Consider the following 141,723-nt stretch of genomic DNA (forward strand, 5'->3'; position numbering starts at 1 on the left):
TACAGTTAATAGGCTTTGGAACCTAAACCAGTATCTGTGTATTTTCTATAGTGTTAAGTGTTCACTTGAGCGTCGGTGACGCTCAAGCAGCTTTGTAGTTAGTCAGGTTACACAAGGTTGCACTTACACCCTGTACTCACATTAAGGTATTCCGTGTATTTCATTGGTATAAGGTTTAGACATAAAGGTATAGCGTTGTGAGCGTCTGCGCCGCTGGTGATCTCCTCGTGGTCTCGAGCGTCCGCTACGCCATAGCGAATCATTACTCTAGTCATAGCCAATAACGTGTCCTGTGATCGCTGGGCCGTGAGCGAACGTGACGCTTGAGCGTCTCGCCTACGGCTGAGCGATCGTTACGCAACTAGCGTACCATTACGGTACTTCTTAAGTAAACAGCGTACAGTGTTCTTAGCTTCATAAAGGGTTGTTTATACGACAAGGGAATTTAGCATTGTCAAGAGTTAGATTTGGGTGGGGTGTGTTCAATCTGCAATCTAATTTGCAGTGTAAAAATAAAGCAGCCAGTATTTACCCTGCACAGAAACAAAATAACCCACCCAAATCTAACTCTCTCTGCACATGTTATATCTGCCTCCCCTGCAGTGCACATGGTTTTGCCCAACTGCTAAAAAAAATTCCTTCTGCGATCAACTTGGAATTACCCCCCATGTGCACTGCAGGGAGGGGGGCAGATATAACATGTGCAGAAAGAGTTAGATTTGGGTGTGTTATTTTGTTTCTGTGCAGGGTAAATACTGGCTGCTTTATTTTTACACTGCAATTTAAATTTCAGATTGAACACACCCCACCCAAATCTAACTCTCTCTGCACATGTTATATCTGCCCCCCCTGCAGTGCACATGGGGGGTAATTCCAAGTTGATCGCAGCAGGACTTTTGTTAGCAGTTGAGCAAAACCATGTGCACTGCAGGGGAGGCAGATATAACATGTGCAGAAAGAGTTAGATTTGGGTGGGTTATTTTATTTCTGTGCAGGGTAAATACTGGCTGCTTTATTTTTACACTGCAAATTAGATTGCAGATTGAACACACCACACCCAAATGTAACTCTCTCTGCACATGTTAAATCTGCCTCCCCTGCAGTGCACATGGTTTTGTCCAACTGCTAACAAAATTCCTGCTGCAATCAACTTGGAATTACCCCCATGGTTTTGTCCAACTGCTAACAAATTTGCTGCTGCGATCAACTCTGAATTACCCCCATTGTGTCTTTGCACCTCTGGGAAATGGCTGGTTCCACTGTGAAATCCAAATTGTGCTGAATAGTGCTGCAACTTTGCTCATCTATATTTTATTGCCAGATACCTCCTATGTCTGGAAATGCCACACAACTATTTTAGATTGACTGCAATCTCCCCTAAGAGCAGATGTGTTTTATTACATATGGTCAGACTGATGCTAAACTTTCTCTACATTATTTTCCAAATTACTCACATCCAAATGTAGGTGTACCTATGTAATATAATAAGAACAGTAACCTAATGCACAACTGAATCTCCCCAGAGGAGCAGTGACTTATACCCCTTTCAGACTGGTAGAGCCGGATCACACCCGGGAATTTGTACACGGGTGATTCCGGGTGCGACCTGGCGTGAGACCCCTTTCAGACTTGCGGCCCGACCAGGCATATTGCCAGGTTGGTGAAGTCACCGCCGACGCTACAGGAGGCGGTGCTTGGAGGTAATCATCTCCAAGCGCCGCCTCCTCCTATGCAGTTAATGGGTGCCGGGTCGCCTTGAACCGGCTTACCGTTCACACTGCACCGCATCCCGGGACGATTCCGGCTTCAACCCAGGGCGCGACCTGGGATGAAATACCGGGACGCTCTACCAAGGATATTGCTTTAGGACCCTTTCAGACGAAGCAATATCCCGGGTTGATGTGCGTTCACGTGCAATAACCTGGGACATTTTGCTAGTTTAAAAGGGGTATCTGTCATAGGTGCAGGGTGTGTGCTGTGTGCATTACACATGGCCCCACGGGTCAGGAGACCCTGCGTCAGCTTCTTGACTTATGGACCCAGTCTACACCCATTATGGGTCCACCCTTCACTCACAGTTGGGCTGGAAGGGTAGGAGGAAGGTCCGCAACCTGGTCTGGCTGATGCTGGCATTTTGGCCCTCCCCAAGTGGATGACTCCCCTGCTGTCCTGTTTCTCCTCTTCTCTCTCTTCCACCCTTATCCAGTCTCCAGTACATGTGGCCGCTGCAGACACTGGAGTCTCCACAGCAATCTCTGCAGATCAAGTAAGTTTTAGGGATATCTACGGTATGTATATATGCATGTGTGTCATATTACTGCTGTGTGTATTAATGTAATATGTATGTGTGTCATACTAGAAAAAATAAGATTTTAAACCTACCGGTAAATCTTTTTCTCCTAGTCCGTAGAGGATGCTGGGGACTCCGTAAGGACCATGGGGAATAGACGGGCTCCGCAGGAGACATGGGCACTAAAAAGAACTTTAGGTATGGGTGTGCACTGGCTCCTCCCTCTATGCCCCTCCTCCAGACCTCAGTTAGAGAAACTGTGCCCAGAGGAGACGGACAGTACGAGGAAAGGATTTTGTTAAACTAAGAGCAAGATTCATACCAGCCCACATCATCCACACCGTATAACATGGAATATACGAACCAGTTAACAGTATGAAACAAAACAGCATCAGCCCGAGACTGATCAAAACTGTAACATAACCCTTATGTAAGCCAAAACTATATACAAGTCTTGCAGAATTTAGTCCGCACTGGGACGGGCGGTCAGCATCCTCTACGGACTACGAGAAAAAGATTTACCGGTAGGTTTAAAATCTTATTTTCTCTTACGTCCTAGAGGATGCTGGGGACTCCGTAAGGACCATGGGGATTATACCAAAGCTCCAACACGCGCGGGAGAGTGCGGATGACTCTGCAGCACCGACTGAGCAAACATGAGGTCCTCCTCAGCCAGGGTATCAAACTTGTAGAACTTTGCAAAAGGTGTTTGAACCCGACCAAGTCGTTGCCCGGCAAAGCTGTAACGCCGAGACGCCTCTGGCAGCCGCCCAAGAAGAGCCCACCTTCCTAGTGGAATGGGCTTTTACCGAATTCGGTAACGGCAATCCAGCCGTAGAATAGGCTTGCTGGATCGTGTTACAGATCCAGCGAGCAATAGTCTGTTTAGACGCAGGAGCACCAACCTTGTTGGCTGCATATAGGATAAACAGGGCATATAGGATAAACCCGAGCCGTTCTGGCCACATAAATTTTCAATGCCCTGACCACATCCAGGGACTCAGAATCCTCCACGTCCCTTGTAGCCACAGGCACCACAATAGGTTGGTTCATATGAAAAGAAGAAACCACCTTAGGCAAAAATTGAGGACGAGTCCTCAACTCAGCTCTATCCACATGGAAAATCAGGTAAGGGCTTTTGTGAGACAAAGCCGCCAACTCCGACACTCGCCGTGCCGACGCCAAGGCCAATAGCATGACCACTTTCCAAGTGAGATACTTTAATTCAACTGTCTGAAGAGGCTCAAACCAGTGAGACTTAAGGAACCGTAACACCACGTTAATGTCCCATGGTGCCACCGGGGGCACAAAAGGAGGCTGGATATACAGTACCACTTTTACGAAAGTCTGGACTTCTGGAAGAGAAGCCAATTCCTTTTGAAATAAATTCCTGGGAACTGGCTGTAGCTGGCAGATTTTTCCCCTTGCCCTTACCTCTGGCAAGAAAAGAAGATCCCCGAGCTCTCTTGGATTTATGCGGCCGAAAGGACTGCATCTGATAATGTGGCGCTTTCTTAGGCTGTGAGGAAACATAAGGTAAAAAAGTTGATTTACCAGCAGTAGCTGTGGAGACTAGGTCCGCGAGACCTTCCCCAAACAACTCCTCACCCTTGTAAGGTAAAACCTCCATATGCCTTTTCGAGTCGGCATCACCCGTCCACTGTCGGATCCACAGTGCTCGCCTGGCAGAAATCGCCATAGCATTCGCTCTGGACCCCAGTATGCCTATATCCCGCTGAGCCTCTCTTATATAAAGGACCGCATCCTTAATATGGCCCAGGGTCAATAAAATAGTTTCCTTATCCATCGTATCCATATCAGCAGATAAGGTATCGGTCCACGCTAGTACAGCGCTACAAACCCAAGCCGACGCTATTGCCGGTCTGAGTAATGTACCGTTATGTGTGTAAATTGACTTCAAGGTAGTTTTCTGCTTGCGGTCAGCAGGATCCCTGAGGGCAGCGGTATCCTGAGACGGCAGCGCCACCTTTTTGGAAAGGCACGTCAACGCCTTGTCCACCCGTGGGGAGGATTCCCACCGTATCCTGTCCTTGATCGGGAAAGGATACGCCATAAGAATCCTTTTGGGAATCTGCAGTTTCTTATCTGGAGTTTCCCAAGCACTTTCAAATAACTCATTTAACTCAAAGGAAGGTGGAAAGGTAACCTCAGGCTTCTTTTCTTTGAACATGTGGATCTTAGGATTAGGCACCGCGGGGTCATCTATAATATGCAGCACATCCTTTATAGCAATAATCATATAATGAATACTCTTTGCCAACTTTGGCTGCAACCTCGCATCATCATAATCGACACTAGAGTCAGAATCTGTGTCGGTATCTGTGTCAACTATCTGAGAAAGTGGGCGCTTTTGAGACCCTGTGACATAGGGAAAGGCAGGGTCTGACCCACCGTACCGTCCCTGGACTCTGCTTTGTCCAAACGTTTGTGCAATAAATTCACATTTGCATTTAAAATATTCCACATATCCATCCAGTCATGTGTCGGCGTTGCCGACGGTGACACCACACTCATGCGCTCCACCTCATCCCTAAGAGAGCCTTCCGCTTCAGACATGCCGACACGCACGTACTGACACACCACACACTCAGGGAAAGCTCTATCTGGAGACAGTTTCCCCACAAGGCCCTTTGGAGAGACAGAGAGAGAGTATGCCAGCACACACCCAGCGCTAATAACCCTGGAAAAACAAAAATTTACCCAGATATAGCGCTTTTTATATATATTCACTGCGCCAAATTATGTGCCCCCCCCCTTCTTTAAAACCCTCTGTCACCGGTGATCAGCAGGGGAGAGTCCGGGGAGCCAGCTTCTCAGCGTGTGCTGTGGAGAAAATGGTGCTGGTGAGTGCTGAGGAAGAAGCCCCGCCCCCTCAGTGGCGGGCTTCGGTCCCGCTTTTTTTAAAATAAACTGGCGGGGATACTCTGAAATACCACTAAATAGTGTAAATCTAATAATAGCCAGTCCTAGAGGTATACATTGCTGCCCAGGGCGCCCCCCCCCGCGCCCTGCACCCCACAGTGTGCGCTGTGTGTGTGTTCCGTATGAGAGCAATGGCGAGCAGCGTTACCGCTGCGCGTTACCTCACTGAAGATCTGAAGTCTTCTGCCGCCTCTGAAGTCTTCTATCTTCTTATACTCACCCGGCTTCTATCTTCCGGCTCTGCGAGGAGGACGGCGGCGCGGCTCCGGGACGAACCGCTAGGGGAGACCTGCGTTCTGACTCCCTCTGGAGCTAATGGTGTCCAGTAGCCTAAGAAGCAGAGCCTAGCATTTAAGTAGGTCTGCTTCTCTCTCCTCAGTCCCACGATGCAGGGAGCCTGTTGCCAGCAGGTCTCCCTGAAAATAAAAAACCTAACAAATATACTTTCTTTCAGGAAGCTCAGGAGAGCTCCCTGTAGTGCACCCAGTCTCCTCTGGGCACAGTATTAAACTGAGGTCTGGAGGAGGGGCATAGAGAGAGGAGCCAACCAATCAGTGTTGAGGTAACATTTATAAAGTGCAAAAACACTTGGTGAATATATTGGGGTATATTCAATTCCTGTCGGATCCTTTCCAACAGAAAGGATCCAACAGGTCTGTATTTCAATGCGTCAGCCAAACTCGGCAGGTTTTGGCCATTTCCGACAATGGCAACCCGACTTTTTTAAAAGTCGGATTGAGATTGTCGAAAACGGGGCTAAAACCTGTCGAGTTTGGTTGCGCTTCAACAAGATACGTGGATTCCGACAATCTACGTGTTTTCGGACATGTCGGGAATTCCCAACTTGGCGGAAAAAAAGAGCTGGCATTGAATAGGCCGGAACCCCTTTCCGACCTAAAACAGTCGGAAACTGCCGTCTCTCCAGCAGTTTCTGACAGGAATTGAATATAGGGGGTCATTCCGAGTTGATCGTAGCTGTGCTAAATTTAGCACAGCTACAATCAGGCACTCAGACATGCGGGGGGACGCCCAGTACAGAGCTAGTCCGCCCCGCATGTCAGTGCCGCCACCCCCCCCCCCCCCCCCAGAAATGCAAAAGCATCGCACAGCGGCGATGCTTTTGCATCTCAGGAGTTACTCCCGGCCAGCGCAGCTCCTGCGGCTGGCCGGGAGAACCTCTTCGCTGCCCCGGGTCACAGCGGCTGCGTGTGACGTCACGCAGCCGCCACGGGCCGCCCCCCCCAACGGTCCAGCCACGCCTGCGTTGGCCGGACTGCGCCCTCTAAATGGCGGCTTAACGTCTCCGTCCAGCCCCCTTCCGCCCAGCGACCGCCTCTGCCTCTGGCATGCGCTGGCGCGCTGCGGCGCCGGCGCATTTCCGACCAGATCGCTGCGCTGCGATAAACTGCAGCGAGCGATCGGGTCGGAATGACCCCCATACTGCATAAGGGGGAAAATCAGAGTGCAATAACTTAGGCAGTCACAATTATAATGCAGAATAAATGACACATCACATGTCATGCCCTAGACCTGTGTCACTTAAATAATAATGGAGGCACACATGTATTATTTACACAATGAGTAGGGTGACTGTCACTATTCCACATACTTTTGAGTCATATAATACAACATTCCTAGGTATGCTACTCCAATAATAATATAACAGAACAGACGATGGTAAATAAATCCTGCACACAGGGATCTCAGCACATGTGATATTATAGATACAGCGAGTGAGGTATTCTTCAATGTATTATGATCAGTTTCTGGTAAAATGTCTATTAAAGATTTCATAAGCGATATGGAAAGTGATATCCACCCTAAAGTGGGTGATGTGATATGAGATCAATTCACAAAAATACTGCAGTCACATCTATAGGGGGAGGGGGGGTATCCAATTAGCCACGATAACGCAGTTTCACGATAAATGAACGCATTTGCGATAACTTTTTGTAGCAAATTAGATACCAAGTTATCAGCAAAAAGTCTCCATAGGGTTTATGGCGAATTTGTCTTCATCATCTCTGAGCAGGTGACAAGTAGTGCAAAATCCCTATTTTATGGTAAAAATATTGGGATTTGGTTCAGAACCCCTGGGACACACCACTGACTGACTAATTAGGTGCTTAGATGTATTTAATTATTTATTAATTGGACAATAATGACATGTCAATTTTGGGGTCAAAAAATGCATAGTGATGGAAATTGGGGTACAAGGTATGTTGGGGTGCTTTACGGGTGGGACAAGTGTTTTAGACTTGCAGGTGAGAGTAATTGGTCCGTTTCCCCTAAAATGACCCAAATATACCCTTATACCCATTTTTATGTACCCAAAATGTAATAATGCGCTTATTTTGCTGAAAAATAATTGCTTTCTAAAAATTTTCCACATAAAAAAAAATGCATAGAACAGCCATTTGACCCAATTTAATAACACCAAATTGTTTTATTATGGCCACTAATAGACTTCTATAATGTTTTCCTATATCAGTTTGGCTTTTTTGGGGGTACAGGCAGATTTCCCCATTTTCTACTATACTTATCTCTGGTTTTGCCAGCTAGAATTATCTCGCAAATTCTGTTTTCGCCATTTTGGAATAGGATAGGTGTGAAAAATAGGAGTGCGCAGTTTGCGCGATAAGCTGATTTTTTCCAGGAGATAGGTGCGATAACTTTAGCTGCAATCACGGATCGCGTTATTGCAGCTAATTGGATACCCCCCTATATATCAAAAACGTCTGTTGCAGGGTATGACATTGTTATAACATTGTTATATTTGTGTGGAGTGTTGCCCTTATTCAGTTTGGAATAATTTCCATCATTGCTGACACCAAAATATACGTTATGGTAAGAACTTACCATTGATAACGGTATTTCTCCTAAGTCCACAGGATCCACAGGATAACATTGGGATATGATGAAGCAACAGCGTATTTGCATCAATCGGTCAAAGCTTTTCGGCCTCCCAGCATGCAATGGGCCCGTCCATATAACCCCGCCTCCTGGCTCAGGCAAATCAGTTGTATTCCCAAAGCTCAAGGCAGGAGCATCATAGAAAGCCCTAATCAGACGAGAAGAACACACATGCACACCCTTCCGTACAAGAAGGAAGAGGTTAGTGAGTAAAAGGATCCTCGAATCAGGTGCATCAGAGTGGGATCCCTGTGGTTCCTGTGGACTTCGGAGAAATACCGTTATCAACGGTAAGTTCTCACCATAACATATATTTCTCCGGCAGGGTCCACAGGTTATCCACAGGATAACATTCAGATTTCTCAAAGCAATTTAGTGGTGGGGACGCTCCTGAATGGACAGGAGAATCCTTCGCCCAAATTCAGCGTCTTGAGAGGCAAAGGTATCCACGGTATAATGTCTAATGAATGTGTTAATGGAAGTCCATGTGGCTGACTTACATATCTGTTCTGCTGAAGTACCACGTTGTGCTGCCCATGATGGACCTACCTTACGAGTAGAGTGAGCACAGGGAGATCAGCATGAGAATATGCTTCTGAAATCGTCATCCGAAGCCACCTCGCCAGTGTCTGCTTATCAGCAGGCCATCCTCTCTTATGACAGCTGTAGAGAATGAAGAGAGAATCTTTCTTTCTGATGGCACTGGTACGATCCACGTATATCTTTAAGGAATGGGGTGTAGTATGGTATGCCGGCACCGGGCTCCCGACGACCAGCATACCGATGCCGGGTGGCCGACCGCCGGCATACCGACAGCATGGCGAGCGCAAATGAGCCCCTTGCGGGCTCGGTGGCGCTGCACTATTTATTCTCCCTCCAGGGGAGGGAGAAAATCTGTCGGTATGCCGGCTGTCGGGATTCCGGTGCCGGTATACTGTGCGCTGGGATCCCGACAGTCGGCATACTGAAGACCACTCAAGGAATGGACCATGTCCAGCGATGCATCTCCCGCAAAAAGGCCCATTTCCTGGAAAGCTGAGACTACAATTTCTTTGTTAAGGTGAAATTTAGACACCACCTTGGGAAGAGATACCCAGATCTAGTTCTGAGAACCACTCTATCTGGATAAAAGATCAGAAATGGAGAACGACATAACAATGCCCCTAAATCTGACACTCTTCTAGCTGACGAACTAGAACTTTAGCTAGAACTTTAGCTGTCAACCATTTAAGATCCACTTTATTAAGTGGTTCAAATGGGGCAATTTGAAGGGCCTTTAGGACTAGACTTAAGTCTCAAGGCACTGCAGGAAAAACAAAAAGAGGTTGAACGCGCAGCATTCCCTGGAAAAAAAAGTATGCACATCCTGTAAGTTGGCAATTTTGTTTTGGAACCATACAGTCAATGCTGACACTTGCACTCTCAAGAAAGCGACCTTCAAACCTTTATCCATTCCTGACTGAAGGAATGCTACCCTGGAAATTCTGAAAGACCTAGGGTCCATTTTCCATTCACTGTACCAATGAATATAGGTTTGCCATATTCAGTGATAAATCAAGCTGAGAATGCTCTGAGCATTGTTTGAATTACCTGTTTTGAGAATCCGCTTGACTTCAGGATAGAGGTCTCAAGAGCCACGCCATCAAAGACAGTCAATCCAGATGTCTGTGATAACAAGGTCAGTAGATCTGGACGTTGAGGGAGCAGGAATGGAGCATCCATCAACATTTTCTGCAGATCTGTGTACCAATGTCTTCTGGGCCAAGCTGGAGCTATTAGTATCACGGCACCCTTTCCTTGCTTTATCGTTCTCACCACCCTGGGTAATAAGGTGATTGGAGGAAACATATAGGCCAGATGAAAGTCCCATCTCGCCGACAGGGCATCCGCAAAGATCGCTCTGGGATCCTTTGTTCTTAACCCGTATGCGAGAACTTTGTTGTTCTGAAGGGACGCCATGAGATCTATCTCTGGCAACCCCCACTTGTCGACTAGAGTCTGGCAGACCTCCGGGTGTAGCGTCCAGCCGCTTGCCTGAATGGCACGTCGATTGAGAAAAAACACTTCCCAGTTTAGGACTCCCGGAACGAACACTGCGGACAAGGCTGGATGATGAAGTTCTGCCCACTTTAGTGTGTGACTTACCTCCTTCATAGTTTTTTGGCTGCGAGTTCCTCCCTGATGGTACGCTACTGCTGTCGCATTGTCCGAAGGGATCTGAACTGGTTTTCCCCGAAGGATGTCCTTTGCCTGAATCAGTGCCATGTATATGGCCCGAACTTCCAATATATTTATTGGCAGGCAACCTTCTTCCTTGGTCCATTTCCCGTGGAAACAAAACCTTCCTGACACTGCTCCCCAGCCCTGGAGACTGGCATCCGTTGCCAGAATTTCCCAATCTGATATCCAAAAGGGTCTCCCTTTGTCCTGATTGGATGTCTGTAGCCACCAGGCTAATGACCTTCTTACCTCTATCGTAAGGACCATAGTCTGCGTTTTTATCATCTTTCAACCCATTCCATTTGGCAAGGATCAGATGCTGCAGAGGCCTCGAGTGGAACTGTGCATACTCCACCATGTCGAATGCTGACACCATCAATCCCATTACACACATTGCTGCGTGAATGGATACCTTTTGACTGTGAAGCAACTCCTGAATCCTTGTCTGAACTTTAGATATCTTGTTCAGAGGTAAAATTACTCTCTGAAGGCTTGAATCTAGTACAACCCCCAAGTGATTCATCCATTGTGACGGAACCAGAGACGATTTTGCCCAATTTATGAGCCAACCGTGCTTCTGCAGACACGTTATTGTCTGTTGCAGATGACACAGGAGCAATTCCTGCGACTGTGCAAGGATTAAAAGATCGTCGAGGTATGGAAAATTTCTTATCTCATGCTGGCGGCGATTAGCTGCCATTACCACCATAATTTTGGTAAATACTCTGTGGGCTGTGGTTAACCCAAAAGGTAGAGCCTGGAACTGAAAATGCTGTTGAAGGATAGCGAACCTGAGATAGCACTGATGGGATCGAGCTATAGGAACATGTAGGTAAGCATCCTGGATATCCAGGGATACCATATAATCCCCTGGCTCCATGGCCAAAATGATGGAAAATAAAGTCTCCATATGAAACCGAGGTACCCAAACGTATTTGTTCAGCACCTTGAGATTGAGAATGGGCCGGAATGACCCATTTGGCTTCTGAACTAAAACAGGTTGGAATAAAAACCCTGTCCTCGTTGTGCAGGAGGAACTGGAATGATTACTTCTGACTGAAGCAATTTCTGAACTGCCTCTTGCAAAGCCTTGGCCTTCGTCTCTACCCGAGACGGGCTGGTACTAAAAAACCTTTGAGGAGGGTGCTTCTTGAAGGCAAATGAATAACCTAGAGATACCGCTTACTGCACCCAGGCATCTGTTGTAGACTGCTGCCAGATCTGTGCAAACTGAAGAAGTCGGCCCCCCACTCTGGAATCCCCCCCAGGTGGAGACCCGCACCATCAAGCTGATGGCTTATTTTCTGTATTACCAGCCGGTCCTCTGGTAGCCCAATGCTTTTTAGTCTTATCAGACTTTTTGTATTGGAGCTGCTTGCCATCACTTTTTCCTTTAGCTTTTCCTTGAGACCGAAAGGGCCAAAAAGCTGGAACTTTAGGCGTGAATTGTTATGTGGAAGGAAACTTTACCTTCTTGGAGTCTGCTTCTGACTCCAAAATATCTGTCAATTCTTTACCAAAAAGAATATATCCTGAAAAAGGCAAAGATTCCAAAACCTTCTTAGTTTCTGAATCAGCTTTCCATGTACGTAGCCAAACTGCTCTGCGAGCAGCTATTGTTGAAGCTGATGCCCTGGAGGCAATAGTACCCATATCCAATGCTGCTTCTTCCAAGAACATCGCTGCCTGTTTTATATGTGCTATATAGGATTTTTGCTCTCTAGATGCCATTGAAAGATCCCCTTACAGTGCATCCGCCCAGGCAGCCACTGCCTTTGCCATCCTCATGGCTGGTCTTATGACTGCCCCAGACAGGGAAAAAATTGTTTTAAAAAAAACCATCCACTCTCCTATCCGTGACATCATTTAATGATGTTGAAGGCAGAGGTAATGAAGATTTTCACACTAACTAAATGACATGCGTATCTACTTTGGGAGCCACCTCCCTTTTTAAACAATCCCTAACTGCAAGAGGATAATTGGAATTATATTTCCTAGGAATTCTAAACTTCTTACTGGGCGTAGCCCAAGCCTCTTCCATGATGTCAGTCAGCTGATCTGACCCAGGAAACTCAGTCTTAACTGTTTTGGGACGTTTGAACACAGGTACCTTGGTTTTTAACACAGGCTCTGCTTATTCCTCGAGGGATAGAATGGCTTCATTGCCTTAATTAACTCAGCTATATCCACTGAGCTGAGACCTTCCTCCTCCTCTTCGTATGCTGAACCAGAGTTTATTGAGCTTTCATCCTCCAATGAATCCTCCTTTGAAACATTTGTAGCCTGTGAGGATGAAGATTTACTTATCACTGGCTTATCAGCCTGTTTCCTTTGAGAGGCTGCTGCTGGAAGTGACAAACCTCAGGTGGGAAGCTGCTTATAAGGGTTAATCGTGTAACCTATCCCTGGTACAGGAGTTGGAATTATCCGCTCAGCTATACTGGATAATGGTTGTGCAAACACAGCCCAAGGGGGATCAACCTGCACCTGAATCTGTCTCGTATTTTTCAAGAGACCCTGGTGAAAGCTAAAACAATTTGCACACAAACCATCCTGAACCAGATCCTGAGAGGTTAACAGAGCTTTGCAAGACAAACATGATATGAGTGTTGGTGTGCTGTGAGTGTATCTTCCTCACCTTTACCGCTCTTAGACATGATAAATAATCAACACTTACACAGGGTACTACACAATTTGTGACTGTAATCACTTTAAGCTTTTTAAAGTGACATACAATCCGACCCTACCCCGCTATGCACCAGCATTGAGGATCGGAATAGAACAAAACAGACAGAATATATAGTAAAGTCAGCAATCACACTAGCAGTCAGTCACATGTTATACATTAGTATAATAAGCAATATGAGCACATAATCAACTACAAATACATTTCAAGTATGTAGGAGAACATATTACTGAATCATGTTTAAAAAGATCTACTGTACTCAGACGTATAGCGAAAGAAACAACAGTAATAGTGCACGGACTCATATGCAATAGGCACTTATCTAACTAAACTAAAAACGAGTTTTATGGTAAGAACTTACCTTTGTTAAAACTCTTTCTGCGAGATACACTGGGCTCCACAAGGAATGGACAATGGGGTGTAGAGGAGGATCTTGATCCGAAGCACCAACAGGCTCAAAAGCTTTGACCTTCTACCCAAGATGCATAGCGCTGCCTCCTATATCACCCCGCCTCCGTTCACAGGAGCTCAGTTTTGTTAACCAGCCCAATGCAGTAGCAAGTAAAAGAGACGACAACTGCCAGTTGCCACAAACACCACACTCTCCCGACAGGAGAAGTGTCAGCGGCTAATGCCATACCAACCCAAAGAAGCTAAGTGCGTCAGGGTGGGCGCCTTGTGGAGCCCAGTGTACCTCGCAGAAAGAGTTTTAACAAAGGTAAGTTCTTACCATAAAACTTGTTTCCTGCTGCGGGGTACACTGTGCTCTACAAGGAATGGACAATGGGGATGTCCTAAAGCAGTTCCTTATGGGAGGGGACGCACTGTAGCGGGCACAAGAACCCGGCGTCCAAAGGAAGCATCCTGGGAAGCGGCAGTATCGAAGGCATAGAACCTTATGAACGTGTTCACTGAGTACCACGTAGCCGCCTTGCACAATTGTTCAAGGGTCGCACCACGTTGGGCCACCCAAGAAGGTCCAACAGACCGAGTAGAATGGGCCTTAATGTGATCAGGAGCAGAGAGACCAGCCTTCACATAAAGCATGTGCAATCACCATTCTAATCCATCTGGCCAGAGTTTGCTTGTGAGCAGGCCAGCCCCGTTTGTGAAACCCAAACACAACAAAAAGAGAATCAGATTTCCTAATAGGAGCAGTTCTCTTCACATAGATACGGAGAGCCCGTACCACATCCAAAGACCGCTCTTTGGGAGACAGATCAGGAGAAACAAGAGCCGGAACTACAATCTCCTGATTAAGGTGGAACTAAGAAACCACCTTAGGTAGATAGCCGGGACGAGTCCTAAGAACCGCCCGGTCATGGTGAAAAATCAGATATGGGGAACTACAGGACAAGGCACCCAAATCCGACACTCTTTTAGCTAAAACAATAGCCAGCAGAAACACCACCTTAAGGGAAAGCCACTTAAGGTCAGCTGAACCAAGAGGTTCAAACGGAGACTCTTGTAACGCCTCCAAAACCACCGACAAGTCCCAAGGAGCCACAGGTGGGACATAAAGTGGTTGAATACGCAACACGCCCTGAGTAAAGGTATGCACATCAGGTAAGGTCGCAATTTTTATCTGAAACCACACCAAGGCAGATATTTGAACCTTGAGGGAGGCCAGACGCAGGCCTAAGTCCAGGCCCTGCTGAAGAAAAGCCAACAACTTGGCTATACTAAACTTGGAAGCGTCATAATCGTTAGATGCGCACCAAACAAAGTAAGAATGCCAGACCCTATAGTAAATCCGAGCCGAAGCCGGTTTCCGGGCCCGCAACATAGTTTGAATGACCGCCTCAGAAAACCCTTAAGATGGAAGCTTCAGAGCCACGCCGTCAAAGACAGCCGGGCTAGGTCCTGGTAGACACAGGGGCCCTGAACGAGGAGGTCTGGGCGTTGTGGAAGTAGAATTGGACGCTCTGACGATAGGCCTTGCAGGTCTGAGAACCAGTGCCGTCTGGGCCACGCTGGAGCTATGAGAAGCAGAATTCCTTTTTCTTGCTTGAACTCCCGAATTACCCTGGGCAGGAGTGACACCGGACGGAACATGTACGGCAGCCGAATCCTCCACGGTACCGCCAGCGCATCCACGAATGCTGCTTGAGGATCCCTTGTCCTTGCTCCGAAGACCGGAACCTTGTGATTGTGTCGAGACGCCATCAGATCTATGTCTGGAAGGCCCCACCTTTCCACTAGGAGTTGAAACACTTCTGGATGGAGGCCCCACTCGCCGGCAAGCACGTCCTGACGACTGAGAAAGTCCGCTTCCCAATTCAGGACTCCCGGAATGAATATTGCAGATATGGCCAATAGATGGCGTTCTGCCCACTGTAGAATCCGTGAGACTTCCTTCATTGCTAGTCGGCTTCGAGTGCCGCCTTGATGATTTATGTAAGCCACTGTGGTGGCGTTGTCCGACTGTACTTGAACAGGACGGTTCTGAATTAAATACTGGGCTAGGTTCAAGGCATTGAAGACCGCCCGCAACTCCAGAATATCGATCGAGAGGAGGGACTTCTCCTTGGTCCACCACCCCTGAAGGGAGTGTTGCTCCAGCACCGCGCCCCAACCTCTTAGACTGGCATCTGTCATCAACAGGACCCAGTCGGATATCCAGAACGGACGGCCCCTGCACAATTGTTGGTCCCGGAGCCACCAGAGCAGCGACAGACGGACCTCCGGAGTCAATGAGATCATTTAAGACCTGATCCGGTGAGGCAGGCCGTCCCATTTGGCTAGAATCAGCCTCTGGAGAGGGCGAGAGTGAAATTGAGCGTACTCCACCATGTCGAATGCTGACACCATGAGGCCCAGCACCTGCATCGCCGAATGTATCGACACTTGCGGACGAGATAGGAAGCAACGAATCCTGTCCTGAAGTTTCAGGACTTTCTCCTGAGACAGGAACAACCGCTTGTTGTGAGTGTCCAATAGTGCTCCCAGATGCACCATGCTCTGAGCAGGGATCAGGGATGACTTCTTCCAGTTGATGAGCCACCCGTGGGCTTGCAAAAACCGGACCGTCACATCTAGATGACGCAGGAGAAGTTCTGGGGAATTTGCCAGGATTAACAAGTCATCCAAATACGGCAGTATCCTGACCCCTTGACGGCGGAGTACCACCGTCATCACCGCCATGACTTTTGTAAAGACTTGCGGAGCCGTTGTTAAACCACAAGGTAACGCCCGAAACTGGTAATGGCAGTTGCCAATCGCAAATCTCAGCTATTGTGATGAGACACTGCTATAGGAATATGCAGGTAAGCATCCTGTATATCCAGGGAGACCATGAAGTCCGCAGGTTCCAAGGCCAGAACTATAGAGCGAAGGGTTTCCATCCGGAACCTCGAAACCTTCACAAACCTGTTCAATGCCTTGAGGTTGAGAATGGGCCGGGAGGACCCATTCGGTTTCGGGACTAGAAACAGCGGAGAATAGTACCCCCGGCCCCTCTGCGCAAGAGGAATCTGTACTACGACTCCTGTATCCAGGAGGGTCTGTACCACCGAATGTAGAGTGTTTGCCTTTGTCTTGTCCAATGGGACAGCTGTCTGGCAAAATCGATGAGGAGGTCGGTTTTTGAAGGCTATGGCGTAACCTCGAGTGACGACTTACCATACCCAGGCATCTGAAGTGGTCTTCAACCATTCCTGGGTGTACCCTAGAAGCCGGCCCCCCACCCTGGGATCCCCCAGCGGGAGGCCCGCCCCGTCATGCGGCAGGCATATCTGTCTTGGAAGCTGGCTGACGGGCCGCCCAGGCTCTTTTGGGCTTAGGCTTACCAGGTCTGGAAGTGCGAGCCTGCTTGTTGTACGCCTGACATTTTGCTTTACCTGAAGGACGAAAGGGGCGAAAGGAAGTACCTTTAGCCTTCGACACAGAAGGAGCAGTACTTGGCAGACAGGCAATTTTGGCAGTAGCCAAGTCAGCCACAATCTTATTTAGATCCTCCCCAAACAGAATATCTCCCTTAAAAGGGAGTACCTCCAGGGTTTTTCTAGAGTCCAGATCCACAGACCAGGATCTCAGCCACAATATCCGGCGAGCCAGGACTGACGTACTAGAGGCCTTGGCTTCCAGGATACCGGCATCAGAAGCCGCCTCTTTAATATAACGAGTAACTGTGACAATATAAGACAAGATTGTCTAGCATGGTCAGAGGAAATTTCAGCATCTAACTCCAAGGCCCATGCTTCAATGGCCTCTGCAGCCCAAGTAGCTGCAATACTGGGCCTTTGTGCAGCACCCGTGAGGGTGTAAATTGCTTTCAGACAACCCTCCACACGTTTATGCGTAGGCTCTTTTAGAGACGTAATGGTTGTGACCGGTAGAGCTGAGGAAAACACCATCCTAGCCACATGTGAGTCCACTGGAGTAGGCGTTTCCCAATTCATAGACAGCTCCGGCGCGAGGGGATAGCGAGCCAGCATCTTCTTTTGAGGCACAAACTTCGCACCCGGTTTTCCCAGGGTTCCTGACGTATATCAATTAGGTGGTCAGAGTGAGGTAAAACTTGTTTAATCACCTTCTGACGCTTGAACCTATCTGGTTTCTTAGGAGGAACGGATGGCTCGGGATCATCCTTAATCTGTAAAATTAACTTAATAGCCACCAAAAGATCAGGAACATCCACATGTGAACCATCCTCCCCATCAGCCGTATCTGAGTCAGAACCTGTGGGGTCAGTGTAAGTGGCGTCTTCATCCGACGAGGTGTCAGTGAGAGCAGTGGATTGTGAGGAGACAAGCGCTCGCTTAGAGGACCCCTTGGACGTAGGCGAGCGACGGTCAGAGTTTTTATTAGTCAGGGACTGGTTCAAATTCTTTATTTGAGCAGATAAATTGTCCGCCCACGGCGGGTTAGCTGCAGGGACCACAAACGGTTGCACCGGCATTGGGGGCCCCATAGGGGGTGTTAGTTTATGAACTAGCGTATGCAGAAGCGTGGAAAAAGCGGCCCACGGCGGGTCATTATTTACCCCCGTTGCCACCGTCCCACTGGGGGGGAAGGAGCCCCCAGAACCAGAGCCCAAAGCTGCTATATTCTCCTCATAGGTATCTGCGGCTTCAGCAACACCGGCAGTGTGTTCAGCCCCAGAAGCGTTACCCTCAGAAGCAGACATGATATAACTTGCAGTATGAGGTAACACAGTACAATTATCAGCAGCACAATATCCCAAACCCCTGCGCAGTGTAGTCAGCACTAGCAGAGATAAAGGAGAGATATGGTGACCAAATCACAGAGAAAAATATGTAATACAGTATATCTTTGTGAAAATCCTATATTAGATAAAACCTGACGCACCAAGCCCCCTCAGGTTATAGAATATAAGGATAGCAGGTTGAGTGAAAGACACGAAATGGACACCACGCAGCTATCAAATGCACACACAAACAGTCACAGTCTGTACAATGCAGAGGTTATTACTAACAATAACTAGTGATGTGCACCGGACATTTTTCGGGTTTTGTGTTTTGGTTTTGGATTCGGTTCCGCGGCCGTGTTTTGGATTCGGACGCGTTTTGGCAAAACCTCACCGAAATTTTTTTGTCGGATTCGGGTGTGTTTTGGATTCGGGTGTTTTTTACAAAAAAACCTAAAAAACAGCTTAAATCATAGAATTTGGGGGTCATTTTGATCCCATAGTTTTATTAACCTCAATAACCATAATTTCCACTCATTTCAGTCTATTCTGAACACCTCACACCTCACAATATTATTTTTAGTCCTAAAATTTGCACCGAGGTCGCTGGATGGCTAAGCTAAGCGACACAAGTGGCCGACACAAACACCTGGCCCATCTAGGAGTGGCACTGCTGTGTCAGGCAGGATGGCACTTCAAAAAAATTGTCCCCAAACAGCACATGATGCAAAGAAAAAAAGAGGCGCACCAAGGTCGCTGTGTGACTAAGCTAAGCGACACAAGTGGCCGACACAAACACCTGGACCATCTAGGAGTGGCACTGCAGTGTCAGGCAGGATGGCACTTCAAAAAAATTGTCCCCAAACAGCACATGATGCAAAGAAAAAAAGATGCGCACCAAGGTCGCTGTGTGACTAAGCTAAGCGACACAAGTGGCCGACACAAACACCTGGCCCATCTAGGAGTGGCACTGCAGTGTTAGGCAGGTTGGCACTTCAAAAAAATTGTCCCCAAACAGCACATGATGCAAAGAAAAATGAAAGAAAAAAGAGGTGCAAGATGGAATTGTCCTTGGGCCCTCCCACCCACCCTTATGTTGTATAAACAGGACATGCACACTTTAACGAACCCATCATTTCAGCGACAGGGTCTGCCACACGACTGTGACTGAAATGACTGGTTGGTTTGGGCCCCCACCAAAAAAAGAAGCAATCAATCTCTCCTTGCACAAACTGGCTCTACAGAGGCAAGATGTCCACCTCATCATCATCCTCCGATTCCTCACCCCTTTCACTGTGTACATCCCCCTCCTCACAGATTATTAATTCGTCCCCACTGGAATCCACCATCTCAGCTCCCTGTGTACTTTGTGGAGGCAATTGCTGCTGGTGAATGTCTCCACGGAGGAATTGATTATAATTCATTTTGATGAACATCATCTTCTCCACATTTTCTGGAAGTAACCTCGTACGACGATTGCTGACAAGGTGAGCGGCTGCACTAAACACTCTTTCGGAGTACAAACTGGAGGGAGGGCAACTTAGGTAGAATAAAGCCAGTTTGTGCAAGGGCTTCCAAATTGCCTCTTTTTCCTGCCAGTATACGTACGGACTGTCTGACGTGCCTACTTGGATGCGGTCACTCATATAATCTTCCACCATTCTTTCAATGGTGAGAGAATCATATGAAGTGACAGTAGACGACATGTCAGTAATCGTTGGCAGGTCCTTCAGTCCGGACCAGATGTCAGCACTCGCTCCAGACTGCCCTGCATCACCGCCAGCGGGTGGGCTCGGAATTCTTAGCCTTTTCCTCGCACCCCCAGTTGCGGGAGAATGTGAAGGAGGAGATGTTGACGGGTCACGTTCCGCTTGACTTGACAATTTTCTCACCAGCAGGTCTTTGAACCTTTGCAGACTTGTGTCTGCCGGAAAGAGAGATACAACGTAGGTTTTAAATGTAGGATCGAGCACGGTGGCCAAAATGTAGTGCTCTGATTTTAACAGATTGACCACCCGTGAATCCTGGTTAAGCGAATTAAGGGCTCCATCCACAAGTCCCACATGCCTAGCGGAATCGCTCTGTTTTAGCTCCTCCTTCAATGTCTCCAGCTTCTTCTGCAAAAGCCTGATGAGGGGAATGACCTGACTCAGGCTGGCAGTGTCTGAACTGACTTCACGTGTGGCAAGTTCAAAGGGTTGCAGAACCTTGCACAACGTTGAAATAATTCTTCACTGCGCTTGAGTCAGGTGCATTCCCCCTCCTTTGCCTATATCGTGGCTAGATGTATAGGCTTGAATGGCCTTTTGCTGCTCCTCCATCCTCTGAAGCATATAGAGGGTTGAATTCCACCTCGTTACCACCTCTTGCTTCAGATGATGGCAGGGCAGGTTTAGGATTGTTTGGTGGTGCTCCAGTCTTCTGTACGCGGTGGCTGAATGCCGAAAGTGGCCCGCAATTCTTCGGGCCACCGACAGCATCTCTTGCACGCCCCTGTCGTTTTTTAAATAATTCTGCACCACCAAATTCAATGTATGTGCAAAACATGGGACGTGCTGGAATTTGCCCAGATGTAATGCACGCACAATATTGCTGGCGTTGTCCGATGTCACAAATCCCCAGGAGAGTCCAATTGGGGTAAGCCATTCTGCGATGATCTTCCTCAGTTTCCGTAAAAAGAGGTTGTCAGCTGTGTGCCTCTTCTGGAAAGCGGTGATACAAAGCGTAGCCTGCCTAGTAACGAGTTGGCGTTTGCGAGATGCTGCTACTGGTGCCGCCGCTGCTGTTCTTGCTGCGGGAGGCAATATATCTACCCAGTGGGCTGTCACAGTCATATAGTCCTGAGTCTGCCCTGCTCCACTTGTCCACATGTCCGTGGTTAAGTGGACATTGGGTACAACCGCATTTTTTAGGACACTGGTGACTCTTTTTCTGAGGTCTGTGTACATTTTCGGTATCGCCTGCCTAGAGAAATGGAACCTAGATGGTATTTGGTACCGGGGACACAGTACCTCAATCAAGTCTCTAGTTGCCTCTGAATTAACGGTGGATACCGGAACCACGTTTCTCACCGCCCAGGCTGCCAAGGCCTGAGTTATCTGCTTTGCAGCAGGATGACTGCTGTGATATTTCATCTTCCTCGCAAAGGACTGTTGGACAGTCAATTGCTTACTGGTAGTAGTACAAGTGGTCTTCCGACTTCCCCTCTGGGATGACGATCGACTCCCAGCAGCTACAACAGCAGCGCCAGCAGCAGTAGGCGTTACACTCAAGGATGCATCGGAGGAATCCCAGGCAGGAGAGGACTCGTCAGACTTGCCAGTGACATGGCCTGCAGGACTATTGGCTTACCTGGGTAAGGAGGAAATTGACACTGAGGGAGTTGGTGGTGTGGTTTGCAGGAGCTTGGTTACAAGAGGAAGGGATTTAGTGGTCAGTGGACTGCTTCCGCTGTCACCCAAAGTTTTTGAACTTGTCACTGACTTATGATGAATGCGCTGCAGGTGACGTATAAGGGAGGATGTTCCGAGGTGGTTAACGTCCTTACCCCTACTTATTACAGCTTGACAAAGGCAACACACGGCTTGACACCTGTTGTCCGCATTTGTGTTGAAATAATTCCACACCAAAGAGCTGATTTTTTTTGTATTTTGACCAGGCATGTCAATGGCCATATTCGTCCCACGGACAACAGGTGTCTCCCCAGGTGCCTGACTTAAACAAACCACCTCACCATCAGAATCCTCCTTGTCAATTTCCTTCCCAGCGCCAGCAACACCCATATCCTCATCCTGGTGTACTTCAACAGTGACATCATCAATTTGACTATCAGGAACTGGACTGCGAGTGCTCCTTCCAGCACTTGCAGGGGGCGTGCAAATGGTGGAAGGCGCAAGCTCTTCCCGTCCAGTGTTGGGAAGGTCAGGCATCGCAACCGACACAATTGGACTCTCCTTGGGTATTTGTGATTTAGAAGAACGCACAGTTCTTTGCTGTGCCTTTGCCAGCTTAAGTCTTTTCATTTTTCTAGCGAGAGGATGAGTGCTTCCATCCTCATGTGAAGCTGAACCACTAGCCATGAACATAGGCCAGGGCCTCAGCCATTCGTTGCCACTCCGTGTCGTAAATGGCATATTGGCAAGTTTACGCTTCTCCTCAGACGCTTTTAATTTTGATTTTTGGGTCATTTTACTGAACTTTTGTTTTTTGGATTTTACATGCCCTCTACTATGACATTGGGCATCGGCCTTGGCAGACGACATTGATGGCATTTCATCGTCTCGGCCATGACTAGTGGCAGCAGCTTCAGCACGAGGTGGAAGTGGATCTTGATCTTTCCCTATTTTAACCTCCACATTTTTGTTCTCCATTTTTTAATGTGTGGAATTATATGCCAGTAACTATCAATAGCAATGGCCTACTACTATATATACTGCGCACAACTGAAATGCACCACAGGTATGGATGGATAGTATACTTGACGACACAGAGGTAGGTAGAGCAGTGGCCTTCCGTACCGTACTGCTATATATACTAATGGTCACTGTCAGCAATCTGCAAAACTAAAATGCACCACAGGTATAGAATGTAGATGGATAGTATACTTAATGACGACACAGAGGTAGGTACAGCAGTGGCCTTCCGTACCGTACTGCTATATATAGTATACTGGTGGTCACTGTGTCAGCAAACTGCAAAACTAAAATGCACCACAGGTATAGAATGTAGATGGATAGTATACTTAATGACGACACAGAGGTAGGTACAGCAGTGGCCTTCCGTACTGCTATATATAGTATACTGGTGGTCACTGTGTCAGCAAACTGCAAAACTAAAATGCACCACAGGTATAGAATGTAGATGGATAGTATACTTAATGACGACACAGAGGTAGGTACAGCAGTGGCCTTCCGTACTGCTATATATAGTATACTGGTGGTCACTGTGTCAGCAAACTGCAAAACTAAAATGCACCACAGGTATATAATGTAGATGGATAGTATACTTAATGACGACACAGAGGTAGGTACAGCAGTGGCCTTCCGTACTGCTATATATAGTATACTGGTGGTCACTGTGTCAGCAAACTGCAAAACTAAAATGCACCACAGGTATAGAATGTAGATGGATAGTACACTTAATGACGACACAGAGGTAGGTACAGCAGTGGCCTTCCGTACCGTACTGCTATATATAGTATACTGGTGGTCACTGTGTCAGCAAACTGCAAAACTAAAATGCACCACAGGTATAGAATGTAGATGGATAGTATACTTAATGACGACACAGAGGTAGGTACAGCAGTGGCCTACTGTACCGTTATGCTATATATTATATACTGGTGGTCACTGGTCAGCAAAACTCTGCACTGTACTCCTCCTATATAATATTATACTGGTGGTCCCCAGTCCCCACAATAAAGCAGCACACTGAGCACAGATATGGAGTGTTTTTCAGGCAGACAACGTATACTGGTGGTCACTGTCAGCAAAACTCTGCACTGTACTCCTCCTATATAATACAGCTGCTCCCCAGTCCCCACAATTAAGCAGTGTGAGCACAGATATATGCAGCACACTGAGCACAGATATGGAGCGTTTCAGGCAGAGAACGGATAACTGGTGGTCACTGATCAGCAAAACTCTGCACTGTACTCCTCCTATATTATACAGCTGCTCCCCAGCCCTCCCCACAATTAAGCAATAGTGCACAATCAAGTTCAACAATAACGGAGAGGACGCCAGCCACGTCCTCTCCCTAACATTTCCAATGCACGAGTGAAAATGGCGGCGACGCGCGGCTGCTTATATAGAATCCGAATCTTGCGAGAATACGACAGCGGGATGATGACGTTCGGGCGCGCTCGGGTTACCCGAGCCATACGGGAGAATCCGAGTATTCCTCGGACCCGTGTAAAATGGGTGAAGTTCGGGGGGGTTCGGTTTCCGAGGAACCGAACCCGCTCATCACTAAATAATACTGCACTGGACTAGCTTACACAGCTATATAACAATAGATATAACAGTACACAGTAAGAACTGGATGTATATCACAGGGTACTTGTACTATGAAACCCTGACTAAGTGCACTCTTTCTTAACTAACACTGACTAAAAAAGGCAGGTAGAATACTTAAGTGTCATGTAAAGTCACAGCGCTGACAACCAGGAGGCTTTACATAGGAGGATTTGCCCAAGCATTCCCAGGAACAGTGAGCTGAGGGATAATGGTGCCGCAGACACTGCCAGGGAGTAAGGGAGAGACAGATATGCAGCTCCAGAGCGGGAACATTTGCAGAAAATGGCGCCCTGGGGCTGGGGGAGGGGCTCCTGGTCTAAGCCTTATCCCCTCTGCTGGCAAAGCCACCGGGTACTGCGGGTTACTTGTAAAAAAGGTTTAGAGAGAAAACCTGACCTGTCCCATGCCCAGGTGATCTAGTGGGATCGCCTGTACTGCCACAGTGTCAACAACCAGGGCGCGCGGCCCGCCTCCCACCGGCCGCGCCGGATCGCGATAAAGTGCGGGTCCCGCGAGCGGGACCCACTTACCTCCTCCCGAAGTGCGGCCACGCGATCCCGGAGAGCCCCAGCCGTGTGTCACTAACTTGGAAGAAAATCGGAGCCTCCTGCTGTAGGTACCCGGCAACCAGGTCACGGGGAGTGTACAGCGCCGCTGGGGGAGAGATGGAGCTGCAGCAGGCAATGTCTACTGACATCCAGCACAATCTGTGCCTCTGCTGCAGCCCTTGTAGTCTTCTTTTTTCCTCAGAAAAAGCTTTTTCTAGAGCTGCTGTGAGCAGCTCTTCCTGTTACATGCTTGCACTGCAAGCACCAACTACAAACTGAGCTCCTGTGCACGGAGGCGGGGTGATATAGGAGGCGGCGCTATGCATCTTGGGAAGAAGGTCAAAGCTTTTGAGCCTGTTGGTGCTTCGGATCAAGATCCTACTCTACACCCCATTGTCCATTCCTTGTGGAGCCCAGTGTACCCCGCAGCAGAAAGGTAGATAGAGACTTAGTGCTGTATTATCCGTACTCAGTAGAGTGGGATACAGGGAGACTCACCCTGCTTCCAGGACCGATCAATACGTTTGCGAACGCTGAGTGGATCCAGATGCTACTAGTGTACACTGCCGCTCCATGAACCAGACGCTCAGAGAACACAGACACACCAGTCACACAGCCGCCTATGCTGCAACTGGGTTCCCTTCGTATACAGTGTCGAAGTCGAAAAATATTGCAGTACACACATCACGTACAAACTACACACAGATGGCCTCCGTGCGTGTACTTGTTCTGCCGTGCGAGCACATATTCGCAATTTGCGTATGGTCGCTCCCGCGGTCCTGCGCATTAGCGCGTGGTATGAGTATTTACGGTAGAGTTTGTGAAACGCATGCAAAAGCCATCAAATCACGTTACATATTTAATCCAAATAGTGCACAATGTACACAGAGGGGTAAATTTACTAAGATTCGTATTTTCCCGTTTCAGGTCAAAGTTCAATCACGAATGACATCGAAAGTGTAAAACTGCAACTTTTTGAATTGATTACGACTAATTTACTAAGCTGTCGTATTCGGGTTTTTCTTTTGTTCCGATGTCGATGTCATTCGTGGTTTTTTTTCTATTTTTACGGCAGTGATTAGCAAAACACTGCCGACTTTTTTACAATGAATCTCGGCCGGATCTGTGTGATCCGTGCTGGGGTTCATTTTTTTTGTTTTTTTAAAATTAAACACTGTCAAATATTTTTAAAAAAATTGCGTGGGGTCCCCCCTCCTAAGCATAACCAGCCTCGGGCTCTTTGAGCTGATCCTGGTTGCCGAAATATGGGGAAAAAAATGACAGGGGTTCCCCCATATTTAAGCAACCAGCATCGGGCTCTGCGCCTGGTCCTGGTTCCAAAAATACGGGGGACAAAAAGAGTAGGGGTCCCCCGTATTTTTAAAACCAGCACCGGGCTCCACTAGCTGGACAGATAATGCCACAGCCGGGGGTCACTTTTATATAGTGCCCTGCGGCCGTGGCATAAAAAATCCAACTAGTCACCCCTGGCCGGGGTACCCTGGGGGAGTGGGGACCCCTTCAATCAAGGGGTCCCCCCCCCCAGCCACCCAAGGGCCAGGGGTGAAGCCCGAGGCTGCCCCCCCCCCCCATCCAATGGGCTGCGGATGGGGGGGCTGATAGCCTTTGTTGTAAAAGAAAAGATATTGTTTTTAGTAGCAGTACTACAAGTCTCAGCAAGCCTCCCCCGCATGCTGGTACTTGGAGAACCACAAGTACCAGCATGCGGCGGAAAAACGGGCCCGCTGGTACCTGTAGTACTACTACTAAAAAAATACCCAAAAAAACACAAGACACACACACCGTGAAAGTATAATTTTATTACATACATACACACATACATACATACTTACCTTATGTTCCCACGCAGGTCGGTCCTCTTCTCCAGTAGAATCCAAGGGGTACCTGTTGAAGAAATTATACTCACGAGATCCAGGGGTCCAGGGTCCTCGGGGAATCCAGGTGTAATCCACGTACTTGAAAAAAATAACAAAACGGACACCCGAGCCACGCACTAAAAGGGGACCCATGTTTGCACATGGATCCCCTTTTCCCGACTGCCAGAAACCCACTCTGACTGATGTCTAAGTGGGTTTCTTCAGCCAATCAGGGAGTGCCACGTTGTAGCACTCTCCTGATCGGCTGTGTGCTCCTGTACTGAGTGACAGGCGGCACACGGCAGTGTTACAATGTAGCGCCTATGCGCTCCATTGTAACCAATGCTGGGAACTTTCTGCTCTGCGGTTGACCTAAAGTGACGTCACCGCTGAGCAGAAAGTTCCCAGCATTGGTTACAATGGAGCGCATAGGCGCTACATTGTAACACTGCCGTGTGCCGCCTGTCACTCAGTACAGGAGCACACAGCCGATCAGGAGAGTGCTACAACGTGGCACTCCCTGATTGGCTGAAGAAACCCACTTAGACATCAGTCAGAGTGGGTTTCTGGCAGTCGGGAAAAGGGGATCCATGTGCAAACATGGGTCCCCTTTTAGTGCGTGGCTCGGGTGTCCGTTTTGTTATTTTTTTCAAGTACGTGGATTACACCTGGATTCCCCGAGGACCCTGGACCCCTGGATCTCGTGAGTATAATTTCTTCAACAGGTACCCCTTGGATTCTACTGGAGAAGAGGACCGACCTGCGTGGGAACATAAGGTAAGTATGTATGTATGTGTGTATGTATGTAATAAAATTATACTTTCACGGTGTGTGTGTCTTGTGTTTTTTTGGGTATTTTTTTAGTAGTAGTACTACAGGTACCAGCGGGCCCGTTTTTCCGCCGCATGCTGGTACTTGTGGTTCTCCAAGTACCAGCATGCGGGGGAGGCTTGCTGGGACTTGTAGTACTGCTACTAAAAACAATATCTTTTCTTTTACAACAAAGGCTATCAGCCCCCCCATCCGCAGCCCATTGGATGGGGGGGGGACAGCCTCGGGCTTCACCCCTGGCCCTTGGGTGGCTGGGGGGGGGACCCCTTGATTGAAGGGGTCCCCACTCCCCCAGGGTACCCCGGCCAGGGGTGACTAGTTGGATTTTTGATGCCACGGCCGCAGGGCACTATATAAAAGTGACCCCCGGCTGTGGCATTATCTGTCCAGCTAGTGGAGCCCGGTGCTGGTTTTAAAAATACGGGGGACCCCTACTCTTTTTGTCCCCCGTATTTTTGGAACCAGGACCAGGCGCAGAGCCCGATGCTGGTTGCTTAAATATGGGGGAACCCCTGTCAATTTTTTCACCATATTTCTGCAACCAGGATCGGCTCAAAGAGCCCGAGGCTGGTTATGCTTAGGAGGGGGGACCCCACGCAATTTTTTTGGAAAAAATAAGCACTTTCCCACCCCTTCCCACTGATATACATGCACGGATCTCATGGATCCGTGCATGCCTATCCAATCACGAATAAAAAAAAAAGGTCTGGTTTTTTTTAGCACTTTTTTACGAGTTGTAATTTTTCACGGCAGTGTTTGTTTTTTTTTGCTTTGCACTTCTTAGTAAATGACCGAGATTCATACTTAAACAGCCGCGTTTTGACCGATGGTGTATTCATTCGTGATTTTTTTCCTAGGACTTCAAAATATTACGAATGCCCTCATCACTGCCGTGATTATTGCTTAGTAAATTACCGAGATGACACTTTGATGAAAAAACGGCATCTCGGTCAAAATCGGGACCTTAGTAAATTTACCCCATAGTCTCCCTGCACCACACCAGCAAGTTACAACAGTTTAAATGGTATCAGAACAAAGGGATTCACCTTTACAGGATAGGAGGGGACAGAACAAAGTTATAAGGTGGTGTTTGGTATCCAGCTGTAGGGTATTTTAAGGGCAATATTCCGGTGTTGGTTTGCAGAAGATCGCACGTTCCTGCGAATAGTTATGTGCAGGAGCAGAATATAGATATAAACTGTATTTACTGTACATTTGGTATGCGGCGGGAACCCAGAGGAGACCACCCACAAGTGCATCTGGAACAGACATCGCCCACCTATTCAAACCAACCTATGACCTCTCCTGTACTGTAAATGACCATCCCTGTGTCCAATGGACAAAGAGATTACAGTATCTATTGTGTTAAGTTTTGGAAGATTGTATAAATGAGCCAGCTGCATGCCTGGTCACACACAGACTCAAAAGGTCATCTACCCAGATGACTGAGGACCAGACTGGGAAGCGAGGCGAAAACCAAACATGTATGTACCATTGACTGTAGCCATTATTCTTTTGTATTGTATTGCTTTGTTATTGTAACCCCCTTTCAGTAATAATATGTTGTGGTGTAGGAACCTGGCATTTTAAATGCAAACTGGTGTCGTGTTTTCCTTTCCCTGCTAAGGTTATAAGTGTATTACTATCACATGTATAGCTGTTAAGGGTTCACGGAGTATATTTGGGTGTGTACGCACTGAGTGTACTTTGTACAGCCAGCGCGGCGTTTGTGCGCAAAGTACGTACACGATACGGGGCTCTGTACGCTAATGGTGTAATAAGTACGTAGGTTGAGGATTAAGTATAGCGGCCGCAGAGGCTCCATTAAAAGTGTATGAAATGTCTTTTTAAAGTGTTGCTTTTAGTCCTGTATGTAAATCAGCATTTACATAGCGTCCCAGATGGAAGCAGGAAAACAGTTCATGGGGGAAGACTTGGAGGAAACTGGTCATGAACCGGGGGGAGGGGTTACCAGGAGAGCTTCTGACTCCCCACTGCTGACATCAACCCTAGGGATCGCGGCCTCATACTATTCCTGGAGCATATGATCCCTAAGGTCTAGCGCTGGTGCACCCGAGGTGGCAGCCGCGTCAGCGACTGTTTGGTAGTCTCCTTCCAAAACAGTGCGGCTGTGTCCGCATTCCCCTTCTAAGCGGAACCGATGCCTTACCTTCTCCCCGTGCTCCGGCCACAGCCTGGTAACGTCTGCTGGACCTGCTAGTATATCCAACACAGACCCCGCCGAAACAGCACTGTACTCGTGGGTAAGAGTTGTCGTGACCCGGCGGGGAGTTGTTGGGGCGACTCTTTCTAAGGTACGTATAAGATGCTTTTTAGAAGCAAGAAAAATAGTAAGACTATAAAAATAAAATAAGAAATCTTAGGGGTGCTAAAACCACCAGCCCTCTGACCATGGTCCGGTTCCTGCCGCACCAAGCAAAAAACTAATTTGCCTGAGCCAGGAATATATGGACGGGCCCGTTGCATGCTGGGAGGCCGAAAAGCTTTGACCGATTGGTGCAAATCCACTGTTGCTTCATCATATCCCAATGTTATCCTGTGGATAACCCGTGGACCCTGCCGGAGAAATATAATTTTCAACACCAAAGATTAATTACATAGTATAGTCAAGGCAACAACAGGGTTATATAAGTAACAGGTAAACCGTAGTACAAGGGAAACAGAAAACCCTTCATTTAATATGCGTGTCTCATTCTAGTATATGTGTGTGTGTGTGCGCGCGTGTGTGAGTGTGTGTGTGTGTGTGTGTGTGTGTATTATATTAGTGTAAATTGTCTGGGTTATATTAATGTAATATGTGTGTGTAGTGCTTAAAGAGGTCCTAGAGAGGTGGTGGAACTCACCCCTCTCCCCCCAGCTCCCATGTAATAAAGGTATTGCGCGCACCACAGGCGCGCATGGCAAAAAAGGGGTGTGGTCTCAAAAAGAAAGAGGCGTGGTCACACAATAGTAATAATGTCTACAGTAGAAGCACCCCTAATACACATAGGGGGTCATTCCGAGTTGTTCGCTCGTTATTTTTTTGTCGCAACGGAGTGATTAGTCGCTAATGCGCATGCGCAATGTCCGCAGTGCGACTGCGCCAAGTAAATTTGCTATGCAGTTAGGTATTTTACTCACGGCATTACGAGGTTTTTTCTTCGTTCTGGTGAACGTAATGTGATTGACAGGAAGTGGGTGTTTCTGGGCGGAAACTGGCCGTTTTATGGGTGTGTGCGAAAAAACGCTACCGTTTCTGGGAAAAACGCGGGAGTGGCTGGAGAAACGGAGGAGTGTCTGGCCGAACGCTGGGTGTGTTTGTGACGTCAAACCAGGAACGAAACTGACTGAACTGATCGCAGTTGCCGAGTAAGTGTGGAGCTACTCAGAAACTGCTAAGAAATGTTTATTCGCAATTTTGCTAATCTTTCGTTCGCAATTTTGATAAGCTAAGATTCACTCCCAGTAGGCGGCGGCTTAGCGTGTGCAAAGCTGCTAAAAGCAGCTTGCGAGCGAACAACTCGGAATGAGGGCCTTAATGCCCACAGTAGTAGCACCCCGTAATACACATAATTCCCACAGCAGTAGCGCCCCTTATACAATGCCCCTTATATAGAGCCCATAGTAGTGGTGGCCCTTATGCAATGTCCCCAGGAGTGATGCCCCTTATGAAGTGCCCCCTTTACAACGCCCTCATTAGGAATACCCTTAATGGTAATGCCCCTGTGTAGTATTGCCCCCAGTAGTAATGTCGCCTGTAGTAATGCCCCCTGTAGTTTTGCCCCAGTAGTTTAGCCCCCAGTGGTAATGCCCCTGCAGTTATGACCCCAGTAGTTTACCCCCCCAGTGGTAATGCCCCCAGTAGTTTAGCCCTCATGTAGTTTGCCCCATGTAGTTTATCCCCCCCCCTGTAGTTTAGCCCCCAGTGGTAATGCCCCCTGTAGTTTAGCCCCTGCAGTTATGGCCCCAGTAGTCTAGCCCCCATGTAGTTTGCCCCCGTTAGTAATGCCCCCAGTAGTTATGCCCCGTGTAGTTATGCCCCCTGTAGTTTAGCCCCCAGTAGTTTGCCCCCTTGAAGTTTAGCCCCCAGTAGTAATGCCCCTGTAGTTATACCCCCAGTAGATTACCCCTCTTGTAGTAATGCTCCCAGTAGTTTAGCCCCTGTAGTGATGCCCCCAGTAGTTTATTCCCCTTGTAGTTTGCCCCCGGTAGTAATGCCCCCAGTAGTAATGCCCCTGTAGTTATGCCCCCAGTAGTAATGCCCCCATGTAGTTTGCCCCCTTGTAGTTAGCCCGTCTAGTTTACCCCCAGTAGTTAGCCCCTGTCTAGTTTGCCCCCAGTAACTTGCCCCCTCAGTTTGCCTCCAGAAGCTTGCACCCTTGTAGTTTGCCCCAAGTAGCTTGCCCCCTTGTAGTTAGCCCGTTTAGTTTGCCCCCAGTAATTTGCCCCCAGTAGTTAGCCCCTGTCTAGTTTGCCCCCTCATAGTTTGCCCCATTGTAGTTTGCTCCCAGTACCAGCGCCTCTTACACTGAATATTTAAAAAAAAAAAAAAACCACCATACTTACCAAGCCTCGCTCCCACGTCCGACCGCAGCAGTCGTCCCAGCGTCCGCTCCTCGGCACTATGAGAGAGACGTCATGACGTCTCTCTCATAGCGCGCACTGATAGGGCCGGAAGCCGGAGCTCAGTAGTGAGCTCCAACTTCTGCTGTGGAGAGCGAGAGCCAGGCGATCTCAGCGGGCGCCCGGCATCTCCGTTCAGCGCAAGGCACCCATCGGGTTAGGTGAGCTGGAGGAGGCGGAACTGCGTTCCATCTCCAAGAGGAACTGACAGAACGCAGTTCTGCCCCGTTCCGGCTCCCTATAACCCCTGTGTGTGTGTCATTAATATGTGTGTGTTATATTAATGTAATGTGCATGTGTTTCATCATATTAATGTACTATGGGACTAATTCATGTTTGGATGGAATTGCACAGCCGCAAGGAAGCAGCTGTGCAGTTCCGTGTCATGAAATTCCAATGCAGCAGGAGGTGACTGTAGGAGACAGACGCCCTTCTGCATGCATCTGCGAGATCCGAGTGGTGCGTCTGAGGCTGCAGCCTTGGATCTCCATTGCAACCTGCTGAAGCTGACTCAGGCTGGCCGCCAGATGCAGACACTGGGTCCAAAAAGTCTGTGTCTGACGACGCAAAACCCTCGACCAGTTTTGAAGAAAGGGTGCCGCCCCCACTCTGCCCCCCAAACGGCCCAGCATTTCAATCATGCTGCAGCTGCCACCCAGACATGAAAAGAGTCGCCCAATGTAGTAATAGCTATGAACTAATCCTTCTTGTTATAGAGGAATCAGCCATGTGCTTATTTCAATTAAGTAAAAAAATAGGATTTTAATTACCTACCGGTAAATACTTTTCTTGTAGTCCGTAGAGGATGCTGGGGTCCATATTAGTACCATGGGGTATAGACGGGTCCACCAGGAGCCATTGGCACTTTAAGAGTTTAACAGAGTGGGCTGGCTCCTCCCTCTATGCCCCTCCTACCAGACTCAGTCTAGAAACTATGCCAGAGGAGACAACATACTTCGAGAGGATTATACACAGATAGTGGCGAGATTCATACCAGCTCACACAACACGGCAAATACGGTCAACATGCCGGATAAACTCAGCAACAGCTGAAACAGTACTGAAACAGTAAGAACGCAGAACTTACCTAGAAACCAGGCAGTACTGAACTAAATAACAACTGCAGGAAAACGAAGCGCTGGGCGGGCGCCCAGCATCCTCTACGGACTTCGAGAAAAGGATTTACCGGTAGGTAATTAAAATCCTATTTTCTCTTACGTACAACAGGATGCTGGGGTCCATATTAGTACCATGGGGATGTACCAAAGCTTCCAGAACGGGAGGGAGAGCGCGGAGGGTCCTGCAAAACTGCTTGACCAAACTTGAGGTCATCAGAGGCCAAAGTATCCAACTTGTAAACTTAGCAAACTAGTTCGACCCAGACCAAGTAGCTGCTCAGCAAAGCTGTATAGCCGAGACACCCCGGGCAGCCGCCCAGGAAGAACCCACCTTACGAGTAGAGTGAGCCTTAACAGATTTTGGACACGTCAATCCTGCTGTAGAATACGCATGCTGGATGGTGAACCTGATCCAGCGTGAAATCAACTGCTTAGAAGCAGGACACCCAATTTTCTTGGAATCATAGAGGACAAACAGAAAGTCAGATTTTCTATGACGAACCGTCCTCTTCACATAAATCTTCAAAGCCCTCACAACATTCAAGGCCTTTGAAGCAATTGAGGAGTCAGCAGCCACTGGCACCACAATAGGTTGGTTGATATGAAAAGCCGACACAACCTTAGGAAGGAACTGCGGACAAGTCCTGAGTTCCGCCCTATCTTCATGGAAGACCAGATAGGGACTTTTACAGGACAAATTCCCCAATTCCGACATACGTCGAGCAGAAGCTAAGGCCAACAAAGTGACCGCCTTTCACGTGAGAAATTTGAGTTCAGCCTCCGGTAGAGGCTCAAACCAATCCGATTGCAGGAACTGTAATACCACATCAAGATCCCAGGGTTCCGTTGGCGCCACAAAGGGAGGCTGGATGTGCAGAACCCCTTTCAAAAAGGTCTGAACCTCAGGGAGGACAGCCAATTGTTTTTGGAAGAAAATGGATAAAGCTGGGATCCGGACCTTGATGGAGCCCAATCTCAGGCCCATATCCACACCTGCTTGCAGGAAAAGTAGAAAACGTCCAAGTTGAAACTCCACCGCAGGAAATTTCTTGGACTCACACCAAGACACATATTTTTTCCAAATTCAATGGTAACGTTTAGTCGTTACCTCCTTCCTAGCCTGTATCAGGGTAGGAATAACCTCGATCGGAATACCCTTCCGAGCTAAGATCTGGCGCACAACCGCCATGCCGTCAAACGTAGCCGTGGTAAGTCTTGATAAGCGAATGGCCCCTGCAGTAGAAGATCATCTCGAAGAGGTAGAGTCTTGGATCTTCCAGCAGTAGATCCAGCAGATCCGCTTACCAAGCCCGTCTTGGCCAGTCCGGAGCAATGAGGATTGTCAAAACCTTTGTTCTTTTTATAAGTTTGTGAGGACATCAGGTCTGTGACAATTAATATAGCTATGCCTCATTTCCCATGTCAAATATGTACTTTTTATACCCATATCCATATACATCCAATTTGTCTGTTTGTTCATTCTCCATAAAATGTCCATTGCTGCTCACCCAATACTGTGTTTAAATCAACCTTAATATTGTTAATATATGCAATTGTGTTATGTTATCTGTGACCCTTTAGATAATGTATTTATGTTAGACCTAGTTTCCTATTGTTTTCATACACCACAGTGGACACTCAAAGGTTGAGTCATATAAGGTACCATTGTCCCTTTTTGTTTACTCCCCACTTGTCCAAAAGTGAGCTGACCAGACAGGGTGGCTCTCTGGCTGATGTAATCCCCTTGATTAGAATATGTAATGTATTCCAATGCTGTAAAATCCTAAAACACAGGTCACACTCATACCAGTAATATGAAGCTTCTGGAGGTATAAGTAGAGCTACCCAGAGAGCTGAAGATAGATTCTTTGATCCCAGGCAAAAAGTGATGTTCTGCCGGGATCTGCTTGGGGACCCATTATATTGGATTTATCTGGGACTCTGTATTGCTAGAAGAGACTCTCTGCTCCCAGACTAAGAAGTAATGTTCTGTCAGGAGATTGTGGTGGGAATTGTCATGTGGAATTGGATCACAGAAGTGTGCTGAGCTGTTTCTAACCCATTCTGTTCAATAAACCACTGTTGGTTTTTTCATCTACCACCGTGACTGAGTGATTTGGAACCTGGTATCTTCACAAAGTTGTAGAACTTTTGGAATTAGAGGAAGTGGAGGGAACACATACACTGACGTGAACACCCACGGTGTTACTAGTGCGTCCACCACCACTGCCTGTGGGTCTCTCGACCTGGAACAGTACCTCCGCAGCTTCTTGTTGAGGCGGGAGGCCATCATGTCTATGTGAGGAACCCCCCACCAACCGGTTACCTCCTCGAACAACTCTGGGTGGAGGCCCCACTCTCCTGGATGGAGATCGTGTCTGCTGAGGAAGTCCGCTTCCCAGTTGTCTACTCCCGGAATGAAGATTGCTGACATCGCCATTGCGTGCCTTTCTGCCCAGAGCAGGATTCTTGTCACCTCTGACATTGCAGCCCTGCTCTTCGTTCCGCCTTGTCAGTTTATGTAGGCCACTGTGGTCATGTTGTCCGACTGCGCCTGAACAGCCCGATCCTACAGAAGGTGTGCTGCTTGAAGAAGGCCGTTGTATATGGCTCTTAGCTCCAGGATGTTTATCGGGAGAAGGGATTGTTGACTTGACCACCTTCCTTGGAAGGTTTCCCCCTGAGCGACTGCTCCCCAACCTCTTAGACTTGCATCCGTGGTTAGAAGGATCCAGTCCTGAACTCCGAACCTTTGGCCCTCCAGAAGGTGTGGTAGTTGTAGCCACCAGAGGAGCGAAATCCTGGCTTTCGTTGACAGACGTATCCTCTGGTGCATATGTAGGTGAGATCCCGACCACTGGTCCAAGAGATCCAGCTGAAAGGATCGAGCATGAAACCTTCCATACTGCAGAGCCTCGTAGGGGGCAACCACCATCCCCAGAAGGTGGATGCACTGATGAACCGATACCCGGGCAAGCTTCAAGACATCCCGGACCATTGTTTGAATCACCAATGCTTTCTCCACCGGTAGAACACCCTCTGCACCTCTGTGTCGAGGATCATCCCCAGGAAAGACAACCTCCTTGTCGGCTCCAGAAGAGACTTTGGAAGGTTCAGTATCCAACCATGCTCCTTAAGCAGATGTGTTGTGAGAGCAATGGATCTTAACAACTTCTCTCTGGACGATGCCTTGATCAGCAGATCGTCCAGATACGGAATTATGTTCACCCCTTGCTTGCAGAGGAGAACCATCATCTCTGCCATCACCTTGGTGAAGACCCTCGGTGCCGTGGAGAGACCGAACGGCAGTGCCTGAAACTGATAGTGATCGTCTAACAGTGCAAACCTGAGATAGGCCTGATGCAGCGACCAAATGGGAATGTGGAGGTACGCATCCTTGATGTCCAGGGACACCAGGAACTCCCCCTCCGTCAGTCCTGAGATAACTGCTCTCAGAGACTCCATCTTGAATTTGAAGTCCCTGAGATAAGGGTTCAAAGATTTCAAGTTCAGAATTGGCCTTACCGAACCATCCGGCTTTGGTACCACAAAAAGTTTCGAATAGTAACCTTTGTTCAACTGATGAGGTGGAACTGGAACAATGACCTCGGACACTACCGATTTTTGGATAGCGTCCAAAAGAATCGCTGTCTGCCGGCAAAGCTGGCAAGCCTGATTTGAAGAAACAGTGAGGCGGGAGAGTTTGAAACTCCAGCCTGTACCCCCTGGACACTATATCCTGTATCCAAGGGTCCAGGCCGGACGACACCCAGACGTGGCTGAAATGCCGGAGTCTTGCTCCCACCTGACCTACCTCCAGGCTGTGCGGTCCACCGTCATGGTGAGGACTTTGAGGCACCAGAGGCAGGCTTCTGGTCCTGGGAACCTGCGGGAGCAGGCTTTTTGGCTTTGGCACGACCACCTCTAAAGAAGGTGTGAGAAGGATTGTTCTTTCTAGGCCTCGCGGGCTGAAAGGACTGTGACGTGTTGGGAGTAAAAGGCTTCTTCATAGCCGATGCAGCTGAGGGGAGAAAAGGAGACTTACTCACTGTAGCCATGGCAATCCACGCTTCCAGTGCCTCCCCAAATAGAGCCTGACCTGTATAGTGTAGGCTCTACATACTTTTCCTGGATTCCCCATCCGCAGACCACTGGCGCAGCCAGAGACCCTTGCGAGCCGAGACGGATATGGAGGAGATCCCAGCAGCCATGGAACCCAGATCCTCAATGGATTCTACCAGGAACCCTGCAGAATCCTGTATGTTACGTAAAAACAAATCAACGTCACCTTTATCCATCGTAGTCAAGTCCTCCTGCAGAGTGATTGACCACTTGGCTATAGCTTTTGAAATCCATGCACAGGCAATAATAGGCCGCAGTATAGCCCCTGAAGCCGTGTATATGGATTTGAGCATAGCATCCACTTTGCGATCTGCAGGGTCCTTCAACGCGGTAGATCCCGGGACTGGTAAGACCACCTGCTCAGGAGGTGTGTCAGAAATATGTAACACATCCCGCATGGCCTCAATCATCAACTGCACCCCCTTAGCAAGTGATGCCATCCCCCTCGACACATCCCCATCACCGTCTGCTGTGTCAGAATCGGTATCCGAGTCATCCTGCATAATTTGGGCAAGAGCACGTTTGTGAGAATGTACCGCAGGGGGCCCCGAGGGAGCAGTATCAGACCATACTGCCATAGAGGATTACAATACCTGAGTTGCATGCTCAATCCTTGCAACCCTTTCAGAAATCTGAGAACTAACCCCCCTAAGAGAGGATAACCACTCCGGTTCTCTAGCTGGGATCTGCGCTACAACAGTGCAATCCTGATTACATGGGATGGGATCTTCCTGAGAAGATAAATCCTCTGCAGCATATGAGACAGAGTTTCTAGACATGTTTGCTTGTACACCCCACATACACACAGGGTACAGGGCAGACAGAGTTTCCCCCCCAAGAATGGCAGAGAGACACAGAGATTGGAGCCAACCCACACACAGCGCTATATAGGTATAGGGAGACCCGTAACCAGCGCTGACTGTGTCCCTTAATAGGTGACACAGTCTATACACAGCCTCCCCTCCCTTCTACAACCCCCTGTTACCGTACAGATAGCTGGAGGTGCTCTGGAGGGACTGCTCTTCCACTGGCAGCGTGTCTGCAGGCAGGAAAATGGCGCTGAACGCTGCTGGGTCCGCTCTGAGAAGCTCCGCCCCCTTAATGGCGCTGTCTTCCCGCTCTTCCAAGATTATACTGGCCTGAGGATTTTTTGCTGGCTTAGATCGCAGACCCCGACAGGCTTTCTGGTCAGTGTAGGGTTAAGGAGCCGGCTTAGGGCGCCCCTCAAAGCGCCGCACAATGTACCGCTGAGCCTCCGGAGCGCAGTTAGTACTGTGTTCCTACCCTGTAGCCGCCATCTTCACACCGGCCCCCCGCTTGCTAGCGGGGACGGTGACTCACTTGCCACAAACGTCAGCCCTGCAAGGGGGTGGCGGCATGCTGCTGGGGTGAGCGTTTCCCTGCAGCGAGGAGTGATCTATCCCCTCTGGAGCTCAGTGTCCAGTCAGCGGAGACAGTGGCTCAGACCCCGCAGTGCGGACACTGCTCCCCCCCTCAGTCCCTCGATGCAGGGAGGTTGTTGCCAGCAGCCTCCCTGTAAAATAAAAACTCTAAAATAAACTTTTACTAAGAAAGCTCTGTAGAGCTCCCCTAGCTGTGACCGGCTCCTCCGGGCACATTTTCTAAACTGAGTCTGGTAGGAGGGGCATAGAGGGAGGAGCCAGCCCACACTGTTAAACTCTTAAAGTGCCAATGGCTCCTGGTGGACCCGTCTATACCCCATGGTACTAATATGGACCCCAGCATCCTCTGGGACGTAAAAGAAATAGCTTCATTTGAATCCATTCATTTAGATACCCTTAAAGCTGACACCAGTTCTAAATAGTTGGGAAAAACAAGTACAGGTGGAAAGTTGCAAAGGAGTCTTGGTCAAACCAAATGTGAAGAACTCCAAAGTGTGATTACCAGGACCACAGAGCGTATTCTCGGGATAACAATACCTCCAGTAACTCTAGATGTAGATTAAAAAATCAGCACTTTTGTGCCAATCATTAGACACTGAAGCCTTGAGCGGAGGGTATACAGGGGGCACACACGGGGCCGCTAGAAATTAAGCACGGATCTCTCCGTGTGTATGCCTATAGCATTAGCGGCCCCGTGCATCGCTATCGCTGACTCTAGATTTGGCAAACCTAGTTAGATCGCTCACCTCACCGCTGAGTGAAATGAGTGCCTCCCGTCACACCGCCGCCCCCCCCCTCCCCCCCCCCCCACACTCAGCACACAAGGGGCTTACCTCTACCAGTGATCAGGGAGAAGCGAACCCCATACTCGGGAACCCCCTTTAGGGGTCAAAACCTGCTCATAGTGTGGTTCCATAAACGGTCTGCCACACGATGGCGTCCTCTAGGAGCCACCAAACTGTTCAAACCCCTTATGTTAATCTTACATGGGGGAAATTATGCCTCTTAAGGGGTATATGCAATTGCAGTCGAATTCCGGCTGGAATTCGACCGTTATTAAATTCGACACAATTCGACAGTCAGACACCCTCCCGCCGGGACCCGAATTTGACATATTCAATAAAAACGGATTCGACAGTCCCACTGCCGAAAAATGGACCAATTGATGATAGTGTGCGTCCTGGATTCGACTTCATGGACGGCACAAAAGTGTTTAAAAAATCCTTAAAAAAAATGCGTGGGGTCCCCCCTCCTAAGCATAACCAGCCTCGGGCTCTTTGAGCCGGTCCTGGTTGTAAAAATACGGGGGGGAAATTGACAGGGGATCCCCCGTATTTTAACAACCAGCACCGGGCTCTGCGTCTGGTCCTGGTGCAAAAAATACGGGGGACAAAAGACGTAGGGGTACCCCGTATTTTTCACACCAGCACCGGGCTCCACTAGCTGGAGAGATAATGCCACAGCTGGGGGACACTTTTATACCGGTCCCTGCGGCCGTGGCATTAAATCCCCAACTAGTCACCCCTGGCCGGGGTACCCCGGAGGAGTGGGGACCCCTTAATCCAGCCACCCAAGGGCCAGGGGTGAAGCCCGAGGCTGTCCCCCCCATCCAAGGGCGGCGGATGGGAGGCTGATAGCCAAGTGACAAAATAAAGAATATTGTTTTTTGTAGCAGAACTACAAGTCCCAGCAAGCCTCCCCCGCAAGCTGGTACTTGGAGAACCACAAGTACCAACATGCGGGGGGAAACAGGCCCGCTGGTACCTGTAGTTATACTGCAAAAAAAATACCCAAATAAAAACAGTACACACACACCGTGATAGTAAAACTTTATTACATACATGCACACCGACACACACACATACTTACCTATGTTGACACGAGGCTCGGTCCTCTTCACCAGTAGAATCCACGGGTTACCTGTAAATAAAATTATACTCACAAAAATCCTGTGTAGATCTCTCCTCTTCTGCTTGTAATCCACGTTCTTGGCAAAATAATAAAACGCAAAACCCGATCCACGCACTGAAAGGGGTCCCATGTTTACACATGGGACCCCTTTCCCCGAATGCAGGGACCCCCCGTGACTCCTGTCAAAGAGGGTCCCTTCAGCCAATCAGGGAGCACCACGTTGTGGCACTCTCCTGATTGGCTGTGTGCGTCTGAGCTGTCAGGCGGCGCATGGTGCTCCATTATATTCAATGGTGGGAACTTTGCGGTCAGCGGTTGACCGCGAGTAACCTCAACCGCTGATGCAAAGTTCCCACCATTGGATACAATGGAGCGCCTATTGTGCTACATTGTATCTCGAGTGCGCCGCCTGACAGCTCAGACGCGCACAGCCAATCAGGAGAGTGCCACGTCGGTCCCGTCAGTCGGGGAAAGGGGTCCCATGTGTAAACATGGGACCCCTTTCAGTGCGTGGATCGGGTTTTGCGTTTTATTATTTTGCCAAGTACGTGGATTACAAATAATAAGAGGAGAGATCTACACAGGATTTTGTGAGTATAATTTTATTTACAGGTAACCCGTGGATTCTACTGGTGAAGAGGACCGACACTTTGTGTCAACATAGGTAAGAATGTGTGTGTCGGTGTGCATGTATGTAATAAAGTTTTACTTTCACGGTGTGTGTGTACTGTTTTTATTTGGGTATTTTTTTGCAGTAGAACTACAGGTACCAGCGGGCCCGTTTCCCCCCGCATGCTGGTACTTGTGGTTCTCCAAGTACCAGCTTGCGGGGAGGCTTGCTGGGACTTGTAGTTCTGCTGCAAAAAACAATATTCTTTATTTTGTCACTTGGCTATCAGCCTCCCATCCGCCGCCCTTGGATGGGAGGGACAGCCTCGGGCTTCACCCCTGGCCCTTGGGTGGCTGGATGGGGAGACCCCTTGATTAAGGGGTCCCCACTCCTCCAGGGTACCCCGGCCAGGGGTGACTAGTTGGGGATTTAATGCCACGGCCGCAGGGACCGGTATAAAAGTGTCCCCCGGCTGTGGCATTATCTCTCCAGCTAGTAGAGCCCGGTGCTGGTGTGAAAAATACGGGGGACCCCTACGTCTTTTGTCCCCCGTATTTTTTTGCACCAGGACCGGACGCAGAGCCCGGTGCTGGTTGTTAAAATACGGGGGATCCCCTGTCATTTCCCCCCCCCCCCGTATTTTTACAACCAGGACCGGCTCAAAGAGCCCGAGGCTGATTATGCTTAGGAGGGGGGACCCCACACATTTTTTTTCTTGATTTTTAACCCATTCACACCCCTTCCCACTGAAAAACATGCGCTGATCTCTCCATATTATTTTAGTCAGTTAAAAAAAAATATTCTTTAAAAAAATCTATTATATAATACTTGTGGCTCCTAATAGACAAACCAAGTACATAATCCCTCTAATATAAATAGATATGCTATTAGCAATAAAAAAAAACACAAAAAAACATGTTTTTAAAATTTTTTTAGTAGATCCCGCCAGCAAAATGAGGTGGACTGAAATTGACGAAATGACTGTCGAAAAGCACTGTTGTCGAATCGACATTCTTCAATTGAATATACTTTTGTCAAAAAGTCGCATTTTTACCATTGCAGACATGTCGAATTTGACAACTGTCGAATTGCAAAAAGTCGAATCTGAAACGGACCTTTTTTTGTCGAAAAGTACTGTATTGCATTGTCGAATCATTTTTTTGTGTCGAAAATGCCCAGTTTTTCGACATTTGCGGCCATTCAACCGCAATTGCATATGACCCTAAGTCTTTTACGGGAGATAAAGGAATTGTCATTTACCCTAAAGATAAGGGGTCAGTATTGACATTTCTGATTACAGAGAGGAAATATACACACAACTTAGTGATTCCACTGTATATACAGTATACAGTTACCATCTGACCCTACTCCCACATTCAATATGGAGACTGACATGCGCAGCGGCGTTTCTAGAGAGGAGGAGACTGGTGTGCAGACTCCGTGTGTGGGCCCCCTCCTCTCCTGTAGCAGTCACCACCGCTGCTAGCACTCTCAGTGCTGAGACTCTGGCCCAGTGCCAGAGACTACAGCGCATGTGCAGGCCTCCGAAAAATGGCCGCTGCGCCATTTTTCTGGAGTCCTGCGCATGCGCTGTAGACTCTGGCACTGTACCAGAGTCTCTAGTGGTCAGTGCACTAGCAGCGGAGGTGACGGCTACAGGAGAGGACCCACACACGGTCACCGATGGATGCCGGAAAGGTTAGTAAAGAAGAAATGGGTGCAGTGTGTGCGGTGTGGGCCCCCTCTGGACCCAGGGGCCCGTGTGCACCACATACACACTGCACCAATTATAGATACGTCAGTGGACCTACATCTCAAGACTGCGGTAGAAGACATCATAATTTCTAACCATACGTGTAAAGCTTTGATTGAAGGTTGGCCTAAGGTTCATCCCACTGTGCTGCCAGTCCGCCCCATCATTGCAGCCAGGGTTATTTATATTAACAGATGTCCTCTTATCCTGTAGCGCTGGCTTCTTGCTGAATTTGCAGACGTGTGCTCCAAAGGCTGCAAAGTCAGCAACCATCACTACTGGCCAATAGGTGAGGAATGATGAAGGTGCTACTAGGAGGACCGCAATGTCTCTCTATGGGGGTTATTCAGATTTGTTAGCAAACCAAAAAAGCACACTACTGGGCAAAACCATGCTGCCCTGCAGACAGGGCAGATGTAACATGTGCAGAGAGAGTTAAGGGCCCTACTCACTGGCCGACCCGCCGCCGAGCTGCCCGACGGCGGATACGGCCGACGAGCGACCCGGCGGCGGGGGGGGCAGTGACGGGGGGAGTGAAGTTTCTTCACTCCCCCCGTCACGCGGCTGCATTGAAGTGCAGGCAAATATGGACGAGATCGTCCATATTGGCCTGCATGCACAGCCGACGGGAGACCAGCGATGAACGAGCGCGGGGCCGCGCATCGTTCATCGCAGGAGTCTCCACACTGAAAGATATGAACGAGTTCTCGTTCATTTATGAACGAGATCGTTCATATCTTTCAAAAAATCGGCCAGTGTGTAGGGCCCTTTAGATTTGGGTAGTTATATTGCATACCTCCCAACAAGACCCTCTCCAGGAGGGACAAATTGCTCTGCTCCTGGACTTTTCTCTTAATGTATGATTTTGCCGGCACTTGTTTTGAACAGGTTAGTGGATAAGAAAGGTGTTTCACCACAGGTGATGGCAATCATAAATTAAGAGGGAAGTCAGGGGTTCGGGAGCAGAGCATTTTGGGGCAGATGTATTCACCTGGAGAAGGCATAAGGAAGTGAGAAACCAGTGATATGTGCAAGGTGATACACGCACTAGCCAATCAGATCTTAACTGTTAATTTACATATTGGAGCTGATTGGCTGATGCCTTTATCACCTTGCACTTATCACTGGTTTATCACTTCCTTATGCCTTCTCCAGGTTAATACATCTGCCCCTTTGTCCCTCCTGGAGAGCATACCTCCCAACATGACCCTCTCCAGGAGGGACAGAATGCTCTGCTCCTGGACTTCCCTCTTAATGTATGATTGCCAGCACCTGTGCTGAAACACCTTTCTTATCCATAAACCTGTTCAACACAGGTGCCGGCAATCACAAATGAAGAGAAAAGTCCAGAAGCAGAGCATTGTGTCCCTCCTGGAGAGGGTCATGTTGGGAGGTATGGGAGAGGGTCATGTTGGGAGGTATATATTGTTTCTGTTAGAGTGATTATATTATCCCTTTTTACCTGGGACGCTCATGGATTACACAGGGTCTTTGGCTGATTAAATCCAGGTGAAATGTAGGCTTGAAGTCAGCCAGCCACAGAACCTGTGTAATCCATGAGCGTCCCAAGTAAAAGGGATAATATGGTCACATATTTCTGTGCATGGTAAATACTGGCTGCTTTTGAATTTCAGTTTGAACACACCCCACCCAAATCTAACTCTCTGCACGTTACATCTGACCCACCTGCAGTACAGCATAGTTATAAAAAATCATAAAAATTACTTACATCCAAATGCAAATGAGCCCCAAAGTTAATAAGACCTACTTATTGAAGAAAAGACATTGGTATTTATCAGGATTTGTTCATGCATTTTGTTTTACAAGAGGTTCCATATACTGTAACTATAAGACAGTATATGGAACCTCTTATTAAGAAACCTTATTTAAAATGTATGTAACCATAGGGATCATTGTGCCTTATAACAAATGCAGGGAAATGGCACTGATGATCCCATTTGAATGTATGTATCTCTGATTCCCCCCCCCCAAGACTCTATTGGCTGCATAATGGGGGTAACGGGCCCTACACATTCATTTGTCGATCCGTCGCCGAGAGGCCCAACGGCGGATATGGCCGACCCAGCGGCGGGGGGCAGTGACGGGGGGAGTAAAGTTTCTTCACTCGCCCCGTCAACTGGCTCCATAGCACTGCATGCTAATATGGACGAGATTGTCCATATTGGCCTGCATGCATAAGCGACGGGGCACCAACGATGAACGAACGCGGGGCCGCGCATCGTTCATCGTTGGTGCTACACACAGAACGATATGAACGAGTTCTCGTTCATATCGTTCTGTTTTATCTGCCAGTGTGTAGGGCCCTTAAGGTGCAATCAGGGAGATTGTTGGACTATTCAGGGAGATAGGGAGATTGCTACTGTTTCAGGGAGACTCCTGCAGAATGCAGGTGGGTAGGCTACTATGATATGTGTATGTATATATATAATAGGATTTTAATACCTACCGGTAAATCCTTTTCTCTTAGTCCGTAGAGGATGCTGGGGACTCCGTACGGGCCATGGGGTATAGACGGGATCCGCAGGAGACATGGGCACACTATAAGACTTTGAATGGGTGTGAACTGGCTCCTCCCTCTATGCCCAGCCTCCAGATCTCAGTTAGAAAACTGTGCCCAGGGAGACGGACATTTAGAGGAAAGAATTTATTGTTTAAACACGGTGAGTGTCATACCAGCTCACACCATGAACATACTGCAGAGCGTGGCATTCAATAGAATACCAGCCAACGGCATGAACAATACACAGCCACATGCTGAGAGAATATGTAACACAACCAGTGTGTCAACACAACCAATAATAAGACACCGCAAGCCATGGCATGCACAACGTCAGCAACAGCCTGACCGAAAAGAAACACCACAATAGTGTAACCATAACCAATAACTGCAGATACAGTATGCACTGGGACGGGCGCCCAGCATCCTCTATGGATTAAGAGAAAAGGACTTACCGGTAGGTATTAAAATCCTATTTACTCAGACGTCCTAGAGGATGCTGGGGACTCCGTAAGGACCATGGGGTTTATACCAAAGCTCCAGACCGGGCGGGAGAGTGCGGACGACTCTGCAGCACCGATTGAGCAAACATGAGGTCCCCATCAACCAGGGTATCAAACTTGTATAGCTTAGCCAAAGTGTTTGAACCCGACCAAGTATCCGCTCGGCAAAGTTGAACCGGCGAGACTCCTCGGGCATCTGCCCAAGAAGAGCCCATATACCTAGTAGAATGGGTCACCACCGACTTCGGTAACGGCAATCCAGCCGTAGAACGAGCACGCAGGTTTCTGCGAAACACCGAAACCACTTATTTCAGAACTATTATCCGAGTTCTCAATTCCGCTCTATCCACCTGGAAGATCAAACAGGGGCTCTTGTGAGACCCAGCCGCTACTTCCGACATCCGCCCTGCAGGCGCCAAAGCCAGAATTATGACCACTCTCCAAGAGAGAAACTTTAGCACAACCTTTCATAAAGGTTCCAACATCTTGACACAAGAAAACACAACACCACGTCATGGTCCCACGGTGCCAATGGGGCACAAATGGAGGTTGGATGTGCAGTACTCCATCCACGAAGGTCCGAACTTCCGGAAAGGTTGCCACTTCTTTCTCGAAATAAATTTTACAAGGCCAAAACCGTACTGAAATGGAGCCTAACTTTAGGCCTGCACCCACACTTGTCTGCAAAGAATGGAGAAGAACGACCCAGATGAAAATTTCCATAATAGCCTTCTTGGATTCACACCAAGACACGCATTTTCCGCAAACACGGTGGTAAGGCTCTGCCATTACTTCTTTTCTAGCCCGAAGAGGTGTGGAAACGACTTCACTGGGAATATCCTTTCTGGTGAGGATATGCCGTTCAACCGCCACACCATCAAACGCAGCCGCGGTAAGTTTTGATACACGCCCGGACCCTGTTGAAACAGTTCCCCACGTAGAGAAGGAGGCCAGGAATCTTCTATGAGTAAATCCTGAAGCACTGGATACTAAGCCCTCCTCATTAAGACCGGAACAATGAGGATCACCTGAACCTTTGTTCTTCTTACGTTTATCACCTTCATAAGAGCGAAAACGGAGGGGACACATAGACCAATTGAAAACACCCAAGGTGTCCCGAGGACATCCACTGCTATAGCTTGAGTGTCCTCTGACCTGGAACAATATCTCTGAGATCTCTCGTTGAGGCGAGACGCCAACATGTCCAATGGAGGCACTCCTCAATGACTTGTCGCTTCAGCGAAAACTTCTCGATGACGATCGTATTTCTCCCGGATGGAGATCGCGCCTGCAGAGGAATCTATTTCTCTGATGCTCACATCCGGAACGAAGACCGCCAATAGCGTTTACCAGTCTTTCCACCCAGCGGGAAACCTTTTTCCGCATCTGCCATTGCCGCTTTTCTCCTTGTTCTACCCTAGCGGCTTACTTACACCACTGCTGTCAAGTCGTCCGACAGAATTAACACGGGCAGATCACGAAGCATATGTTCATTGAAAATAGCTCTTAATTCAAGAAAGCTTATTTAGACAAGCTTCCCAGCTCGACCTTTTCCTCTGGAAATACTTCCCTTGGACGGACTGCTCCCCAGTCTCGGAGATCTGCATGCATAGACACCAGGATCTCATCCTGGATTCCGAACCTTCGTCCCTCTAGGAGGTGAGAACTGAGCCGACACCACAGGAGCAAAAACCTGGTCATTAGGATTATATTCCGGCGCTTGCGCAGGTGAGATCCGGACCACATTTCCAACTGGCCCCGTGAAAACCACTCTGGCCTTTGACCTGCTCACCTAAAAGGCCTCTTAGGCCGCACCGATCTTCTTCATCAACGGAACATATTGATAGATTGTCACTGCAAATCTGATCCGACACCGGATCCTCAGACCTCTTTCCACAGGAACACACAGAACTTCAACCGTTCCATATCTACTCTGATACCCACCTCCGACGCCTGCGTCGTTGGGAATAACAGCCTTCCCCTGTGTTGAAGAACAGTCAGAGAGATAACACGATTTTCACCACTTGTGTCTTGATCTCGCCTTAAACAGGAGAGTGTCCCATCTAAGAACAAAGGCGGAGTGGATTTGTTTCAGGTGCCCCTGGCTGCTGAGAAAAGTATGACAACAGAGAGAACACCACTCTCTAAACAAATAACCACAATGTGAAAACAGAAGAAGTCAACATATAACATCAAGCGCCAGAAAAAAGGTAAGGACTTCCCTTGGATATGGAGATCCTGTAGAGGATAGTTCTTTCTATCTCCCAGTTGAGGATCTTTCCTTCCACTCTCAATGAAGATCGTACATGTGAAAGGATATAATAATACAATGGTGTAGTACGTTTGAAACAAGTCACACTGCACCCAAGTGATCAAGTTTGAAGTTAGGGAATAGTGCAAATCCTTCACCACATCTATGTAGAATCTTCCCTTTCGGTTGGATGGTTATACTCAGGTATGCATACCCCAACTCACACTTGAAGGTGTATTTTCAAACATATAAAGGTATCTTTAAACAGACATTTCAGATCCCCAAAGGTTGTCTAATGGGCGTACCCCGACTCACAGCAAATGGTGATGTATAAAACACATAAAGGTTTCTTTCTGAAGTAGCAAAGATAACAGCGTACCCCAACTCACAATTCAATAGATTTTCGTAAGCATGTAAAGGTTTCTTTCAATGTCCAGAAAAAAACAAACGATAGATAAAAAATCCAATGGCTTTATTTCATGAAAAGCAAAAAAAAAAAACGTATCCTCTACAGGATCTCCATATCCAAGGGCAGTCCTTACCTTTTTTCTGGCGCTTGATGTTATATGTTGACTTCTTCTGTTTTCACACTGAGGAGAGTGTCCCAGTACAGAACAAAAATGGCTCTTACTATTGGAAGAATACCATCCCACTGCCATCACTCTGGTGAAATAGCAAAGACAATCCTGGATATCCACCCAGGTAATCTGAATGCAAAGAACAACGCATTTAAAACTCTAGTCTTTTTTTTTTTTTTTTAAACAGGGACAGCAGGACAATGCCCTGAACCTGATGCACTGGCGTCGCGTACTACCTCCCCTTCCAGAGTGGAAACGGCAAGATCTATTAGAAAAATCAGTGAGGGGAACATCTGTAACGCCAGAATGTCCCCCTTAGGATTCTATCATTTACTCACAGGTCCTAGTCTATTCCCGGACCGACTGAAAGTAGTAGACAAGTTTCCACCGGAGTGGGCTCCAGCCAGATAGACTCAGCGACATGTGGTGGATGTGGTAGGAACAGAAAACGACATCCGCTTCTGCGAACCTAACAAGGCTGCAGAACTCTTACCTTTTCACCTTCCTGCACAGAAAAGGAAAAAAGAACGGAATCGAACCGGTTTAAACGACTGCATCCCACAAAAGAATGCGTCATCAACCGTTGTGCGGGAACCTATCTCACGAATGTAGACTTACCAGTGGTATCAGCCGAGAGCAACTTAACTAAGGGATCCCCAAACAGTGGTTACACCTACACAGGGAAAATACTCCATCATCTCTCGGAGTCAACCTCAGTATTCCCTTGGCCATACCTCCTGTAGTCGCACGGCAGCCTGCCGCAATGTTATAGAGAAGTACCAACATAAGGAACATCCCCTCTCTTTTTAGGGTAAATCTATCGGACGTCTTTCCGAATACGAACACTCCCTCATGTGCATGTAATGCAAATAAGCCCAAAGCATAGAAATAAAATATCACTTAGCTTCCTGTATACGATCCTTTGTGACCGGGCCCCGTGTCGACCAGGAGTTGACTTTCGCAGTATTCTAAACTTGGCGGGAAAAGAATAAACATTCGGACTCCTCGAGAGGATCTGAGACCAACTCGTCACGGCCGATCTAGAGCTTCATCAACAGAGCGACCAGCAAATGAGAAGGAATACCTTTACTTCAGCATTCATTTAAATAATAATATGAATATACATAATGTAATACACAATTACACACATATCCTAAATATATATATATATATATATATATATATATATATATATATAGCATACACATAAGCGGATTGTCCGGAACCGTCTGGTCCCTAGAGACATTAATGTGTTCGGAATGTGTATGACCATGTGCTGAATGCCCCAATTGTGGATCTAACAGGAATCCTTAAGGTCGACAGAAAACCCAGTAGTCGTCGACAGCAGGGAGTAATAACCAGGCAAAATAACATTCTTGCGACCCTGAGGGGTCCGAGGGGAGTATACGTAAATAATTTTAATAACACTCCCCCACATATACTATCGAGCCTGTGCACGAGCTACAGGCCCATGGAACCGTACCATACATATACACATAAATATATATACAGGCATAAAGCAGTTACAGCATGTTCATTTACACCCAGTAATAGCAGTTGGTGCCGACAGGGTCACCCACATACTAATGTGTTTCCTCCCGGAGGGGGCAGCCAGATTGTCGGTAAGTATGATACAGTGTTTACTTTTGATAAGCATACAACTACCGACCTGTGGACTCTGCATCTACAGCATCAAGTACCAACAGGCGTCGGCGATGCCGACAGTGGTTCCCATAGCCGATTGTGTAGACACATGTGGACTATAGGGGGTATTCTGACAGGGAACACACAGAGAAACATGCACAGCAATGATTATATGCCTCTTTCTAAAAAATAGTGCTAAATTCATTATAACATTAAAACTCTGTGTCCCCCCTTGTTTGTACACCTTTTTGGCGGGGACAGAGGAAAAATGGCACTGAACACTGCTGTGAGGGCTAAGCCCCGCCCCCTCTTCGGCGCGCTTCAGCCCCGGTATTATAGTTTTATATGCAGGACAGGGGACCGTATGTAGTGTCTATACACTATATACCTCCTCAAATAACATAAATAATGCTGTCCAGGCGCCCCCCCCCTGCGCCCTGCACCCATGTAACCGTTGGTGTGTGTGGGAGCTGGCGAGCAGCGCGATCGCTGCTGTATACTGGTGGGGGTAACGTAGCCGGTGCCGGGGCCCGAATATGACTTTCGTCAGTGAAAAAAGAGAGACTCAGTAACTGCTGCCCAGGGCGCTCCCCCCCCAGCTCCCTGCACACTGTGAGTGCCGTTGGTGTGTGGGAGCATGGAGCGCAGTGCTAACGGTGCGCTTACCTCCGTTACTGAAGTCTTCTGCCGTCTGAAGTCTTCTGTTCTTCTAATACTCACCCAGCTTCTTTCTTCTGGCTTCTGTGAGGGGGGTGACGGCGCGGCTCCGGGAACAAGCAGCTAGGCGAACCAAGTGATCGAACCCTCTGGAGCTAATGGTGTCCAGTAGCCTAAGAAGCAGAGCCCTTGAACTAAGAAGAAGTAGGTCTGACTTCTCTCCCCTCACTCCCACGATGCAGGGAGCCTGTAGCTAGCAGGTCTCCCTGAAAATAAAAAACCTAACAATAAAGTCTTTAGAGAAACTCAGTAGAGCTCCCCTAGTGTGTGTCCAGTCACTCCTGGGCACAGAGTCTAACTGAGGTCTGGAGGAGGGACATAGAGGGAGAAGCCAGTTCACACCCATTCAAAGTCTTATAGTGTGCCCATGTCTCCTGCGGATCCCGTCTTTACCCCATGGTCCTTACGGAGTCCCCAGCATCCTCTAGGACGTCTGAGAAATATATATATATATATATATATATATCGATCCAGAAGTAACGGCACTCGGAGACCATAGAAAGTAAAAAAAAATTCATTCACGTCATTAACGTTTCGGGGCGGCAAGCCCCGTCCTCAGAATGAACACAGCAGAAAACAAGTGAACAAACTTACCCATTTAAATAGAACACCACACCGCCGGCGCCGCCATCCTTCACTTCCGCCGTCGCGTCTCCTTCACCCTGCTGCATCCGCCGCGTCATTTCCGGGCACAGGGCTAACGGTTGCCAGGGGAACGCGGGCATGCGTTCCACCACGGACCAACGCTGCGTTCCACGGCTAACAGGCGTGGGGAGCTCAGTAAGGGAGGGATCTGCGGGGGGAGAAAAAAGGAATCGGAGGCGCCCGCATTAGACATCAATATATAAACTGTCCCCCTATACAACAGTGCACAGCCACATAACAGAACATGCAAATATATCTGTATAAAACAAACATATTGAGAATATTAAAAAACTAAGAAAGAGTGCGGAGCAGACACCAGCAACAAATACATATATCCTAATACAGCATTTCAAAACATGTTAAAACATGATATGAAAAACAATAAACAGTACAAGAGAACTTATGCCTGATACTCAAAAGAATAGTAGCTATACCAGTGTATTCCAATTTATTTTTTCATTAAGACCACCCGGATATATAGTTCCTAGTCGGGTGATCCCGCGAGGATGCACTCACCAGACTTCTTCTCAAGTACAAAACGAGCCTTTAATGTCACCAGCACATACTCACAAGGTCATGGTCAACGTTTCGGCTCACCACAGAGCCTTTTTCAAGACCAGATTACCAAATGCCATCTCCCTTGCACTGATCTAAATGCATGAGCCATATATACCATCACTGTGGTCACACCCCCTCACTCACCAATTAACTCCAAAAATTGTCAGCATATTGGATTAAAGATACAAACAGCACAGCACATTAGGAGCAAGCCAGCACAGATCTCCGCATATGTCTAAAAAACCAAAGCGGGCTCAAGAGAGCAACTTGTTACAAGTTAAAACACCCAAAGTCCGCCGGTGGAATGCACGCCGGAATCCTGGAACGCACCCGACTTCCGGTCCAGTGCGCGTCACTTCCTGCATCTAATCGTGTGGACCCGGTGGGACGCACGCGCGGGCTGTGAAGCGCATCGCGCTTCCTGTCCAGCCCGCGTCACTTCCTCTGACTAGATAGTGTATTACACAGAGGAAGTGACGAAGTGCATTTAGATCAGTGCAAGGGAGATGGAATTTGGTAATCTGGTCTTGAAAAAGGCTCTGTGGTGAGCCGAAACGTTGACCATGACCTTGTGAGTATGTGCTGGTGACATTAAAGGCTCGTTTTGTACTTTTGAAGAAGTCTGGTGAGTGCATCCTTATTTCTTGAAGATATATATATATATATATATATATATATATACAGTGTTCGCAAATACGCGCTATAGCACGTATTTTACCCAGTTCTGTGGTCCGGGGACTCACTTTTCTAAACTGTGTCGGTCCCCGGGGACGCGCTACGCTGAAGCTGGTTGTCTTTAAGCTTCCTGTAATAGAGGAAGCTCCAAGTAATAAAGGATGGAGGCGGAGCCTTTCCAGTCCTTGCGGCGGCGTGGCTCTCCCCCCCCCCCCCCCCCCCCCCCCCTCCACCCGATCACCTGCTGCAGTTTCACGGGGGGCGGACAGAGAGCGAGGATGGCTCTGCAGCGCGCTACACGCTGCGGGGGGAGGTGAACGCCGGTGGCCGCGGACTGTAAGTGCTGTGCGGAAGGGTGAGCTGGACTTGTGGTGGCGGCTGGGGAGCTGCTCATATCGGTGGGAAGTCGGAGATGGGGGCTGCATGGCGCCGGCAAACAGGTGTTAAACACCACAAAAATGTTGCATGGGGTGGGAGTGAGGCGAGAGGGTGACAGTGCTGCTGGTCTGTGCAGCATACAGGACACTTGGTACAACCGCTGGATTCGAATCATGCTGCCGGTAATTAATGTGCTGAGTGATCAACTTCAGTGACACTCACTGTGCTGGCTGTCTTTGTTGGTTGCTGCTGGTGACTGTAAAGACAGCCAGCACAGTGAGTGTCACTGAAGTTGATCACTCAGCACATAAATTACAGGCAGCATGACTCGAATCCAGTGGTTGTACCAAGTGTCCGAAGTCAGCAGTCAGGATGCCGGCATTCAGTATACCGACACCAGCATCCTGATGGCAGCAATGTCAACAAGGGTGCAGAGAGTACCCTAACCTCCCACCCCTAACCCTCCATTTCCCGTGGCCTATACCTAACCCTCCCCCTTAATGCCTAACACTTATCCCCCCTCTCTGCAGCCTAACCTCCCCAACACCATATCCCCCCCCCCCTCCCGCACGCTAAACCAGTGGCGGCAGTGCATACTTACCATCAGGATCCTGACTGTCAGGATATCGTTGCCGAGATCCTGATATCCTTGGGATGCCAGCGTCAGTATTCTGGTGGCTGTCAGGATTCCGGCGTCGGTATTACGGCTGCTGGGATCCCGGCAGCCGGGATCCTGAACGCATTCTTCCGATATGATAACAGCCCAGCAGCATTGTCACCCTCTCACCCCTCCCTCCCCCACAACACTTTTGTAGTGTCTAAATCCAGTCTGGGGCTCCTATTATAGCGGCACCATAAACCCATTACATATATAAAATGTATTATTTAATAATGTTGTCCTGTTTTTTAATCATATAATTGTTAAGTGCTCTACCTGGCGCAATGTGTGGCGCAATGTGTAGAACGTGATCTGCCTGCCGCAATGTGTATAACGTGCTCTACCTGGTGCAATGTGTGGCGCAATGTGTAGAACGTGCTCTGTCTGGCGCAATGTGTATAACGTGCTCTACCTGGTGCAATGTGTATAACGTGCTCTACCTGGTGCAATGTGTGGCGCAATGTGTAGAACGTGCTCTGCCTGGCGCAATGTGTATAACGTGCTCTACCTGGTGCAATGTGTGGCGCAATGTGTAGAACGTGCTCTGCCTGGCGCAATGTGTATAACGTGCTCTACCTGGTGCAATGTGTATAACGTGCTCTACCTGGTGCAATGTGTGGCGCAATGTGTAGAACGTGCTCTGCCTGGCGCAATGTGTATAACGTGCTCTACCTGGTGCAATGTGTATAACGTGCTCTACCTGGTGCAATGTGTGGCGCAATGTGTAGAACGTGCTCTGCCTGGAGCAATGTGTATAACGTGCTCTACCTGGTGCAATGTGTGGCGCAATGTGTAGAACGTGCTCTGCCTGGCGCAATGTGTATAACGTGCTCTACCTGGTGCAATGTGTGGCGCAATGTGTAGAACGTGCTCTGCCTGGCGCAATGTGTATAACGTGCTCTCCTTTGCTCAGTGTGTATAGGAGGTTCTACCTGGTGCAATGTGTATAACGTGCTCTGCCTGGCGCAATGCGAAAAATGTGCTCTCCTTGGCGCAGTGTGTATAGGAGGTTCTACTTGGTGCAAAGTGTATAAGCGGCACTACTGTGTGGAGTAATATGAATTGATACTATTATGTGACCACGCCCCTTCCCCACAAAGCCACGCCCCTAAAAAATTGGCGAGCCTTCGGCACGCACTGTCGCAGTCTTCAGTGTGGGTGATGGAGCACCAATTCTCTTTCTGCCACAAGGGCACCAAAATGTCTAGTTACATCTATAGTGCGGGGTGTCCTGTGTGCTACACAGCCCAGCAGCATCGTCACCCCTTCCTCCCCCTTGCACCACTTTTGTAGTGTCCAAATCTCAAGTTTGTGTTTTTATATTTTAATCATTAATAAGACTAATTAAAACCTTCATTCCGGTGGGACCCAGAAAAGAACAGGTAGGACCCCAATTTTTAAAAGTGAGGGGTCCATGGGACCCACTTTTTTTTTGGTCTCAGCGTGATCACTGTATGTATATATATATATATATATATATATATGTTCAATAGGAATAAAGTCTCTGCGCCTTCAGTGCTTTGGTGTGGAAACTTCCATCTGTGTATAACCAAAATAATTTATATGCGTACCGGAAGTATGATCAAGTTGTGCCTGTAGTGGTATCTTTAATTGGTCATCTTCCCTTGTCCTCTTACTCCATGTATAAACGCCCTCAGCGAGGTGTTAAACCACAATTTACATAGGCAGAGAGGGAAGATGTGTCAGCAAAAATGCTCTTACTATTATAAAGTGACTTGTGCCATATTTGTGCCAATATATAAAATATTTTTTATATAAAGTGCTCTGTGCCTATAGTGTTTCTATAAACCACTATATTTCTTGTGATTTCTAATATAAATAATCAGAATCACACCCAAGTGGCTAAAAGAAAAAATAATAAAAGGAAGGTAATAACTCACTCCTTTTAAGGATGCTGCTCCTATGAGGTGATCCTTGACCTAGTCTGGTACCTCTATACAGAAAGTTTTTTTCTCATGGAAAAAAACAAAGGAGAAAAAAAAGGGGAGCTAATAGTGTGATATAGTTTTTCACAATTTTAATCACACACATACATAAGCAATGGAATCGTACAATTTAAAAATCAATAATAAGCTTATCTGTTGTACAGGTAGTTGGAGAGGTAGTGGAAGCTGGCCCTATGTAAATTGTGGTTTAACACCTCGCTGAGGGCGTTTCCACACCAAAGCACTGAAGGCGCAGAGACTTTATTCCTATTGAACATTTGTATTTGTGACTCAGCGAAATATGAGTCAATAAGAGAGTCTACACTGCAGCCCCTACACGTGGGAGTGCTGTTTGGAATTGACGTGAATGGTTATGCACGAATTTTTTATGTATTTATTGTAAACGTTTTAGGTATTAAGCGCTCATTATACACCTTTATTGTACATATATATATATATATATATATATATATATATATATAGTATCCAAATAATCCGGCACTCTTTCTAATATCCAACTACCTGGGTGCCATTGTCTAATATTGTATACATAGTAGAGTCCGAACAATCAAATGCTCTAGACAGGCACGGCACTCCAGGACTAGATGTAAAGATATTTAATGGTCCAGCTTCAAAGCACAGGCATATTACAATGCTGCATTTCGGGCCATGCAAGGCCCTTCATCAGGTAATGCTGGTGCTGGCAACAAAACAAACAAACACACATAGAACATAAAACTCACCTATATAGCGTCCCCATGCCGGCGTCTTCGGCTTCGGAGCAGCGCGGAACTTCCGGTCAGTGCGGGACGCCTGTGTGATGACATCATCGGGAAGCGGTGGTAACCACAGCAACCCGACGCCCGGAGGTGCAGACGCTGTCCCCGGCCGTGCTGCCTGACAGGGGGAGGCTATAAAACATAAATACATACAGTAAAACGTGAAAAAACAGAACCAGGAGACATACATTAAATAAACATAGTCTTAAAGTGTTAATGTGTCAGGATAAGATGTACTGTCATAGATAAATCCTAAGACACACTCCGCCTAACATAGCAGTACATAAAACATTAACATTAGAACAGGGGAAGCCAATGCAAATGATACATACATAAATATAAATGGCCTCGGTGTGGATACTATATGTACCTCACGGACCATTAAGCCATGGATCCAACTAACGTTTCACCAAATCCTAACTAATTACTAGAATCACTAAACTAGGACTACTTAAATTGTAAATAATTCCAATTAATCTTCTCATTAAGTCCTAGAGGTTGCAATGTATTTAGCCTTATGATCCACTTAGCCTCCAATCTATGTAGGGCTAAGACCCTATCCCCTCCTCTTGGTAATTCCGGAACGTGATCAATAATCTGATTGCGAAGTTCAGATAATGCATGAAATTTGTCACAACAATGTCTGGACACCGGTTGTTCATTTACATTACCCGCTAATGCCTGGCTAATATTCGAGCGATGTAACGCCATTCTTTCCCGTAACGTGCGGGTAGTCAGACCCACATACATTAATTTGCAAGGACAGATAATAACATAAATTATAAATCTAGTCGTGCAATTCAAGACATGTTTGATGTCGAATCTGTGTTTGGTAACAGGATGACTAAACCATGATCCTGTAATTAGAGCTGAGCATGTAATGCAGGAAGGGCATCTATAACACCCTGGTTTCTCTAACGTCCTAGTGGATGCTGGGGACTCCGTCAGGACCATGGGGAATAGCGGCTCCGCAGGAGACAGGGCACAAAAGCAAGCTTTTAGGATCACATGGTGTGTACTGGCTCCTCCCCCTATGACCCTCCTCCAAGCCTCAGTTAGGTTTTTGTGCCCGGCCGAGAAGGGTGTAATCTAGGTGGCTCTCTTAAAGAGTTACTTAGAAAAAGTTTTTAGGTTCTTTATTTTCAGTGAGTCCTGCTGGCAACAGGCTCACTGCATCGAGGGACTTAGGGGAGAGATTTTCAACTCACCTGCGTGCAGGATGGATTGGATTCTTAGGCTACTGGACATAGCTCCAGAGGGAGTCGGAACACAGGGCTCGCCCTGGGGTTCGTCCCGGAGCCGCGCCGCCGACCCCCCCTTGCAGACGCTGAAGATGAAGAGGTCCGGAACCAGGCGGCAGAAGACTCTCAGTCTTCATCAGGTAGCGCACAGCACTGCAGCTGTGCGCCATTGTTGTCAGCACACTTCACACAGCGGTCACGGAGGGTGCAGGGCGCTGGAGGGGGGCGCCCTGGGCAGCAATGTATAATACCTGTATGGCGAAAAATACATCACATATAGCCCTTGAGGCTATATGGATGTATTTAACCCCTGCCAGATATCTAAAACTCCGGAGAAGAAGCCCGCCGAAAAGGGGGCGGGGCCTATTCTCCTCAGCACACAGCGCCATTTTCCCTCACAGAAAGGCTGGTGGGAAGGCTCCCATGCTCTCCCCTGCACTGCACTACAGAAACAGGGTTAAAACAGAGAGGGGGGGCACTGATTTGGCGATATGTATATATATTAAAATGCTATAAGGGAGGAACACTTATATAAAGGTTGTCCCTGGATAATTATAGCGTTTTGGTGTGTGCTGGCAAACTCTCCCTCTGTCTCCCCAAAGGGCTAGTGGGTCCTGTCCTCTATCAGAGCATTCCCTATGTGTGTGCTGTATGTCGGTACGTGTGTGTCGACATGTATGAGGAAAATATTGGTGAGGAGGCGGAGCAAATTGCATGTATGGTGATGTCACTCTCTAGGGAGTCGCCACCGGAATGGATGGCTTATTTATGGAAATTACGTGACAATGTCAACACGCTGCAAGCCGGTTGACGACATGGGAGGGCCGGCGAACAAATTAGTATCTGTCCAGGCGTCTCAAACACCGTCAGGGGCTGTAAAATGCCCATTTACCTCAGTCGGTCGACACAGACCCAGACACGGACACTGATTTCAGTGTCGACGGTGAAGAAACAAACGTATTTTCTTTTAGGGCCACACGTTAAGGGCAATGAAGGAGGTGTTACATATTTCTGATACTCCAAGTACCACAAAAAAGGGTATTATGTGTGAGGTGAAAAAACTACCTGTAGTTTTTCCTGAATCAGATAAATTAAATGAAGTGTGTGATGATGCGTGGGTTTCCCCCGATAGGAAATTATTGGCGGTATACCCTTTCCCGCCAGAAGTTAAGGCGCGGTGGGAAACACCCCTCAGGGTGGATAAGGCGCTCACACGCTTATCAGAACAAGTAGCGGTACCATCTACGGATAGGGCCGTACTTAAGGAGCCAGCTGATAGGAGGCTGAAAAATATCCTAAAAAGTATACACACACATGCTGGTGTTATACTGCGACCAGCGATCGCCTCAGCCTGGATGTGCAGAGCTGAGGTGGCTTGGTCGGATTCCCTGACTAAAAATATTGATACCTTTGACAGGGACAGTATTTTATTGACTATAGAGCATTTAAAGGATGCATTTCTATATATGCGAGATGCGCAGAGGGATATTTGCACTCTGGCATCAAGAGTAAATGCGATGTCCATATCTGCAAGAAGTTGTTTATGGACACGACAGTGGTCAGGTGATGCAGATTCCAAACGGCACAAAGATGTATTGCCGTATAAAGGGGAGGAGTTATTTGGGGTCGGTCCATGGGACCTGGTGGCCAGGGCAACTGCTGGAAAATCCACCGTTTTTTACCCTAAGTCACATCTCTGCAGAAAAAGACACCGTCTTTTCAGCCTCAGTCCTTTCGTCCCTATAAGAGTCATATCTGCCCAGGGATAGAGGAAAGGGAAGAAGACTGCAGCAGGCAGCCCATTCCCAGGAACAGAAGCCCTCCACCGCTTCTACCAAGTTCTCAGCATGACGCTGGGACCGTACAGGACCCCTGGATCCTACAAGTAGTATCCAAGGGGTACAGATTGGAATGTCGAGAGGTTTCCCCCCTCGCAGGTTCCTGTAGTCTGCTGTACCAATGTCTCCCTCCGACAGGGAGGCAGTATTGAAAACAATTCACAAGCTGTATTCCCAGCAGGTGATAATAAAATTACCCCTCCGACAACAAGGAAAGGGGTATTACTCCACACTATATGGTGGTACTGAAGGCTAGGTGAGACCTATTCTAAATCTGAAAAATTTGAACACTTACAAGGGTTCAAATCCAGATGGAGTCACTCAGAGCAGTGATAGCAAAGAACAAGGGGACTATATGGTGTCCCGGGACATCAGGGATGCTTACCTCCATGTCCCAAAATTTGCTTTTTCTCACCAAGGGTACCTCAGGTTCGTGGTACAGAACTGTCACTATCAGTTTCAGGACGATGCCGTTGGATTGTCCAAGGCACCCCGGGTCCTTACCAAGGTAATGACCGAAAGGAGGATTCGTCTTCAAAGAAAATGGACGACCTCCTGATAAGAACAAGGTCCAGAGAACAGTTGGAGGTCGGAGTAGCACTATCTCAAGTAGTTCTACGACAGCACGGGTGGATTCTAAATATTCCAAAACCGCAGTTGTTCCGACGACACGTCTGCTGGTCCTAGGGATGATTCTGGACACAGTCCAGGAAAAGGTGTTTCTCCCAGAGGAGAAAGCCAGGGAGTTATCCGAGCTAATCGGGATCCTCCTAAAACCAGGAAAAGTGTCAGTGCATCATTGCACAAGAGTCCTGGTAAAAATGGTGGCTTATTACGAAGCGCTTCCATTCGGCAGATTTCACGCAAGAACTCTTCAGTGGGATCTGCTGGACAAATGGTCCGGATCGCATCTTCAGATGCATCAGCGGATAACCCTATATCCAAGGACAAGGGTGTCTCTCCTGTGGTGATTACAGAGTGCTCATCTTCTAGAGGGCCGCAGATTCGGCATTCAGGATTGGATGCTCGTGACCACGGAGGCCAGCCTGAGAGGCTGGGGAGCAGTCACACAAGGAGTGTGATCAAGTCTGGAGAATTCTCTCCACATAAATATACTGGAGCTAAGAGCAAATTTATAATGCTCTAAGCTTAGCAAGACCTCTGCTTCAAGGTCAGCCGGTATTGATCCAGTGGGATAACATCACGGCAGTCGCCCACGTAAACAGAAAGGGCGGCACAAGAAGCAGGAGGGCAGTGGCAAAACTGCAAGGATTTTTCGCTAGGCGGAAAATCATGTGATAGCACTGTCAGCAGTGTTCATTCCGGGAGTGGACGACTGGGAAGCAGACTTCCTCAGCAGGCACGACCTCCACCCGGGAGAGTGGGAACTTCATCGGGAAGTTTTCCGCATGATTGTGAACCGTTGGGAAAGACCAAAGGTGGACATGATGGCGTCCCGCCCGAACAAAAAATGGGACAGGTATTGCGCCAGGTCACGAGACCTTCAGGCGATAGCTGTGGACGTCCTGGTAACATCGTGGGTGTAACAGTCGGTGTATGTGTTCCCTCCTCTGCTTCTCATAACCAAGGTATTGAGAATTATAAGACATAGAGGAGTAAGAACTATACTCGTGGCTCCGGATTGGCCAAGAGGGACTTGGTAACCGGAACTTCAAGAGATGCTCACAGAGGACTAATGGCCTCGGGAGCTAAGAAGGGATTTGCTTTCAGCAAGTACCATGTCTGTTCCAAGAGGAACCGTGGCATCGGCCTTTAAGAAAGGACCTGCTCCAGCAGGGACCTTGTCTGTTCCAAGACTTACCGCGACTGCGTTTGACGGCATGGCGGTTTGAACGCCGGATCCTAAGGGAAAAGGCATTCCGGAAGAGGTCATACCTACCCTGGTCAAAGCCAGGAAGGAGGTGACCGCACAACGTTATCACCACATGTGGTAAAAATATGTTGCGTGGGTGAGGCCAGGAAGGCCCCACGAAAAAATTTCAACTAGGTCGTTTTCTGCACTTCCTGCAAACAGGAGTGTCTATGAGCCTAAAATTGGTGTCCATTAAGGTTCTAGTTTCGGCCCTATAGATTTTCTTCCAGAAAGAATTGGCTTCAGTTCCTGAAGTCCAGACGTTTGTCAAGGGAGTATTGCATATACAGCCCTTGTGTGCCTCCAGTGGCACCGTGGGATCTCAACGTAGTGTTGGGATTCCTCAAATCATATTGTTTTGAACCACTCAAATCTGTGGATTTGAAATATCTCACATGGAAAGTGACCATGCTGTTGGCCCTGGCCTCGGCCAGGCGATTGTCAAAATTGGCGGCTTTGTCTTACAAAAGCCCATATTTGATTTTCCATTCGGACAGGGCAGAACTGCGGACTCGTCCCCAGTTTCTTCCTAAGGTGGTGTCAGCGTTTCACCTGAAACAACCTATTGTGGTGCCTGCGGCTACTAGGGACTTGGAGGACTCCAAGTTGCTAGACGTTGTCAGGGCCCTGAAAATATATATATATATATATATATATATATATATATAATTCCAGGACGGCTGGAGTCAGAAAGTCTGACTTGCTGTTTATATTGTAGGCACCCAAAAAGCTGGGTGCTCCTGCTTTTAAGCAGACTATTGCTCGTTGGATTTGTAGTACAATTCAGCTTGTACATTCTGTGGCAGGCCTGCCACAGCCAAAATCTGTAAGTGCCCATTCCACAAGGAAGGTGGGCTCATCTTGGGCGGCTGCCCGAGGGGTCTCGGCTTTACAACTTTGCCGAGCAGCTACTTGGTCAGGGGCAAACACGTTTGCTAAATTCTACAAATTTGATACCCTGGCTGAGGAGGACCTGGAGTTCTCTCATTCGGTGCTGCAGAGTCATCCGCACTCTCCCGCCCGTTTGGGAGCTTTGGTATAATCCCCATGGTCCTGACGGAGTCCCCAGCATCCACTAGGACGTTAGAGAAAATAAGATTTTACTTACCGATAAATCTATTTCTCATAGTCCGTAGTGGATGCTGGGCGCCCATCCCAAGTGCGGATTGTCTGCATTACTTGTACATAGTTATTGTTACAAAAAAATCGGGTTATTATTGTTGTGAGCCATCTTTTTTAGAGGCTACTTCATTGTTATCATACTGTTAACTGGGTTAAAATCACAAGTTGTACGGTGTGATTGGTGTGGCTGGTATGAGTCTTACCCGGGATTCAAGATCCTTCCTTATTGTGTACGCTCGTCCGGGCACAGTACCTAACTGAGGCTTGGAGGAGGGTCATAGGGGGAGGAGCCAGTACACACCATGTGATCCTAAAAGCTTGCTTTTGTGCCCTGTCTCCTGCGGAGCCGCTATTCCCCATGGTCCTGACGGAGTCCCCAGCATCCACTACGGACTATGAGAAATAGATTTATCGGTAAGTAAAATCTTATTTTTTTGACCGATCCAAAAATGCCTGGTTTGGGAGTATAGTCGGTAATATCCGTTTTAACCAATATGTCGTGCAAATTGCGACCCCGTTTGTAACTCGTCATAACCTGTGTATTCTGAAAGCACGGTAAAGATTTATCTGTCTTAATTATAGGCCACAATGCTCTGCTCGCACGGGGTATGACCGGGCTGGCAGTGGAGTACCTCGTGGACCAAATAAACTTATTATGGTCATCCTTCTTCTCAGATGATTCCTGAAGTATATTCATCCGATCTTTACTCAAAACACGAGACTTAGCTACTCTCAAATCTCTAATATCATATCCCCGACAGCAAAATTTATTGACAACCTTATCTAAGGCCTCATCTAACTGTTCAGGATCACTGGTGATGCGAGCCACCCTGAGCATTTGAGAATAGGGCAATCCCTTCTTTAATGTCACTGGGTGATGACTACTAGCATCAAGAAGTGAATTTCGATCCGTGTCTTTATAAAACACAGTGGTACTCAATGTACCATTTTTCAAATGGACTGTAACGTCCAAATAATCAATTTGATCAGGTTTACAAACAAAAGTGAATTTTATAGGACCTGGCATCTGGTTAATGTTTTGCACCATTTCACAAAACGAGGCAGCAGTGCCCTTCCATAACATAAATAAATCGTCTATATATCTAGTGAACCAAATAATATTGTCTCTGTATATAGCATTTTCAAAAATTAATTTCTGTTCTTGGTCGAACATAAAAACATTGGCATATGCCGGTGCCACGCTACTGCCCATGGCACAGCCCGCTAGCTGTAGATAAAATCTACCATTGAACAAGAAATAATTTTTGGTAAGTACCAATTCTAATAATTTAAGAAATACATTTTTTTCCAAACCAAATTCAACATCAAGATGACTAATAAATCTATCCATGGCGTCTAACCCCTCTCTATGTGGAATAGACGTATAGAGGGAGGTGACGTCCATGGTGCATAATAACGTATCATCTGGCAATCCATCAAACTCTCTGATCTTTTTCAAGAACGTAGTGGTGTCTTTAAGGTAAGTGTGTCGTGTGATCACGTGAGGTTGGAGGAGGGAATCTAAAAATTCTGCTGTCGGCTGGTATAAAGATCCCCTAGCCGACACTATGGGACGGCCCGGGGGATTGACAAGGCTCTTGTGGACCTTAGGCAGTGTATATAGGCAAGGTATTATTGGATTCTTCGGAATAAGTGCATCCTTGAGCTTCAGATCCAGCAATTTGTCTGAGACCGCCTGGTCCAGAATAGTGTTGAGTTCTTTCTGAAATCTCATAGTCAGATCATTCTCTAATCGCATGTAGGTGTCAGTACAAGCCAATTGTCTCGTGATCTCCTGGACGTACTGTACTCGATCTTGCAGTACAATTCCCCCACCTTTGTCAGCCGGGCGAATTATGATGGATGTATCCCGACTCAGATCTTTCAAAGCCTTACGTTGGTCATATGATAAGTTGTTATAAATTGGTTGTGGGGTACTAATGAACCTATTGACTGAGTCATCCATCAACCGTCCGAACGTTTTTAACGATGCATTGTGGGAAATAGGATCAAATTTAGAGATATGATATTTCCGAATAATATGGTTGGCTGGATCAGATTGTGGTTGACTGCTTGTGTGTTGATAGAACTCTCTCAAACGTAATTTCCTGTTCATCTGATGCATATCGGCCTGCCACTCAAAGGGGCCATGATGATTCGTAGGGACAAAGGAAAGTCCTTTATTCAATACTTCTTCCTCAACTGGTGTTAAGTGTCTTGAAGATAGATTAAAAATCAAGTTTTCTTGGACTTGTTTCCTTTTATTGATCCTTTGACTTTGTCCACCCCGTCTCGTGGGCTTGGACCAGCCTCTGCTCTGGCCCTGGTGGTAGCCCCTAAAGGGGGACGTTTCGCTGAAGGAACATCATCTGAGTCCGCGACCACAAAGTCGCTGTCACTGTTGGATGAATAATTACCTTTATCAGGGCGTCCTCGGCGTTGTCGATTTGTACTGCGTGACTGAGCTCTATAGTTAGACTTAGCGGAATCCGTGCCCGTCAGCCATCTATAGACTTGAAAGTCCTCATAGTCATTTTGGACCACCTGTAGCTTTGATTTCTTAAATTTGAGCAATTCTTTTCGATGATTCTCTATTTGTTGCGTCAATTTAGCCCAGGTGGCTGCATGGCTCGGGTCAGAGATGATCGCTGCATGTGTAGTATTCAGAGCTTCGATTTTAGACTTCGCCACTTGTAATTCCCGACCAGACTCCTCTATAACGAGAAGCATCAAGTCGAAACTACATTTATTTAATACAGAGATCCAACGACGGCAGAACTCGGGATTGGTCCTCCCTATAGTCGGGGTATTGCGGACTCGAAAGCCCCGCGGGATCAATTTTTGTCTGAAATAATCTGACAAGGTGGAGCCGTGCAATAGATAGTCCGTCTCTCGTTTTTTCAAACGTAACAATTGTTTAAACACATCGTCAACTGTATCGTCCAGTGCCTCCGGCACACAATCCTCAGCAAATAAAATGCGGTCAGCTTGTGCTTTGCTGAAGCTCAATGTGTCACAAATCTGGGATGATGTATCAGTAGATGGACCGGCCTCCACTCTGTCCGTGTCAGTAATCTCCATGTTAGGAATAATTCCCACCAATGGTGGTCCTTAATCACAAATGCCAAAATGTAGAAAAAATCGTTTAAAAATCAATAGGTGCCTTGATACATAGGGGTGTCACCCCAATAACATAGTATCCAAATAATCCGGCACTCTTTCTAATATCCAACTACCTGGGTGCCATTGTCTAATATTGTATACATAGTAGAGTCCGAACAATCAAATGCTCTAGACAGGCACGGCACTCCAGGACTAGATGTAAAGATATTTAATGGTCCAGCTTCAAAGCTCAGGCATATTACAATGCTGCATTTCGGGCCATGCAAGGCCCTTCATCAGGTAATGCTGGTGCTGGCAACAAAACAAACAAACACACATAGAACATAAAACTCACCTATATAGCGTCACCATGCCGGCGTCTTCGGCTTCGGAGCAGCGCGGAACTTCCGGTCAGTGCGGGACGCCTGTGTGATGACATCATCGGGAAGCGGCGGTAACCACAGCAACCCGACGCCCGGAGGTGCAGACGCTGTCCCCGGCCGTGCTGCCTGACAGGGGGAGGCTATAAAACATAAATACATACAGCAAAACGTGAAAAAACAGAACCAGGAGACATACATTAAATAAACATAGTCTTAAAGTGTTAATGTGTCTGACGAAAGTTTTAAACAACTGAAACGTTAACAGCACAACAGGGGTGTTTGCCTCGTTATTTCTTTATACTTGCAAGTCCTCGTGGAGTGCCGCCGTCTCTGGATCGTATATATATATATATATATATATATAGGAAAAATATATATTGTCTTGGTAAATTGACGTCTATCACCCAAACCACCAACTGAAATGACAAGTGTTTATTCTAGCAGCCTGCAGCTGTCACAACCCATGCAAAAATACGAGGCTGAAGTTAGCTTCTTATTCGGCCAGCTTCTTATTCACTTCTTATTCGAGCTCCAGCTTCTTATTCAGCTCATTCAGTTTTGCAAGGGTTAATGAGTCTTGGGCAACACATTTGACACCTGGAGTTCACAGAGTAGGGTCCCTTTCATATGACCCACATGTATTTTGGCTTGCCCAACGCTGGTTTGGGCATGAAATACGCTGGCAAAGTGGGCACATACACTATAATTCACCATTTTGAATAAGTAGCTGTTTGGTAAGGGTTAACAAGTCTCGGGCAACAATTTTGACACCAGAAATCAATAGAGTCGGGTCACTTGCATATGACCCACATGGATTTTGCCTTGCCCGACACTGGTTTGGGCATGAAATACGCTGGCAAGGTGGGCATATACACAGTATTATGAATTGCTATTTTGAATAAGTAGCTGTAGTTTTGCAAGGGTTAACGAGTCTCGGGCAACAATTTTGACACCTGAAATCAACTGAGTCTAGTCACTTGCATATGACCCACATTGATTTTGCCTTGCCCAACACTGGTTTGGGCATGAAATACGCTGCCCAAGTGGGCACCTTAACACTATCATTTTCCATTATGAATAAGTAGCTGTAGTTTTGCAAGGGATAACGAGTCTCGGGCAACAATTTTGACACCTGAAATCAACTGAGTCAGGTCACTTGCATATGACCCACATGGATTTTGCCTTGCCCAACACTGGTTTGGGCATGAAATAAGCTGCCCAAGTGGGCACCTTAACACTATAATTTTCCATTATGAATAAGTAGCTGTAGTTTTGCAAGGGTTAACGAATCTCGGGCAACAATTTTGACACCTGAAATCAACTGAGTCGGGTCACTTGCATATGACCCACATGTATTTTGCCTTGCCCAACACTGGTTTGGGCATGAAATATGCTGCCCAAGTGGGCACCTTAACACTATCTTTTTCTATTATGAATAAGTAGCTGTAGTTTTGCAAGGGTTAACGAGTCTCGGGCAACAATTTTGATACCAGATCTCAATAGAGTCGGGTCACTTGCATATGACCCACATGGATTTTGCCTTGCCCGACACTGGTTTGGGCATGAAATACGCTGGCAAGTTGGGCATATACACAGTATTATGAATTACTATTTTGAATAAGTAGCTGTAGTTTTGCAAGGGTTAACGAGTCTCGGGCAACAATTTTGACACCTGAAATCAACTGAGTCGGGTCACTTGCATATGACCCACATGGATTTTGCCTTGCCCACCACTGGTTTGGGCATGAAATACGCTGCCCAAGTGGGCACCTTAACACTATCATTTTCCATTATGAATAAGTAGCTGTAGTTTTGCAAGGGTTAACGAGTCTCGGGCAACAATTTTGACACCTGAAATCAACTGAGTCAGGTCACTTGCATATGACCCACATGGATTTTGCCTTGCCCAACACTGGTTTGGGCATGAAATACACTGGCAAGTGGGCACCTTAACACTATCATTTTCCATTATGAATAAGTAGCTGTAGTTTTGCAAGGGTTAACGAATCTCGGGCAACAATTTTGACACCTGAAATCAACTGAGTCGGGTCACTTGCATATGACCCACATGTATTTTGCCTTGCCAAACACTGGTTTGGGCATGAAATACGCTGCCCAAGTGGGCACCTTAACACTATCTTTTTCTATTATGAATAAGTAGCTGTAGTTTTGCAAGGGTTAACGAGTCTCGGGCAACAATTTTGACACCTGAAATCAACTGAGTCGGGTCACTTGCATATGACCCACATGTATTTTGCCTTGCCAAACACTGGTTTGGGCATGAAATACACTGGCAAGTGGGCACCTTAACACTATCATTTTCCATTATGAATAAGTAGCTGTAGTTTTGCAAGGGTTAACGAATCTCGGGCAACAATTTTGACACCTGAAATCAACTGAGTCGGGTCACTTGCATATGACCCACATGTATTTTGCCTTGCCAAACACTGGTTTGGGCATGAAATACGCTGCCCAAGTGGGCACCTTAACACTATCTTTTTCTATTATGAATAAGTAGCTGTAGTTTTGCAAGGGTTAACGAGTCTCGGGCAACAATTTTGACACCTGAAATCAACTGAGTCGGGTCCCTTGCATATGACCCACATGGATTTTTCCTTGCCCAACACTGGTTTGGGCATGAAATACGCTGCCCAAGTGGGTACCTTAACACTATCTTTTTCTATTATGAATAAGTAGCTGTAGTTTTGCAAGGGTTGAGTCTCAGGCAACAATTTTGACACCTGAAATCAACTGAGTCGGGTCACTTGCATATGACCCACATGGATTTTTCCTTGCCCAACACTGGTTTGGGCATGAAATACGCTGGCAAGGTAGGCACATACACGATATTATAATTTACTATTTTGAATAAGTAGCTGTAGTTTTGCAAGGGTTAACAAGTCTCGGGCAACAATTTTGACACCTGAAATCAACTGAGTCGGGTCACTTTCATATGACTCACATGTATTTTGCCTTGCCCAACACTGGTTTGGGCATGAAATACGCTGCCCAAGTGGGCACCTTAACACTATCATTTTCTATTATGAATAAGTAGCTATAGTTTGGCAAGGGTTAACGAGTCTCGGGCAACAATTTTGACACCTGAAATCAACAGAGTCGGGTCACTTTCATATGACTCACATGTATTTTGCCTTGCCCAACACTGGTTTGGGCATGAAATACGCTGCCCAAATGGGCACCTTAACACTATCATTTTCTATTATGAATAAGTAGCTATAGTTTGGCAAGGGTTAACGAGTCTCGGGCAACAATTTTGACACCTGAAATCAACAGAGTCGGGTCACTTGCATATGACCCACATGGATTTTGCCTTGCCCGACACTGGTTTGGGCATGAAATACGCTGGCAAGTTGGGCATATACACAGTATTATGAATTACTATTTTGAATAAGTAGCTGTAGTTTTGCAAGGGTTAACGAGTCTCGGGCAACAATTTTGACACCTGAAATCAACTGATTCGGGTCACTTGCATATGACCCACATGGATTTTGCCTTGCCCACCACTGGTTTGGGCATGAAATACGCTGGCAAGGTAGGCACATACACGATATTATAATTTACTATTTTGAATAAGTAGCTGTAGTTTTGCAAGGGTTAACAAGTCTCGGGCAACAATTTTGACACCTGAAATCAACTGAGTCGGGTCACTTTCATATGACTCACATGTATTTTGCCTTGCCCAACACTGGTTTGGGCATGAAATACGCTGCCCAAGTGGGCACCTTAACACTATCATTTGGCTGAAGGGACCCTCTTTGACAGCAGTCACGGGGGGTCCCGCCAGTCGGGGAAAGGGGATCCATATGTAAACATGGATCCCCTTTCAGTGCGTGGTCCGGGTAATCCGTTTCTTTATTTTGCCAAGTCCCTGGATTACACATTTAAAGAACAGGACCGATCTACACTGGATTTTTGGTGAGTATAATTTTATTTACAGGTACCCCAGGATTCTACTGGAGAAGAGGACCGACTGCTTTGTGTCAACATAGGTAAGTATGTATGTATGTAAGTGTGCATGTATGTAATAAAGTTGTACTATCACGGTGTGTGTGTTTTGTTTTTATTTGGGTATTTTTTTGTAGTAGAACTACAGGTACCAGCAGGCCCATTTCCCCGTCATGGCAGTCACCTGATTGGCTGTGCGCTCCTGAGCTGTCAGGCTGCGCACTGTAGATACAATGTAGCGCATATGCGCTTCATTGTATCCAATGGTGGGAACGTTGCGGTCTGCGGTAGACTGCGAGGTTAAGTGGGGTCACTCTTGTGGTTGTCCCGACTCTATTGATTTCTGGTGTCAAAATTGTTGCCCGAGACTCGTTAACCCTTGCAAAACTACAGCTACTTATTCAAAATAGTAATTCATAATACTGTGTATATGCCCACCTTGCCAGCGTATTTCATGCCCAAACCAGTGTCGGGCAAGGCAAAATCCATGTGGGTCATATGCAAGTGACCCGACTCTATTGAGATCTGGTGTCAAAATTGTTGCCCGAGACTCGTTAACCCTTGCAAAACTACAGCTACTTATTCGTAATAGAAAAAGATAGTGTTAAGGTACCCACTTGGGCAGCGTATTTCATGCCCAAACCAGTGTTGGGCAAGGAAAAATCCATGTGGGTCATATGCAAGTGACCAGACTCAGTTGATTTCAGCTGTCAAAATTGTTGCCCGAGACTCGTTAACCCTTGCCAAACTACAGCTACTTATTCATAATAGAAAATGATAGTTTTAAGGTGCCTACTTTGCCAGCGTATTTCATGCCCAAACCAGTGTTGGGCAAGGCAAAATACATGTGGGTCATATGCAAGTGACCTGACTCAGTTGATTTCAGCTGTCAAAATTGTTGCCCGAGACTCGTTAACCCTTGCAAAACTACAGCTACTTATTCAAAATAGTAATTCATAATACTGTGTATATGCCCACCTTGCCAGCGTATTTCATGCCCAAACCAGTGTCGGGCAAGGCAAAATCCATGTGGGTCATATGCAAGTGACCCGACTCAGTTGATTTCAGCTGTCAAAATTGTTGCCCGAGACTCGTTAACCCTTGCCAAACTACAGCTACTTATTCATAATAGAAAATGATAGTGTTAAGGTGCCTACTTTGCCAGCGTATTTCATGCCCAAACCAGTGTCGGGCAAGGCAAAATCCATGTGGGTCATATGCAAGTGACCAGACTCAGTTGATTTCAGCTGTCAAAATTGTTGCCCGAGACTCGTTAACCCTTGCCAAACTACAGCTACTTATTCATAATAGAAAATGATAGTGTTAAGGTGCCTACTTTGCCAGCGTATTTCATGCCCAAACCAGTGTCGGGCAAGGCAAAATCCATGTGGGTCATATGCAAGTGACCAGACTCAGTTGATTTCAGCTGTCAAAATTGTTGCCCGAGACTCGTTAACCCTTGCCAAACTACAGCTACTTATTCATAATAGAAAATGATAGTGTTAAGGTGCCTACTTTGCCAGCGTATTTCATGCCCAAACCAGTGTTGGGCAAGGCAAAATCCATGTGGGTCATATGCAAGTGACCTGACTCAGTTGATTTCAGCTGTCAAAATTGTTGCCCGAGACTCGTTAACCCTTGCAAAACTACAGCTACTTATTCAAAATGGTGAATTATAGTGTATGTGCCCACTTTGCCAGCGTATTTCATGCCCAAACCAGCGTTGGGCAAGCCAAAATAAATGTGGGTCATATGAAAGGGACCCTACTCTGTGAACTCCAGGTGTCAAATGTGTTGCCCAAGACTCATTAACCCTTGCAAAACTGAATGATCTGAATAAGAAGCTGGAGCTCGAATAAGAAGTGAATAAGAAGCTGGCCGAATAAGAAGCTAACTTCAGCCTCGTTGCAAAAATACACTAATAAAAATGCAGGCACGGTAGCAAACACCATCACAAGACTGAACAGCTAGTATATGACAGTCTGTATTCAATGACAAGTCCATAGTTAACGGAATAGAGACCAAAGACAAATAGTAAAAAAAATATATGTATAAGTAACATTGGTCCACTAAATCCAACCAATACTGTGGATAGGAACCCTATATAAAGTGGTGGATACAGGACCACAAGCATTCTAACTCCACAGAGCACTGGAGAAAAGAATCTACAATATATGACTCTATAGCCAGACCATGATGCTGTACAGTGCACCTTAGGCACCTGTCGTGTTCGCCTCTGGACACGGTCTAATAAAGTTGTATATTACAAAATCGTTTAAAAAAAAATAAAAAAAACCAAGCCTGGTTCGGTCCCGGAAGTTCATGCGCATGCGCAGTGCCGGTCCCCGCTCTCCGTCCGCCATGACAGGACGTCCGGGCACGTAGCGGGCGGCGGTGACGCAGCAGTCTCTCTGCCCGGAGGCGGCAGGTGTGGGGGCAACATGGACCTGGCTAGGGCGGACAACGGCGGCGGCGAGTAGCCCCTGGAAGGCCCCCAAGTCCGGGAGGGGGCGGCAGGCCAGGAGCCCATGGCGGCCCGTCAGCAGGTACCGGTGCTCGGTCAACGGCTCCGGGCCGTGCTGGATGTGGCGCTGCGGGTTCCCCCGGTCTTCATCATAGACGTCATACTGAACTCGTCCCACGATGGCTCTGCCGGATACCTGTCCGTACTGCTTCAGGTCATCCTCCGGCTGCTGGGTGAGAGCCGCCTCTGTTACTCACCCCGTACTCTTATACTACTTCTCCACTTACTCCTGCTGCTACGTACTATTACTGCCCCATACTCCTGCTGCTACGTACTATTACTACCCCATACTCTCACTACTGCTCCAATTACTGCCCCATACTCCTGCTGCTACGTACTATTACTACCCCATACTCTCACTACTGCTCCAATTACTTCCCCATACTCCTGCTGCTACGTACTATTACTACTGTTATTGCCCCATACTCTCGCTACTGCTCCAATTACTGCCCCATACTCCTGCTGCTACGTACTATTACTACCCAATACTCTCACTACTGCTCCAATTACTGCCCCATACTCCTGCTGCTACGTACTATTACTACTATTATTGCCCTATACTCTCGCTATTGTTCCAATTACTGCCCCATACTCCTGCTGCTATGTACTATTACTACTATTATTGCCCCATACTCTTGCTACTGCTCCACTTACTGCCCCATACTCCTGCTGCTACGTACTATTACTACTATTATTGCCCTATACTCTCGCTACTGCTCCAATTACTGCCCCATACTCCTGCTGCTACGTACTATTACTATTATTGCCCCATACTCTCGCTACTGCTCGAATTACTGCCCCATACTCCTGCTGCTACGTACTATTACTACCCAATACTCTCACTACTGCTCCAATTACTGCCCCATACTCCTGCTGCTACGTACTATTACTACTATTATTGCCCTATACTCTCGCTATTGTTCCAATTACTGCCCCATACTCCTGCTGCTATGTACTATTACTACTATTATTGCCCCATACTCTTGCTACTGCTCCACTTACTGCCCCATACTCCTGCTGCTACGTACTATTACTACTATTATTGCCCTATACTCTCGCTACTGCTCCAATTACTGCCCCATACTCCTGCTGCTACGTACTATTACTATTATTGCCCCATACTCTCGCTACTGCTCGAATTACTGCCCCATACTCCTGCTGCTACGTACTATTACTACCCAATACTCTCACTACTGCTCCAATTACTGCCCCATACTCCTGCTGCTATGTACTATTACTACTATTATTGCCCCATACTCTCGCTACTGCTCCACTTACTGCCCCATACTCCTGCTGCTACGTACTATTACTACTATTATTGCCCTATACTCTCGCTACTGCTCCAATTACTGCCCCATACTCCTGCTGCTACGTACTATTACTACTATTATTGCCCCATACTCTCGCTACTGCTCCAATTACTGCCCCATACTCCTGCTGCTACGTACTATTACTGACCCCGCACCCCTGCTACCTTACTCTTACTACTGTTGCTGCCCCCATACTCCACCAGTTACTGCCCCATACTCCTGCTACTATGTACTATTACTGACCCCGCACCCCTGCTACCATACTCTTACTACTGTTACTGCCCCCGTACTCCTCCAATTACTACCCCATACTCCTGCTACGTACTATTACTATTATTGCCCCATACTCTCGCTACTGCTCCAATTACGGCCTCATACTCCTGCTGCTACGTACTATTACTGACCCCGCACCCCTGCTACCATACTCTTACTACTGTTACTGCCCCCGTACTCCTCCAATTACTACCCCATACTCCTGCGTACTATTACTACTATTACTGCCCCATACTCTCGCTACTGCTCCAATTACTGCCCCATACTCCTGCTGCTACGTACTATTACTACCCCATACTCTCACTACTGCTCCAATTACTGCCCCATACTCCTGCTGCTACGTACTATTACTACTATTATTGCCCCATACTCTCGCTACTGCTCCAATTACTGCCCCATACTCCTGCTGCTATGTACTATTACTGACCCCGCACCCCTGCTACCATACTCTTACTACTGTTACTGCCCCCATACTCCACCAGTTACTGCCCCATACTCCTGCTACTATGTACTATTACTGACCCCGCACCCCTGCTACCATACTCTTACTACTGTTACTGCCCCCGTACTCCTCCAATTACTGCCCCATACTCCTGCTACGTACTATTACTACTATTATTGCCCCATACTCTCGCTACTGCTCCAATTACTGCCCCATACTCCTGCTGCTACGTACTATTACTGACCCCGCACCCCTGCTACCATACTCTTACTACTGTTGCTGCCCCCATACTCCTCCAATTACTGCCCCATACTCCTGCTGCGTACTATTATTGCCCCATACTCTCGCTACTGCTCCAATTACTGCCCCATACTCCTGCTGTTACGTACTATTACTGACCCCGCACCCCTGCTACCATACTCTTACTACTGTTACTGCCCCCGTACTCCACCAGTTACTGCCCCATACTCCTGCTACTACGTACTATTACTGACCCCGCAACCCTGCTACCATACTCTTACTACTGTTACTGCCCCCATACTCCACCAGTTACTGCCCCATACTCCTGCTACTACGTACTATTACTGACCCTGCACCCCTGCTACCATACTCTTACTACTGTTGCTGCCCCCATACTCCTCCAATTACTGCCCCATACTCCTGCTGCGTACTATTATTGCCCCATACTCTCGCTACTGCTCCAATTACTGCCCCATACTCCTGCTGTGTACTATTACTACTATTATTGCCCCATACTCTCGCTACTGCTCCATACTCCTGCTGCTACGTACTATTACTGACCCCGCACCCCTGCTACCATACTCTTACTACTGTTACTGCCCCATACTCCTCCAATTACTGCCCCATACTCCTGCTGCGTACTATTATTGCCCCATACTCTCGCTACTGCTCCAATTACTGCCCCATACTCCTGCTGTGTACTATTACTACTATTATTGCCCCATACTCTCGCTACTGCTCCATACTCCTGCTGCTACGTACTATTACTGACCCCGCACCCCTGCTACCATACTCTTACTACTGTTACTGCCCCATACTCCTGCTACTACGTACTATTACTGACCCCGCAACCCTGCTACCATACTCTTACTACTGTTACTGCCCCCGTACTCCTCCAATTACTGCCCCATACTCCTGCTACGTACTATTACTACTATTATTGCCCCATACTCTCGCTACTGCTCCAATTACTGCCCCATACTCCTGCTGCTACGTACTATTACTGACCCCGCACCCCTGCTACCATACTCTTACTACTGTTGCTGCCCCCATACTCCTCCAATTACTGCCCCATACTCCTGCTGCGTACTATTATTGCCCCATACTCTCGCTACTGCTCCAATTACTGCCCCATACTCCTGCTGTTACGTACTATTACTGACCCCGCACCCCTGCTACCATACTCTTACTACTGTTACTGCCCCCGTACTCCACCAGTTACTGCCCCATACTCCTGCTACTACGTACTATTACTGACCCCGCAACCCTGCTACCATACTCTTACTACTGTTACTGCCCCCATACTCCACCAGTTACTGCCCCATACTCCTGCTACTACGTACTATTACTGACCCTGCACCCCTGCTACCATACTCTTACTACTGTTACTGCCCCATACTCCTGCTACTACGTTTCTATTACTGACCCCGCACCCCTGCTACCATACTCTTACTACTGTTGCTGCCCCCATACTCCACCAGTTACTGCCCCATACTCCTGCTACTACGTACTATTACTGACCCCGCACCCCTGCTACCATACTCTTAGTACTGTTACTGCCCCCGTACTCCAATTACTGCCCCATACTCCTGCTGCGTACTATTACTACTATTATTGCCCCATACTCTCGCTACTGCTCCAATTACTGCCCCATACTCCTGCTGCTACGTACTATTACTGACCCCGCACCCCTGCTACCATACTCTTACTACTGTTGCTGCCCCCATACTCCTCCAATTACTGCCCCATACTCCTGCTGCGTACTATTATTGCCCCATACTCTCGCTACTGCTCCAATTACTGCCCCATACTCCTGCTGTGTACTATTACTACTATTATTGCCCCATACTCTCGCTACTGCTCCATACTCCTGCTGCTACGTACTATTACTGACCCCGCACCCCTGCTACCATACTCTTACTACTGTTACTGCCCCATACTCCTGCTACTACGTACTATTACTGACCCCGCAACCCTGCTACCATACTCTTACTACTGTTACTGCCCCCGTACTCCTCCAATTACTGTCCCATACTCCTGCTGCATACTATTACTACTATTATTGCCCCATACTCTCACTACTACTCCAATTACTACCCCATGGGGGTAATTCCGAGTTGTTCGCTCGGTAAATTTCTTCGCATCGCAGCGTTTTTCTGCTTAGTGCGCATGCGCAATGTTCGCACTGCGACTGCGCCTAGTAAATTTGCTATGCAGTTAGGAATTTTACTCACGGCTTTTTCATCGTTCTGGTGATCGTAATGTGATTGACAGGAAGTGGGTGTTTCTGGGCGGAAACTGGCCGTTTTATGGGAGTGTGTGAAAAAACGCTACCGTTTCTGGGAAAAACGCGGGAGTGGCTGGAGAAACGGAGGAGTGTCTGGGCGAACGCTGGGTGTGTTTGTGACGTCAAACCAGGAACGACAAGCACTGAACTGATCGCAGATGCCGAGTAAGTCTGGAGCTACTCAGAAACTGCACAGAGAAGTCTTATCGCAATATTGCGAATCTTTCGTTCGCAATTTTAAGATGCTAAGATTCACTCCCAGTAGGCGGCGGCTTAGCGTGTGCAAAGCAGCTAAAAGCAGCTTGCGAGCGAACAACTCGGAATTAGGGCCCATACTCTCACTACTACTCCAATTACTACCCCATACTCTCACTACTCAAATTACTGCCCCCATACTCTTACTACTCTGTTTACTGGCCCCATATGCCTGCTACTACTGCCCACATCCCCCTACTTTTATTGCTTAGTACACACTTATTACTGCCTCATACTACTACTATTACTGCCTCATACTTCTAGTTATACTATTGCTGCCTGATACGCAACTGTTCCTGCCCCGTACTCCTACTATTACTATCCCATATGTCTTTTTATACTATTACTGCCCTATATATAATCGCCTGATACTCTTATACCCCTTTCACATCTCCAATGCCGGATCCCACCAGGGAATTGGAAACGGGTCCTTCCTGGGTGGGATCTGACATTGGGGACTCTCCTACCCCTTTTGGCTGGCTGTCCGACCCAGCAATATGCTGGGTCGGTTGCCATAGCGGTGAGGGGCGGAGCTGGGAGATGAGCTCATCTCCGCGCCGCCTCTCCCTATCTTGTAAACGGGTCCCGGGTTGGAATCCGCTTACGCAGCCACTGACCCGGTATTCAACCCGGGAATAACACTGCGTATAACCCGGGTTGAATTACCGGGTCAGGCGACCCGGTAATTTGTACTTGGCGCTTTCACACTGGGTCGATACCGGGTTATTTGTGCGATGTGAAAGGGCTATTATAGTGCACTGTTACTACAGGTTGAGTATCCCATATCCAAATATTCAGAAATACGGACTTTTTTGAGTGAGAGTGAGATAGTGAAAACTTTGTTTTCTGATGGCTCAATGTACACAAACTATGTTTAATACACAAAGTTATTAAAAATATTGTATTAAATGACCTTCAGGCTGTGTGTATAAGGTGTATATGAAACATAAATACATTCTGTGCTTAGATTTAGGTCCCATCGCCATGATATCTCATTATGGTATGCAATTATTCCAAAATACGGAAAAATCCCATATCCAAAATACCTCTGGTCCCAAGCATTTTGGATAAGGGATACTCAACCTGTATATAGTCCTCAACATCGCTCTTACCATCTCATACCAATATTATAGATACAAGATGCTTTGTTGTACTTGCCCCCCTGTAGGCATTCTGGTGGCCGGGATCCCGGTGTCGGTATGCTGACCGCCGGGATCCCAACCTCTGGCATACCATACCCAAAGCCACAACGGGATTCAGTTATACTGCCGGCAGTCGGGATCCTTGTGATCAGGTTACCGACGCCGGAATCCCGACCACTGACCGTGCCGACAGCTGGAATCCCGGCTAATGGGGCATTTCCCCTCGGTAATCCATAGAGGGGGAATAGAACCTGTGGCGAGCCACCGAGCCCGCAAGGGGCTTCGTTGCACTTGCCCCCTGCCAGCATCAGTATGCTGACCATCGGGATCCCGGCCGCCGGCATACCATACTCAACGCTTCCCCAACAACTATAGCTCCCCCACATATCACTATTTGATCCTATACACAGGGAGTATAGTGTGTGTCTCCTTCCCCCCCATCACTGTGTGTTCTGTATAGTGCCTCTTACAGTGTGTAGTGTGCCCCGTCTCCCCCCATCTCTGTATAGTGCCTCTTGCAGTGTGTAGTGTGCCCCGTCTCCCCCATCTCTGTACAGTGCCTCTTGCAGTGTGTAGTGCCCCCCCCCCAATTACTGTATGTTCTGTATAGGGGATGCAGATAAAATGCCTCCGGATAGGATCCCAGCGGTTGAAAATCCCAATTGTTCCAGTGGGACACGCTCGTGTCCTGATGTGGGGGGGGTAGGTTAGGTTTAGGCATGGGACGGGGGGTTAGGTTTAGGCAGTGGGGAAGGGATGGTTAATGTTAGGCACTTAGACGGGGAGTGTTAGGTTTAGGCAGTGGAGAAGGGAGGGTTAGGCTTCTTTTGAAGGGGTTGTCAGACCGGATGACAGCGGTCAGAATACTATCTGGAAATCATACTGAAACCATGTATAGTACCTCTTAAGGGGGGTACACACTGAAAGAGTTTTGCTTAATTTCTAAGCTATAGAAATTAAGCACGGATCCCTCCATGTGTATGCCCCATAGCGATGCGCGGCGCTATCGCTGGCTCAGATCATGACTGCATGCAGCCGAGATCTGGCTAGATGGCAAGCCTCTCATCGAGCCTTGAGGTCTAGTTAGGATCTGGCTAGCGCACATTGCGCTGAGCCTGAATCAGGCCGTGTGTACCCCCCTTTACAGTGTGTAGTGTCCCCCCCCCAATCACTGTGTATTTTGTATAGTGCCTCTTACAGTGTGTATTGTCCCCCCATCACTGTATGTTCTGTATAGTGCCTCTTACAGTGTGTAGTGTCCCCCCCATCACTGTGTGCTCTGTATAGTGCCTCTTGCAGTGTGTATTGTCCCCCATCACTGTGTGTTCTGTACAGTACCTCTTACAGTGTGTAGTGTCCGCCCCTTTATCTCTGTATAGTGCCTCTTACAGTGTGTAATGTGTCCCCCACCACTGTGTGTTCTGTATAGTGCCTCTTGCAGTGTGTAATGTCCCGTCCCCCCATCACTGTGTGTTCTGTATAGTGCCTCTTGCAGTGTGTAGTGTCCCCCCATCACTGTGTGTTCTGTATAGTGCCTCTTGCAGTGTGTAGTGTCCCGTTCTCCCCCCCCCCCCCCCCCATCACTGTGTGTTCTGTATAGTGCCTCAGTGTGTAGTGTCCCGTTCTCCCCCCCCCCCCCCCCCCATCACTGTGTGTTCTGCATAGCTAGCGCCTCTTGCAGTGTGTAGTGTCCTCCCATCACTGTATGTGCTGTATAGTGCCTCTTACAGTGTGTAGTGTCCCGTTCTCCCCCCCCCCCCCCCCAATCACTGTATGTGCTGTATAGTGCCTCTTACAGTGTGTAGTGTCGCCCCATCACTGTATGTTCTGTGTAGTGCTTCTTACAGTGTGTAGTGCTCCCCCCATCACTGTGTTCTGTATAGCGCCTCTTGCAATGTGTAATGTTGCCCCATCACTGTATGTTCTGTATAGTGCCTCTTGCAGTGTGTAGGCCCCCCCCAATCACTGTATGTTCTGTTTAGTGCCTCTTGCAGTGTGTAGTGTCCCACCCCATCACTGTATGTTCTGTGTAGTGCCTCTTGCAGTGTGTAGTGTCGCCCCATCACTGTGTGTTCTGTATAGTGCTTCTAGCAGTGTAGTGTCCTCCCATCACTGTGTGTTCTGTATAGTGCTTCTTGCAGTGTGTAATGTCGCCCCATCACTGTATGTTCTGTATAGTGCCTCTTGCAGTGTGTAGGGCCCCCCCCCAATCACTGTATGTTCTGTATAGTGCCTCTTACAGTGTGTAGTGCCCCCCCCCCATCACTGTGTGTTCTGTATAGTGCTTCTTGCAGTGTGTAGTGTCCTCCCATCACTGTGTTCTGTATTGTGCCTCTTGCAGTGTGTAGTGTCTCCCCATCAGTGTGTGTTCTGTATAGTAACACATACGGTGTGGTTTTGTATACAAGCATTATAAACTTGCCCAAAGTATAAAGTGATTTTAAATCTTAAATTTAGCGTAGGTGACATTTACTATAAGATAAATGACAACTGGTAACACAGGTTGTGTCTCCCATATGTGAAATGCTTAGAGCCAGAAGTATACATTCTGTATATGTTTCATATGTACATCATACATATAGCCCGAGGAACGTATTCTACAATATTTTCAGAATGCAGAGGTGTCGCTGTCTCAGTCATGCTTAAAACACTCTGTATTTCGGATATAGGAGACTCCACCTATACACCATTGAACGGACTAATCTGGTGCACCCAGTAAGGTGCGAGTTATCCCGCCACTGTACTGTGTGTAATGCATTGGAGATCTAGATCATTAGAAGATCTGCGTTGTTCCTGGAAACGGGGCTCAACCTCATTAATTTTTGCTCGCACCTGTCCACAGGGTGTCTATGTATGTTGTGCTAAGGTGAACGTTGTATCTTAGGTGAGACACTAGCATCTCCTCTCCCGTAAATGCCTCCTAATTATACAACCGTATTCCTCCATGTTATTGTTAGAGAGCCTTCCTGAAAGCACGACACCGCTGTGTGCTGACCCTGGGGACTAACCGCCCTCGGTACAATACTAGTAGGAGGATACTATGGTTTTCCTGGGAGCTCGGCCAAACCGTGATTTCCTGCGTGCTGGCAGCTATACTAGGAACAGGCTCCATTGCTCCTAGGGGATTCCAGCCCCTGTGGCAGGCATTAATGTCGTACACGGATGTCCATGCATTGAGCGGTCGCCATGTTACGCTGCTGTATTATTAGGGAGTCGGTGGTGACCTTGCTGGTTGTGTCCATAGTGACATGTCAGGTTATATACAGAGTCTCTGTCCATAGAGTAATGCAGTCAGTGCTATATGTAATTATCAAATAGTAGTAATTAGTACTTTTACAGGGAATCCACTATTGTTATTGGCTTTTTCTCTAACGTCCTAGTGGATGCTGGGACTCCGTCAGGACCATGGGGAATAGCGGGCTCCGCAGGAGACAGGGCACATCTAAATAAAGCTTTTAGGATCACATGGTGCGTACTGGCTCCTCCCCCTATGACCCTCCTCCAAGCCTCAGTTAGGTTTTTGTGCCCGTCCGAGAAGGGTGCAATCTAGGTGGCTCTCCTAAAGAGCTGCTTAGAAAAAGTTTTTTTAGGTTTAAATCTCAGTGAATCCTGCTGGCAACAGGATCACTGCATCGAGGGACTTAGGGGAGAGATTTCCAACTCACCTGCGTGCAGGATGGATTGGAGTCTTAGGCTACTGGACACTTAGCTCCAGAGGGAGTCGGAACACAGGTCCTCCTGGGGTTCGTCCCGGAGCCGCGCCGCCGATCCCCCTTACAGACGCTGAAGACGGAGGTCCGGAAAGCAGGCGGCAGAAGACTCCTCAGTCTTCATGAAGGTAGCGCACAGCACTGCAGCTGTGCGCCATTGTTGCTACACGTCTCACTGATTCAGTCACGGAGGGTGCAGGGCGCTGCTGGGGGCGCCCTGGGCAGCAATATTAAATACCTTTAGTGGCAAAATAAATACATCACATATAGCCATTAAGGCTATATGTATGTATTTAACCCAGGCCAGTTTTCTTAAAACCCGGGAGAAAAGCCCGCCGAAAAAGGGGCGGAGCTTATTCTCCTCAGCACTCAGCGCCATTTTCCTGCTCAGCTCCGCTGGTGAGGAAGGCTCCCAGGACTCTCCCCTGCACTGCACTACAGAAACAGGGTAACAAAGAGAAGGGGGGCATAATTTGGCGATATTGATATATTAAAAGCGCTTATATCAAAAACAACACCTTCTAGGGTTGTTTATATACATTTATAGCGCTTTTGGTGTGTGCTGGCAAACTCTCCCTCTGTCTCCCCAAAGGGCTAAGAGGGTCCTGTCTTCGATTAGAGCATTCCCTGTGTGGCTGCTGTGTGTCGGTACGTGTGTGTCGACATGTATGAGGACGATGTTGGTGTGGAGGCAGAGCAATTGCCGGTAATGGTGATGTCACCCCCTAGGGAGTCGACACCGGAATGGATGGCTTTAGTTATGGAATTACGTGATAATGTTAGCACATTACAAAAGTCAGTTGACGAAATGAGACGGCCGGAAAACCAGTTAGTACCGGCTCAGGCGTCTCAGACACCGTCAGGGGCTGTAAAACGTCCCTTACCTCAGTCAGTCGACACGGGTACCGACACAGATGAATCTAGTGTCGACGGTGAAGAAACAAACGTATTTTCCAGTAGGGCCACACGTTATATGATCACGGCAATGAAGGAGGCTTTGCAGATCTCTGATACTGCTGGTACCTCAAAAAGGGGTATTATGTGGGGGGGTGAAAAAACTACCTGTAGCTTTTCCAGAATCAGAGGAATTGAATGACGTGTGTGACGAAGCGTGGGTTAACCCAGATAGAAAACTGCTAATTTCCAAGAAGTTATTGGCATTATACCCTTTCCCACCAGAGGTTAGGGCGCGCTGGGAAACACCCCCTAGGGTGGATAAGGCGCTCACACGTTTATCAAAGCAAGTGGCGTTGCCGTCTCCTGATACGGCCGCCCTCAAGGATCCAGCAGATAGGAGGCTGGAAACTACACTGAAGAGTATATACACACATACTGGTGTTATACTGCGACCGGCAGTAGCCTCAGCCTGGATGTGCAGTGCTGGGGTAGTGTGGTTGGATTCTCTGACTGAAAATATTGATACCCTGGATAGGGACAGTATTTTATTGACTCTAGAGCAATTAAAGGATGCTTTTCTTTATATGCGAGATGCTCAGAGGGATATTTGTACTCTAGCATCAAGAGTAAGCGCGATGTCCATATCTGCCAGAAGAAGTTTATGGACGCGACAGTGGTCAGGTGATGCGGATTCCAAAAGGCATATGGAAGTATTGCCATATAAAGGAGAGGAATTATTTGGGGTCGGTCTTTCGGACCTGGTGGCCACGGCAACTGCCGGCAAATCCACTTTTTTACCTCAGACCCCCTCCCAACAGAAAAAGACACCGTCTTTTCAGCCGCAGTCCTTTCGCTCCTATAAAAACAAGCGACCAAAAGGACAGTCTTATCTGCCGCGAGGCAGAGGAAAGGGTAAGAGAGGGCAGCAAGCAGCCCCTGCCCAGGACCAGAAGCCCGCCCCGGGTTCTACAAAGCCATCAGCATGACGCTGGGGCTTTACAAGCGGACTCAGGAGCGGTGGGGGGTCGACTCAAGATTTTCAGCAATCAGTGGGCTCGCTCACAAGTGGACCCATGGATCCTGCAGATAATATCTCAGGGTTACATGTTGGAGTTCGAAAGGTCTCCCCCTCGCCGGTTCCTAAAGTCTGCTTTACCAACGTCTCCCTCAGAAAGGACGTCGGTTTTGGAAGCCATTCACAAGCTGTATTCTCAGCAGGTGATAGTCAAGGTACCCCTCCTACAACAGGGAAAGGGGTATTATTCCACACTATTTGTGGTACCGAAGCCGGACGGTTCGGTAAGACCTATTCTAAACCTGAAATCCTTGAACCTGTACATACAGAAATTCAAGTTCAAGATGGAGTCACTCAGAGCAGTGATAGCGAATCTGGAAGAAGGGGACTTCATGGTGTCCCTGGACATAAAAGATGCTTATCTGCATGTCCCAATTTACCCCTCACACCAAGGGTATCTCAGGTTCGTGATACAAGACTGTCATTATCAGTTTCAAACGCTGCCGTTTGGTTTGTCCACGGCCCCTCGGGTCTTTACCAAGGTAATGACCGAAATGATGGTTCTTCTACGAAGAAAAGGCGTATTAATTATCCCTTACTTGGACGATCTCCTGATAAGGGCAAAGTCCAGAGAACAGCTGGAAGTCGGTGTAGCACTAACCCAGGTAGTGCTTCAGCAACACGGGTGGATTCTGAATCTTCCAAAATCTCAATTGACCCCGACAACTCGTCTGCTGTTCCTGGGAATGATTCTGGACACGGTTCAGAAAAAGGTGTTTCTCCCGGAGGAGAAAGCAAGGGAGTTATCCGAACTTGTCAGGAACCTCCTAAAACCAGGAACTGTGTCAGTACATCAATGCACAAGAGTCCTGGGAAAGATGGTGGCTTCTTACGAAGCGATTCCATTCGGCAGATTCCATGCACGGACATTTCAGTGGGATCTGCTGGACAAATGGTCCGGATCGCATCTGCACATGCATCAGCGGATAACACTGTCACCAAGAACAAGGTTGTCTCTCCTGTGGTGGTTGCAGAGTGCCCATCTGTTAGAGGGCCGCAGATTCGGCATACAGGACTGGGTCCTGGTGACTACGGATGCCAGCCTACGAGGCTGGGGAGCAGTCACACAGGGAAGAAACTTCCAGGGCGTGTGGTCAAACCTGGAGACGTCCCTTCACATAAATATACTGGAGCTAAGAGCGATCTACAATGCTCTAAGCCTGGCAAAATCGCTGCTTCAGGGTCAGCCGGTGTTGATCCAGTCGGACAACATCACGGCAGTCGCCCACGTAAACCGACAAGGCGGCACGAGAAGCAGAAGAGCAATGACAGAAGCTGCAAGGATTCTGCGCTGGGCGGAGAATCATGTCATAGCACTGTCAGCAGTGTTCATCCCGGGAGTGGACAACTGGGAAGCAGACTTCCTCAGCAGACACGACCTTCACCCGGGAGAGTGGGGACTTCATCCAGAAGTCTTCCACATGATTGTGAACCGTTGGGAAAGACCAAAGGTGGACATGATGGCGTCTCGCCTCAACAAAAAATTGGACAGATATTGCGCCAGGTCAAGAGACCCTCAGGCAATAGCTGTGGACGCTCTGGTAACACCGTGGGTGTACCAGTCAGTGTATGTGTTCCCTCCTCTGCCTCTCATACCAAAGGTACTGAGAATTATACGGAAAAGAGGAGTAAGAACAATACTGGTGGCTCCGGACTGGCCAAGAAGAACTTGGTATCCGGAACTTCAAGAGATGCTCACGGAGGATCCGTGGCCTCTACCTCTAAGAAGGGATCTGCTTCAGCAGGGACCTTGTATGTTCCAAGACTTACCGCGTCTGCGTTTGACGGCATGGCGGTTGAACGCCGGATTCTAAAAGAAAAGGGCATTCCAGAGGAAGTTATTCCTACCTTGATTAAGGCTAGAAAGGAAGTGACTGTACAACATTATCACCGCATTTGGCGAAAATATGTTGCGTGGTGTGAGGCCAAGAAGGCTCCAACGGAAGAATTTCAATTGGGTCGATTCTTACATTTCCTGCAAGCAGGATTGTCTATGGGCCTAAAATTGGGGTCCATTAAAGTTCAAATTTCGGCCTTATCAATCTTCTTCCAGAAGGAATTGGCATCAGTGCCTGAAGTACAAACTTTTGTCAAAGGTGTACTACATATACAACCCCCAATAGTGCCTCCAGTGGCACCGTGGGATTTGAACGTAGTTTTGAATTTTCTCAAATCTCATTGGTTTGAGCCTCTAAAATCGGTAGATTTAAAATACCTTACATGGAAGGTAACCATGCTATTGGCCCTGGCTTCAGCCAGGAGAGTTTCAGAGTTGGCGGCTTTATCATACAAAAGCCCATATCTGATTTTCCATTCGGACAGGGCAGAACTGCGGACACGTCCTCATTTTCTCCCTAAGGTGGTTTTGGCTTTTCACTTGAACCAGCCTATTGTGGTGCCTGCGGCTACTAGCGACTTGGAGGACTCCAAGTTACTGGACGTTGTCAGAGCATTAAAAATATATATTTCAAGGACAGCTGGAGTCAGAAAATCTGACTCGTTGTTTATATTGTATGCACCCAACAAGATGGGTGCTCCTGCGTCTAAACAGACGATTGCACGTTGGATCTGTAGCACAATCCAACTTGCACATTCTGTGGCAGGCCTGCCACAGCCTAAATCTGTAAAGGCCCACTCCACAAGGAAAGTGGGCTCATCTTGGGCGGCTGCCCGAGGGGTCTCGGCATTACAACTTTGCCGAGCAGCTACGTGGTCAGGGGAGAACACGTTTGTAAAATTTTACAAATTTGATACTCTGGCTAAGGAGGACCTGGAGTTCTCTCATTCGGTGCTGCAGAGTCATCCGCACTCTCCCGCCCGTTTGGGAGCTTTGGTATAATCCCCATGGTCCTGACGGAGTCCCAGCATCCACTAGAGAAAATAAGAATTTACTTACCGATAATTCTATTTCTCATAGTCCGTAGTGGATGCTGGGCGCCCATCCCAAGTGCGGATTGTCTGCAATACTTGTACATAGTTATTGTTACAAAGATCGGGTTATTACTATTGTTGTGAGCCATCTTTTCAGAGGCTACTTCGTTTTTTGTTATCATACTGTTAACTGGGTTCAGATCACAAGTTGTACGGTGTGATTGGTGTGGCTGGTATGAGTCTTACCCGGGATTCAAGATCCTTCCTTATTGTGTACGCTCGTCCGGGCACAGTACCTAACTGAGGCTTGGAGGAGGGTCATAGGGGGAGGAGCCAGTACGCACCATGTGATCCTAAAAGCTTTATTTAGATGTGCCCTGTCTCCTGCGGAGCCCGCTATTCCCCATGGTCCTGACGGAGTCCCAGCATCCACTACGGACTATGAGAAATAGAATTATCGGTAAGTAAATTCTTATTTTTTGTTGTTGATGGAACATATATATATTCTCCCATCCCCCCAGTACTTGAAGGGAGATTTCTCTAACGTCCTAAGTGGATGCTGGGGACTCCGTAAGGACCATGGGGAATAGCGGCTCCGCAGGAGACTGGGCACATCTAAAGAAAGCTTTAGGACTATCTGGTGTGCACTGGCTCCTCCCCCTATGACCCTCCTCCAAGCCTCAGTTAGATCTCTGTGCCCGAACGAGAAGGGTGCACACTAGGAGCTCTCCTGAGCTTCTTAGTGAAAGTTTTAGATTAGGTTTTTTATTTTCAGTGAGACCTGCTGGCAACAGGCTCACTGCATCGAGGGACTAAGGGGAGAAGAAGCGAACTCACCTGCGTGCAGAGTGGATTGGGCTTCTTAGGCTACTGGACATTAGCTCCAGAGGGACGATCACAGGCCCAGCTTGGATGGGTCCCAGAGCCGAGCCGCCGGCCCCCTTACAGAGCCAGAAGGCAGAAGAGGTCCGGAAAATCGGCGGCAGAAGACGTCCTGTCTTCAACAAGGTAGCACACAGCACTGCAGCTGTGCGCCATTGCTCTCAGCACACTTCGGTCACTGAGGGTGCAGGGCGCTGGGGGGGGGGCGCCCTGAGACGCAATAAAAACACCTTGGATGGCAAAAAAATGCATCACATATAGCTCCTGGGCTATATGGATGCATTTAACCCCTGCCAGAATCCATAAAAAAGCAGGAGAAAAGTCCGCGGAAAAGGGGCGGAGCCTATCTCAGCACACTGGCGCCATTTTCCCTCACAGCTCCGTTGGAGGGAAGCTCCCTGTCTCTCCCCTGCAGTCACTACACTACAGAAAGGGTTAAAAAAAGAGAGGGGGGCACTAATTAGGCGCAGTATTAACTATACAGCAGCTATAAGGGGAAAAACACTTATATAAGGTTATCCCTGTATATATATATATAGCGCTCTGGTGTGTGCTGGCAAACTCTCCCTCTGTCTCCCCAAAGGGCTAGTGGGGTCCTGTCCTCTATCAGAGCATTCCCTGTGTGTGTGCTGTATGTCGGTACTTTTGTGTCGACATGTATGAGGAGAAAAATGATGTGGAGATGGAGCAGATTGCCTGTAATAGTGATGTCACCCCCTAGGGGGTCGACACCTGAGTGGATGAACTGTTGGAAGGAATTACGTGACAGTGTCAGCTCTGTATAAAAGACAGTGGTTGACATGAGACAGCCGGCTACTCAGCTTGTGCCTGTCCAGACGTCTCATAGGCCGTCAGGGGCTCTAAAGCGCCCGTTACCTCAGATGGCAGATATAGACGCCGACACGGATACTGACTCCAGTGTCGACGGTGAAGAGACGAATGTGACTTCCAGTAGGGCCACACGTTACATGATTGAGGCAATGAAAAATGTTTTACACATTTCTGATAATACGAGTACCACCAAAAAAGGGGTATTATGTTCGGTGAGGGAAAAACTACCTGTAGTTTCTCTATCGTCCTAAGTGGATGCTGGGGTTCCTGAAAGGACCATGGGGAATAGCGGCTCCGCAGGAGACAGGGCACAAAAGTAAAGCTTTTACAGGTCAGGTGGTGTGTACTGGCTCCTCCCCCTATGACCCTCCTCCAGACTCCAGTTAGATTTTTGTGCCCGGCCGAGAAGGGTGCAATTCTAGGTGGCTCTCATAAAGAGCTGCTTAGAGAGTTTAGCTTAGGTTTTTTATTTTACAGTGATTCCTGCTGGCAACAGGATCACTGCAACGAGGGACAGAGGGGAGAAGAAGTGAACTCACCTGCGTGCAGGATGGATTGGCTTCTTGGCTACTGGACATGAAGCTCCAGAGGGACGATCACAGGTACAGCCTGGATGGTCACCGGAGCCACGCCGCCGGCCCCCTCACAGATGCTGAAGCAAGAAGAGGTCCAGAATCGGCGGCTGAAGACTCCTGCAGTCTTCTTAAGGTAGCGCACAGCACTGCAGCTGTGCGCCATTTTCCTCTCAGCACACTTCACACGGCAGTCACTGAGGGTGCAGGGCGCTGGGGGGGGGGCGCCCTGGGAGGCAAATGAAAACCTTTAAAAAGGCTAAAAATACCTCACATATAGCCCCAGAGGCTATATGGAGATATTTACCCCTGCCTAAATGTACTAAATAGCGGGAGACGAGCCCGCCGGAAAAGGGGCGGGGCCTATCTCCTCAGCACACGGCGCCATTTTCTGTCACAGCTCCGCTGGTCAGGAAGGCTCCCAGGTCTCTCCCCTGCACTGCACTACAGAAACAGGGTATAACAGAGAGGGGGGGCAAAATAAATGGCAATATATTAATATAAAAGCAGCTATAAGGGAGCACTTAATCATAAGGCTATCCCTGTCATATATAGCGCTTTTTGGTGTGTGCTGGCAGACTCTCCCTCTGTCTCCCCAAAGGGCTAGTGGGTCCTGTCTTCGTATAGAGCATTCCCTGTGTGTCTGCTGTGTGTCGGTACGTGTGTGTCGACATGTATGAGGACGTTATTGGTGTGGAGGCGGAGCAATTGCCAAATATGAGGATGTCACCTTCTAGGGGGTCGACACCAGAATGGATGCCTTTATTTGTGGAATTACGGGATAGCGTCAACTCGCTTAAGCAGTCGTTTGCCGACATGAGGCGGCCGGACACTCAATTAGTGCCTGTCCAGGCGCCTCAAACACCGTCAGGGGCTGTAAAACGCCCCTTGCCTCAGTCGGTCGACACAGACCCAGACACAGGCACTGATTCCGGTGGTGAAGGTGACGAATCAACCGTATTTTCCAGTAGGGCCACACGTTATATGATTTTGGCAATAAAGGAGATGTTACATTTAGCTGATACTACAGGTACCACTAAACAGGGTATTATGTGGGGTGTGAAAAAACTACCAGTAGTTTTTACCGAATCAGAAGAATTAAATGACGTGTGTGATGAAGCGTGGGGTGCCCCGATAAAAAACTGCTAATTTCAAAGAAGTTATTGGCTTTATACCCTTTCCCGCCAGAGGTTAGGGAGCGCTGGGAAACACCTCCTAGGGTGGACAAAGCGCTAACACGCTCATCAAAACAAGTGGCGTTACCCTCTCCTGAGACGGCCGCACTTAAAGATCCATCAGATAGGAGGATGGAAAATATCCAAAAAGGTATATACACACATGCAGGTGTTATACTACGACCAGCTATTGCGACTGCCTGGATGTGCAGTGCTGGGGTAGTTTGGTCAGAGTCCCTGATCGAAAATATTGATACCCTGGACAGGGACAATATTTTACTGTCGTTAGAACAAATAAAGGATGCATTTCTTTATATGCGTGATGCACAGAGAGATATCTGCACACTGGCATCACGGGTAAGTGCTATGTCCATTTCGGCCAGAAGAGCTTTATGGACACGACAGTGGACAGGCGATGCGTAGAGGAGTTATTTGGGGTCGGTCTATCGGATTTGGTGGCCACGGCTACGGCCGGGAAATCCACCTTTCTACCTCAAGTCACTCCCCAACTGAAAAAGGCACCGACCTTTCAACCGCAGCCCTTTCGTTCCTTTAAAAATAAGCGAGCAAAGGGCTATTCATATCTGCCACGAGGCAGAGGACGAGGGAAGAGACAGCAACAGGCAGCTCCTTCCCAGGAACAGAAGCCCTCCCCGGCTTCTACAAAAGCCTCAGCATGACGCTGGGGCTTCGCAAGCGGACTCGGGGGCGGTAGGCGGTCGTCTCAAGAATTACAGCGCGCAGTGGGCTCACTCGCAGGTAAATCCCTGGATCCTGCAGATAATATCTCAGGGGTACAGGTTGAAATTAGAGACAGAGCCACCTCGCCGTTTCCTGAAGTCTGCTTTACCAACGTCCCCCTCAGAAAGGGAGACGGTTTTGGAAGCCATTCACAAGCTGTATTCTCAGCAGGTGATAGTCAAGGTACCTCTTCTACAACAAGGGAAGGGGTATTATTCCACTCTTTTTGTGGTACCGAAGCCGGATGGCTCGGTAAGGCCTATTCTAAATCTGAAGTCCTTGAACCTGTACATAAAGAAGTTCAAGTTCAAGATGGAGTCACTCAGAGCAGTGATAGCGAACCTGGAAGAAGGGGACTTTATGGTATCCTTGGACATCAAGGATGCGTATCTCCACGTTCCAATTACCCCTCACACCAGGGGTACCTCAGGTTCGTTGTACAAAACTGTCACTATCAGTTTCAGACGCTGCCGTTTGGTTTGTCCACGGCACCTCGGGTCTTTACAAAGGTAATGGCCGAGATAATATTTCTTCTTCGAAGAAAAGGCGTATTAATTATCCCATACTTGGACGATCTCCTAATAAGGGCAAGGTCCAGAGAACAGCTAGAGATGGGTTTAGCACTATCTCAAGAGGTGCTAAAGCAGCACGGATGGATTCTGAATATTCCAAAATCCCAATTAATGCCGACAACTCGTCTGCTGTTCCTGGGGATGATTCTGGACACAGTTCAGAAAAAGGTTTTTCTTCCCGAAGAAAAAGCCAAGGAGTTATCTGACCTGGTCAGGAACCTCCTAAAACCAGGAAAGGTGTCTGTACATCAATGCACAAGAGTCCTGGGAAAAAATGGTAGCTTCTTACGAAGCAATCCCTTTCGGCAGATTCCATGCAAAGGGATCTGTTGGACAAATGGTCAGGGTCGCATCTTCAGATGCACCTGCGGATAACCCTGTCGCCGAGGACAAGGGTATCCCTTCTGTGGTGGTTGCAGGAGGCTCATCTATTGGAGGGCCGCAGATTCGGCATGCAGGATTGGATCCTGGTGACCACGGAGGCCAGCCTGAGAGGCTGGGGAGCAGTCACACAGGGAAGAAATTTCCAGGGAGTGTGGTCGAGCCTGAAAAAGTCTCTTCACATAAGCATTCTGGAACTAAGAGCAATCTACAATGCTCTAAGCCAGGCGGAACCTCTGCTTCAAGGAAGACCGGTGTTGATCCAGTCGGACAACATCACGGCAGTCGCCCATGTAAACAGGGCGGCACAAGAAGCAGGAGGGCAATGGCAGAAGCTGCCAGGATCCTTCGCTGGGCGGAGAATCACGTGATAGCACTGTCAGCAGTATTCATCCCGGGCGTGGACAACTGGGAAGCAGACTTCCTCAGCAGACACGACCTTCACCCGGGAGAGTGGGGACTTCATCCAGAAGTTTTCCACATGCTATTAAACCGTTGGGTAAAACCAATGGTGGACATGATGGCGTCTCGCCTCAACAAAACACTGGACAGGTATTGCGCCAGGTCAAGAGATCCGCAGGCAATAGCTGTGGACGCGCTGGTAACACCTTGGGTGTACCAGTCGGTATATGTGTTTCCTCCTCTGCCTCTCATACCAAAGGTATTGAGGATTATACGGCAAAGAGGAGTAAGACTAGTGGCTCCGGATTGGCCAAGAAGGACTTGGTACCCGGAACTTCAAGAGATGGTCACGGACGATCCGTGGCCTCTACTTCTGAGAAGGGACCTGCTTCAGCAGGGTACTTGTCTTTTTCAAGACTTACCGCGGCTGCGTTTGACGGCATGGCGTTTGAATGCCAGATCCTAAAAGGAAAAGGCATTCCAGAAGAAGTCATTCCTACCTTGATAAAGGCAAGGAAGGAAGTCACCGCGAAGCATTATCGCCGTATTTGGCGAAAATATGTTGCGTGGTGCGAGCAGCGGAGTGCTCCGATGGAGGAATTTCAACTGGGTCGTTTTCCTACATTTCCTGCAATCAGGATTGTCTATGGGTCTCAAATTGGGATCTATTAAGGTTCAAATTTCGGCCCTATCAATATTCTTCCAAAAAGAATTGGCCTCAGTCCCTGAGGTCCAGATTTTTATCAAAGGAGTACTGCATATACAGCCTCCTGTGGTGCCTAAGGTGGCACCGTGGGATCTAAATGTAGTTTTAGATTTCCTCAAATCCAATTGGTTTGAACCACTAAAGAATGTGGATTTGAAATATCTCACATGGAAAGTGACTATGTTACTGGCCCTGGCTTCGGCCGGGAGAGTATCTGAACTGGCGGCTTTGTTTTATAAAAGCCCTTATTTAATTTTCCATTCGACATAGGGCAGAGCTGCGGACGCGTCCGCATTTTCTCCCTAAGGTGGTATCAGCGTTTCACCTGAACCAGCCTATAGTAGTGCCTGCGGCTACAGACGACTTGAAGGACTCCAAGTTGTTGGACGTTGTCAGAGCCTTAAAATATACATTTAAAGGACGGCTGGAGTCAGAAAATCTGACTCGCTGTTTATACTGTATGCACCCAACAAGTTGGGTGCACCTGCTTCTAAGCAGTCGATTGCTCGTTGGATTTGTAACAAAATTCAACTTGTACATTCTGTGGCAGGCCTGCCACAGCCTAAATCTGTTAAGGCCCATTCCGCAAGGAAGGTGGGCTCATCTTGGGCGGCTGCCCGAGGGGTCTCGGCATTACAACTCTGCCGAGCAGCTACGTGGTCAGGGGAGAACACGTTTGTAAATTTTTACAAATTTGATACCCTGGCAAAGGAGGACCTGGAGTTCTCTCATTCGGTGCTGCAGAGTCATCCGCACTCTCCCGCCCGTTTGGGAGCTTTGGTATAATCCCCATGGTCCTTTCAGGAACCCCAGCATCCACTTAGGACGATAGAGAAAATAAGAATTTACTTACCGATAATTCTATTTCTCGGAGTCCGTAGTGGATGCTGGGCGCCCATCCCAAGTGCGGATTATCTGCAATACTTGTACATAGTTATTGTTAACTAATTCGGGTTATTGTTTAGGAAGCCATCTTTCAGAGGCTCCTCTGTTATCATACTGTTAACTGGGTTTAGATCACAAGTTGTACGGTGTGATTGGTGTGGCTGGTATGAGTCTTACCCGGGATTCAAAATCCTCCCTTATTGTGTACGCTCGTCCGGGCACAGTACCTAACTGGAGTCTGGAGGAGGGTCATAGGGGGAGGAGCCAGTACACACCACCTGACCTGTAAAAGCTTTACTTTTGTGCCCTGTCTCCTGCGGAGCCGCTATTCACCATGGTCCTTTCAGGAACCCCAGCATCCACTACGGACTCCGAGAAATAGAATTATCGGTAAGTAAATTCTTATTTTTCCTGAATCTGAGAAATTAAATGAGGTGTGTGATGATGCGTGGGTTTCCCCCGATAACAACGGATAATTTCTAAAATGTTATTGGCATTATATCCTTTCCCGCCAGAGGTTAGGGTGCGTTGGGAAACACCCCCTAGGGGGGATAAAGCGCTCACACGCTTGTAAGGGCTCTACCTTCGCCTGAGATGGCCGCCCTTAAGGATCCTGCTGATAGAAAGCAGGAGGGTATCCTAAAATGTATTTACACACATACTGGTGTTATACTGCGACCAGCAATCGCCTCAGCCTGGATGTGCAGTGCTGGGTTGGCGTGGTCGGATTCCCTGACTGAAAATATTGATACCCTAGATAGGGACAGTATATTTTTGCCTATAGAGCATTTAAAAGATGCATTTTTATATATGCGTGATGCACAGCGGAATATTTGCCGACTGGCATCAAGTCTAAGCGCGTTGTCCATTTCTACCAGTAGAGGGTTATGGACACGTCAGTGGTCAGGTGATGCGTATTCCAAACGGCATTTGGAAGTATTGCTTTATTAAGGGAGGAGTTATTTGGGGTCGGTCTTTCAGACCTGGTGGCCACGGCAACAGCTGGGAATTCCACGTTTGTACCCCAGGTCGCCTCTCAACATGAGAAGACGCCGTATTATCAGGCGCAGTCTTTTCGTGGACAAGCGGGCAAAAGGTTCCTCATTTCTGCCCCGTGACAGAGGGAGAGGAAAAAGGCTGCAGAAATCAGCCAGTTCCCAGGAACAGAAACCCTCTCCCGCCTCTGCCAAGCCCTCAGTATACGCTGGGGCTTTACAAGCAGAATCAGGCACGGTGGGGGGCCCGTCTCAATGAATTTCAGCGCGCAGTGGGCTCACTCGCAAGTAGACCCCTGGATCCTTCAGGTGATATCTCAGGGGTACAAATTAGAATTCGAGACGTCTCCCCCTCGCCATTTCCTAAAGTCGGCTTTACCGATGTCTCCTTCTGACAGGGAGACAGTTTTGGAAGCCATTCACAAGCTGTATTCCCAGCAGGTGATAATCAAGATACCCCTCCTGCAACAGGGAACGGGGTATTATTCCACACTGTTGTGGTACCGAAGCCGGACGGCTCGGTGAGACCGATTCTAAATCTAAAATCTTTGAACACTTACGTACAGAGGTTCAAATTCAAGATTGAGTCACTCAGAGCAGTGATTGCGAACCTGGAAGAAGGGGACTACATGATGTCTCGGGACATCAAGGATGCTTACCTTCATGTCAAAATTTACCCTTCTCACCAGGGGTACCTCAGGTTTATGGTACAGAACTGTCACTATCAGTTCAGACGCTGCCGTATGGATGGTCCACGGCACCCCGGGTCTTTACCAAGGTAATGGCCGAAATGATGATATTCCTTCGAAGGAAGGGAATTTTAGTTATCCCTTACTTGGACAATTCCCTGATAAGGGTAAGATCCAGGGAACAGTTGGAGGTCGGTGTAGCACTATCTCAGGTAGTGTTGCGGCAGCACGATTGGATTCTCAATATTCCAAAATCGCACCTGGTTCCGACGACGTGTCTTCTGTTCCTAGGGATGATCCTGGACACAGTCCAGAAAAAGGTGTTTCTCCCGGAGGAGAAAGCCAGGGACTTATCCGAGCTAGTCAGGAACCTCCTAAAACCGAGCCAAGTCTCAGTGCATCAATGCACAAGGGTTCTGGGTAAAATGGTGGCTTCCTACGAAGCAATCCCATTCGGCAGATTCCACGCAAGAACTTTCCAGTGGGACCTGCTGGACAAATGGTCCGGATCGCATCTTCAGATGCATCAGCGGATAACCCTGTCACCAAGGACAAGGGTGTCCCTCCTGTGGTGGTTGCAGAGTGCTCATCTTCTAGAGGGCCGCAGATTAGGCATTCAGGACTGGGTCCTGGTGACCACGGATGCCAGCCTGCGAGGCTGGGGAGCAGTCACACAGGGAAGGAATATCCAGGGCTTATGGTCAAGCCTGGAGACATCACTTCACATAAATATCCTGAAGCTAAGGGACATTTACAATGCTCTAAGCTTAGCAAGACCTCTGCTTCAAGGTTAGCCGGTGTTGATCCAGTCGGACAACATCACGGCAGTCACCCACGTAAACAGACAGGGTGGCACAAGAAGCAGGAGGGCAATGGCAGAAGCTGCATGGATTCTTCGCTGGTCGGAAAATCATGTGATAGCACTGTCAGCAGTATTCATTCCGGGAGTGGACAACTGGGAAGCAGACTTCCTCAGCACGACCTCCACCCGGGAGAGTGGGGACTTCACCCAGAAGTCTTCCACATGATTAAAAACTCGACAGGTATTGCGCCAGGTCCAGGGACCCTCAGGCAATAAGCTGTAGACGCTCTGGTAACACCGTGGGTGTACCAGTCAGGGTATGTGTTCCCTCCTCTGCCTCTCATACCCAAGGTACTGAGATTGATAAGATGGAGAGGAGTAAGCACTATATTCGTGGTTCCGGATTGGCCAAGAAGGACTTGGTAACCGGAACTTCAAGAGATGCTCACGGAGGATCCGTGGCCTCTACCTCTAAGAAGGGACCTGCTCCAGCAAGGACCCCGTCTGTTCCAAGACTTACCGCGGCTGCGTTTGACGGCATGGCGGTTGAGCGCCGGATCCTGAAGGAAAAAAGGCATTCCGGATGAAGTCATCCCTATCCTGATCAAAGCCAGGAAGGATGTAACCGCAAAAACATTATCACCGCAATTGGCGAAAATATGTTGCGTGGTGCGAGGCCAGTAAGGCCCGACGGAGGAAATTCAACTGGGTCGATTCCTACATTTCCTGCAAACAGGAGTGTCTATGGGCCTGAAATTGGGGTCCATTAAGGTTCAAATTTCGGCCCTGTCAATTTTCTTCCAAAAAGAACTAGCTTCAGTCCCTGAAGTTCAGACGTTTGTAAAAGGGGTACTGCATATACAGCCTCCTTTTGTGCCTCCAGTGGCACTTTGGGATCTCAATGTAGTTTTGGGTTCCAAAAGTCACATTGGTTTGAACCACTTAAATCTGTGGAGTTAAAATATCTCACATGGAAAGTGGTCATGCTGTTGGCCCTGGCCTGGGCCAGGCGCGTGTCAGAATTGGCGGCTTTATCCTGAAAAAGCCCTTATCTGATTTTCCATTCGGACAGGGCGGAATTGAGGACTCGTCCTCAGTTTCTCCCCAAGGTGGTTTCAGCGTCTCACCTGAACCAACCTATTGGTGGTGCCTGCGGCTACTAGGGACTTGGAGGCCTCCAAGTTGCTAGACGTTGTCAGTGCCCTGAAAATATATGTTTCCAGGACGGCTGGAGTCAGGAAATCTGACTCGCTGTTTATCCTGTGTGCACCCAACAAGCTGGGTGCTCCTGCTTCTAAGCAGACTATTGCTCGTTGGATTTGTAGTACAATTCAGCTTGCACATTCTGTGGCAGGCCTGCCACAGCCAAAAATCTGTAAATGCCCACTCCACAAGGAAGGTGGGCTCATCTTGGGCGGCTGCCCGAGGGGTCTCAGCTTTACAACTTTGCCGAGCAGCTACTTGGTCAGGAGCAAATACGTTTGTAAAATTCTACAAAATTGATATCCTGGCTGAGGAGGACCTGGAGTTCTCTCATTTGGTGCTGCAGAGTCATCCGCACTCTCCCGCCCGTTTGGGAGCTTTGGTATAATCCCCATGGTCCTTACGGAGTCCCCAGCATCCACTTAGGACGTTAGAGAAAATAAGAATTTACTTACCGATAATTCTATTTCTCATAGTCCGTAGTGGATGCTGGGCGCCCATCCCAAGTGCGGATTGTCTGCAATACTTGTACATAGTTATTGTTACAAAAATCGGGTTATTATTGTTGTGAGCCATCTTTCAGAGGCTCCTCTGTTATCATGCTGTTAACTGGGTTCAGATCACAGGTTGTACGGTGTGATTGGTGTGGCTGGTATGAGTCTTACCCGGGATTCAAAATCCTTCCTTATTGTGTACGCTCGTCCGGGCACAGTATCCTAACTGAGGCTTGGAGGAGGGTCATAGGGGGAGGAGCCAGTGCACACCAGATAGTCCTAAAGCTTTCTTTAGATGTGCCCAGTCTCCTGCGGAGCCGCTATTCCCCATGGTCCTTACGGAGTCCCCAGCATCCACTACGGACTATGAGAAATAGAATTATCGGTAAGTAAATTCTTATTTTTTCATGCATTGTTGATGGCGTCAAAGTCTTTGCTGGTTGTATACAGTAGTACAGATTAACATTATTTGTTTAATAGTTGTTGCTTCCTGGTCGTGAAACATTGGAATCGAATGTTTGTTTTTTTACACTACTCCACTTTGTGCAGTGTTACAGCAAGACCATTATGGCTGTGACTAGTTTAAACCAGATAATTAAATCTATACAGTCTTTCAACATCCTTGAACTAAAGAGAGCATCACATTTAGTGCCAGGTCTGCAAATGTCCCCGACCTCATTACCTCCACGCTGACCACAGGTGCAGGGTTGCTCTGCTGATCTGGCCACGTACTGTGCGGTTTGATGGTGGTGGTTGAAGAATGTAAGGATTGCATGGGGTAGTTCGGTGTCATTTCTCAGCAAGGCATTGGTGTCTGAGAAAGCAGATCAGTGCAATATCAAAAAGCCAGACAGCGGCCTTTACTCTGAATGGTTTTGGCTGCAGGTCACAGGTAGTGCTCAGAGAGTTATACTGGCACCACTTTATAGAAGGATTCTGCCCTCCTCTCATTTTGGTTGCTGATGCGGTCTATAATAAGTACCAAAAAAAACCTCTTTGCTTGCTCATTGCCCTGGTTTAAATCTTCAGGTTATCAATGCGTTGGATGTAACCTTCAATATATTAAAAATAATTTAGCAGTTTAACAACTCTTCCAACACACACATTGTGGCAGGGGAGGGAAGGTGTCGCCAGGATTCCGGTATCCTGTCTCTAGGTTGACAAGACTTAGGTTGGCAGTGTCTAGGTTGACCACTATTGGTCGACAGGTCAAAGGTCGACATGTCAAAGGTCGACATGAGTTATCCACCTTTTTTATTTTTGCATTTTTTTTTTTAACTTTACGATCCACGTGGACTACGATTGGGAACGGTAACCTGTGCCGAGCGCAGCGGTAGCAGAGTGATGCACCTTGCCCGAAGCATGGCGAGCGAAGCGGTGCACTAATTGGGGTTCCCGGTCACTGTACGGCGAGAACACCACCAAAAAAGGTTTTAAAAAGTAATGTCGACCTTGTTACTGTTGACCATTAGTGGAAGGGTTTTTTTTTTGGAGTCAGCTGGGCGCTTCAATTAACAAGGTGGCAGCCTCGTAACTTCACTGGTGGACTTATCCCTGTAAAGTCCAATAAATTGCCTAAGAGAGTGTTGGGTTTGTGAAGATGGCGCTACCGTGCTTATAAGAAGGAAATGGGTGAAAATAATTTTCTATGGAGTACTTATCCTAGATGTTTAGGATCCTTCTTCTAAATAAAATCCCTCTTCTGAGAAAAGTCTTGAACTCAGGTACATAGAAAACATAATTGGAGAAGCATCATGTGTAGAAAATCTCTAACCTGTGAATTTACAGGTAGATGAAAATACTGAAAAGATATGTTTTGCCTCACATATGTTTAGTGAGGACATGGACAAATAATATTTTTATCCTTAGATAACAAGACCTTGCATTGGAGTATGCAGGAATATGAGAAATACTGATGTTCTATAGCATACCTCGCTTACATAGTGAGGTGCTGAATGACATATATAACGGTTTCTTTAACACAAGACAGATAGTAAACTTAACGCCCGTAGATGTCAGATGGCGTACCTCACTTATAAAGTGAGTAGCTAAGCAGCACACATCACGGTTTCTTTATCTGAAGGTGCAAGACCAAAGAGCGTACCATTACTCACGGTATAGATAGCATGTGTCCCTCCTATAATGGTTTCTTTTATCTCAGGCAGACGTCAGTGATGATAAAAAATCATAAATTTATTCGTATATGACACACAAAAAATTAATGAAATTAAAAATTAAAAATCACCAGCATTGAACATGGGGGGTGTCTGGTCCTGATAGGGAAGGAAGAGCAGAGTTCCGGTATCCAATGCCCAAGTTCTTACCTGACTGGGACCAAACACCAAATCCAATATCAATGCCTCCTTAAGGCCAACGCGTTTCGAGTCTCTGGGACTCTTTTTCAAGACCTCCATCTGTCAGTTTTAGTTAATTGATTTGTGGTTATTTCTGTCAGTTATTACAGTTCATTAAAGTTTTCATCCAAATCCATCCAGTGGAAGGCCCAGAACAGGCTGTGTGTGTCAAAAGTTCTGCACACCAATGGGAGGTCCGACCGAGACCTTAACCTTTCCAAATACCTGGCCAGTGTCCATCTGGAACACCTCGCGTTGGTTTCATCCCAGTCGGTGCAGTGGTATCCAAATGCGTAACAGGACATACATACAAACAAACAGGCCAATTTATTTTATATATGAGATGTGTCGTCATGCCCCCTCCCCCTACCCAATCAAGTAGGGGGGTGTGTGTGTGTGTGTGGGGGGGGGGGTCATCTCAGGAATACACAGCATGGGTTTCGTAATATCGAGGCTTTGTCATGTATATAATTATGTGCAGGACATACCATGCATTAGCAGAATTGTTCTCCTGAGAAGCTTTCTGTGAAACCATCAACTTCAGGGCCTGATTCCGATTTGTATACAGCGCCGATATTTACGCAGCTGGGCTATTATCTGAAGGCTGCATTCACTGGGATTGCACTGCGCACAAGCCAAGATACCTTTGTGATGCTGCTCAGTGATTGACCGTCAGAAGTGGAAGTAATGGCGAGTGGTGGCAGAAAGTACAGTTTTTGTGTTGTCTCTCCCTACATTTGCCTTCGAGCACGCAGAAAACATGGTGCCTGCATCACGGCTAGTCTGGGAGACACACAGACTCACTGTCTGTGTACACAGTTTGATGGGTCCGGTAGGTGTCTCCATTTCTGGGTGGTTGCTAGACTTGTGTTGTTTTCTCTATCGTCCTAGTGGATGCTGGGGTTCCTGAAAGGACCATGGGGAATAGCGGCTCCGCAGGAGACAGGGCACAAAAAGTAAAGCTTTTTCCGATCAGGTGGTGTGCACTGGCTCCTCCCCCTATGACCCTCCTCCAGACTCCAGTTAGATTTTTGTGCCCGGCCGAGAAGGGTGCAATCTAGGTGGCTCTCCTAAAGAGCTGCTTAGAGAAAGTTTAGCTAGGTTTTTTATTTTACAGTGATTCCTGCTGGCAACAGGATCACTGCAGCGAGGGACTGAGGGGAGAAGGAGTCAACTCACCTGCGTGCAGGATGGATTGGTTTCTTGGCTACTGGACATCAAGCTCCAGAGGGACGATCACAGGTACAGCCTGGATGGTCACCGGAGCCACGCCGCCGGCCCCCTTGCAGATGCTGAAATCAGAAGAGGTCCAGAATCGGCGGCTGAAGACTCCTGCAGTCTTCTAGAGGTAGCGCACAGCACTGCAGCTGTGCGCCATTTTCCTCTCAGCACACTTCACACGGCAGTCACTGAGGGTGCAGGGCGCTGGGAGGGGGGCGCCCTGGGAGGCAAATGAGTACCTATAAAGGCTAAAAATACCTCACATATAGCCCTAGAGGCTATATGGAGATATTTAACCCCTGCCTAATTTTTCTAAATAGCGGGAGACGAGCCCGCCGGAAAAGGGGCGGGGCCTATCTCCTCAGCACACGGCGCCATTTCCTCTCACAGCTCCGCTGGTCAGGACGGCTCCCAAGTCTCTCCCCTGCACTGCACTACAGAAACAGGGTAAAACAGAGAGGGGGGGGGCACATTTATGGCGATATTTTGATATAACAAAGCAGCTATAAGGGAGCACTTATTATAAGGCTATCCCTGATATATATATATAGCGCTTTTGGTGTGTGCTGGCAAACTCTCCCTCTGTCTCCCCAAAGGGCTAGTGGGTCCTGTCTTCGTTAGGAGCATTCCCTGTGTGTCTGCTGTGTGTCGGTACGTGTGTGTCGACATGTATGAGGACGATATTGGTGTGGAGGCGGAGCAATTGCCAAATATGAGGATGTCACCCCCTAGGGAGTCGACACCAGAATGGATGCCTTTATTTATGGAACTACGGGATAGTGTCAACACGCTAAAGCAGTCGTTTGACGACATGAGACGGCCGGACAATCAATTAGTGCCTGTCCAGGCGACTCAAACACCGTCAGGGGCTGTGAAACGCCCTTTGCCTCAGTCGGTCGACCCAGACACAGGCGATGACTCCAGTGGTGACGGTGACGAATCAACCGTATTTTCCAGTAGGGCCACACGTTATATGATTTTGGCAATGAAGGAGGCGTTACATTTAGCTGATACTACAGGTACCACTAAACAGGGTATTATGTGGGGTATGAAAAAACTACCTATAGTTTTTCCTGAATCAGAAGAACTAAATGACGTGTGTAATGAAGCGTGGGTTGCCCCTGATAAAAAGCTGATAATTTCAAAGAAATTATTGGCATTATACCCTTTCCCGCCAGAGGTTAGGGAGCGCTGGGAAACACCTCCTAGGGTGGACAAGGCGCTAACACGCTTATCTAAACAAGTGGCGTTACCCTCTCCTGAGACGGCCGCACTTAAAGATCCATCAGATAGGAGGATGGAAAATATCCAAAAAAGTATATACACACATGCAGGTGTTATACTACGACCAGCTGTAGCGACTGCCTGGATGGGCAGTGCGGGGGTAGTTTGGTCAGAATCCCTGATTGAAAATATTGATACCCTGGACAGGGACAATATTTTACTGTCGTTAGAACAAATAAAGGATGCATTTCTTTATATGCGTGATGCACAGAGGGATATATGCACACTGGCATCACGGGTAAGTGCTATGTCCATTTCGGCCAGAAGAGCTTTATGGACGCGACAGTGGACAGGCGATGCGGATTCAAAACGGCATATGGAAGTTTTGCCGTATAAAGGGGAGGAGTTATTTGGAGTCGGTCTATCAGATTTGGTGGCCACGGCTACAGCCGGGAAATCCACCTTTCTACCTCAAGTCACTCCCCAACAGAAAAAGGCACCGACTTTTCAACCGCAGCCCTTTCGTTCCTTTAAAAATAAGAGAGCAAAGGGCTATTCATATCTGCCACGAGGCAAAGGTCGAGGGAAGAGACAGCAACACGCAGCTCCTTCCCAGGATCAGAAGCCCTCCCCGGCTTCTACAAAAGCCTCAGCATGACGCTGGGGCTTCTCAAGCGGACTCGGGGACCGTGGGGGGTCGTCTCAAAAATTACAGCGCGCAGTGGGCTCACTCGCAAGTAGATCCCTGGATCCTGCAGATAATATCTCAGGGATACAGGTTGGAATTAGAGACAGATCCACCTCGCCGTTTCCTGAAGTCTGCTTTACCAACGTCCCCCTCCGAAAGGGAGACGGTGTTGGAAGCCATTCACAAGCTGTACTCTCAGCAGGTGATAGTCAAGGTACCTCTTCTGCAACAAGGGAAGGGGTATTATTCCACTCTTTTTGTGGTACCGAAGCCGGATGGCTCGGTAAGGCCTATTCTAAATCTGAAGTCCTTGAACCTGTACATAAAGAAGTTCAAGTTCAAAATGGAGTCACTCAGAGCAGTGATAGCGAACCTGGAAGAGGGGGACTTTATGGTATCCTTGGACATCAAGGATGCGTATCTCCACGTTCCAATTTACCCCTCACACCAGGGGTACCTCAGGTTCGTTGTACAAAACTGTCACTATCAGTTTCAGACGCTGCCGTTCGGATTGTCCACGGCACCTCGGATCTTTACAAAGGTAATGGCCGAGATGATGATTCTTCTTCGAAGAAAAGGCGTATTAATTATCCCATACTTGGACGATCTCCTAATAAGGGCGAGGTCCAGAGAACAGCTAGAGATGGGATTAGCACTGTCTCAGGAAGTGCTAAAACAGCACGGGTGGATTCTGAATATTCCAAAATCCCAGTTAATGCCGACAACTCGTCTGCTGTTCCTAGGGATGATTCTGGACACGGTTCAGAAAAAGGTTTTTCTCCCGGAGGAAAAAGCCAAGGAGTTATCCGAGCTTGTCAGGAACCTCCTAAAACCAGGAAAGGTGTCTGTACATCAATGCACAAGAGTCCTGGGAAAAATGGTGGCTTCTTACGAAGCAATTCCATTCGGCAGATTCCACGCAAGAATTTTCCAAAGGGATCTGTTGAACAAATGGTCAGGGTCGCATCTTCAGATGCACCTGCGGATAACCCTGTCTCCAAGGACAAGGGTGTCTCTTCTGTGGTGGTTGCAGAGTGCTCATCTATTGGAGGGCCGCAGATTCGGCATACAGGATTGGATCCTGGTGACCACGGACGCCAGCCTGAGAGGCTGGGGAGCAGTCACACAAGGAAGAAACTTCCAGGGAGTATGGACGAGCCTGGAAACGTCTCTTCACATAAACATTCTGGAACTAAGAGCAATATACAATGCTCTAAGCCAGGCAGAACCTCTGCTTCAGGGAAAACCGGTGTTGATCCAGTCGGACAACATCACGGCAGTCGCCCATGTGAACAGACAGGGCGGCACAAGAAGCAGGAGTGCAATGGCAGAAGCTGCAAGGATTCTTCGCTGGGCAGAGAATCATGTGATAGCACTGTCAGCAGTGTTCATCCCGGGAGTGGACAACTGGGAAGCAGACTTCCTCAGCAGACACGATCTTCACCCGGGAGAGTGGGGACTTCATCCAGAAGTCTTCCACATGCTGGTAACCCGTTGGGAAAGACCAATGGTGGACATGATGGCGTCTCGCCTCAACAAAAAACTGGACAGGTATTGCGCCAGGTCAAGAGATCCGCAGGCAATAGCTGTGGACGCGCTGGTAACGCCTTGGGTGTACCAGTCGGTGTATGTGTTTCCTCCTCTGCCTCTCATACCAAAAGTATTGAGAATTATACGGCAAAGAGGCGTAAGAACGATACTAGTGGTTCCGGATTGGCCAAGAAGGACTTGGTACCCGGAACTTCAAGAGATGATCACGGAAGATCCGTGGCCTCTACCTCTAAGGAGGGACTTGCTTCAGCAGGGTCCCTGTCTGTTTCAAGACTTACCGCGGCTGCGTTTGACGGCATGGCGGTTGAACGCCGGATCCTAAAGGAAAAAGGCATGCCGGAAGAAGTCATTCCTACTTTGATTAAAGCAAGGAAGGAAGTAACCGTGCAACATTATCACCGAATTTGGCGAAAATATGTTGCGTGGTGCGAAGATCGGAGTGCTCCGACGGAGGAATTTCAACTGGGTCGATTCCTACATTTCCTGCAATCAGGATTGTCAATGGGTCTCAAATTGGGATCTATTAAGGTTCAAATTTCGGCCCTGTCGATTTTCTTTCAAAAAGAATTGGCTTCAGTCCCTGAAGTCCAGACCTTTGTTAAGGGAGTGCTGCATATACAGCCTCCTGTGGTGCCTCCAGTGGCACCGTGGGATCTCAATGTGGTTTTGGATTTCCTAAAATCTCATTGGTTTGAACCACTAAAAAAGGTGGATTTGAAATATCTCACATGGAAAGTGACCATGCTTATAGCCCTGGCTTCTGCCAGGAGAGTGTCAGAATTGGCAGCTTTATCTTACAAAAGCCCATATCTGATTTTCCATTCGGACAGGGCAGAACTGCGGACTCGTCCGCATTTTCTCCCTAAGGTGGTGTCAGCATTTCATCTGAACCAGCCTATTGTAGTGCCTGCGGCTACAAGTGACTTGGAGGACTCCAAGTTACTGGACGTTGTCAGAGCATTAAAAATATATATTGCAAGGACAGCTGGAGTCAGAAAATCTGACTCGTTGTTTATATTGTATGCACCCAACAAGATGGGTGCTCCGGCGTCTAAGCAGACGATTGCTCGTTGGATCTGTAGCACAATCCAACTTGCACATTCTGTGGCAGGCCTGCCACAGCCTAAATCTGTAAAGGCCCACTCCACAAGGAAGGTGGGCTCATCTTGGGCGGCTGCCCGAGGGGTCTCGGCATTACAACTTTGCCGAGCAGCTACGTGGTCAGGGGAGAACACGTTTGTAAAATTTTACAAATTTGATACTCTGGCTAAGGAGGACCTGGAGTTCTCTCATTCGGTGCTGCAGAGTCATCCGCACTCTCCCGCCCGTTTGGGAGCTTTGGTATAATCCCCATGGTCCTTTCAGGAACCCCAGCATCCACTAGGACGATAGAGAAAATAAGATTTTACTTACCGATAAATCTATTTCTCGGAGTCCGTAGTGGATGCTGGGCGCCCATCCCAAGTGCGGATTATCTGCATAAATTGTACATAGTTATTGTTAACTAATTCGGGTTATTGTTGAAGGAAGCCATCTTTCAGAGGCTCCGCTGTTATCATACTGTTAACTGGGTTTAGATCACAAGTTGTACGGTGTGATTGGTGTGGCTGGTATGAGTCTTACCCGGGATTCAAAATCCTCCCTTATTGTGTACGCTCGTCCGGGCACAGTACCTAACTGGAGTCTGGAGGAGGGTCATAGGGGGAGGAGCCAGTGCACACCACCTGATCGGAAAAAGCTTTACTTTTTGTGCCCTGTCTCCTGCGGAGCCGCTATTCCCCATGGTCCTTTCAGGAACCCCAGCATCCACTACGGACTCCGAGAAATAGATTTATCGGTAAGTAAAATCTTATTTTGCAGGTCTGTAGCCTGAAAAGTAGCATCTGTGTAGGCCAGGGGTGGGGAACCTGCGGCCCTCCAGCTATTGCTGAACTACACATTCCAGCATGCCCTACAACGGTTTTAGCATGGCCAAATAACAAAACTGTAGAAAGGCATGCTGGTATGTATAGTAAAACAACAGCTGGAGGGCGACAGGTTCCCCACCCCTGGTGTAGGCATTAGAATATAAATCAAAATCGAGCTCTGAGCGGTCACATGACTGCTATATTGGAATTAGGCCAGGAGGTGCCCGTTTCACTCGGGGTAACGTTACTATTTTATAGTCCAAGGAAATTTAGTAGGGTCTTATTACTTTATGGGGGTGATTCTATTGTTTATGCGCGCCCGATCACCTGTCTACCGTGACAGCCACCGGCAAAAAATTTAATTCCCCCGTATGACTGAGCAGACTATATTTTGAGAGTATATTGGAAATAAAAATAATTCTATGGGATTTTTAAAGGAAAAGGTTTTTGTTTAAAAAAAATAAAAAAGCTAAGCAGCTAGTTCAGCCATGTCTGAAGATGAGAAATGTGTGCTTAGTACAAGGGGGGGTCATTCCGAGTTGATCGCTCACTAGCTAGTTTTAGCAGCCGTGCAAACGCTATGCCGCCGCCCAGTGGGAGTGTATTTTAGCTTAACAGAAGTGCGAACGGTTGTATTGCAGAGCGGCTACAAACATTTTTTGTGTCGTTTCAGAGTAGCTCAAAACCTACTCAGTGCTTGCGATCACTTCAGACTATTCAGTTCCAGATTTGACGTCACAAACCCGCCCAGCGTTCGCCCAGGCTCGCCTGCGTTTTTCCGACCACTCCCTGAAAACGGTCAGTTGCCACCCAGAAATGCCCAGTTCATGTCAATCACTCTGCGGCAACCAGTGCGACTGAAATGCATCGATAGACCCTGTGCAAAACTACATCGTTCGTTGTGCCCGTATGTCGCGCGTGCGCATTGCACCGCACACGCATGCGCAGAAGTGCCGTTTTTTTAGCCTGATTGCTGCGCAGCGAACAAATTCAGCTTGCGATCAACTCTGAATGACCCCCAAGGTCTGAAGCAGTTAGAAGCGCACATACTTTGTGTGTCTGAAAGTTCGTTGTTTTTTCCTCAGAGGTGCAGACACTAGTTACTGTACTGCTTTGCTGAAATCCTTAGTTCTGCGTAAGTGAAATGGACGGTAGTGAGTAGATTTAGGAGCAGATGTTCTAAGCCGGGGGGAGAGCGATATACCAACCAATCAGCTCCTAACTGTCATTTTTCAAACACAGCCTGTAACATGGCAGTTAGGAGCTGATTGGCTGGTCTTTTATCTCTCTCCAAAGCTTAGTACATAATCTATTGCAGTGGGAGGCTTTTATTGTAAGCCATGCAATAACCCAGCAACAACCACAGTGGGACCCTTACTGTATGTGAACTTTGCTACATTTGAAATCTTTACAAAGCTGTCTGATAACTTTAGTTACTATTAATTACAATTTCTTATGATCTTTCACCTCAAGCTCAGTGTAACGAATGCTGTAAATAATTAACTATCCATAACTTACAGCAAACTATCAGGATGTTATAAGTCATACTTTTGAAAGAAACTACTTATCTTATATTCCCAATATATGTCAGGATATACTGGTGCCAGCTTGTCTGCAGGAAGAAGATGGCTGCTGGTCTGTGTCCCTCTAACTTCTCCTGTCAGATCTTTGTCCTTCCCTGTAGATCCTTTTCTTCTCAGTCTGGCTGTACTTACACTTCATTCTGGCTGTCTTATTAGTAGTGTAACTCTCAGCACTCGACTGTCATCAGAACCTTTCTCTGCCTGCCTTCATTCCCCATGGCTGGCACTCTTACCCTGAAGGTGGCAACTTATGCAAAACCTGAACTTCATACATACAATTATACAACCTGGAATCCCTGCAGCATTAATATGATCATAACGCCGTTGAGGACACATTAATAGTATTTCTCTAACGTCCTAAGTGGATGCTGGGGACTCCGTAAGGACCATGGGGAATAGCGGCTCCGCAGGAGACTGGGCACAAAAGTAAAAGCTTTAGGACTACCTGGTGTGCACTGGCTCCTCTCCCTATGACCCTCCTCCAAGCCTCAGTTAGATTTTTGTGCCCGAACGAGAAGGGTGCACACTAGGTGGCTCTCCTGAGCTGCTTAGTGAAAAGTTTAGTTTTAGGTTTTTTATTTTCAGTGAGACCTGCTGGCAACAGGCTCACTGCACCGAGGGACTAAGGGGAGAAGAAGCGAACTCACCTGCGTGCAGAGTGGATTGGGCTTCTTAGGCTACTGGACATTAGCTCCAGAGGGACGATCACAGGCCCAGCCATGGATGGGTCCCAGAGCCGCGCCGCCGGCCCCCTTACAGAGCCAGAAGACTGAAGAGGTCCGGAAAATCCGAGGCAGAAGACGTCCTGTCTTCAATAAGGTAGCGCACAGCACCGCAGCTGTGCGCCATTGCTCTCAGCACACTTCACACTCCGGTCACTGAGGGTGCAGGGCGCTGGGGGGGGGCGCCCTGAGACGCAATATAAACACCTTAGATGGCTAAAAATACATCACATATAGCTCCTGGGCTATATGGATGCATTTAACCCCTGCCAGAATTCACAGAAAAACGGGAGATAGGCTCCGCCCCCTTCTCGGCGGCCTTATCTCCTCAGCACACTGGCGCCATTTTCCCTCACAGCTCTGTTGGAGGGAAGCTCCCTGGCTCTCCCCTGCAGTCACTACACTACAGAAAGGGTTAAAAAAGAGAGGGGGGCACTAATTAGGCGCAGTATTAAAGATACAGCAGCTATAAGGGGAAAAACACTTATATAAGGTTATCCCTGTGTGTGTGTGTGTGTATATGTATATATATATATATATATATATATATATATATATATATATATATATATATATATAGCGCTCTGGTGTGTGCTGGCAAACTCTCCCTCTGTCTCCCCAAAGGGCTAGTGGGGTCCTGTCCTCTATCAGAGCATTCCCTGTGTGTGTGCTGTGTGTCGGTACGTTTGTGTCGACATGTATGAGGAGAAAAATGATGTGGAGACGGAGCAGATTGCCTGTAATAGTGATGTCACCCCCTAGGGGGTCGACACCTGAGTGGATGAACTGTTGGAAGGAATTACGTGACAGTGTCAGCTCTGTATAAAAGACAGTGGTTGACATGAGACAGCCGGCTACTCAGCTTGTGCCTGTCCAGACGTCTCATAGGCCGTCAGGGGCTCTAAAGCGCCCGTTACCTCAGATGGCAGATATAGACGCCGACACGGATACTGACTCCAGTGTCGACGGCGAAGAGACAAATGTGACTTCCAGTAGGGCCACAAGTTACATGATTGAGGCAATGAAAAATGTTTTACACATTTCTGATAATACGAGTACCACCAAAAAGGGGTATTATTTTCGGTGAGGAAAAACTACCTGTAGTTTTCCTGAATCTGAGAAATTAAATGAGGTGTGTGATGATGCGTGGGTTTCCCCCGATAACAACTGATAATTTCTAAAATGTTATTGGCATTATGGGGTATATGCAATTGCGGTCGAATTCGCGGCAATTTTCGCCGTTTTTTAATTCGACTCAATTCGACAGGTGAATCCCGGAAGGTGGCTTCCGGAATTCACCATATTCAATGAAAAACGGATTCGCCAGAGTCGCGGGCGAAAATCGGCCGATTTGGCGGATTTTGCAGCGATTTTAAAAAACGGTAAAAAAACTTGAAAAACCCGGAAAAAAAAATGGCGTGGGGTCCCCCCTCCAAAGCATAACCAGCCTCGGGCTCATCGAGCTGGTCCTGGTTCTAAAAATGCAGGGGAAAAATTGGCCAGGGATCCCCCGTATTTTTAAAACCAGCACCGGGCTCTGCGCCTGGTGCTGGTGCCAAAAATACGGGGGACAAAAAGAGTAGGGGTCCCCCGTATTTTTAACACCAGCATCGGGCTCCACTAGCTGGACAGATAATGCCACAGCCGGGGGTCACTTTTATGCCGTGCCCTGCGGCCGTGGCATTAAATATCCAACTAGTCACCCCTGGCCGGGGTACCCTGGGGGAGTGGGGACCCCTTCAATCAAGGGGTCCCCCCCCCCCCAGCCACCCAAGGGCCAGGGGTGAAGCCCGAGGCTGTCCCCCCCCATCCAATGGGCTGCGGATGGGGGGGCTGATAGCCTTTTGTGATAATAAAAAGATATTGTTTTTTCCAGCAGTACTACAAGTCCCAGCATGCGGGAGAAAAACGGGTCCGCTGGTACCTGTAGTACTACTGGGAAAAAAATACCCAAATAAAAACAGGACACACACACCTTGATAGTAAAACTTTATTACACACTACCGACACACACACACATACTTACCTATGTTGACACGCCGACTGCCACGGTCTCCGACGATCCGAGGGTACCTGTGAAAAAATTATACTCACCTTCCAGCGTCCAGAGATAAATCCACGTCCAGAGAGTAAAATCCACGTACTTGTTTTAAAAAAAAAAACACGCAAAAACCCGCTCCATACCGGACTAGAAAGGGGTCCAATACTTTCACATCAGACCCCTTTCTCCCGAATGCCGGGACATCACGTGACTCCTGTCACTGACGTCCCTTCAGCCAATCAGGAAGCGCTACTTCCGTGGCGCTCACCTGATTGGCTGTGCGCTGTCTGTACTGTGACAGCACATCGCAAAGCCGCTCCATTACTTTCAATGGTGGGAACTTTGCGGGTAGCGGTGGGGTCACCCGCCGGTCAGCCGCTGACCGGCGGGTGACCTTACCGCTAGCCGCTAAGTTCCCACCATTGAAAGTAATGGAGCGGCTTTGCGATGTGCTGTCACAGTACAGACAGCGCACAGCCAATCAGGTGAGCGCAACGAAGTTGCGCTTCCTGATTGGCTTAGAGACCTTTCTGTGACAGCTGTCACTGACAGGTCTCATTCGTGGAAAGGTGTCCCATGTGTCAGCATGGGACCCCTTTCAGTCCGGCATGGAGCGGGTGTTCGGTTTGTTTTTTTGCCAAGTACGTGGATTTATCTCTGGACCATGGCTGAGGTGAGTATATTGATCTTTTCTTTTCAGGTATCCGTGGATTCTACATGGAGAAGAGGACCGATGTCGGCTTGTGAACATAGGTAAGTATGTGTGTGTCGACGTATGAAATAAAGTTTTACTGTCGACGGTGTGTGTGTCCTGTTTTTATTTGGGTATTTTTTCCCCAGTAGTACTACAGGTACCAGCGGGCCCGTTTTTCTCCCGCATGCTGGTACTTGTGGTTCTCCAAGTACCAGCTTGCGGGGGAGGCTTGCTGGGACTTGTAGTACTACTGGAAAAAACTATCTTTTTATTATCACAAAAGGCTATCAGCCCCCCCATCCGCAGCCCATTGGATGGGGGGGGACAGCCTCGGGCTTCACCCCTGGCCCTTGGGTGGCTGGGGGGGGACCCCTTGATTGAAGGGGTCCCCACTCCCCCAGGGTACCCCGGCCAGGGGTGACTAGTTGGATATTTAATGCCACGGCCGCAGGGCACGGCATAAAAGTGACCCCCGGCTGTGGCATTATCTGTCCAGCTAGTGGAGCCCGATGCTGGTGTTAAAAATACGGGGGACCCCTACTCTTTTTGTCCCCCGTATTTTTGGCACCAGCACCAGGCGCAGAGCCCGGTGCTGGTTTTAAAAATACGGGGGATCCCCTGTCAATTTTTTCCCCGCATTTTTAGAACCAGGACCAGCTCGAAGAGCCCGAGGCTGGTTATGCTTTGGAGGGGGGACCCCACGCCATTTTTTTTTATGATTTCACCGTTCCAGCATAAAAAAAATAATAATATTTTAAAAAATATATAAATAATATTTGTGCCTCCAAAAAAAAAAAAAAAAGTACCTAATCCCTTCTAATATAAATAGATCTGCTATTCCCCCCCAAAAAAACACACAAAAAAACATGTTTAAAATTTTTTTATTTGTTTTCACCCTCCAAAGTGTGGCGGATTGAAAATGACGAATTTGCTGTCTAAAAGCACTGCTGTCGAATTTCCAAACTTGAATTGAATATGCTTTGGTCGAATTGCAGCACTTGTATCATTGCAGAAAAGTCGAATTTGCAAAAAGTCGAATTTCAAAAAGTCGAATTTTGAAAGTCCGTTTTTTGGTCGGAAAGCACTGAATTGCATAGGCGATTTTTTTTTTTGGTCGAAAATGACCCGAAATTCGACAATTTCGGGAATTCGACCGCAATTGCATATACCCCTATATCCTTTCCCGCCAGAGGTTAGGGTGTGTTGGGAAACATCCCCTAGGGTGGATAAAGCGCTCACACGCTTGTAAGAACAAGGGCTCTACCCTCTCCTGAGATGGCCGCCCTTAAGGATCCTGCTGATAGAAAGCAGGAGGGTATCCTAAAATGTATTTACACACATACTGGTGTTATACTGCGACCAGCAATCGCCTCAGCCTGGATGTGCAGTGCTGGGTTGGTGTGGTCGGATTCCCTGACTGAAAATATTGATACCCTAGACAGGGACAGTATATTATTGCCTATAGAACATTTAAAAGATGCATTTCTATATATGCGTGATGCACAGCGGAATATTTGCCGACTGGCATCAAGTCTAAGTGCGTTGTCCATTTCTGCCAGTAGAGGGTTATGGACACGACAGTGGTCAGGTGATGCGGATTCCAAACGGCATTTGGAAGTATTGCCTTATTAAAGGGAGGAGTTATTTGGGGTCGGTCTTTCAGACCTGGTGGCCACGGCAACAGCTGGGAAATCCACGTTTGTACCCCAGGTCGCCTCTCAACATAAGAAGACGCCGTATTATCAGGCGCAGTCTTTTCGTGGGCAAGCGGGCAAAAGGTTCCTCATTTCTGCCCCGTGACAGAGGGAGAGGAAAAAGGCTGCAGAAATCAGCCAGTTCCCAGGAACAGAAGCCCTCTCCCGCCTCTGCCAAGCCCTCAGTATGACGCTGGGGCTTTACAAGCAGAATCAGGCACGGTGGGGGCCCGTCTCAATGAATTTCAGCGCGCAGTGGGCCCACTCGCAAGTAGACCCCTGGATCCTTCAAGGGATATCTCAGGGGTACAAATTGGAATTCGAGACGTCTCCCCCTCGCCGTTTCCTAAAGTCGGCTTTACCGATGTCTCCCTCTGACAGGGAGGCAGTTTTGGAAGCCATTCACAAGCTGTATTCCCAGCAGGTGATAATCAAGGTACCCCTCCTGCAACAGGGAACGGGGTATTATTCCACACTGTGGTGGTACCGAAGCCGGACGGCTCGGTGAGACCGATTCTAAATCTAAAATCTTGAACACTTAAATACGGAGGTTCAAATTCAAGATTCAGTCACTCAGAGCAGTGATTGCGAACCTGGAAGAAGGGGACTACATGATGTCTCGGGACATCAAGGATGCTTACCTTCATGTCCCAATTTTACCTTTCTCACCAAGGGTACCTCAGGTTTGTGGTACAGAACTGTCACTATCAGTTCAGACGCTGCCGTATGGATGGTCCACGGCACCCCGGGTCTTTACCAAGGTAATGGCCGAAATGATGATACTCCTTCGAAGGAAGGGAATTTTAGTTATCCCTTACTTGGACGATTCCCTGATAAGGGTAAGATCCAGGGAACAGTTGGAGGTCGGTGTAGCACTATCTCAGGTAGTGTTGCGGCAGCACGATTGGATTCTCAATATTCCAAAATCGCAGCTGATTCCGACGACTCGTCTTCTGTTCCTAGGGGATGATCCTGGACACAGTCCAGAAAAAGGTGTTTCTCCCGGAGGAGAAAGTCAAGGAGTTATCCGAGCTAGTCGGGAACCTCCTATAACCTAGCCAAGTCTCAGTACATCAATGAAAGGGTTCTGGGAAAAATGGTGGCTTCCTACGAAGCAATCCCATTCGGCAGATTCCACGCAAGAACTTTCCAGTGGGACCTGCTGGACAAATGGTCCGGGTCGCATCTTCAGATGCATCAGCGGATAACCCTGTCACCAAGGACAAGGGTGTCTCTCCTGTGGTGGTTGCAGTGTGCTCATCTTCTAGAGGGCCGCAGATTCGGCATTCAGGACTGGGTCCTGGTGACCACGGATGCCAGCCTGCGAGGCTGGGGGGGCAGTCACACAGGGAAGGAGTTTCCAGGGCTTATGGTCAAGCCTGGAGACATCACTTCACATAAATATCCTGAAGCTAAGGGCCATTTACAATGCTCTAAGCTTAGCAAGACCTCTGCTTCAAGGTCAGCCGGGGGTTGATCCAGTTGGACAACATCACGGCAGTCACCCACGTAAACAGACAGGGTGGCACAAGAAGCAGGAGGGCAATGGCAGAAGCTGCAAGGATTCTTCGCTGGGCGGAAAATCATGTGATAGCACTGTCAGCAGTATTCATTCCGGGAGTGGACAACTGGGAAGCAGACTTCCTCAGCAGATACGACCTCCACCCGGGAGAGTGGGGACTTCACCCAGAAGTCTTCCACATGATTATAAACCGTTGGGAAAAACTCGACAGGTATTGCGCCAGGTCAAGGGACCCTCAGGCAATAGCTGTAGACGCTCTGGTAACACCATGGGTGTACCAGTCAGTGTATGTGTTCCCTCCTCTGCCATCTCATACCCAAGGTACTGAGAATTATAAGATGGAGAGGAGTAAGCACTGTATTAGTGGCTCCGGATTGGCCAAGAAGGACTTGGTATCCGGAAATTCAAGAGATGCTCACGGAGGATCCGTGGCCTCTACCTCTAAGAAGGGACCTGCTCCAGCAAGGACCCTGTCTGTTCCAAGACTTACCGCGACTGCGTTTGACGGCATGGCGGTTGAGCGCCGGATCCTGAAGGAAAAAGGCATTCCGGATGAAGTCATCCCTATCCTGATCAAAGCCAGGAAGGATGTAACTGAAAAACATTATCACCGCAATTGGCGAAAATATGTTGCGTGGTGCGAGGCCAGTAAGGCCCGACGGAGGAAATTCAAATGGGTCGATTACTACATTTCCTGCAAACAGGAGTGTCTATGGGCCTGAAATTGGGGTCCATTAAGGTTCAAATTTCGGCCCTGTCAATTTTCTTCCAAAAAGAACTAGCTTCAGTCCCTGAAGTTCAGACGTTTGTAAAAGGGGTACTGCATATACAGCCTCCTTTTGTGCCTCCAGTGGCACCTTGGGATCTCAGTGTAGTTTTTTGGGTTCCAAAAGTCACATTGGTTTGAACCACTTAAATCTGTGGAGTTAAAATATCTCACATGGAAAGTGGTCATGCTGTTGGCCCTGGCCTGTGCCAGGCGCGCGTCAGAATTGGCGGCTTTATCCTGTAAAAGCCCTTATCTGATTTTCAATTCGGACAGGGCGGAATTGAGGACTCGTCCTCAGTTTCTCCCTAAGGTGGTTTCAGCGTTTCACCTGAACCAACCTATGGTGGTGCCTGCGGCTACTAGGGACTTGGAGGACTCCAAGTTGCTAGACGTTGTCAGGGCCCTGAAAATATGTTTCCAGGACGGCTGGAGTCAGAAAATCTGACTCGCTGTTATCCTGTATGCACCCAACAAGCTGGGTGCTCCTGCTTCTAAGCAGACTATTGCTCGCTGGTTTTGTAGTACAATTCAGCTTGCACATTCTGTGGCAGGCCTGCCACAGCCAAAATCTGTAAATGCCCATTCCACAAGGAAGGTGGGCTCATCTTGGGCGGCTGCCCGAGGGGTCTCGGCTTTACAACTTTGCCGAGCAGCTACTTGGTCAGGGGCAAACACGTTTGCTAAATTCTACAAATTTGATACCCTGGCTGAGGAGGACCTGGAGTTCTCTCATTCGGTGCTGCAGAGTCATCCGCACTCTCCCGCCCGTTTGGGAGCTTTGGTATAATCCCCATGGTCCTTACGGAGTCCCCAGCATCCACTTAGGACGTTAGAGAAAATAAGAATTTACTTACCGATAATTCTATTTCTCATAGTCCGTAGTGGATGCTGGGCGCCCATCCCAAGTGCGGATTGTCTGCAATACTTGTACATAGTTATTGTTACAAAAATCGGGTTATTATTGTTGTGAGCCATCTTTTCAGAGGCTCCTCTGTTATCATGCTGTTAACTGGGTTCAGATCACAGGTTGTACGGTGTGATTGGTGTGGCTGGTATGAGTCTTACCCGGGATTCAATATCCTTCCTTATTGTGTACGCTCGTCCGGGCACAGTATCCTAACTGAGGCTTGGAGGAGGGGCATAGGGGGAGGAGCCAGTGCACACCAGGTAGTCCTAAAGCTTTACTTTTGTGCCCAGTTTCCTGCGGAGCCGCTATTCCCCATGGTCCTTACGGAGTCCCCAGCATCCACTACGGACTATGAGAAATAGAATTATCGGTAAGTAAATTCTTTTTTTTTTACATAATAGCTGGTGTGTGTTACATAGTATTATGTTTGCTTATAAAACACAATACAGTTGTCAGTTGCCTTCTTCAGCCACGTACAGCCCTAGAACTTGCTGTGGGGGTTTGAAGTATTTGTTTTGCATGGGTTACTACTGTAACATCAGGTGAGGAAAGTGGAGGAGAATAAATGTGCTGGATGCAGCAGTAAGATATAGTTGGTGTACATTATTTAAGTGTGATCCTTGTCAAGTGAGCGGACTTGCCTGCAGTCGCAGATCCTTCAGCTGGAGGATCACTGTGTAGTGTTTCTGTAATTACAGCTCACTACAGGACATTGTTGCAGAGAGGAGTTTACTGGAAACGCAAAGCAAAGTATACGCTATTAGTTTGTCTTGTGCTGCTAATCTATGCGTCAACTGAAAATCTACAGTGTATACTCTGGAATTATTATTATTAACAATAGTTTCTTACATAGCGGAGCATATTCCGTTGCGCTTTACAATTAGAACAACAGTAATAGAACAAAACTGGGCAAAAACAGACAGACAGAGGTTGGATGGCCCTGCTCGCAAGCTTACAATCTATAGGGAAATACACAAGGATATATTCTACCTATCGCATAATAGTCCACCAGATTGCTAGGTTCTTAATGGGTTGTATGATATGATCACCAGCGATGTTGGAAGACAAAATGTAAGGTTATGTGTACTGTACAGAGAGGATGTGATTAGATAAGATTAGATAGGGAAGCATTGAAGGTTAAGTGGGTGGGTCTGGAATGTGATAAGCTTGTCTGAAGAAGTGAGTTTTCAGGGAACGTTTTTTAAGGTTTGGAGACTAGAGGTGAGTCTTATTGTTTTCAGATTATGGAGCAGCCAATCAGCTCCAATATGTAAATTAACAGTTAGGATCTGATTGGCTGGTGCCTTTATCACCTTGCACATATCACTGGTTTATCACTTCCTTATGCCTTCTCCAGGTTCATACATCTGCCCCTATGTTTTCAGATTGGGAGTATGTAAATTTCTTTGTCTCCATCCATTTCCTTGTGTACGTTCAGTTATGCTTCATAACTTTTCTAGATCATCTGAATAAACTAGTAGTTAGTGTGCAATGTTAAGGGTCACCCTTTTGGTTTTATACTTGTGAGTAATGTGTAATGCTGTTTTACAAATACCATGTAACATCTTCATTTTATTTCCCCTTTCCCCCAGGTATCCTGGCATCCACAGTCGTGTTGGTGTTGTCCCGGAGAGCACTCTTCAAGTTTTATACCATCGGTATGGCCCTGATCATTGCTGCAACCTCAGTGTTGATGAACTACTATACCACTTTGCACATGAGCGCTGGTTCGGCTCACAAGCTGGGGCTTCTTCCCTCCGGTGGACCTTCTCTGTGGATGCCGCTCGTTGCCTTGCAGCTCACTTTCAGTATTGGCTTCATGACATTGTTCGAGATCCAGTCGGTTTACTCCCAGCTGATAATACTGGACCTGTTGGTCCCTGCGGTTGGCTTTGTAATTGAAGTTCCTATCCAAGTTCAGGAGACCTTAGTATTCATTTCTGGCCTAGTGCTGCTAATCTACACTACAGTATGCCTGTACATCAGGTGCAAGTGGTTCTACTACTCCACAAAATACACGTTTCTCCTGCTGAAACACATGTATCAGGTTTATGGATTACAAGTCATGGTGGAAGATGTCTGGAAGAAGGTCCACTTTCCCGATGTGCTGCGAGTCTTTTGGCTGACGAGACTAGCCACACAGGCTGTCTTTCTAGTCTACATGGTTAGGCTGTCACATGCCAGCACAGAAGTAGACTTCCAACTTCTACAGTGGAAAGACTTTTGGGAACTGGTCTGCAACCTCATAATCAGCGGCTGCGATTCCACCTTGACTGTCTTGGGAATGAGTGCCGTGATTTCTTCAATAGCACATTACCTGGGACTGGGAATCCTCGCCTTCATCGGCTCTACAGAAGAAGAGGACAAACGCCTGGGGTTTGTGGCGCCCGTTCTGTTTTTTATACTGGCACTGCAAACGGGCCTGAGCGGACTGAAACCCGAAGAAAGACTTGTGCGTCTTTGTCGAAACATGTGCCTTTTGTTGACAGCAATTTTACATTTTATCCATGGAATGACCGACCCGGTGTTAATGTCACTTAGTGCCTCCCACGTGTCCTCTTTTCGCAGGCACTTCCCCGTGCTGTTGGTGTCGGCATTCCTCTTTGCGCTTCCAATTTTGCTTAGCTGTGTCCTTTGGCACTACTACGCGCTGAACACTTGGCTATTTGCCGTCACAGCATTCTGCGTTGAACTTTGTTTGAAAGTGATTGTTTCTCTGACTGTGTACACGCTGTTCATGATAGATGGCCACTACAGTGTAGTGTGGGAAAAGCTGGACGATTACGTCTACTACGTCCGTTCAACTGGCAGTATCATAGAGTTTATTTTCGGAGTGATCATGTTCGGCAACGGAGCTTACACAATGATGTTTGAATCGGGCAGCAAGATCCGAGCTTGCATGATGTGTCTTCACGCATACTTCAACATATACTTGCAAGCAATGAACGGGTGGAAGACTTTCATCAACCGCAGGACGGCCGTCAAAAAAATCAACTCTCTTCCGGAAGTGCACGTTTCGGCGACCAGCGAAATAGATGACGTGTGCGCAATCTGCTACCAGGAGTTCCGTACGTCAGCTCGCGTTACGCCCTGCCACCATTACTTTCACGCACTTTGCCTTCGGAAGTGGTTGTACATTCAAGACACGTGTCCAATGTGCCATCAAAAAGTATACATCGAAGACGAGCCGAAAGAGACGACATCCTTTTCCAACAACGGGTTTGTCGCGCCAAATGAGGAACCCGCGCAAGATATTGTGAATGGAGACGTGGAGCGTGAGCTCGATGGCCACGACTTAAGTGAAGACGACAGCACGGAAGGCGAGGAGGAAGAGTGGACGGCCGAGCGGCATAATTCCGCTGCGGAGGAAGAATTCACGGACGATATTGGAGATTTGAGGGAATAAACATTAATTTATTTGTTTGTTTTTTTCTTTGCGGTTGTGTGTCTAATATTGAAAAATTTTAAGGTGGAATTAAGATCGGGAATTCTTTCCGTATGCAACTCTGAAAGCACAATCAGAATCCTGAAGCAAGGTCTGAACGGATAATGTCTGCTAAGTGCTGCTGTACATATATCTCGGTCTCTTTTGTGACCTAATTAAAATATGTACATTCTTGTACATGAAATAATAAAAGTATTGATTCTGCATCGCTTACTTTTGTTTTAAGGGCAACATGGGTTATATAGAAGTACATATACACCACCGATTGTCTGGCATCTCCTTTTAATCTGAACACAGGCTGCTGGGGGAAGTTAAGATGCGGGAGGTCCGGACACATTAGGATGTGGGAAGTTTAGGGGGTGGGATGGTTAGCCGTCGGGATGCCACTGTCACCGTACCACCGATAGTCTGGCAAAATGCATGATCTCAGGATGCCGGATTGTAGGTGGCATCACTTGTACTGCTTAATCGGGAACTCCAGGATTCTTTATATAAGTATGTTATAGGGCAGGGATGGGGAACCTTCGGCCCTCCAGCTGTTGTTGAACTACACATACCAGCATGCCTTGCTACAGTTTTGCTATTTGGCCATGCTAAAACTGTTGCAGGGCATGCTGGGATGTGTAGTTCAGCAACAGCTGGAGGTCCGAAGGTTCCCCATTCCTGTTATAGGGTGTGAGAAATGCAGAACATTTTCCATTACAGTTTTGGGGTGAAGTTGCAGAGCTTGACATACATTTCATTGCAAAGGGGTTCTGTAATTGGTGCAGATTTCTTAGAACCGATTGGAGTCTGCGAGATTGCAGCTAAATTTAATGTGGCAATCAATTAAAAGGCTGCTTCAGCCCTATAACGTGTTGCCCCTTTATATTTAGCGGCGATTTCGATTTAAATGACACCGGATCCGAGAAATCAGCACCAACTACATAACTCCATAAAAGTGTAAAAAATATATGGATGGCGGTCGTTAGGTTGACATGATCACTAGGTCGACATGAAAAAAGGTCAACATGAGTTTTTGACATTTTTCATACTTAACGATCCACGTGGACTGCAATTGGGAATAGTAACATGTGCCACGCTCAGCGGTAGCAGAGCGAGGCACCTTGCCCTTGCATGGCGAGCCATGCTAGGGGACGCGGTGCACTAATTTGGGTACCCCGTCACTTTTTGAAGAAAACGACACCAAAAACAGTAAAAAAAAAAAAAAAAAAAAGACTCATGTCAACCTTTTTCCATGTCAACATTCAGTGGTCGACCTGATGAACCACACCCAAAATATATAAATATTCTAAACACAATGGTTGCCTTATCTGAAAGCTTACCCATAGGGAAGTGAATGAAAGGTGCTATAACTGATAGCACCAAATCACATGATTGCCTTCAGTGTCTTTTGGGAACAGCATGTCTGCTGCAGAGAGACTGCTGGAATAGGTGGAACTGTCCTGTCCTGTATTTGAGGCAGTATTTAAAAAAATAAGCTCTGTGCTAAGTCACCGTACGGTCACCTGTGGTTCTGCCGTCAGCGGCTGAATGGAGAATGCCATACTACATGTATCCTTCACCTCCTGAGCCTCATGGAAATGTTTATTCTTGCAATATTTATATCTCTGTGTATGAGACTTTGAGTCAGTATTTGTTTTTTTTGTTTTGTTTTTTGCAAACCTATAAATATACTTTCTCTAACGTCCTAGTGGATGCTGGGAACTCCGAAAGGACCATGGGGAATAGCGGGCTCCGAAGGAGGCTGGGCACTCTAGAAAGATTTAGGACTACCTGGTGTGCACTGGCTCCTCCCACTATGACCCTCCTCCAAGCCTCAGTTAGATTTTGTGCCCGGCCGAGGTTGGATGCACACTAGGGGCTCTCCTGAGCTCTTAGAAGAAAGATAGTCTTAGGTTTATTATTTTCAGTGAGACCTGCTGGCAACAGGCTCACTGCAGCGAGGGACTAAGGGGAGAAGAAGCGAACTCGCCTGCTTGCAGCCGGATTGGGCTTCTTAGGCTACTGGACACCATTAGCTCCAGAGGGATCGACAGCAGGCCCAGCCTTGATGTTCGGTCCCCCTTACAGAGCCAGAAGCAAGAAGATGGTCCGGAAAATCGGCGGCATGAAGACATCAGTCTTCACCAAGGTAGCGCACTGCAGCTGTGCGCCATTGCTCCTCTCACACTTCACACTCCGGTCACTGAGGGTGCTGGGGGGGGGGGGTGCCCTGAGGCAGCAATAAAAACACCTTGGCTGGCAAAAATACCTCAATATATAGCCCCAGGGGCTATATATGAGGTAAATACCCCTGCCAGATTCCATAAAAAAGCGGGAGAATAGGCCGCGGAAAAGGGGCGGAGCTATCTCCCTCAGCACACTGGGCGCCATTTTTCCCTCACCGTTCCGCTGGAAGGAAGCTCCCTGGCTCTCCCCTGCAGACTACAGAAAAGGGTAAAAAAGAGAGAAGGGGGGCATTTAATTTGGCGCAGTATATAGTTTATATTAAAAAGCAGCTATAAGGGACATAACTCAGTTAGTCCCTGCCTTATATAGCGCTCTGGTGTGTGCTGGCATACTCTCACTCTGTCCCCCCCAAAGGGCTTTTGTGGGTCCTGTCCTCTATATTGAGCATTCCCTGTGTGTGTGGTGTGTGTCGGTACGGCTGTGTCGACATGTTTGATGAGGATAATGAGGTGGAGGCGGAGCAGATGCCTTTAGAAGGGATGTCACCCCCTGGGGGGCAGACACCTGAGTGGATGTGCTTATGGAAAGAAATGAGTGCACGTATAGACTCATTACATAAGAAATTTGACGACATGCCGACTGCGGGACAGCCGAGTTCTCAGCTCGTGCCTGTCCAGGTGTCTCAAAAGTCATCAGGGGCTCTGAAACGCCCGCTATCTCAGATGGCACAAGTAGATGTCGACACGGATATTGACACCAGTGTCGACGACGAGGAGTCAAATTTAATGCCCATTAAGGCCATTCACTGCATGATTGAGGCAATGAAAGAGGTGTTAAATATCTCTGATTTACATCCAGGTACCACAAAAAAGGGTATTATGTTTGGGGAGAAAAAACTACCTGTAGTTTTTCCCTCGTCAGATGAATTAAATGAAGTGTGTGAAGAAGCGTGGGCTTCCCCTGATAAGAAATTGGTAATTCCTAAGAAGGTACTAATGGCGTTCCCTTTCCCGCCAGAGGATAGGTTAAGTTGGGAAACACCTCCTAGAGTGGATAAAGCGCTCACACGTTTGTCTAAAAAGGTGGCACTACCGTCTCAGGATACGGCCGCCCTTAAGGAACCTGCTGATAGAAAGCAGGAGGCGATCCTGAAGTCTGTATATACACACTCAGGCATTATACTTAGACCAGCTATTGCGTCAGCATGGATGTGCAGTGCTGCCGCTGCGTGGTCGGATAAACTGTCAGAAAATATTGACACACTAGACAGAGACACGATTCTGCTAACAATTGACCATATCAAAGACTCAGTCTTATATATGAGAGATGCACAGAGGGAAGTCTGCCGGCTGGCATCTAAAATAAGTACATTGTCCATCTCTGCTAGGAGATGCTTATGGACTCGCCAGTGGACTGGAGATGCAGATTCCAAAAGGCACATGGAAGTTTTGCCTTATAAGGGGGAGGAATTATTTGGGGATGGTCTCTCCGACCTAGTTTCCACAGCAACGTCTGGGAAGTCAGCATTTTTACCCCATGTCCCCTCACAGCCTAAGAAGGCACCATTTTATCAGGTTCAGTCCTTTCGGACCCAGAAAAACAAGCGGGGAAAAGGAGGGTCTTTTCTCTCTAGAGGCAGAGGTAGGGGAAAAAGGCTGCAACAAACAGCAGGTTCCCAGGAGCAAAAGTCCTCCCCCGCTTCCTCTTCCAAGTCCGCCGCATGACGGTGGGGCTCCACAGGCGGAGTCAGGTACGGTGGGGGCCCGCCTCATCAATTTCAGCGATCAGTGGGCTCGCTCACAGGTGGATCCCTGGATCCTTCAAATAGTATCTCAGGGGTACAAGCTAGAATTCGAGGGGGCTCCACCCCACCGGTTCCTAAAATCTGCCTTGCCGATTGCTCCCTTAGACAGGGAGGCGGTGCTAGCAGCGATTCACAAGCTGTATTCCCAGCAGGTGATAATCAAGGTACCCCTACTTCAACAAGGCCGGGGTTACTATTCCACACTATTTGTGGTGCCGAAACCGGACGGTTCGGTGAGACCCATTTTAAATTTGAAATCCTTGAACACATACATAAAAAAATTCAAGTTCAAGATGGAATCGCTCAGGGCGGTTATTGCAAGCCTGGAGGAGGGGGATTACATGGTATCCCTGAACATCAAGGATGCTTACCTGCATGTCCCCATTTACCATCCTCACCAGGAGTACCTCAGATTTGTGGTACAGGATTGCCATTACCAATTCCAGACGCTGCCGTTTGGAGACTCCACGGCACCGAGGGTATTTACCAAGGTTATGGCGGAAATGATGATACTCCTTCGAAAAAAGGGAGTTTTAATTATCCCATACTTGGACGATCTCCTAATAAAGGCACGATCCAAGGAACAGTTGTTAGTGGGAGTAGCACTATCTCAGGAAGTGCTGCGCCAGCACGGCTGGATTCTGAATATCCCAAAGTCACAGCTGGTCCCGACGACACGTCTAATGTTCCTGGGAATGATTCTGGACACAGTCCAGAAAAAAGTGTTTCTCCCGGAGGAGAAAGCCAGGGAGTTGTCTTCTCTAGTCAGAGACCTCCTAAAACCAAAACAGGTATCGGTGCATCACTGCACGCGGGTCCTGGGAAAGATGGTAGCTTCTTACGAAGCAATTCCATTCGGCAGGTTCCATGCCAGGATTTTTTAGTGGGACCTGTTGGACAAGTGGTCCGGATCGCATCTTCAGATGCATCGCTTGATAACCCTGTCCCCAAGAACCAGGGTGTCTCTTCTGTGGTGGCTGCAGAGTGCTCATCTTTTGGAGGGCCGCAGATTCGGCATACAGGACTGGGTCCTGGTGACCACGGATGCCAGCCTACGAGGCTGGGGGGCAGTCACAAAGGGAAGAAACTTCCAAGGACTATGGTCAAGTCAGGAGACTTCCCTTCACATAAATATTCTGGAACTAAAGGCCATTTACAATGCCCTAAGTCAAGCAAAATCCCTGCTCCTACACCAGCCGGTGCTGATCCAGTCAGACAACATCACGGCAGTCGCCCATGTGAATCGACAGGGCGGCACAAGAAGCAGGATGGCAATGGCAGAAGCCACAAGGATTCTCCGATGGGCGGAAAATCATGTACTAGCACTGTCAGCAGTGTTCATCCCGGGAGTGGACAACTGGGAAGCAGACTTTCTCAGCAGGCACAACCTCCACCCGGGAGAGTGGGGACTTCATCCAGAAGTCTTCCAAATGATTGTAAATCAGTGGGGTCGTCCACAGGTGGACATGATGGCGTCCCGCCTAAACAAAAAACTAGAGAGGTATTGCGCCAGGTCAAGAGACCCTCAGGCGATAGCTGTGGACGCTCTAGTGACACCGTGGGTGTACCAGTCAGTTTGTGTGTTCCCTCCTCTACCTCTCATACCAAAGGTATTGAGAATAATAAGAAAGCGAGGTGTAAACACAATTCTCGTGGTTCCGGATTGGCCAAGAAGAGCGTGGTACCCGGAACTTCAAGAGATGATCTCAGAGGACCCGTGGTCTCTGCCGCTCAGATAAGACCTGCTACAGCAGGGGCCCTGTCTGTTCCAAGACTTACCGCGGCTGCGTTTGACGACATGGCGGTTGAACGCCGGATCCTGAAGGAAAAGGGCATTCCGGAGGAAGTCATTCCTACGCTTATTAAAGCTAGAAAAGAGGTTACAGCAAATCATTATCACCGCATATGGCGGAAGTATGTTGCATGGTGTGAGGCCGAAAAGGCCCCAACAGAGGAATTTCAACTAGGTCGTTTTCTGCATTTCCTGCAAGCAGGAGTTAATATGGGCCTAGAACTAGGCTCCATTAAAGTACAGATCTCGGCTCTGTCGATTTTCTTTCAAAAAGAACTAGCTTCAGTACCTGAAGTTCAGACATTTGTGAAAGGAGTGCTGCATATTCAGCCCCCATTTGTGCCTCCTGTGGCACCTTGGGATCTCAACGTGATGTTGAGTTTCTTAAAATCACATTGGTTTGAGCCACTAAAAACCGTGGATCTGAAATATCTCACGTGGAAAGTGGTCATGTTATTGGCTTTGGCTTCAGCCAGGCGTGTGTCAGAATTGGCGGCTTTATCATGTAAAAGCCCTTATCTGATTTTCCATATGGATAGGGCAGAATTGAGGACTCGTCCCCAATTTCTCCCAAAGGTGGTGTCAGCGTTTCACCTGAACCAGCCTATTGTGGTGCCTGCGGCTATTAGGGACTTGGAGGACTCCAAGTTGCTAGACGTTGTCAGGGCCCTGAAAATATATGTTTCCAGGACGGCTGGAGTCAGAAAATCTGACTCGCTGTTTATCCTGTATGCACCCAACAAGCTGGGTGCTCCTGCTTCTAAGCAGACTATTGCTTGCTGGATTTGTAGTACAATTCAGCTTGCTCATTCTGTGGCAGGCCTGCCACAGCCAAAATCTGTAAAAGCCCATTCCACACGGAAAGTGGGCTCATCTTGGGCGGCTGCCCGAGGGGTCTCGGCTTTACAACTTTGCCGAGCAGCTACTTGGTCAGGGGCAAACACGTTTGCTAAATTCTACAAATTTGATACCCTGGCTGAGGAGGACCTGGAGTTCTCTCATTCGGTGCTGCAGAGTCATCCGCACTCTCCCGCCCGTTTGGGAGCTTTGGTATAATCCCCATGGTCCTTTCGGAGTTCCCAGCATCCACTAGGACGTTAGAGAAAATAAGAATTTACTCACCGGTAATTCTATTTCTCGTAGTCCGTAGTGGATGCTGGGCGCCCATCCCAAGTGCGGTTTATCTGCAATACTTGTACATAGTTATTGTTAACTAAATCGGGTTATTGTTGAGCCATCTGTTGAGAGGCTCAGTTGTTTCATACTGTTAACTGGGATTCATATCACGAGTTGTACGGTGTGATTGGTGTGGCTGGTATGAGTCTTACCCGGGATTCAAAATCCTTCCTTATTGTGTACGCTCGTCCGGGCACAGTGTCCTAACTGAGGCTTGGAGGAGGGTCATAGTGGGAGGAGCCAGTGCACACCAGGTAGTCCTAAATCTTTCTAGAGTGCCCAGCCTCCTTCGGAGCCCGCTATTCCCCATGGTCCTTTTGGAGTTCCCAGCATCCACTACGGACTACGAGAAATAGAATTACCGGTGAGTAAATTCTTATTTTCTTGTACACTGTGCTTTCCCAGTATGCAATGAATGTGTAAAAATAAGGTTTTGAAAAGACGCCGAGTGCACTTCCTAAACCTGAAAGCGCTCAATCTTTGTTATTTCAGTCGCAATATTCATTTTTATGAGCCAGATTCATGTTTCTGTCCTTTACTCAGGAAGGTCCTCTGGTGGTGCTGACACCTCCTGTTACAAGCCTCCACATGTGCCTCACTTTCACATTCTGTATGGATAAGATAATGATGGTAACACCCCCCCCCCCCCCCCCCACCTTTTTTTTTTTTTTTTTTTTTTTTTTTACTGCCAGTCACTAATTCCTATAGCATCAGTCTATTTGGTCTCTGATTGGTCAGACCTGCCCTCTGTGGCTGGAGTAGATGTCCTGTGTCAGTAACTGCAGCCAATCACAAGTATCTATGGGAGGGGCCCTTGCAGTGGGAGTGGGTGGGGGGCTTGTATAACATGTAACTAAATTGCAGAACTGGTAAAGTGTTACTACAAGTTTCCTGTTAGAGTGTAATGCTACCCCAGAGGATCCATTCTACAGCTGGCTTCCCCCTTTACTATGACTTATGAAGGGAGCTTTTTGTAGAACCACAATCTTGCACAAGGCATTTCATTTGGCATAGTGTTCTGCACAGGTCAGGTGGCTTTGTGCTATATAAAGTGATAACATTTACATTGTGTCTTGAGCCTTGGCTTACAGTGACAGGAAACATACAGGTTGGTATAAATACTGTCACCTGCTGCAGGAGTCGTGTACTTCAAAGTGGTAACTGCACAGAGACCTATACAGTGTGTGGTGGCACTGGCGGGGATCTAAGTGCTCCTAGACACAATGGGCCGGATGTAATAGTCAGAGTTCCCCGAATGTGCGGCTTTTTACCAGAACTCAGATGTGGTGTTTTTTGTTTTTTTTTAAAGGGGCAGTCATTTACAAGGAAAAATTATGCCTTGTAAATGATTGCCCCTTTAAAAAAAAGAAAAAAGTCCCAATTTTGCCGGCCTCCCGCACGTCCGGTAAACTCGGACGCTATTACATCCGGCACAGTGTTGGAAATAGGTGGCTTTTACTCCTGGATGTCTTGTGAGAGGGAGGCTATCTGACGTACCTGCACACAGTGCATCCTTTGCGGAACATTAGCGTGTACCTGTGGCCTCCGCAGTGTATGGGACAGGTGTGGTATGTGTACTCAAGTGCCATTTAGGCTAGATCTTTATTTTAAAAGTTGAATGGAGGAGAACTGGATGCTTGCAAGTAAGTACAAAGTATACGTGAGTGATGGAATAAAGAAACGAAACAAGAATATCTGTCCTATTATCTCCATTAGTAAACAGCTGGGTGAGCTGCACCAGCATCACGTCAGTGAGGAAAATGCTCAGTGTGTGTATCTGTTTTTCTCTGACGTCCTAGTGGATGCTGGGAACTCCGTAAGGACCATGGGGAATAGCGGCTCCGCAGGAGACTGGGCACAACTAAAGAAAGCTTTAGGACTACCTGGTGTGCACTGGCTCCTCCCATTATGACCCTCCTCCAGACCTCAGTTAGAATCTTGTGCCCGGCTGAGCTGGATGCACACTAGGGGCTCTCCTGAGCTCCTAGAAAAAGAAAGTATATTTTAGGTTTTTTATTTTACAGTGAGACCTGCTGGCAACAGGCTCACTGCAGCGAGGGACTAAGGGGAGAAGAAGCGAACCTACCTAACTGGAGGTAGCTTGGGCTTCTTAAGCTACTGGACACCATTAGCTCCAGAGGGATCGAACACAGGACCCGACCTCGATCGTTCGGTCCCGGAGCCGCGCCGCCGGCCCACTTACAGAGCCAGAAGCAAGAAGTGTTCCGGAAAATCGGCGGCAGAAGACTTCTGTCTTCAACAAGGTAGCGCACAGCACTGCAGCTGTGCGCCATTGCTCCTCATGCACACCTCACACTCCGGTCACTGATGGGTGCATGGCGCTGGGGGGGTGGGGGGGGCGCCCTGAGCAGCAATAAAAACACCTTGGCTGGCAAAATCATCACAATATATAGTCCCAGAGGCTATATATGTGATAAAATACCCCTGCCAGAATTCCTAAAAAAAAAAACGGGAGAAGGCTACCGAAAAAGGGGCGGGGCCATCTCCCTCAGCACACTGGCGCCATTTTTCCCTCACAGCTCCGCTGGAAGGATCGCTCACTGGCTCTCCCCTGCAGTGTCAAGCTACATAAGGGTAAAAAAGAGAGGGGGGGCACTAAATTTAGGCGCTATATATATATATATATATATATATATATATATATATATATATATATATATATATATATATATATATATATACACACACACAGCTATAAGGGGGAAAAAACACTTATTTATAGTGGGATCCCTGTGTTATATAGCGCTCTGGTGTGTGCTGGCATACTCTCTCTCCCCAAAGGGCTTTGTGGGGTCCTGTCCTCGGTCAGAGCATTCCCTGTGTGTGTGCGGTGTGTCGGTACAGCTGTGTCGACATGTTTGACGAGGAGGCGGAGCAGATGCCTGTAAATGTGATGTCAGCCCCTGCGGGGCAGACACCTGAGTGGATGGATTTGTGGAAGGAATTACGTGAAAGTGTCAACTCCTTACATAGAAAATTTGATGACATGCCAAATGCGGGACAGCCGGCTTCTCAGCTCGTGCCTGCCCAAACGTCACAAAGGCCATCAGGGGCTCTAAAACGCCCGCTACCTCAGATGGCAGACACAGATGTCGACACGGATACTGATACCAGTGTCGACGACGATGAGACTAATGTAATGTCCAATAGGGCCACTCGTTACATGATTGAGGCAATGAAAAATGTGTTGCACATTTCTGATCTTACCCCTGGTACCACTAAAAAGGGTATTATGTTTGGGGAGAAAAAAGCTACCAGTAGTTTCTCTATCGTCCTAGTGGATGCTGGGGTTCCTGAAAGGACCATGGGGAACAGCGGCTCCGCAGGAGACAGGGCACAAAAAGTAAAGCTTTTCCGATCAGGTGGTGTGCACTGGCTCCTCCCCCTATGACCCTCCTCCAGACTCCAGTTAGATTTTTGTGCCCGGCCGAGAAGGGTGCAATCTAGGTGGCTCTCCTAAAGAGCTGCTTAGAGAAAGTTTAGCTAGGTTTTTTATGTTACAGTGATTCCTGCTGGCAACAGGATCACTGCAGCGAGGGACTGAGGGGAGAAGGAGTCAACTCACCTGCGTGCAGGATGGATTGGCTTCTTGGCTACTGGACATCAAGCTCCAGAGGGACGATCACAGGTACAGCCTGGATGGTCACCGGAGCCGCGCCGCCGGCCCCCTTGCAGATGCTGAAGACAGAAGAGGTCCAGAATCGGCGGCTGAAGACTCCTGCAGTCTTCTAAAGGTAGCGCACAGCACTGCAGCTGTGCGCCATTTTCCTCTCAGCACACTTCACACGGCAGTCACTGAGGGTGCAGGGCGCTGGGAGGGGGGCGCCCTGGGAGGCAAAATGAGTACCTATAAAGGCTAAAAATACCTCACATATAGCCCTAGAGGCTATATGGAGATATTTAACCCCTGCCTGATTTCTCAAAATAGCGGGAGACGAGCCCGCCGGAAAAGGGGCGGGGCCTATCTCCTCAGCACACGGCGCCATTTCCTCTCACAGCTCCGCTGGTCAGGACGGCTCCCAGGTCTCTCCCCTGCACTGCACTACAGAAACAGGGAAAAACAGAGAGGGGGGGCAAATTTATGGCGATATTTTTATATAACAAAGCAGCTATAGGGGAGCACTTATTATAAGGCTATCCCTGATATATATATAGCGCTTTTGGTGTGTGCTGGCAAACTCTCCCTCTGTCTCCCCAAAGGGCTAGTGGGTCCTGTCTTCATTAGGAGCATTCCCTGTGTGTCTGCTGTGTGTCGGTACGTGTGTGTCGACATGTATGAGGACGATATTGGTGTGGAGGCGGAGCAATTGCCAAATATGGGGATGTCACCTCCTAGGGGGTCGACACCAGAATGGATGCCTTTATTTATGGAACTACGGGATAGTGTCAACACGCTAAAGCAGTCGTTTGACGACATGAGACGGCCGGACAATCAATTAGTGCCTGTCCAGGCGACTCAAACACCGTCAGGGGCTGTGAAACGCCCTTTGCCTCAGTCGGTCGACACAGACCCAGACACAGGCGATGACTCCAGTGGTGACGGTGACGAATCAACCGTATTTTCCAGTAGGGCCACACGTTATATGATTTTGGCAATGAAGGAGGCGTTACATTTAGCTGATACTACAGGTACCACTAAACAGGGTATTATGTGGGGTATGAAAAAACTACCTATAGTTTTTCCTGAATCAGAAGAACTAAATGACGTGTGTAATGAAGCGTGGGTTGCCCCTGATAAAAAGCTGATAATTTCAAAGAAATTATTGGCATTATACCCTTTCCCGCCAGAGGTTAGGGAGCGCTGGGAAACACCTCCTAGGGTGGACAAGGCGCTAACACGCTTATCTAAACAAGTGGCGTTACCCTCTCCTGAGACGGCCGCACTTAAAGATCCATCAGATAGGAGGATGGAAAATATCCAAAAAAGTATATACACACATGCAGGTGTTATACTACGACCAGCTGTAGCAACTGCCTGGATGGGCAGTGCGGGGGTAGTTTGGTCAGAATCCCTGATTGAAAATATTGATACCCTGGACAGGGACAATATTTTACTGTCGTTAGAACAAATAAAGGATGCATTTCTTTATATGCGTGATGCACAGAGGGATATATGCACACTGGCATCACGGGTAAGTGCTATGTCCATTTCGGCCAGAAGAGCTTTATGGACGCGACAGTGGACAGGCGATGCGGATTCAAAACGGCATATGGAAGTTTTGCCGTATAAGGGGGAGGAGTTATTTGGAGTCGGTCTATCAGATTTGGTGGCCACGGCTACAGCCGGGAAATCCACCTTTCTACCTCAAGTCACTCCCCAACAGAAAAAGGCACCGACTTTTCAACCGCAGCCCTTTCGTTCCTTTAAAAATAAGAGAGCAAAGGGCTATTCATATTTGCCACGAGGCAAAGGTCGAGGGAAGAGACAGCAACACGCAGCTCCTTCCCAGGATCAGAAGCCCTCCCCGGCTTCTACAAAAGCCTCAGCATGACGCTGGGGCTTCTCAAGCGGACTCGGGGACGGTGGGCGGTCGTCTCAAAAATTACAGCGCGCAGTGGGCTCACTCGCAAGTAGATCCCTGGATCCTGCAGATAATATCTCAGGGATACAGGTTGGAATTAGAGACAGATCCACCTCGCCGTTTCCTGAGGTCTGCTTTACCAACGTCCCCCTCCGAAAGGGAGACGGTGTTGGAAGCCATTCACAAGCTGTACTCTCAGCAGGTGATAGTCAAGGTACCTCTTCTGCAACAAGGGAAGGGGTATTATTCCACTCTTTTTGTGGTACCGAAGCCGGATGGCTCGGTAAGGCCTATTCTAAATCTGAAGTCCTTGAACCTGTACATAAAGAAGTTCAAGTTCAAAATGGAGTCACTCAGAGCAGTGATAGCGAACCTGGAAGAGGGGGACTTTATGGTATCCTTGGACATCAAGGATGCGTATCTCCACGTTCCAATTTACCCCTCACACCAGGGGTACCTCAGGTTCGTTGTACAAAACTGTCACTATCAGTTTCAGACGCTGCCGTTCGGATTGTCCACGGCACCTCGGATCTTTACAAAGGTAATGGCCGAGATGATGATTCTTCTTCGAAGAAAAGGCGTATTAATTATCCCATACTTGGACGATCTCCTAATAAGGGCGAGGTCCAGAGAACAGCTAGAGATGGGATTAGCACTGTCTCAAGAAGTGCTAAAACAGCACGGGTGGATTCTGAATATTCCAAAATCCCAGTTAATGCCGACAACTCGTCTGCTGTTCCTAGGGATGATTCTGGACACGGTTCAGAAAAAGGTTTTTCTCCCGGAGGAAAAAGCCAAGGAGTTATCCGAGCTTGTCAGGAACCTCCTAAAACCAGGAAAGGTGTCTGTACATCAATGCACAAGAGTCCTGGGAAAAATGGTGGCTTCTTACGAAGCGATTCCATTCGGCAGATTCCACGCAAGAATTTTCCAAAGGGATCTGTTGGACAAATGGTCAGGGTCGCATCTTCAGATGCACCTACGGATAACCCTGTCTCCAAGGACAAGGGTGTCTCTTCTGTGGTGGTTGCAGAGTGCTCATCTATTGGAGGGCCGCAGATTCGGCATACAGGATTGGATCCTGGTGACCACGGACGCCAGCCTGAGAGGCTGGGGAGCAGTCACACAAGGAAGAAACTTCCAGGGAGTATGGACGAGCCTGGAAACGTCTCTTCACATAAACATTCTGGAACTAAGAGCAATATACAATGCTCTAAACCAGGCAGAACCTCTGCTTCAGGGAAAACCGGTATTGATCCAGTCGGACAACATCACGGCAGTCGCCCATGTGAACAGACAGGGCGGCACAAGAAGCAGGAGGGCAATGGCAGAAGCTGCAAGGATTCTTCGCTGGGCAGAGAATCATGTGATAGCACTGTCAGCAGTGTTCATCCCGGGAGTGGACAACTGGGAAGCAGACTTCCTCAGCAGACACGATCTTCACCCGGGAGAGTGGGGACTTCATCCAGAAGTCTTCCACATGCTGGTAACCCGTTGGGAAAGACCAATGGTGGACATGATGGCGTCTCGCCTCAACAAAAAACTGGACAGGTATTGCGCCAGGTCAAGAGATCCGCAGGCAATAGCTGTGGACGCGCTGGTAACGCCTTGGGTGTACCAGTCGGTGTATGTGTTTCCTCCTCTGCCTCTCATACCAAAAGTATTGAGAATTATACGGCAAAGAGGCGTAAGAACGATACTAGTGGTTCCGGATTGGCCAAGGAGGACTTGGTACCCGGAACTTCAAGAGATGATCACGGAAGATCCGTGGCCTCTACCTCTAAGGAGGGACTTGCTTCAGCAGGGTCCCTGTCTGTTTCAAGACTTACCGCGGCTGCGTTTGACGGCATGGCGGTTGAACGCCGGATCCTAAAGGAAAGAGGCATGCCGGAAGAAGTCATTCCTACTTTGATTAAAGCAAGGAAGGAAGTAACCGTGCAACATTATCACCGAATTTGGCGAAAATATGTTGCGTGGTGCGAAGATCGGAGTGCTCCGACGGAGGAATTTCAACTGGGTCGATTCCTACATTTCCTGCAATCAGGATTGTCAATGGGTCTCAAATTGGGATCTATTAAGGTTCAAATTTCGGCCCTGTCGATTTTCTTTCAAAAAGAATTGGCTTCAGTCCCTGAAGTCCAGACCTTTGTTAAGGGAGTGCTGCATATACAGCCTCCTGTGGTGCCTCCAGTGGCACCGTGGGATCTAAATGTGGTTTTGGACTTCCTAAAATCTCATTGGTTTGAACCACTAAAAAAGGTGGATTTGAAATATCTCACATGGAAAGTGACCATGCTTCTAGCCCTGGCTTCTGCCAGGAGAGTGTCAGAATTGGCAGCTTTATCTTACAAAAGCCCATATCTGATTTTCCATTCGGACAGGGCAGAACTGCGGACTCGTCCGCATTTTCTCCCTAAGGTGGTGTCAGCATTTCATCTGAACCAGCCTATTGTAGTGCCTGCGGCTACAAGTGACTTGGAGGACTCCAAGTTACTGGACGTTGTCAGAGCATTAAAAATATATATTGCAAGGACAGCTGGAGTCAGAAAATCTGACTCGTTGTTTATATTGTATGCACCCAACAAGATGGGTGCTCCTGCGTCTAAACAGACGATTGCTCGTTGGATCTGTAGCACAATCCAACTTGCACATTCTGTGGCAGGCTTGCCACAGCCTAAATCTGTAAAGGCCCACTCCACAAGGAAGGTGGGCTCATCTTGGGCGGCTGCCCGAGGGGTCTCGGCATTACAACTTTGCCGAGCAGCTACGTGGTCAGGGGAGAACACGTTTGTAAAATTTTACAAATTTGATACTCTGGCTAAGGAGGACCTGGAGTTCTCTCATTCGGTGCTGCAGAGTCATCCGCACTCTCCCGCCCGTTTGGGAGCTTTGGTATAATCCCCATGGTCCTTTCAGGAACCCCAGCATCCACTAGGACGATAGAGAAAATAAGATTTTACTTACCGATAAATCTATTTCTCGGAGTCCGTAGTGGATGCTGGGCGCCCATCCCAAGTGCGGATTATCTGCATAAGTTGTACATAGTTATTGTTAACTAATTCGGGTTATTGTTGAAGGAAGCCATCTTTCAGAGGCTCCGCTGTTATCATACTGTTAACTGGGTTTAGATCACAAGTTGTACGGTGTGATTGGTGTGGCTGGTATGAGTCTTACCCGGGATTCAAAATCCTCCCTTATTGTGTACGCTCGTCCGGGCACAGTACCTAACTGGAGTCTGGAGGAGGGTCATAGGGGGAGGAGCCAGTGCACACCACCTGATCGGAAAAGCTTTACTTTTTGTGCCCTGTCTCCTGCGGAGCCGCTGTTCCCCATGGTCCTTTCAGGAACCCCAGCATCCACTACGGACTCCGAGAAATAGATTTATCGGTAAGTAAAATCTTATTTTTTCCCCCGTCAGATGAATTAAATGAAGTGTGTGAAGAAGCGTGGGCTTCCCCTGATAAGAAATTGGTAATTCCTAAGAAGGTACTAATGGCGTTCCCTTTCCCGCCAGAGGATAGGTTACGTTGGGAAACACCTCCTAGAGTAGATAAAGCGCTCACACGTTTGTCTAAAAAGGTGGCACTACCGTCTCAGGATACGGCTGCCCTTAAGGAACCTGCTGATAGAAAGCAGGAGGCGATCCTGAAGTCTGTATATACACACTCAGGCATTATACTTAGACCAGCTATTGCGTCAGCATGGATGTGCAGTGCTGCCGCTGCGTGGTCGGATAAACTGTCAGAAAATATTGACACACTAGACAGAGACACGATTCTGCTAACAATTGACCATATCAAAGACTCAGTCTTATATATGAGAGATGCACAGAGGGAAGTCTGCCGGCTGGCATCTAAAATAAGTGCATTGTCCATCTCTGCTAGGAGATGCTTATGGACTCGCCAGTGGACTGGAGATGCAGATTCCAAAAGGCACATGGAAGTTTTGCCTTATAAGGGGGAGGAATTATTTGGGGATGGTCTCTCCGACCTAGTTTCCACAGCAACGTCTGGGAAGTCAGCATTTTTACCCCATGTCCCCTCACAGCCTAAGAAGGCGCCATTTTATCAGGTTCAGTCCTTTCGGACCCAGAAAAACAAGCGGGGAAAAGGAGGGTCTTTTCTCTCTAGAGGCAGAGGTAGGGGAAAAAGGCTGCAACAAACAGCAGGTTCCCAGGAGCAAAAGTCCTCCCCCGCTTCCTCTTCCAAGTCCGCCGCATGACGGTGGGGCTCCACAGGCGGAGCCAGGTAAGGTGGGGGCCCGCCTCATGAATTTCAGCGATCAGTGGGCTCGCTCACAGGTGGATCCCTGGATCCTTCAAATAGTATCTCAGAGGTACAAGCTAGAATTCGAGGCGGCTCCACCCCACCGGTTCCTAAAATCTGCCTTGCCGATTGCTCCCTCAGACAGGGAGGCGGTGCTAGCAGCGATTCACAAGCTGTATTCCCAGCAGGTGATAATCAAGGTACCCCTACTTCAACAAGGCCGGGGTTACTATTCCACACTATTTGTGGTGCCAAAACCGGACGGTTCGGTGAGACCCATTTTAAATTTGAAATCCTTGAACACATACATAAAAAAATTCAAGTTCAAGATGGAATCGCTCAGGGCGGTTATTGCAAGCCTGGAGGAGGGGGATTACATGGTATCCCTGGACATCAAGGATGCTTACCTGCATGTCCCCATTTACCATCCTCACCAGGAGTACCTCAGATTTGTGGTACAGGATTGCCATTACCAATTCCAGACGCTGCCGTTTGGACTCTCCACGGCCACGAGGGTATTTACCAAGGTTATGGCGGAAATGATGATACTCCTTCGAAAAAAGGGAGTTTTAATTATCCCATACTTGGACGATCTCCTAATAAAGGCACGATCCAAGGAACAGTTGTTAGTGGGAGTAGCACTATCTCAGGAAGTGCTGCGCCAGCACGGCTGGATTCTGAATATCCCAAAGTCACAGCTGGTCCCGACGACACGTCTAATGTTCCTGGGAATGATTCTGGACACAGTCCAGAAAAAAGTGTTTCTCCCGGAGGAGAAAGCCAGGGAGTTGTCTTCTCTAGTCAGAGACCTCCTAAAACCAAAACAGGTATCGGTGCATCACTGCACGCGGGTCCTGGGAAAGATGGTAGCTTCTTACGAAGCAATTCCATTCGGCAGGTTCCATGCCAGGATTTTTCAGTGGGACCTGTTGGACAAGTGGTCGGGATCGCATCTTCAGATGCATCGCTTGATAACCCTGTCCCCAAGAACCAGGGTGTCTCTTCTGTGGTGGCTGCAGAGTGCTCATCTTTTGGAGGGCCGCAGATTCGGCATACAGGACTGGGTCCTGGTGACCACGGATGCCAGCCTACGAGGCTGGGGGGCAGTCACAAAGGGAAGAAACTTCCAAGGACTATGGTCAAGTCAGGAGACTTCCCTTCACATAAATATTCTGGAACTAAGGGCCATTTACAATGCCCTAAGTCAAGCAAAATCCCTGCTCCTACACCAGCCGGTGCTGATCCAGTCAGACAACATCACGGCAGTCGCCCATGTGAATCGACAGGGCGGCACAAGATGCAGGATGGCAATGGCAGAAGCCACAAGGATTCTCCGATGGGCGGAAAATCATGTACTAGCACTGTCAGCAGTGTTCATCCCGGGAGTGGATAGCTGTGGACGCTCTAGTGACACCGTGGGTGTACCAGTCAGTTTATGTGTTCCCTCCTCTACCTCTCATACCAAAGGTATTGAGAATAATAAGAAAGCGAGGTGTAAACACAATTCTCGTGGTTCCGGATTGGCCAAGAAGAGCGTGGTACCCGGAACTTCAAGAGATGATCTCAGAGGACCCGTGGTCTCTGCCGCTCAGACAAGACCTGCTACAGCAGGGGCCCTGTCTGTTCCAAGACTTACCGCGGCTGCGTTTGACGGCATGGCGGTTGAACGCCGGATCCTGAAGGAAAAGGGCATTCCGGAGGAAGTCATTCCTATGCTTATTAAAGCTAGAAAAGAGGTTACAGCAAATCATTATCACCGCATATGGCGGAAGTATGTTGCATGGTGTGAGGCCGAAAAGGCCCCAACAGAGGAATTTCAACTAGGTCGATTTCTGCATTTCCTGCAAGCAGGAGTTAATATGGGCCTAAAACTAGGCTCCATTAAAGTACAGATCTCGGCTCTGTCGATTTTCTTTCAAAAAGAACTAGCTTCAGTACCTGAAGTTCAGACATTTGTGAAAGGAGTGCTGCATATTCAGCCCCCATTTGTGCCTCCTGTGGCACCTTGGGATCTCAACGTGATGTTGAGTTTCTTAAAATCACATTGGTTTGAGCCACTAAAAACCGTGGATCTGAAATATCTCACGTGGAAAGTGGTCATGTTATTGGCGTTGGCTTCAGCCAGGCGTGTGTCAGAATTGGCGGCTTTATCATGTAAAAGCCCTTATCTGATTTTCCATAGGGATAGGGCAGAATTGAGGACTCGTCCCCAATTTCTCCCAAAGGTGGTGTCAGCGTTTCACCTGAACCAGCCTATTGTGGTGCCTGCGGCTACTAGGGACTTGGAGGACTCCAAGTTGCTAGACGTTGTCAGGGCCCTGAAAATATGTTTCCAGGACGGCTGGAGTCAGAAAATCTGACTCGCTGTTTATCCTGTATGCACCCAACAAGCTGGGTGCTCCTGCTTCTAAGCAGACTATTGCTCGCTGGATTTGTAGTACAATTCAGCTTGCTCATTCTGTGGCAGGCCTGCCACAGCCAAAATCTGTAAATGCCCATTCCACTAGGAAGGTGGGCTCATCTTGGGCGGCTGCCCGAGGGGTCTCGGCTTTACAACTTTGCCGAGCAGCTACTTGGTCAGGGGCAAACACGTTTGCAAAATTCTACAAATTTGATACCCTGGCTGAGGAGGACCTGGAGTTCTCTCATTCGGTGCTGCAGAGTCATCCGCACTCTCCCGCCCGTTTGGGAGCTTTGGTATAATCCCCATGGTCCTTTCGGAGTTCCCAGCATCCACTAGGACGTTAGAGAAAATAAGAATTTACTCACCGGTAATTCTATTTCTCGTAGTCCGTAGTGGATGCTGGGCGCCCATCCCAAGTGCGGTTTATCTGCAATACTTGTACATAGTTATTGTTAACTAAATCGGGTTATTGTTGAGCCATCTGTTGAGAGGCTCAGTTGTTTCATACTGTTAACTGGGATTCATATCACGAGTTGTACGGTGTGATTGGTGTGGCTGGTATGAGTCTTACCCGGGATTCAAAATCCTTCCTTATCGTGTACGCTCGTCCGGGCACAGTGTCCTAACTGAGGCTTGGAGGAGGGTCATAGTGGGAGGAGCCAGTGCACACCAGGTAGTCCTAAATCTTTCTAGAGTGCCAAGCCTCCTTCGGAGCCCGCTATTCCCCATGGTCCTTTCGGAGTTCCCAGCATCCACTACGGACTACGAGAAATAGAATTACCGGTGAGTAAATTCTTATTACTGTTAACTAAAGGGTTATTGTTGAGTCATCTGTTGAGAGGCTCTATTATATTTCATACTGTTAACTGGGTATAGTATCCCGAGTTGTACGGTGAGATTGGTGTGGCTGGTAGGAGTCTTACCCGGGATTCAAAATCCTTCCCTATTGTGTCAGCTCTTCCGGGCACAGTATCCTAACTGAGGTCTGGAGGAGGGTCATAGTGGGAGGAGCCAGTGCACACCAGGTAGTCCAAAAGCTTTCTTTAGTTGTGCCCAGTCTCCTGCGGAGCCGCTGTTCCCCATGGTCCTTACGGAGTTCCCAGCATCCACTACGAGAAATAGATTTACCGGTGAGTAAAATCTTATTATCCACAAGATCCCGGAGTAGACCAGCGCTGTAGGTCTGTGCTGCCATTATAGCACTCAAGCCTGAGCAGACAGAGAGGAAAGAATGCCATGACCGATAATACTTTGCTACTGTCCTGTTTGTTTTAGCAAATCATGATCTGTAACAGGTAAAGGAGGCAATACCGCAGCTGGATCAGACGCTGCCTACCACTAGTCCTGTTCTTAATCCGAGTACAAGCCCGCAGCGGGAGATCTACAACTTCTATTAAGGGCTACAGTTACTATGCAGCGCTTGGCGGAATTACTGCAGCCTGAGCGGGTTTAAAGGGGTGTAGTACTGGTGACCGGCGGTCTCCTGACCGCCAGTCACCTT

At 48.0% G+C, this 141,723-nt stretch overlaps 1 protein-coding gene across 2 annotated transcripts; it reads left to right on the plus strand.

The window, feature by feature from the left end:
• The first annotated feature begins 53,354 nt into the window (after positions 1–53,354).
• RNF139 (ring finger protein 139) lies at positions 53,355–121,270 on the plus strand. 2 transcript variants are annotated; one of them, XM_063921317.1, is made up of 2 exons: positions 53,355–53,438; positions 119,214–121,270. In XM_063921317.1, exon 2 carries the CDS (start codon positions 119,282–119,284, stop codon positions 121,025–121,027), a length of 1,746 nt encoding a protein of 581 aa, XP_063777387.1. In that variant the 5' UTR covers positions 53,355–53,438; positions 119,214–119,281; the 3' UTR covers positions 121,028–121,270. The 2 variants fall into 2 exon arrangements, with proteins under 2 accessions (XP_063777387.1, XP_063777386.1); XM_063921316.1 differs by lacking the exon at positions 53,355–53,438 and adding an exon at positions 72,699–73,085.
• Positions 121,271–141,723: the final 20,453 nt, after the last annotated feature.

The sequence above is a fragment of the Pseudophryne corroboree genome, chromosome 5 (assembly GCF_028390025.1).
Source record: "Pseudophryne corroboree isolate aPseCor3 chromosome 5, aPseCor3.hap2, whole genome shotgun sequence".
Taxonomy (NCBI): Eukaryota; Metazoa; Chordata; class Amphibia; order Anura; family Myobatrachidae; genus Pseudophryne; species Pseudophryne corroboree.

Excerpts from the sequence above, each read along its gene's own strand:
- RNF139 (XM_063921316.1), top strand. The coding sequence starts at position 72,917 with ATGGCGGCCCGTCAGCAGGTACCGGTGCTCGGTCAACGGCTCCGGGCC. Across the intron at positions 73,086-119,213 it reads GGTCATCCTCCGGCTGCTGG|GTATCCTGGCATCCACAGTC; the intron begins GTGAGAGCCGCC and ends CCTTTCCCCCAG.